The sequence below is a fragment of the Diabrotica undecimpunctata genome, chromosome 9 (genome assembly GCF_040954645.1).
Source record: "Diabrotica undecimpunctata isolate CICGRU chromosome 9, icDiaUnde3, whole genome shotgun sequence".
Taxonomy (NCBI): Eukaryota; Metazoa; Arthropoda; class Insecta; order Coleoptera; family Chrysomelidae; genus Diabrotica; species Diabrotica undecimpunctata.
In genome coordinates, this window is record NC_092811.1 from 98,762,757 (window position 1) to 98,906,935 (window position 144,179).

The 144,179-nt window shown below is 34.1% G+C and overlaps 2 protein-coding genes across 3 annotated transcripts; both read right to left on the reverse strand.

The window, feature by feature from the left end:
- Positions 1–5,112: 5,112 nt before the first annotated feature.
- LOC140450310 (venom allergen 5-like) lies at positions 5,113–25,932 on the reverse strand. 2 transcript variants are annotated; one of them, XM_072543865.1, is made up of 3 exons: positions 25,443–25,902; positions 18,574–18,740; positions 5,113–5,819 (listed from the first exon to the last, which is right to left on the reverse strand). In XM_072543865.1, exons 1-3 carry the CDS (start codon positions 25,772–25,774, stop codon positions 5,176–5,178), a joined length of 1,143 nt encoding a protein of 380 aa, XP_072399966.1. In that variant the 5' UTR covers positions 25,775–25,902; the 3' UTR covers positions 5,113–5,175. The 2 variants fall into 2 exon arrangements, with proteins under 2 accessions (XP_072399966.1, XP_072399965.1); XM_072543864.1 differs by lacking the exon at positions 5,113–5,819 and adding an exon at positions 9,724–15,710 and having other exon boundaries at positions 25,443–25,932.
- A 24,131-nt stretch (positions 25,933–50,063) lies between these two features.
- On the reverse strand, positions 50,064–92,207 carry LOC140450312 (venom allergen 5-like). Its single transcript, XM_072543866.1, has 5 exons — positions 92,039–92,207; positions 70,322–70,407; positions 65,364–65,743; positions 60,286–60,452; positions 50,064–51,664 (listed from the first exon to the last, which is right to left on the reverse strand). Exons 3-5 carry the CDS (start codon positions 65,681–65,683, stop codon positions 51,021–51,023), a joined length of 1,131 nt encoding a protein of 376 aa, XP_072399967.1. The 5' UTR covers positions 65,684–65,743; positions 70,322–70,407; positions 92,039–92,207; the 3' UTR covers positions 50,064–51,020.
- Positions 92,208–144,179: the final 51,972 nt, after the last annotated feature.

A 144,179-nucleotide genomic window follows, 5' to 3' on the forward strand; every position in this document is an offset into this window, starting at 1 on the left:
TGGATTTGCTCTGCGTGTATCTATATATAAAACCATTTAGCAAATAATGTGTCTTAGAGTCTACTAAACACTGCATTTTCAGACCATATTTGTCTGGCTTATTTTTGAGATACATCCTGAATTGGCACCTTCCTCTAAATGCAATAAGCATTTCATCTATTGTGAGATATTCACCACAGCTATAATTGGACTGGCAATTAATTATAAACATATTAAAAATATTGGATATGTCTGCCAGTTTATCTCCGTGCGCAATTCGTTCTTGTCTAGTAGCTGGGTCGTCAAAATAAAGGCTTAGAAGCAAAAAATAAAATCGGTTTAGTGACATGGTTGCTCGAAATATATCACGGCCAGTACCATTCGTAGCAAATAAAGACCTTAAATCTTCATTATTGGATTTAAATACCCCAGCTAAATATAATAAGCCTAAGAAGGCCTTTAATTCAATTATGTCAAGATGATTGGTATATTGACACGATAAATTGTGTAAATTATATTTAGAAGCCATATTAGTTATTCGTTCATTGGTTTTCTCAAGAATTTTTTGCAATATATCGTGGCTAATAATACATTCCCAAGCATCAACTGGTTTCTCTGGCATACTAGCTCGAGCGTTTCCAATAACACCAGGTAAATGACTAATTAAATGCTTACGTGTACGAGAAAAGGTGGGAGAAGTTTTAGACCACTTGTACCTATTTTTGACATAAAACACATCCCTTGAGTCAGCTATATCACTTTCTTCACCCGAATATTCACTACCAGTTTCGGAATTATTAATTTGCCAATTTTTTTCGTCATCATCGTCCCATTCCTCTTCACTGTCTGTTCCGTGATCACTGTGTTCACTAGCCTGGTCTAAAAACTCACTGTCACTATCTAGTCCATTGTCCATAATTTTTTGTCCCTCCTCTTCAAGTTCTTTCTGTGTCAGAGGACGTTAATTACGACTACACCCCGCCATTTCAAATTACTCGTTAATTGCACTAGAAACACTTATACCATAAGCGGGTCAAAATTGACCCTATTCGTGCCTAACTCTGCAGTAGTAACAGATAAACTAACGGAATTTTCGTAGATCGATAAATCACCTACCGGTCGAAGATGAGCAGAAAGCGCGCAATGCCCAATCTATGTTTCGGTAGCGAAACTTGGCATTAAAAACGCGGGGGGTTCATGCCTATTTCTGTATAGACGCTTTATCATAATTTCTAGATCATTAAAATCTTGAGCGAGGACAATTAAACAGTACGGGTGACATACAGCATCCTTGTCTTAATCCTTTAGTTACTTTTATTGGCTCTGATAGTCTATTTCCGATTTTATGGTAAGTAGTGTTATCCCTATATACTCCTGTGATAAGGTATGGACCAATGCCGTGTTGTTGTAAAACTTGCCACAATTTAAGTCTTGGAACTGTATCATACGCCTTTTCTAGGTCGATGAAGGCTAGATGTACTTCGGTACAAACCGCTATTCTATTTTCTATTAATTGTTGGAGAATAAACAAGTTATCAGTGCAAGATCTACCAGGCGTAAATCCACTTTGGTCTTCGCTAATTAGATGTCTTACATCATCTTGTATTTTTCCATTTATTATCTTTCCAAACAATCTCTAGAAAATAGGTAGGACACTTAATACTCTGTAGCAGTTAGGATCTTTTCGATTACCCTTTTTAAAGATGGACACTTGGTGAGCGGTTTTCCATTCAGATGGTACTTTATTTTGTTGGCATCATTGATTCAATAGAAACGTTATTCGTTCTATTAGGAGTGGACCTCCTGCTTTAAGTAACTCTACAGCTGTATTTCCAGGTCCTGGAGATCGCCCGTTTTTCATTTTAATTAACGCAGTACGGACCTCGTTGTTAGTAGTATTAATGTTACTATTTGTTTGTCTCTCCATACTGTATTCCTCTCCCATATATTCCAATCTAGACTCTTGGAGTAAATTTTTATAGTGATTTTCCCAATTTTCTATAGGAATTAGGTTGCTTAAGGAGTTATGGCTGTTTTTCTTTAGATTAGTGATAGTTCTTCATACTTCCGTAGTCTGAGATCCACCAATTAAATTTTCAACTTGGACAAATTTTTGTTCCCAGAAATTGTTTTCGCTTCTTTTATTTGATTGCGTCCTTCTCCGTTTTTCCTTTGATATGTTACTCTATTGCTAGATGTTTTATTTGTTAGCCATTTCTTATATATTTTGTTTTTTCTTGTATCATTTCTTTTACTTTTTCTGTCATCCATGGTGGTTCGTGTTGTTTTTTGTCGTTGTTCTCTATTCCTAATACTTCATAAGCAATTTTTTATTATCGTTTTGAGGTTGTTGTATTGTTGTTCTACATCCATATTTCTTTCCATCTCATTTATTTCCTTTTCTAATCTAGATTGAAAAAGATGTTTAATACTTGGTTGGAATAAAAGGTGCAATTTATATCTCTCCGTTTTGTACTGTGTAGTATTGTTTCTCTCACTTTCGGTGTTCTGTTTGTATTATTGTTTAAAGGGGCTGAAGAAACATAACGGAAGAAAAATCATAGACATAACAAGCCTCTAAAAAACAACGGTCATTGTCCTTCAGTGACAGGACTTTACCATAAATAAAAAACCACCAGAAATTATTAACTTGATTCCAAAGATGTGGCTTAAGTGGGAGTTTATATTATTGTATTTTCCTTCTAAAACGAAGGAAAGCCTGAATTAGTTAAGGGAAATATAATTAGTTCTAGGAACGTTAGGTTAATTGACTTTGGATCAAATGTTTATTAGGTGAAATGCTCACTCGTTCTAATGACTTTAGGTCAATAATTAAAGTTAGCAAATGACTATTAGGTCAAGTGTTTCTAAGTGAACTGATCCCCTGCCATTAACTCTTTTGAAAGTTGTGTTGACGAATTTCCTTCAAAATGACATACCTCAGACGTGTTTATTGAAACGGAAAAAAGTTCTTCTTCTTCTTCTAGTGCCGTCTCCACTAATGAAAGTTGGCTATCTTATTCTTAAAGTTCCTATCCGTTCCGGATGTTGGCGATCATCACGGCTATCTTTACTTTGTTTATTGCAGCGCGGAACAGTTCAGTGGTAGTCGTGTTATACCACTTTCGTAAATTTTGAAGCCAGGAAATGCGTCTTCTTCCCGGTCCTCTCTTACCATTTACCTTCCCTTGGAGAATCAGCTGGAGAAGGCCGTAACGTTCTTGATTTCTCATTACATGTCCTAGATATTCCAACTTTTTAGTTTTAACGGTCATGAGAATTTCACATTCTTTCCCCATTCTACGCCGGACCTCCACATTAGTAACTCTGTCAACCCAGAATATACGTAAGATGGGCCTATAACACCACATTTCGAAAGCTTCGAGCCGATTCATAGATGCAACAGTCAGTGTCCAAGCTTCCATTCCGTAGAGCAGAACTGTGAATATGTAGCAGTTCAATAGACGGCATTTTGTTTTTAATGATATGTCTCGACTGTTGAAAATGGTTCTCATTCTAACGAATGCTGCTTTGGCTTTTATTATTCGCTGTTTAATTTCTGTTGAGTGGTCCCATTGGCTATTTCAATTGGTGCCTAGATATGTATATTGCTCGACTCTTTCGATGAGTTGAGCGTTTAGTATTGGTTTTTTACTAATTGTCATAAATTTGGTTTTCTTTATGTTAAGAGCTAGTCCGTATCTGTTGCTGACTTCTGTTATGCGACTTGTTAATATCTGTAAGTCATTCAGATTATCGGCAAAAACTATAGTGTCATCTGCATATCTAATGTTATTCAACCATTCACCGTTTATTAGTTTTCCTTTCGCACAACCGTCTAAAGCTTCTTTAAATACCCATTCAGAATAAATATTGAACAACAATGGAGACAAAGTTGGCTATAACTATTGCAAATTCGTCTCTATCTTCTGCTTTTCTTAAGAGCGTTTGTGTGTTTAACTCGGTCCAGTCGCGAATGTATTTCAGCCAGGATATTTGTCGTCTACCAGGACCCCTTTTTCCTTCGATTTTACCCTTCATAATCAGCTGCAACAACTCATACTTATCATTTCTAAGTATGTGCCCCAAATATGCTTTCTTTCGCCTTTTAATGGTGGTTAAAAGTTTTCTGTCTCTTCTCTTTCTGTGCAACACTATTTCGTTCGTAATATGATTGGTCCATGGTATCTTCAAAATTCTCCTGAAAAGCCACATCTCAAAAGCTTCCAGTTTTCTCATTAAGTCTACATTAACAGTTCAGGCTTCGACACCATAAAGAAAAAGAGAGTGGATATAACATTTTACCATCCGATAGCGGATTTGCAGATTGAGTCTTTGGTTACTCAGTAATTTCCTCATCTTCAAAAAAGCTGCTCTTGACTGCTCTATTCTTGAGCGAATTTCTGATTTCGGATTCAGATCTTCTGTAATCCAGAGTCCTAAGTATTTCGTTTTGTCCACTTGCTCAATCTCTTCATTTTTATCTGGATCCTTGTAATGACTTTGCCCCTCTTACTGTGTGTGTGTGTGTGTGGAAAGATAATGGCACGGAATCAAGTTCATTTGCCACAGAAAGTTGTATACAGAACTTTTCTTATAATATAAATACAGAGTTGAGGGTTATGCTGCTTTAAATTTCTATTTTTCCTTCTTAAATAAAATTTACTAGAAGTTCTAAGGTGGCCCCTCTTACTGATAACCATGGTTTTTGTTTTCTTTATGTTTATTGTTAAATCAAACCAAAGGTCTGTCTCACTTTCAGCGATAATGACTGTATCGTCAGCATAATGGATGTCATTTATATTTTCACCATTTATCTTGATCTCTTCTGTACAGTTTTCAAGTGCTTGCGTAAATAACTCTTCGGAATATATATTAAATAGTAATGGTAAAAGTACACAGCCCTGTCTCACTCCTCTACTTATCTGTTGCGCATCCGTGCTATTTCCATCTAATGTTACCACAGCCTGTTGGTTACAATAGAGATTTCTCACTTCTTTCTCTTTCTCTCACTTTCTGTGAGAGAGTTCTCTCACAGAGGAAGAAAGTTAAAAAAATAAAATTGGCAATATTTAAAAATCTTAGTGGGACATGCTCTTAAAATTTATAAAAGAAATTAACAATAAAACCCACTTAAAAGGCTCACATATATATTACTGGTACTTTTAATCTGTTTAAAAACTATTACATAGTTTTTTATTCTATTAGAACAAACAACGCTAAATAAATACTTAAGATAAATGTAAGCGAAGCCACGTTGATGTTACTGGCACAGGTACAATTTTTGTTAGTTCCAAGTACTTTCGGTACTTCAGTAGCATTTGCTGTTATCAGCGTTGCATTGTTACTAGTATCTTGACCAGCAACTACTGTAGTTCTAGTATTAACATTGGAAATGGTTAAAGTTACTCCATTACTGTTAGCTTTCGTAGCTGCATTTGTAGCGCCATCTTTAGATTCAGAATCTGCTTCTGTATCACCTGAAACGGTTACACTAGTTTTGCTACTTACACCGACAGTAACATTAGCAGAATCACTGACTCCAGCATTAAGAATGTCTTCACCGCTAGATGTCTTGGCATATATTTGACTTTCATCGACTTCTCCACATAGTGCAGGAAATTCCGCATTGCATGCTACACCGTCTGGACATTTGGAACACCCTGCTCCTCTTTCGTATACAGTTTTCCCAATCATATTTCCTATTGGTCCATAATTACAAGCTATGTAATATTTTACTTCATCGTCTTCTGCAGTTGGAAGAGATTTAGACAGAGCACATCCTACGTGGGTTGTTTTCGCCCACATAGATTGAGAAAAGTGACCAATGTCGTGTCTTCCTGAAAATGACAATATATTGTGTTATAATTATATTTAAGTTTCAAAAGCATAAAATTAAAGCAAACAAAATAAAAATTTTATTAAAAGTATCATTGGAGTTATCTGCAATATAATCGTTTGTAAATTTTATACTATTGTAAAACAGGTTAGTTTTACCCTACTGATGACTCTTCATTGAGATAGAAATTATTCTCATAACGACTGGAACCGAAGGTTTGGACATTTGGTTGCCGCACTTACGATATCTCTTGAAGTTCCTAGATTCGAAAAGCTCAAAACGATATGACATGATTGTCGCGCCTACTATAGTTTCCACCCTAATTTAGCTATGATTGTCACACTTGGCTATCCTGACCTTGTATTCTCTTCTTTTTTCCTTGCATTATATTTTGAAGTATTGCGTATTTATGTCCTCTCATCAGGTGACCCAAATATTCGAGTTTTCTTCGTTTGATCGTTGACAAAATTTCTGGGCCTTTTCGTATCCTTCGCATTACTTCAAAATTTGTAATTCTTCCAACCCAACTTATCTTCAGCATTCGACGGTAGCACCACATCTCGAAACTTTCAATATTTTTTATATTGTTCTGCTTGAGATTCCAGGCCTCTACACCGTATAATAGTGTGTTAAATACGTTAGCATTCTTAATCGGAGAGGGATGCTTATATCTCTGTTGCAGAAGAATTTCGTCATCTTTATGAAAGTGGCCCTGGCAATTTCGATACGCATTTTTATTTCATTGTTTTGGTCTCCAGTTTCGTTTATTGAAGTAGCCAAGTATTTGTAACTTGATACTTTTTCAATTTGAATGATATTTATACTAATATGTGTTGGTTGTGTCATGTTCTTACTGAAGACCATATACTTGGTTTTTTTGATATTGATACTTATGCCATAATTGTTGGATTACAAAGGGTTGTTATTCTAGAATGATGATTATGTTGCTCTAAATATATTAATTTTAGTCAAATAAAAGGCAGATATCGAGCACATTTTTTTTAATAAGTCTTGCCCAAGTACTTTCGCTCCTAGAGCTTCTTCAGGGGCATTTCGTCAAAATTTGGCTATCTAACAATATATGGAAAATGTCATAAACATTAAATTATAAAAAATCGATAAAGCTACATATTGGGTGGCATCAGGAGAGAGAAAAAAAAAGTGTGCTCGATATTTGCCTTTTATTTGATTAAAATTCATTTATTCGAACATTCAACCTTATGTCACTCTAAATATATTGGCCTATTCGACGATTTTTGTTTCCAAAAAAAAAAACTCGATAATATATAAAACAGTAAATCGATAAATTATTGAACACATAGAAAAACTGAGGAAAATACTGACATGGAATAAAAAACACTTAAAATACAAAAAGTTGAAAGCGTAAATGATACTAGTACATGTAAAAACCAAAACGCCGTAACATCTATTCTAATTTAGAGACTATTGTGTCACAATTGTGACTTATAATTCATTACCTCACCATCATCAAATATCAGCCTCTTTTGTCCACTGCTGACATATTTGTTGGCATCCTTTGTCGATGTTAACAAATATGTTACCAAACCTACTCCCACGCTGTTGCCTGAGCTGTCCAGAACTTATTGTTGGTTGTCCAATTTTTCTTTTACTTTCTTTGGTACTTCAAAAAAGCAGTTTTTCATTGATTATTTTCCGTTTCTTTGATTTGTTCTGCTCATTTCCCGCTTGTTTTAATTTAGTAGAAAATATTTTACTAGATAAGATAGATCAAACAATAAAGTGTTTGACAATCGCACAGAAGGCGCGGGTTTGATATTTAGCGCCGGCAAAAACAGGCAAACTTAGCACTTACCTTGAAGGGTGTAAGAAGGAGTGACTACTCTAAGCTACACGGACTTACGATGTAAAGGAAAATTACTAGAAAATATTATTAGAAAATATATTACGTTTATATTATAATATACACGTTATCAATAATATGTTTCATAATATGATTTATTTATTTAATTATACAGCTCAACAGGCTTTATAGGCCTAGGGCTAGAAAGTTTAATTTTTCATTATTCTTACTATTTTCTATTTTTATAAAATACATTTAATATTTCTTATAGTCTCCATACATTTCTTAACCTTTTTCTTCCATTGATTTCTGTCCAATATTTTTTCTTTCCAATTCTTAATATTACTTTGTTGTAAGTCTTTATATACGCTGTTCTTCCATCTCTTTCTTGGTCTTCCATTTTCGGCAGTCTTTCCATTGCATTCTTTCAATGTGTCCTAAATACCGTGTTATCTGTATCTTGATTACCAACCTTATTTTTGGTTCGGTATATAGTTCTTTAAGCTCTTTATCATTTCTTCTTCTCAATTGGCCATCTATTTTCAGACCCCCATAAATTGCTCTCGGTATTTTGCTCTCCCATGTTTCTCAAAGGTCTATTTTTGATTTTTACAGCACCCATGTTTCGTATTCATATATGTAGCTGTAGGCCTGGTAACTGTTTTGTAGATTCTAATTTTTATTTTTCTTTAGAGATATTTGGATTTCTTTGACTTGGGCATAGTTTTTGTTTTCTTTTGCTATTCTTGCCGTTATTTCTCCTTCCTCATGTACCTTTTCATCTAATTTTGTTGTGTTTTCTTATTCTATCTCCAATGTGAAATATCACTAAGAGACAAGGTTAGAACCATCAAGATCAGACGTAGAAGGAAGACCAGACATATCGTGGAAGAAATTACAAATGGAAAATGGCGCTGGGCCGGTCACATAGTCAAATATGATGACAATAGATGAACACGGAGAATTCCATAATGAAGACAAAGGAAGACGACAAGAAGCATGGAAGGACCTCAAAAGGGATGGGTAGATGATATTAGAGCAGTGGGACGCAAACAGTGGATTAAATTGGTGTGAGATAGAGGAAGATGGAAGCAATTGGAAAGGATCTACATCAAGCAGTGAATGGAAAATGGTGGACGAAAAAAGAAGAAGAAAAAGATCTCCAATATGAAATTGTCTTCTTTTCCTTTATCTGTTTCTCGCATTATCATCATGTACTGTGTCTTTTCTTTATTTATTACAAACCCAATTTCTTTTGCCTCTTTTATTACACTGAACATTAATCCTTTTAGTTCTATCTTCCTTGTTATTAATAGTACTAGATCATCTACGAATGTCATATTTGTTTTGCTTTTTCTGATTATTTCTTTCAGTATGAAATCAAAGAGTTGTTAATAGTGAATGTCTTTATCGTAATCCTTCCTTTGTTTTAAAATAGTTTGATTTATAACTCTTACATGTTATTTCGTTTGTTGTTTTATCCATAGTAACTTTTTCCATACGGACGATTTTATTTGCTCGGTCCAACTCTTTTATTAGTTCGTAGGTACATCTGTTGTCTCTTTACCCTATCGAAGGCTTACTTCAAGTCGACGAACAAGATATATACTGCTGTCTTATGTTCGTAGCACGTAGTCTGGATTTCTTTTAGCGCAAATATTTGGTCTGTCGTCGACTTATTGTTTCTAAATTCTGCCTGATATCCTAATATCTTTTCCGTGTAGTGATTTAGCTTTTTCGTTATGATTTGTGTCAAGATTTTATAAACTATCGTATTGGGCATATCTTTGTTACGGTCCACTCCCTTGCCATTTTTTCCGGTTCCCTTCTACTCTTTATCAGATAATGTATCACTTTGTCTTAGCTTTTTCCCTCCTGCTTTTATTATTTTTGCCGATATTTATGTTATTCCTGGACTTTTATTGATTTTAGTCCCTTTATTTCATTTTCTATTTCTTCCTTTGTACTTATTTCTACTACTATGTGATTATCTTCAATTCCATCACTTTATTTTTCGTTTTTGTTGTTGCAGAGTTCTTAATATGAAGTAGATGAAAAAGATTATATTTAAAAATCATTTTAGTAGTTAACAACAATATACAAAATTTTTATTTCATAAAAATCACAATAACAGATACGTAATGTAATAACAAATAATATAGGTAACAAATATTTAGTTTAACAATATGTTTGTGCATCCCAAAATAATACTCCTAACTTTACAAAATATTGAGCATGCGTTCTTATAAAATTGTAAAAATAAATAGCAATTAATAGAACTTATTAAAAATCTTAAACTATACTGAATCTTTATCGTTAAGACTGGTCAACAAAAATAACACTTAACTCTAACAAATGACTAAAAATACCGAACTATATTTTTAATTGCAATGCTATACAAAATTGACAAAACATTCTTTGAAGCTATGACTCTTTTGACATTCCAGTATCAATTTATTAAAAATTATTTTTATTGGCGTTCAGTGAGTACTTATACCAAATTGAAAAGATAACTTCAATGTTTATCGTTTCAATTGATTTAGGTACCTTTTCACTGGATTGGATTTCGAATAAACAGTCTAAATTTAGTCAGAATAACTATAAACGGTTAAACATTGTTTGTTTAAACCAAATGATGCATCTTAAGTAATTTCAAAATGGACCTGACATTGAATTACCAGAAAGTGGTAAATCTTTTCGTTCTCTTTTTTGAAATTGTAACGTGTCAAACTGGCGATTGTTATATTTTTTTAATATTTGTTTATCTTATTAAACTTTCGTAAAAAACACCCCATATATGATTTTACCTTCTTTATCATGGAAACATCTTTGTTTGCCAATAACATCCCCGTTATAATATTAGCGCCCATACTAATCATTACATAAATACTCGGTGTTTCCTTCTCTGTTTATGATTGTACTGTAAATCTTCTGTATAAAACAACCATTAGATACGCTGAACCTTTTTACAAAACTTACCACTCGTGTGCTATAATATGAATCCCGTTAGAACTATCACCTCTTTGTTTTGACTAAATTTGGCGGTGGTTTTGTCTGCACATTTAGAAGATAATGCCTAAAGGAAAATCCCGAAAGATTGTCTTGTTATTATGTCAATTTCCGTTTCGTCAGCTTTTGTTAGAAAATGTTCCCATAGTCCATTCATACCACACACCAAAATAACGGTACCCCTTTTTTGAATATTTTCTCCATAAAAAAGAATATTTTTTCGATCTAAATTCATTTTCATAGTCTGTGTTCGGAGGCCCCTGTCCAAGGGTAAGATATTTTTTTAATACCTTTCGTATTTCTTTATATTTTTATCTTCTGTTGTTTCGCCTATTTGACTTTGTTTCTTTCTTCATTCAATTACGGTCCGACATTATCCTAAATATAATCAATATTGGTGCAACGTAATCCTAAGTAAATTCAATGTTGACCCACGGTTAATCCAAATCTGGTCCAAGTATAATCCAATATTGGTCCAAACGTAATTCCTAAGTTAGTACCAGTTAATTCTAAAAATAAGTACCAAGTCTATCTCCGGTGATTCAGTTGGGAATCCCGAGTCCATTCAAAGTTTCCCCGTAGTAGAGTATGGAGCTCTGCCTGCGTATATTCAGCACTTGACTGCACAAGAGGTCAACGTCCAGTTAATCTGCTTTCCAGCTCAAAGATATAAAAAAATTAAAACCGAGTCCAACTTAAATATGTCGTTCAATCATTCTCCAGTAATTATAACTATGTTTTCTGATATACTGCTATACAACAAGAGCCTAGACTGCATACAAAAAATACAGACTGAAAATACTTTAAAGAAAAATTAAGTGAAAGGGTTGACTTAGAAATTTCGCTAAAAGCAAGGGAAGACTTTATACAAAATTCCTTTAATTGTTAAACAACAAATCGCACCAAAACGTAAACTAAAATGGCAAACAAACCAGGATGGAAATAAACAAAAAAATTCGATAAAGCTTACAAAGAACTAAAGAAACTTCTATTTAACGTACAAAACCAATCTGTAAATAAATACTTGAGTGAACTGCAGCTACAAAAAATACTGATTATTTCTTGAGAAAAACCACAAAAAAAATCAATAGACCTCAGCAGCATATCCCACCTATTCAAAAACCTAGCGGTTGATGACCAAAAACTGATTGAAAAGGCCGGAATATCTGCAGAAAATCTCACTAAAGTACTTAAAGCCCACGAATCGAACACACCTCTTCTTCCTGTAATTGCGCTACAACTCTTTGGGTTGTGACTCCTCGTAGATCTTGTCGTGTTTAACAACGTTCTTCTATTCTACCCTGCCGGATACTTTTTTTCGCCACTGCTTGATGTTCATGGTTTTAAGAGCTTCCTGTACATCCTCTATCCACCTTTTACGGGGCCTTTCTCCTGTCCTATTTGCTTAGGATTTCCATCTCTGGATTACTTTTACAGCTCAATTATCTGGCATTCTTTCTAAGTGGCCAAGCCAGTTTAGTCTTTGTGATTTTACAAATCTAACGATATCTGAGCTCTGCATTAATTCATCCAGCTCATAGTTCAATCAAACACACCCACATCAACAAAAATGTCTGATTAGACTCAAGCACCTTATCAAATGGACTTACTACTTAGGAGTGTTAAGGTTACAAATATTTATTCTCTAATAAAAGAAATAAAACCTAAGAAAAGCCCTAGTTCTGATCTAATAACCGAAAAAACTATACAAGAACTAACTATTATAGCCATCAAAGCACTCCAGCAAATAATCAACGCAGCATTAAGATTAAACTACGTCCGCTATGTCTGGAAATTGGTCTAATAATAATGATCCTTAAATTCAGAAAAAAACCAGAAGAACTAAACTTGTATAGGCCAATAAGTATGTTGGCAATTGTGTCAAAACTACTAGAGAAAGTTATACTGCAAAGAACTGATGGAGGAAAACAATGAAAGAAAACTTATACCTAACCATCAATTTGGTTTCCTAAACAAACATGGCACCGTGGAACAGATTTATTGTTGCTAGAACAAATTAGCAATGACCTAGAAGGTAAAAGATACTGTATTGTAGCATTTATAAACTTAAGTAAGGCATTTGATAAAGTATGGTATGAAGCCTTACTTAACAAAATAAAACGAAACTTACCATAAGCCTTCTATGAAATGATCAAATCTTATCTGAGTATGCTAAACTTCCAATTCAAAATAAATGCAAGCCCCTCCAAAATTTTTCCTATATCTGCAGGAGTACCACAAGGAAGCATACTGTTATTATGGGATTACATACCAGGCCTAAAGCTACCTCTAGAGGCTTACAAATATCTCTTAACAAAATACAAAACAGTTTACACATTTTTCGAACGAAAAAAAAATGCCAGTAAATCTGTTTATGTAATTTTTTCGTGTCTGGATCCGACTACAGTTTTTCTACCCAATATCGGGCTACGTCTACACGCTTTGTATTTGAGAGCCATAAATCATCGAGGGTGTACTGTGATGGGCAAAGTCTGCCTACTTTCAGGTGCTCCACGTTCTGTATTTCCCCACATTCACAAAGTGTGTCGCTGTCTGTCTTGATGCCCCATTTAATGAGGTTGTGTTTTACATTCCAAATTCTATTCAGGAAACACAGCTTCATTCCATTAGGTCGTTCTGGATGCAGGGGGAACAGTTCGGGTGGTTCAACGCTGACATTTCTCATAAACCTTTTCCTTGATTTAAGTCGGCTGATTCCTGGCGGTTTGTCAAACCCGTATAATTTCCGCGCTTTCCCCGGAAATATATTATACGGAAAATTATACGGAATCCCGTATATTTCCCGTATCTTTCATCGAAAGTTTGCCTGAACTTCTCCACATGTTGTGAGGCGCATCTACGGTCGTCTGGTGATGCGAATCCAGCTACCCGGTACAGTAGGGGAGAGGGGTAGGCTTCATACAACCGGTAATTATTCTACATGTTTCACTTAACGCCGTGGTGACTTGTTGGGCGTGTCTAGATCTACCCCAGACGAGACAAGCATATTCCCAAGTATGTAACATTTACTATGAAACGAGATAACTGTTCACCAGTCATACGTAGTGATCTTCAGCTTTAACACTCCAACTACGCTAAATACCTAGGGATGCATCTGTACCACAAATTAACATGGCAGAAGCACATCTTCACTAAAAGGAAACAATTAGGTCTAAAACTGAAACAGTATTATTGGCTCATAGGAAGAAAATCACAACTCACCCTCGAAAACAAATATCTCCTATACAAAACTATCATAACACCGATGTGGACTTAAAGTATTTAACTATGAGACACCGTCAGCAACTCGAACATATACATGATCCCAAGGTACCAAAGCAAGATACTACAGATACTAGTGAACGCGCCATGGTATGTACTCGACAGCATAAATCATAGGGATCTTCATGTTCCGAGTGTTAAAGAAATGACCAAAAAGTTTAATGTATCCTATCGGGAACGAGAGAAATCACATCCAAACAAACTAGCAGGCGATCTAATAAATTTATCAGAAGAAAGTAAAAGACTCAAGAGGTTCAGATCAGATTTAGCTACTAGATTTTAGTTTTAATTAGGCCTATTAAAATATTTTTTGGGTTAAGACAAATCTTTCGTTTTTCGTTCTTTTTCGTTTTTGAAAGGTTATTACCCACTGGAATACTCCCTACAAGTAATTTTAAAAGTTTTACCTAATTTATAAATTAACTTAGCTGATAGTCATTAGAAACATTTAAAACAAAAACATTAAATAATATTTCAAAAAAAAATATTGCTTGAAATTATTTGTGTAGACTCTTTCTCAAAAAGCTATAGCTCATCAAAAATATGTTTGGCCAATTTTATGGAGCATTGTATATTTTTACTTTGTAAAAGTCTAGAAATAAGCAGACGAATATTTAATTACTGTTATTAGTGTACATAAGTTTTAATTGGATAAGGTTACGCTAATTATAGTACATTTAATTTAATCAATATTAACTCATTCAAATAATTTCTTAAAATATTTTACTATTTTTTCGAACTTTATTAGAAGAATTCTACGCAGTTCACTGTGATAAAGATTTGCTTCGTCCGATTTTATACCTGTTGTTCGGATTTGCTGTTTTTTTTTAATTAGAAAATATACATAAATAGTTCTTTAGTGTTGTCAGACTTTTCCACAACCACATGAAGTACAAACATACATTGCAACATATGTTTTTTATGGGTGTACAGAACGTCTGCACATGAAAAACCAGAAGCCTATCATCAGAAATACGAAACAGAATAAAACGTACCACTTTGTAGTACTGCCCGCACGCATAGACCCTCTAGAAATTCTTCTCGTAGGTTTTTTAGGTTTTGTGATGTTAATATTTGGTATTGGCAGCTGTACAGTAGGTAAAACTATTGGTTTTGGTGTTGTTAATTTTGTTGTGGTTACTGGAGTAGTATTAGTTGTAAGAGGAGTAGTATAAGTAGTGTTTAAGGGAGTTGTGCTATTCATAATTGTTGTATTTGTTGTAGAAAGTGTGACAGTGGTTTTATCTGGTTTCTTAGTTTTCTTCTTTTCGTTGTTGTTATTGTTTTGGGGTCCTTGTACACCAGGAGCGCCAGGAACACCTGGTGGTAAACCACCAAAACCAAAACCTCCAAATCCCACACCTCCTATTAATCCGCCTCCGCTATCATCTTTTTCAGTCGTTTTGGTTTCAACTGCTACAACTGGAGGAAGGCCAATGTTTGACAAATCCTTGATTCCTGCAACTGGTGCAATACTAGTCGAATTTGTCTCTGTTCCGTCATCTGTTTGGTTACCTCCGCTGCCTCCACGTCCCACTCCTAACATTGATTGATTAATGACTCCACATAACGCAGGATAGAAAGGATTTGGTTTCACGAATAATCCACATTTGCTTGCTGGAGTTCCTCTGTCGAATACCATTTTCCCGTAATCATTGCCTTTCGGTCCATAGTTGCAGGCTAAGTAATGTTTGCCATCATCCGATTTTGAACTTGCACAGCCGATGTGAGTTGTTTTGGCCCAAATGATGTGAGTAAATCTTTCTACATCTTCACGTCCTACACACAAAAATCCAGGATCAGTATATTTATAATTGTCTGAGCATAAATATAACAAAAGAGTCCGTAACCATAGTTTGTGGTTCTTTGGCTGAATATAAGACAATAGAATGAATTTAATATATGTTGAGAAAAATATATGACATAAACATATCGATCCCAGTTTTTGTGTGTACTACGTTAATGCTTGCGATACCAAAGAACTTAAACCACGGTTTTTCACTCCAAAAGTTTCCAAAAAATGTTTCCACTGTGTAGTGAGACGCAGTTCGGGTTCAGAAGTGGAATGGGTACTCGAGAAGAAGTATTTGCCATCAACATACTGATTCAGAGATATCATGATGTAAACTTTGATCTACACTTGTGCTTTGTTGACTTCGAAAAAACTTTCGATAGAGTAAGATATGAAAACCTAATATCCATACTTATGAATAAGCACATCGACAGTAAAATCATAAAGATAATCCAAACATTATATTGGGAACCACAGTGCCATAGATCAAATGGATGGGCAACAGTCAAAAGAAATGAAGATCTGTGGAGGATTTAGACAGAGATGCGTTTTATCGACACTTTAACTTAACTTCCTATCCTGAAGAAATTTTCAAAAACTCGCTCAATAATATCAAACTGGGAGTTACCGTTAACAGAAAATTAGTTAACAACTTACGATATACATATGACACTGTGATCATTGCGACGATCATAGAAGACCTACAACATCTAGTCGAAAGCTTAAGTATATAAAAAAATAAAATACAGTAGAATATGGCAAATCAGAACTAATTGGGATGACAGATTGTTCGAATTCCGAAAAGTTCGGATCATTCAAAAGTTAGCCTAACTAATATTTCAAAGTTTTTATTGTCGTTTACTTTGAGTCGCTGCACCTGTCTCACTCTCTCCCTCCCCCACCGATCCCAGATTGATGTCACTGATGGATAGTAAGTGTCATTGTTTATGTTTAATTGCTAACTAACTAGCTGCAATGTTTAATACTGTAGTTAGTGTGTCCTCTTCATATTGTATCGTATGTAAAATTGTTTTCTCACTGGTACTGATTATTCAGTGCACCGATACAAAAGATACTTTAACTGAAAAGTGTTTATTAAGCAGTAGAAACTGAACAATGATCACCGCTAAACGGAAACATACCTCTTGTACATTACCAGAAAAATTGGACGTTTTAAAGAGATTGGAAAAAGAAGAAAGTGCTGCAAAGATATATTTGAAATTGGGAGTAGGTAAAGCCACTATAAGAGACTGGAAGAAAAACGGAGCAAAAATTGAAAAGTTTTTTAAGCACTACAAGTGAGAAAATATTAGAAAAACGACACCATTCGTCTGTGCTAGCTCACGATTTCCTTGACGAAGCAGTTTTCCTGCGGTTTTTAAGGCTCAAAACATATACACCTGGAAACACTGATGATGGAATGTGGATTCCGAAAACGTTTTGTGATGTAGCCCGATTGGATGTTTTAATTATATACCTTATAGGATTTTAAGTAGGTATATATACCTTATATATACCTTTATAGGTAATTATATACCTATATACCCTATAGGATTTTTTAAATGAATTATTTTAAGAAATATCTTAAGTGTGTGGCTTATTAAGGAAATTGTTCTGTACTGGAAGTATTCTGTCGCATGTACTGTATGTGTTGTATATACTTTGTTGAACAGATCTAAAAGTATATGCAGTGTTTCTTCATCAATGTATTTAATTAGCTCAGTGGGTGTCTGATCTGGGCCTACTGATTTTGCAGTCTTTGCATTTTTAATTGCCTGTTCTAATTCGCACATATATTTTCGGTCCTGTTTGTTCTTGTGGTTCTTCTTGTATCATTCTATCATCGTCGAATAGTTTCATTATGTATTCTTGCCAAAATCTTAGTTTATCTTTGATGTCTGCAAAGAGTTTACCATAATGCGCCTTAGGGCAAACGCAAATGCGCAAACGTTTTCGCAGGAGCGTGGACAATATTTTTGGACTCAAGTTGACTACCAGAGAACTGACGTTTAATTTTAGCCTTTATAAGCATTACGTATAAAGTTCGTATTCATTTTTAAGAAATTTTAAATGTCAAATTCCCATTAATCATACATTTTTTAATTTTCTGGTTTTACTCTGTATAATAAACATGTTTTTAAGTTTTTGTCATGAATTTTTTAATTTTTTTCCGTTGGTTCGGATTTGCCGAACGTTCAGATTTGGGGGATTCTACTGTATATGCTAATTACAAAAAGATCACAAGATATACACCACATATGGACAATAACTGATAACGTGATAGAACAAGTAGAAAAATATCAGTACTTAAGAACATAGATCAATGAAACCAATGATCATACTGCAGAAATAAACAGGCTAATAGAGATTACCAGATCAGTATTTATACGAATGAAGCCATTCATAATATGCAGAAATCTTAATTTGGAAATCAGACTACGTACCATTCCGTGTTGTATATTTTCAGTATTATTATATGGAGATGAGACTTGGTCATTAAAAAAATGCAATTTAAAAGAAATCCATCCTTCCGAACTCTTTTTATACCGCAGACTATAAAAAATATCATAGACTGATAAAATTACAAATAAAGACTAATCACCACTGTACAAACAAGAAAACTGTAGGGAAAGAGTCGAGGAAAAAGACCTGTTGGCTAAAGGCAGAATTCTTTGTTGAAGAATATACGTGATCAGTATAAATGCAGATAGATTGATTTGTTTAGAGCAGCAAATTCAAAAACAAAATTAGCCAATATGATTGCCAACCTCCATAAAGAAACGGCACTCAAAGAAGAAGATATTAAGAATTCTCAGATAACATTTATATGAAAAATATTTGATTGCTTACCTCTTGGAAAACTATCAATTACATCTGGAGTCATTTGATTAATTTCTTCGTACCACTCATTCACTGCATTTTTCAATGCTTCCTGGGATTCGCTGGTATAATATAGATTTTGTCCGGCCAAAGGGAACTTTTTGGTACCTCTGCATTTATCGTGCTCAAACTTACATCTAAAATTAAAAATAAATAAAAATTCTTTCTAATATAAGCATAAACGAATTATTAAAACAATGAAAATAAATTGATCAAAATTAAGTTTAACATCAGTTTATTAAAATAATATGACATAAAGAGAAAAAGAAACAAAGTAATAGGCATCAAAAATGGTACTTTTAAAATATAAAAAATTCTGTTTCATTCGTCTTTGTCAGAAATTTCTAAGATGCCACTTCCTTCAGATGATCTTTTTTGAGTGTGGCTGTGACTTTCTTGGACAGTATCTGTAATCATTATCACGTAGCTTGTAGTATCCACTGCTGAACATAAGCTTTCCTCAGTCGTTTACAATACTGCTGAATTGTGCCTTATGAATACATTTTGTTATGACTCTCCTAATATCATCGCTTCATCGTGTTGGAGGTCTACTTTGACTTATTTTCGCATGAAACCTAGGATGCCACTCCACCATGCCTTTACTTCATCCACCATCGTTCATTTCTGCCACCTGTCTAGCTCAATTCCACTTTATGTATGCTATTCTTTTTACTTCTTCTTCTAGTTATATAACCGTTATCCATTGTTGGACTTGGACATCATATTGGCTACCATATTTGCTTTACTCGATTTTTCATATCATTATCTTAAATTTTTTAGCCATGATGTTCTTCTTCTACCAGGACCACGTCTACCTTGGATCTTTTCATGAATGATCAGATGCAAAAGTTCATATGTTTTAAGGTTTCTTATAATGTGGCCGAGGTATTTTGCGAGTGTCTCTTTATTATATTGACCAGTTGTGTTGCTTGGTTCAGCCGTCTAAGGACCTTCTCATTTCTAATTTTGTCGACCCAGCTTATTCTTAGTAATCATTAGTATACCCACAGCTCAAACGCAAAGACTAAGGTATCGTAGGCATATCTAATATTGATTACGGTTACACCATTCACAATAATACCTTCCTCATTCTCCATTCTTCCTTATATATTTCTTCTAAATACAAGTTAAGAAGTAAAAGCGATAGTATACAACCTTATTCCACTCGTTGTTTTATATTTATTTTGTGCGACACTTCTTGTTTAACTTTTATTCTTGCCACTTGATGCCAGTATAGATTTGTAATTATTCGTAAATCTTTATCGTCCAATCCAGCTGTTTTTAGTAATTCTAGCATTTTGTTATGTCGGACCTTGTCAAATGCCTTTTCAAAATTGATTACACAGATGTATACATTTTAATTTATATATCTGCATCTCTGTATTAGTGCTTTTGTAGTAAACAAGGCTTCTCTAGTTTCCAAGCTACTTCTAAATTATTTCCTATTCTTTCTACAGCACCTTTAATTCCTGTTCTGGCTTTTATAATTACATTTGGAACTATATCTTTTAATGCTAACTCTAACATCCTTGCTTCATGATTTGGAGAGTTACTCTGATTTTTTTTAAAAGATTTTTTAGTGAGTGTTTAAGTATCTGCACCGTAAGTCAACACCGGAGGTACGCACTGTTCAAAAACATTTCTTTTCAGACATAATCGCAAAAGTTTCGCAGGTTTAGTTATCTCAACAGATCCTAATTTCGTTACCTAATTATTTATAGTTTGCGTTTATATTACATAGTACAAAGTACATCGTTTGCGCTTATATTACAACTGGAGACCATGTTTCCTATATACTGGGTTTTTGTAAGGTTAATTTGTAAACCTACTTCTGGTAATACTATCAATATTTCCTCAAATTGTAGTAGTACTAATTTATGGTAAAGCTCATTTTTTCTTATTTACTTGCTCTAAAGCATCTTCTTTCACACCTTTTAATACCCACATAAACACGATTGACCGGTTTGAGGGTGTGAGCTCATATTTATATCTGGGATCATTGACCACAAACACAGGAAAAAATAAAACGTAGATGTGATCTAGCAAAAGTCGCCGTAGGAAAGATGGCCAAAATATGGAAGGACTCTTAAATTTCACGAACTCTAAAAATGAGGTTAATCAACTGTTTAATTTTTCTAATACTGACATAGGGATGTGAATCTTGGACCCTACGACAAGCGGACAGAAGAAAGATAAATGTCACTGAAATATTCTGTTGGACAAGAATGTTACGAATTCCGTGAACAGACCACAGGACAACTAATTCAGTTCTAAATGAGCTAAAAGTCAACAAACGGCTGTCCAGCAAAGTCAATTAGTCAAAAGTAATCTCCAACAATTAAAATACTTTACTCTTTTTATTAGAGCAGACACAGAAAACATGGAAAGACTAATTATTCAAGGAAAGATAGAAGGCTTAAGATAACGAGGAAGATCCCCAACAAGATGGATCGACTAAATTACACGAATATACAAAAGACAAGCATGAGTTAAAAGAAATGACCAGAGACAGAGATCTTTGGAGACGGACAATACACGACATTACGATGACTACTACACTACCTCCGGGGGGCCAGGATTAAAAAGAGAGAATATCTACTATTTGTTCTTTTCTTGTTCGTTTTAACAATGACCCAATTTATTTTCGTAATGTAAGTTTCACCGCTTTATTTTTCTTAATGTCTTCATAATCTAAATACTTACACGACGTAAATCTGTTGTATGGGACGCATTCACTTATCCTTTTCATCGATAGCAGAAGCATCAATCAAAGATTCAGAAACAATAGACATCTTCCATTAGAGTTGTTGATGTCTCAAAAAAAAATATTATGAAATCGTAGGTTTCTACGGACATCTCACTACTACCTTCACTCAATTCTTCCATGGTCTCTTGTTACAATTCTTCCTCAACCATTATCCGGTCTTCCTCTTCTTCTTCTTCCGTCTGGTTGATATTCGAGTGCCTGTCTGGTTATGTTGTTTTTCTCTTCCTTGGTGTATGTTCAATCCATTTGCATTTCCTTCTTTTAATCGTGACTGTTATGTTCTTTTGTTTTGTTCTCTCACGCGATATGGCGCGTTTGTTTTAGATTTTTTTAAGGAGGTATATATATATATATATATATATATATATATATATATATATATATATGTTTTACTAATTTTTTGCATCTGATCTACTTCCGCCATTTTTTTCCTGGTGGATCCCAGATATGTCAAGTTATCTACTTCCTCTATTTGTCTTCCATTTATTTTACTTTTGGTTTCTTGGCTGTTTGTTTTTTAAGAGTTTGGTTTTTTCTGTATTTGTCTTAAGGCCCATACCATTGGACTATTTGGCAAGGTTATTGATCATCTGCATATGGTTGCTAAGTTCGGTCAGGAGAAGTTAACTCCTTTAACTGGTTTTGCAAGTTCCACCTAATACCTGTTTTTTAACGCTTACCCTCTCCGCTGTGTTTATCTTTATCTTCTATCATTTCTCCCAGACAATCCAGCCTGGTTCTGTATCACTTGTAGAATAATCTGATCAGGTTAAAGTATTTCATTGGTAGTCCATATAGTTTCAGAATCTTCCACATTTGCTCTCTGTTTATACTATCAAAGAACTTTTTTAAGTCAATAAACATTTTATTTATATTTATTTGCCATTCGCTAGTTTGTTCCAAAATAATTCTTAGAATGCAAATATAGTCAGCAGTGGAGTGTTTAGCGCGAAAGCCTGCTTGGCTACTTCTAAGTTTCTTGTCTAACTTTGGCTTCAGTCTGCTTAATATTATCTTGGATATTATTTTGGATGTGGCCCCCAGCAGTGTTTTTGCTTGTGAATTCTCGCATCTACTTAGATCGCCCTTTTTTTCGTATTTTAATGATTCTATCCTCGTTCCAATACTTTGGTAGCTTCTCGTCGCAAATATCTTGTTAAAGAGTTTGTGTAACATTTCTACTGATTCATAAGCGTCGGCCTGTATTAAATATATTGGTAGATTATCACTTCCAGCCGCTTTTCCATTTTTTAGTTATCTCAGTGTGTTTTGTATTTCTTCTTTCGTAATTTTATCTATGCCAACTTGTAACTCTTGTATTTTATTTTCTACGTCTATATCTGGCGTTCCCTCTTGTTTGGAATATATTTCTTCGAAGTATTCTTTCAATCTTTGTATTATTTCATGTTCTGTTTTAATTATTATTCCTTGTTTATTTGTTTTTTTTTTTATTTGAAACTGCTTTAACCACAAGTGTTATTAGTAATGGTCAATTTTACAGATAACAGAAATATAAAGAAAATACAGAATACAAATAGATTTTAAAGTATGGTACGATTGCGGTCACTTAGAATGTCTTTTATAGTTGTAGGTAACTGTTTATATTGTCTTTCAAATGCGTATAACGGACACTCCACTAAGTGATGTACTGTTAGATCACTATCACACGCGTAACACAAAGGTTTGGGTTACTTCTTTAGTAGGAAATCATGTGTGATCTTGGTAGATTGTGACACGAATTTCCTTTGAAATGTGTTGGAGTTTTCTTTAAAGAATTGACTGTTGCATTTGGTAAGATCTACTAGATTTCAATTGTTTTCTTGTTGAGTTTTTGGTTTTTTGCTTCGTGGCTTCGGTTCAGCGAACGCATTTTCGTTATCTCTTATTGGGGAGGGGGGGATATTATTTCAGATAGGTTTCGTTTAGGGTGCTGGGATGAGGATGTATCTTGATCTAAGGTATCATTTGAGTCTCATTGGGTAGATCGGAGCTTATCGGAGTATATGCTTATTCTCCGATATATCTCCGAGCTGATATATAAGTATGGTTATTTGATTGAGAGGTAATGATTTTTCTAGACGTTTCAGCCTCAGTAAGAGAGAATTGTGTAGAGGAATTTATCGACATAGGAGCTGATTGTTGCACTGTAGTTTCAGTCTTAGTAGGAGAGGATTGTGTAGAAGAAATGGTCGAAAGGAGAGCTAATTAGTGTACTTCCTGTAGAGAATTTAGATGAACAGTATTTTGGGTGTTGTTTGAAGGAGTCCGATTATTTTTATTGGGACACTGAGATGCAAAATGTCCTTGCTGCTTGAATAAGTAGCAAGATTGCTTTTCGATGGAAAAGAAACGTCGATAGTGGTTATCCTCATGGTTAATTAACGTAGAATCAGGTAATTTGTCTAAGTTAGTTGGTGCTATAAAAGTGTATCGTCGGAAACTCAAGATATGCTTTAATGCTGGATTTGAAGTCCCAATCCTGAGAAAGTCAATTGGAGTTATGAAATGTATACTTTTTTTTTAGAAGTTTTTTAGTTGTTCTTCTATAATGCTGTGCGGATTACTTGGACATACATTGGAAATAATCAATCGGTCATTTGGAGTTATTAGTGTTCGGGCTTGAATACGTTCTTGATTAATTACTATTTCATTGTCGTTTGCTAGAAACTCATCGACTGTCTGTTCACTGGTAAAGAAGATACAAATACAAGATACAAAGTAGAATTGCTTGTTTTTTGTTTGGAAATTTATTTGTAGGTTGATTAACCGCTGTAGAATATAATTTTGATTGTTGGTTTAAAAGTAGATTACCAGAACTTTCCATGGCGGAAGTTCCCGCTGCTGAATCCATTTCCATGCTTGGGCTAGATAACCTGAAAACGGCCCTGGTGCTTATAATGGATCATTACCGAAAGAACTGGTAATTAACCTCACGCCAAATCGGCAAAATAGTTGTTTACCCTTGATTTGTTATAGATGAAATAGGAAAATTAAACTTACACTTTTTAGTCCAGAAGAAGTAACACTTTTACACTGCACCTTTGTTTAAATTTTAGATATAAACAAAATTCTAAATTTGAATAAAAAAAATTCCTTATTTTGTTCAAACTAATAAGCTAATGTTAAATCAATTATCGCTAATTGCTGATATGTTTACTGTTCGGATTTTTGGACGAGACTCTATTCCTTGTTTTTCTTTAATTTGTTTATTACTTTTTATTGTTTTTTCTGTCAAATTTTGTATGGTGATGTATTGTGTTCTCAGGTCGTTTTCTGATCTTTCTTCCCTTCCCGACCTTTATGACGGTTTCTCTCTGACATTTTCTGCATATCATTTACCTAATTCCTCTTATCTTTTATGGGTTGGTTTTTAACTGTTATATTTTTCTCTTTTTCTCACTGGCGCTTTTCTCAGTTGCTTTCTGTTGCAATATTTCTTCTTTGATTTTCTTTTTTTCTTCTATTAGTTGTAATCTGTGTCGGATATCAATTTTTTTGTTGTTTATTTTTTTCATCCCAATCGATTTGTACGCAGTTTTTGAAATTATGTCTTTAAAGTTTTTCCATAATTTCCTCCACTGTATCCTCATTTTGGGGAGCTGCTTTTCAATTTATTTTTAGTTTTTCTGAGAATTCGTTCTTGTTTTTTCTTGTTTCGACAGTGAATCTGAGTTCGTCATTATATCTTCTTCTTCTATTTTATGTCCACGGACATAGTCAGAATTAACCATTATTTCACATGTAACCCGTATATAGAGCGCCCCAAAAAGTCAAGGTCTAATTACTAAAGACGATTAGTTGAAACCATTTTGGATTACAACAGTGTTCTTGCTTTAACATATATTAGATGTTAAAGACCGTTGACACAAACAATTTTTGGATTTTAGCGTGCCATTTTTTAATTTATAGTAGAAGGAAGAATCTACAACGTTGTATTGAGAAAAAACAAAAGCTAAGAATTTAGAAAACACGTGTTGGTCTTCTACTAGTTTATTACAAATTATAGATCTTTAGACTTTTCTTGAATATACCCTAAAGTTATATTTGAGAATAATAAATAGTAAATTTTTACCTGTTTATATGACATCTAGCTGTATATTCTAGATCCTTGTCGTAAGAAATAGCCATCATATTAGCAGCGACTCCAGTGAAACCTCTACTTTCTGCTCCACTTGCAACGTTTTTCCTCAAGCGATTGTGTTCGTGCAGAATGAATTTTAAGAATTCCGGATCTGGTTGTACATCTTCGCATCCTGGTTCAGGTTGACATTTTTCATCCCTATTGCAAACTGTATTTTCGACCGTTAAACCACAACGCGGCCATTTGAAATCACATAACAAATCGACGGCACTAGACAACGCGATGGTACTAATAAATATCACTGTGTAAAGAAGATATTTCATCTTGATTGTGGGTGTTTTAGTTTAACAGGTGGAAAACCACTTATAATTACTTCATCAATCTAAAAAAACACAGCAAAACCTTGTGGTCAGCTTTTTTTAAAACTGACTAAAAATTTTACGTAAGTGATATACTTTTAGCCCATATCAGTTCCGATTTCCGAATTCAGATAAAATATCTGGCGGTTTTCCTTTCATTCCTGATTGAAAAAAAGATTATTTTTGTTGACCGAAACAAATATCAAGGTCACTATTATCGTAAATAGTTTTCGGTAAAATTTTATTTGATATACCAATTTCGGCGAACATTCGGTAATGACGATAAAATATTGGGAGATTAATAATTAAACAGTTAATTTGCTAGAATATTGTTTTCCTTTTTGTATTCTACGAACTGTAATGAGGAATGAGATTTAATCTTTTAGAATATTAGAACTTTTACACTGCTACATATTCTTCGACTACATTATATATGTCTCTCTAACCCTCCGTTAGTGGCGTGACTAAGAATGACATATTTAGTGGCGTGGGGGGCAAATGTCACCCATTTTTAATTTGCTATTTTTTTGGACTTTTAGTTTATTTTCTACGGAAATGCAAGCAATACAGTGTATTTATCAAGATAAAACCAAACAATTGTTACAACAAAACTATTATATATATATATATATATATATATATATATATATATATATATATATATATATATATATATATATATATATATATATATATATATATATATATCGGTTTCAAAACGTCTTGCGTCGTTGTCCGATGCCTAATTTCTATCATTTCATTGTTCTTCGGTCAAGTCTCGGGAGCTCATTGCCTTTGTTATTCCCTCCTTCCATGTTCTTTTTGGTCTTCCTCGTTTTTTACGATTTGGTGGTATCCATTTCATGGCGATTTTTGATAGTCTTGTTTCTGGCATTCTTTGAACATGGCCATACCATATAAGTTGTTTCCTTTTTATGTCTGTTGCCAGTGATCCATCTACCCCCATCCGATTCCTTATTTCATCGTTTCTAATTCTGTCTGCCCTAGATATTCGAAGTGATCGTCTAAATACATCCATTTCTGTTGCTTCGAGTTTTCTTTTATTGCTTTCTGTTAGTCTCCATGTCTCTGTACCATAGGTTAAGCTGGTTTTTATGAGAGATTCATATATATTGTATTTTCGTCTTTTACCAATTTCTGGGCTCCAAAGAACTCCGTTAAGGCATCCAATTGTTCTACGGGCCTGGGTTATTCGTTTTCTAATTTCCCTATTGTCTGTGCCTGTGGTGTAGAAATCAATTCGTAGGTAGGTATATTCAGTGCAGAATGCAATTTCGGTTGTGTCCATCTGAATGTTGGATAGTTCTGCGCCTATTGGGAGATATTTTGTTTTTTGTGTATTGAGTTCTAAACCCCACTTCTTGTATTCTTCCTGTGGTTTTCTGGCCATATATGTCAGGTCTTCTTTATCGTTGGCTATAAGGACTTGATCGTCTGCCAACTGTAGGGTATATAGGCAAGTTTCTCCCAGGTCAATGCCCATTCCTCTGCACTTTCTCTTCCACTGATACAGTGCTTTAGATTTACCACGTAGATTTTAAACAATGTGGGGGATATGCAACACCCCTGCCGGAGTCCCTTGTTTACAGGAAATTTTTTTGAAAGTCTATTTCCAATTTTTATTCCCGACGTTGATCCTTCATAAAGCTGTTTAAGGGCGTTAATTACTGTGTTGTTAATGTTTGTTTCCTGCAAAACTTTCCATAGCTGTTTAGCGGGTACAGTATCATAGGCCTTCTGAAGGTCTATAAGCATAAGGTGGGTTTCTTGGTTGGTACTTGATCTTATTTCTATTATTTGTTTCAAAACAAACACATTATCGGTGCAGCTCCTTCCCGCTCTAAAGCCAGATTGTTCCTCTTCTTCTTGTTCCTTATATTCTTGTTCGATAATGTCTCGAAGTATCCTTCCATATAGGCGACTTAAGGTACTGGTTACTGATATACCTCGATAGTTTGAGCAGTCCAGTTTACTTCCCTTCTTATGTATATATGATATGAAGGATACTTTCCACTCATGCGGGACTGGTGCACCGTTTAGATATTGGTTTATGCACCAGGTTAATCATTCAAACAGTTTGTTAGTGCCGCATTTGATTAGTTCTGCTGGAATTCCCTCCGGACCTGCAGCTCGACCATTTTTTAGTAGTTGTATCGTTTTTATGACAGTCCTCTCATCGATGTTTATCGTTTCTCCCTGTATGTGTATTTCAGTTGGAGACATTTCTCTATATTCCTCTCTGTTTTCTGTTAATAGATTTTCGTAATGTCGGATCCAGTTCTCTGTTGTTATTAATTGTATGTTTGTTTCTCTTTTTTCATTTGATTTAACTTTTGTCAGGAATTTCCACGTCTCTGAGCATTTTCTACCTCCCATATATGTGTCTATCTCTTTGCATTTTTTGTCCCACATTTCTCGTTTAGCTGTGTTTACTAGTTGTCGTGTTCTTCTTTTAATATCTTTGTATTCTTCTCTATCCAACTCCTGTTTTGTGTTTAGCCATTTGTGGTATGCTTTTTTCTTCCGAAGTACTAGTTCTTCAATTTCTTGATTCCACCAAAGTTGTTTACTAGCGGAATTAGTTTTTAGTCCAATGGCCTCCTCTGCTGCTTCTTTGATGCTACTCGTTATGTTTTAGTAAATTTGTTCTACTGACTGGTCTTCTATATTATGTAGCAACTTTTCGTCTAATCTGTGCTGGTATAGGTTTCTTGTGCTTTCGTTGATAAGGCTGTTTAAGTTATATCGTTTGTTCGTTATCACTTCTGTTTGTTGAGGTTCCTCATTAACGTTATTGTCCTTGTTAGATTTAAAAGGAAATATCATTTTTCTCCTAACTATATAGTGGTCGGAACCACACGTCGGTCCTCTAAGTACTCTTACATCATTTACTTTTAAAGTAGTGCTTTGTTTGACTATTACATAGTCAATGATCGATTTTAGATTCCTTGTATGTTGTACCCATGTGTATTTGTGAATATCCTTGTGTTTATAGAAGCCGTTCATTATTCTCAGAGTATGACTCTGACACACTTGGATCAGCCTTTCTCCATTGTCATTCAGGTTTATTTCACCGTATGGACCGATCACCTCACTGTTTATTCTTTGACCCACCCGGCTATTCAGATCTCCCAATATTATCAGTTCTCGTGACTTTCCTATGTTGGTGATTATGTGGTTCAATTTTTCGAAAAACTCGTCCTTAGCAGCAATTGATTCGTCATCTGAGATGGCGTAGACTCCAAGAATTGTCACTGGCGTTTGATTTATGTTGATATTAACACGTATGATGTTTTAAAATGATGACAAAACTTTATTAACTAAACGATAATACATTCACATAACCTCATTTTGATGGCAGTTTATACAGATTTTTTTCAAATGGTCACCACAAACCAATTTTCCAAATTTGGGACTTCACATACATAACATCTTCCTCTGAATCCGGTTCTAGCTTCGGCTGACTGGCTTATCTTCCTCAATACCAAGCAGCAGTTTTGCTCGTTATTGTAGCTGCCTTGCACTGTTTGGATTGTGAGACCTTCGTTCTATTTGAAGTTTTATTAACTCCCAAATCAGGTTTTGCAGGAACCTAACACGTGATATCTTTTTTTTTCATATAATAGTGATATTTGTAAATGCAAAGAGCATTTACTGCGGAAATGTTTACCAGATTGTAGAACAGAACCATAGGCCAACGTTTAGTGTTGCTGCGCGCAACATTATTGTGTTGACAAAGCTAGTCAACCAGGTCGATGCCAACTTTGGCCATATTATAAAAAGTCACGACCTCAGATTTATTTTTCTTTTTCGAACAATAGGACATAAAAGCGCAGCATTCGTGAAAGCTAAATACGGAGGAATTCTATTTCGTATTGGAAGGAATTCCTTTGGTATTTCCCGTTTATTTTTTCTCATCGATCTTACATAAGTTAGTTTTTTTTCTGTAAAAAGTCTTTTCGTCAAAGGAATACTGGTGAACCTGTTATCGCCTGTGATATTTCGATTAGATCCAGAAGCTGATTTAACTAAACGCAACACAACTTCTTTTCTCGAGTTGCTTACTTAGTAAGGACCTTCTGGCTGCCTACCTACATAGGCTTCCAAATTCAACGTTTAAACCGTCTTAGTGTCAGTTAAAGCAAATACTTTCAGGTCGTATTTAGCTGGCTTACTCAGTATGTAGTGCTAAAAGCCGCACCCACCTTTAAGTGCTAGAAGTTGTTCGTCAACTGTACCAACCCTCACTTCGTAAATAGTAAGCTTGAAAATTGTTCAAAAGTAATTCCAGAACATCTCTTATTGGTGCCAATTTGTCAATGACTTTTTTGCTTATCTCTGTCATTAACACTGTCAAACCCTAAGGATCGTATCAAGAAGCGAAATCTGGATTCACTCATAGATAAGTAGCAAGATTCCAGACCATTTCTCTTTTAATTATTCCAGGAACTGTGTAAGTTTTTCCTGGATAATCGCAAAGAACCTATAAGGAACAATATACCAATAAATGCTTAAATTTTAGTTGAATCTGTATGTTGTGCATTTAGATCTCGTTGGCAATTGTTACGGATTCTATTTATGTAAATATTAGTGCAATGAACTATTTTGTTAATCAGTATCTCATCGAAAAAACATTCAGGTGTCAATTTCAGTCTTTTTTTCTCGAGCAAGACCTTTTGGTCCTGGCAAATGGCATTTTATTATGTTATGTGCACGAGTTCGTACATTTTTTATAGTGCCTCTATTCCTCCATTTTATGCCATCTTTTCCCGTGTAATATTATTTTGCTCAATTGTCAATATCTTCACTTTCTCTTCCACTAGTTTGACTTCTGTCAGTTTCATCTGTTTCTTCATTCAGTCACGTAGTCTTCTTCTCCAAATCGTCAGTATTAGGTCTATTCTCGTTATCACTCAACTCCTCGAACAATTTCAACCAAACGTCAGTAGAAGAAGAATACTTTTAATGTTCTGGTGGGCTTTGTAATAATCGTAATATGCTTTATAATATGCTCGCCCGAGTTTAGGCCTTTCTTTATATCGATTGACTTTACAATCCTGCGTGGGTCCTAACCTCCTCTAAAATTTCTCTCCAGTCGTCCCTATCCATTGCCGTCCGTATTTCTCATATGCCTATCGATTGTTTTGGATATTCCTCTTCTGCTCTGACCAATGGCTATACCAATGAGCTTTTTCTATCTATATCTTCTTATTATTCGTATTTACCGGTACGCAAATTCTTGGATAATTTTTTTTAAATGACTAAAAAAGTTTACTTTTTTTTGCCAAAAAAGAAGAACAACACAAAAACGGAAATAAAACACTCAAACAAAAAATTAAAAAAGCGAAAAAATTAAGGCTATCAGAAAAAGGTGCAGAAATAGATATATTAGAAAAACAACATGACAGCTTTAACATAACTATACAGGAAAAATAAGATGCAGCTGGAATATACAAGAAAACAGGTATTAAAAGAATAATAATATATGTCATAACATAATGAAAAAAAAATTAAATAATAATTAAGAGTTCAGAGAAATTAAATAGATGGGAAGAATATACAAAAACGCCATTTGAGGATGACGAAAAAATGCAGACAACAGAACCAAAATACTACTAGTACAAAAAACTAGATAATAGAATAACGGGAAACCTACTGTAATTTAGAAAAGGCTTTGGTACTATAGAGGCATTATTTATTGTACAAACACTCATAGAACGGTGTAGAGATGTCAACTGTGACATATTCATATGTGTAGTGGACTTTAAGACAGTATTTAACAAAATACCGGACAGAAGGCTTGCAAAGATATTACGTAACATAGAAATACATGATCAGGATGTAAGATAATTTACCAATTTATACCGATATCTTCTTCTTTTTCTGGACAATTATTCCATATTGCAGAAGATCGAGAAGCCTTCGCAATTCTGATATGGCACGCGAAGAAAAAGATCTTCTTCTTTACATGTCATCTGCGCGACTGAGGTTGGCAATCATCATGGCTATTCTGATCTTGGATGCTACCGCTCTGAGTAGTTCAATTCATGTGCATCCGTATCATTCCCTCAAGTTACGCAACCATGAGATTCTTCTTCTTCCTACACTTCTCTTGTTTGGATTTTCCCTTGTATAATTAATTGAAGTATGTTATCTTTCATTACGCATAACATGCCCCAGGTATTGTAGCTTTCGTGTCTTGATGTTTTAAAATATTTCCATTAATTTGTTGACTCTTCTCATGACTTCGTTGTTTGTTACATGTTCGGTCCAAAATATCTTCACGATTCTTCTATACACCCACAGTTCAAATGCTTTCAAATTTTTAGTAGTCGACGCGTTAAGTGTCCATGCTTCTATCCCGTAAAGCAGAGTCGAGAAAATATAGCACCTTGCCAGCCTAAATCTCAAGTCTAATTTTAGCTCTCTTGCACAAAGTACCTTTCTCATTTTATTGAAGTTTTTCGTGCTTTCTCTATTCGAACTTTGATTTCTTTGGAGTAATTGTTTGTGTGATTAATTATTGTGCCAAGATAATTGTAGTGTTCAACTTGTTCTAAAGTTTTACCGTTAATTGTCAGGTTTTCATCATTATTTTGGGTTTTTGTTATCCTCAAAAATACCGATATCAGAAAGCCATAATACAAGTATATCAACAACAATCTAAAGAGAGCTATAAGACAAGGAGTACGACAAGGATGTGTACTATCTTTATAACTTTTTAGTATGTATTCTAAGGGATATTTAAAGAGGCAGTAGAAGACGTAAATGAAGGAATATTAATTATTGAGAAATTAGTGAATAATTTCAGATATGCAGACGATCCGATACTCCTTACAACTAAGTATGAGATAAAAAAAAAAGAATATCGAATCGACAAGATAGATACAGAACCTACTATGACACAAATGCAGAATCTAGGCCAGTGATGTCAAACAGAGCAAAACTGGAAACAACAAAAATTGAATACTTCGTAGAATAGCTAGAAAGACCAAAGAAAAAAGAAAGGAAGCGTGACACATATAACAGGTCAAAGACTGGGTATTAAAAAGAAAGAAAAACAGAATGAATACATTAAAAGAATGAAACAAGGAAGAGTTTTGGAAGTCTCTAGAGATAAATCACGATCAGAACATGGAGCAGGTATATGACAATCAAACAAAAATATGCCTAACATTAAGAAGGAGTAGGATCTTAATTATCAAATCAATGATTGAGAAAGAAATCTTCTTCTTGTAGTGCCTATCCGTTTCGGTAGTTGGCAACCATCATGGCAATCTGTATTTTGCAAACTGCGTCTCTGAAAAGATTTGTGATTGTTGTGTTAAACCAAGTACGTAGATTTTTCAGCCAGGAAATTCTTCGTGGTGAAATTCCATTCCACTCGATATAAATTTTCAACCATGTCGATATTGCAATTATTAAAAGGAATAAAGGAAGTTATTTAACGGTACTTCTCGGGGTAAGAACCCTTCGCTACCTGCCTACATAATTTGAATATTATCAGTCAGTTGAGAAAAAGCTATTACCAAAGTCGGTCGCAAATCACGTAAGCTGAAATCGTCAGCCCGCAAAATACTCGCTCGCTTATTAATATATTATATTTGTAACTAAGTAGTTCGCGTCGAATTAATATTCATAAATATTATCAAGTCAATCGTTTATATTAAGAGCGTAGGCGCAAAATTTCGGGCCAATGCTTTTTAAATGCAATCATGTTTTTCGAATCCTGAGAAAACTAACAAATATTTTTGAAAAATTTAAACGCAGAATGAAAGATTACATTATTACCGAGGGCCGAAAGTCCCTTAGAATAAACAAAAATTTTTTTTGAATAAGATATTTGAAATTAAAAATCACACTAAATTTTCTCTTTTTTTTTTTCACCCCTGTAACTTATTAAAATAAACATTATAGAAGTTTTGAGGGACTTTCGGCCCTCGGTAATAATGTATTCTTTCGTTCTGCGTCTAAATTTTTCAAAAATACTTATTAGTTTTTTTAGGATTCGAAAAAAATGAATGCATTTAAAAAGCATTGGCCCGAAATTTTGCGCCTACGCTCTTAATCAATGTTTCCTAAAACCGCAATTATAATTTTTATATAAACACTTATTAAAACATTTATTAAAACCAGCAGTATTGCCAGTAGCTCGCTTTAAACATAGAAATGACATTTCGCTAAGCAATTCTACTTCTAATTATATATAATACATAGTGAAATAGCCTCAGTGAAAAGTGTAGTGAAATATCCCATATCACAGTGTTTTCGGACAGATATCAGAAATTGCTATTTAATCTTAGCATTAAACATAAGGTAGTGTTTAATCTGTTTCTCATTCCAGCCCTCCGCTGGTGGTCCTTCGTCCTTCAATTCTTTAAACGAGTCTGTTTTCCATTCCACTTCGCCTTTCTGGTCCTCGTTTTCCCCCGAGCAAGAAATATGGTAATAAAATACGTGTATTGAGATTATGGGTAAATCAGGTCAAAGATTGGGTATTAAAAAAGAATGGAATGATTACTTTAACAGAATGGAGGAAGGACAGGTTATGAGAATTGCGCGAGATAAATTACCAGCAGGACGTGGAGCAAGTGTATGACGATTAAACGAAAATATACCTAATATCAAGAAAAAAGTAAAGGTGTAGCAGGATCAAAACTGTTGTTATCGATTAGCAAGGAACAAATATGGTAATAAAATGAGTATATTGAGAACCTTAATCATTTATTTGCAAATAAGTTAATTACAACAATTTAATACCATAAAAATATGAAAACTTGTTAGTCATTTTAACCCTCAAGCGGGCGCGCCCGTGTATTTTGTACACGTCCAATAGAAAAAGTCATCTAAAAATAGAAGTGTCGTCAATCTGGCGATATCGTCGCGTCTATTCGTCCAATAGAGATCTGTCGTTCGAATAGTTGAGTAATATTTTTTGTTGCAGCTGAGTTTTGTGAAAATTCTTAGAAATACGAGAGTGTGACGGTTTTGTGTACATAATACACGGCGCGCCTTCTAGTGTAAGTATTTTATCTATTAATTATTTTACTTTATAAAAAGTTGTAATTCGAAATTAAAGTCAAATTAACTTTAGTTTTACTTTATTTTAGGTTGAACAGGATATTGTAACATAATTGAGAAGGAATATAACGGCTACGCTGAGAGAATATCATGTAAGAATTTAGTTGCATTGTTATATTATTTGTGTGTTACTTTTTTTTATTTTTGCAGGGCTAGAAAGAAGTTTTTAACTGAGGCTGAGTTATATAAAATTCTTAATGAAGACCCAGAAACAGAAACTAGTGAAATAGAATATTCCGATGAATCTGAGACAGATGAAGAAATAATACACTATGATGACCACAATTCTGAATCTGAACAAGAACAGAATGACCACGACAGAGCCAGTAACTTCGAGGATAATACTGCAGTAAGTACGACTGCTTTCGAATATTTTCAAGGTAAAGATAAAAGAACTGCATGGCGTAAGACTCCGCTGTCGTCGCAATCAAAAATTAAAAAGATTCAGCTTTTGAAAAAATTATAGATTCTGATATATTAAAGAACATCGTACAATTTACTAATTTGTACATTGTTAGTAAAAAAGAATCTGTTCAATATAAAAGAGAACGAGATATGAAACATACTTTAAAAAGTGAAATAATGGCGTTACTGGGAATGCTTTTCCTCCTAGGCACTAAAAAGCCTAACCATACTAACTCACTTGAACTTTGGACATCTGATGAAACAGGTATAGAAATTCTTAGAGCTGTAATGAGTTACATAAAATTTTTATTTTTGTTACGTTCAATGCGCTTTGATGACAAAACCACAAGACATGAACGGAAAATATATGACAAACTTGCACCAATTAGAAAAATATTGGACGCATTTGTTAGTAACTATAAAAATTCCTATAATCTTGGTGAATTTGTTACAATAGACGAAAAACTAGAGGGATTCAGAGGACGTTGTAGTTTTATCCAGTATTTACCAAATAAACCAGCAAAATACGGTATCAAGCTGTTCATTTTGGGCGATGCACAAACTTACTTTGTTGGAAATTTAGAGGTTTATTGTGGACGGCAACCTGAGGGGCCTTATGCTGTATCAAACTCTCCCAGTGATACTGTAGATAGGCTTATTGATTATAAAAAAGGTTCAAATCGCAATTTGACAACCGATAATTGGTATACCAGTTATCCTTTAGCTATTTCCCTTTTGGAAAATAAAATAACTACAATTGGCACTTTGAGAAAAAACAAAAGGGAAATACCTATTGAATTTTTACCCCAAAAACAAAAAGAAGTGGGAACGTCACTCTTTGGATTCCAGAAAAATGTCATTTTGGTTTCATTTGTTCCAAAAAAAGTAAGTCGGTCATACTTTTATCCACGATGCATGACACTGCCACCGTAGACGTCGAAACTAAAAAACCAGAAATTATTCTAGATTATAATACCACAAAAGGCGGTGTGGATACTATTGACCAAATGTGTGCATCATATTCTGTAAAAAGAATAACCAGAAGATAGCCACTAATTATATTTTTTTCTCTAATGGATATGGCGGGTATTAACGCGCAGGTGTTGTTTTGTGCCAATAAAGCAAATCCCAAAATATGTCGCCGAATTTTTCTAAAGAATTTAAGCTTGAGTTTAATGAAAGTACATCTTTCAGAAAGAGCGACAATGCGATATCTTCCTCAGGATATTCAAGGTTTTCTAATGAAATATAAATACTGTGAAGAACCTACTAGAACAGAAGTACAAAGCTCTAGAAAACGTGGACGTTGTGCAATATGTCCAGGCTCAAAAAATTCCAGCATAACAGTTAGATGTGGGCTATGTAGAATATTTGTATGTAAAATGCATCGAGTTAGAATCTATGGAGAGGGCATCACGTGACTAAAAACGACCTCACTTCGGCCATATTGTTTTGCCACTTTTGACAGATCGTATATGTTTATTTAGGTTTGTTGTTTTTCGAATATTTTTAGTTTTATAATACTTTTATAGAAACTGTAATAATATATTGTGATAGTGCATAATAATGGTTTCTTTTTCTCAACGTAGTTGCAGTGGCAGAAGCAATGTTAATAAAAAATCTTCAGGAATAACGTTCTACAGGTTAGTAACTCGATGGTAAAATGCATTCAGAAACCACAATTACCTGCGTAAAATGTAAGAACAATGAACGGCAGCAATCAGAAGAAATCGAGTGAAGTAACCCGTAGGTACATGTTTTATGTTTATTATTTTATGTAACAATAAACTATTTTTGTAAATCGTGGTTGTCATTTTGTTAAAACGCACTAAATTTTGTAAAATAAACTAAAATGTGTTTTGTGTACAAAATACACAGCGCGCCCGGTTATGAAACGGTAGTCGGCGCGCCTGCTGTAGGGTTAAATGACTTTAATTGATTAAATTAAGCTGCTTGAATATGAAATTTTATTCCTTTTCAATTATATGAAACAAACTCTTCACCAACTATAACTTTCAATTTAATCTGAAGTTATTGTCACTAGCGATTATAACCGATGCCTGATGCGACCAGTTCTATGTTTATGTTTTATAGGAGGTATAATGTATAATTAACTTTTTATTAAAGTAATTACAATATAACGGTTTTATTTTGATGGTGATTTTAACAAGCAAAATATTAGTTTCGCTCTGTAGGCTTTGTAGTGGTTTGAAATATTTATACTTTTACCAATTAAATCAAACGAATTTTAGTTGCAACTAATCTAATAGTTATTTAATTAAATAGAACAAAAATTTCAGGAAAAGTAATTATGCGAATCAAATAGAAAATAAACTGTGCGGACTTCCCGGACAAAATGGTTTGTGATAACGAAATGTAAGGCCCGTATAAGATGCCCTAATAAAACTTACCGAAAAAATACAATACCAATATTACAAGTGAAGAATACTAAAAAATTTAACAATCTTTAAAAACAAATGAAACGCAAAACTGTCTGAAAACTGTAAATTACGTGGTTTCGCGTTTCTTCTCAAAACCCAAAAGAGAAGAATTTCGCTCCGCCAAGTGTATGCTCCGCGCCACCATTTAATTATAGTGATTAAACATGATTGTATTCAGTAAATCTAAATAAAGTGACACTTTTTTTATTCACAAATAAGAGAAAATTAACAATTGAACTTTTAATAATGAATAGAACAAGAAAGGAGTTAAGTATCTCGAAGTTATTCTAGATAAAAAAACTTACATGAAATTAGTCAAGAACTCTTTGCTCTTTGACTTGAATATTAATTACGCTGTTGCTTGTGCTACCCAATTATTTTTGGTCAATATATTCGAATTCGAGTCGTATGGTTCCACAATGCACGGTCATTCTCCTACAAGAATTACTAAAACAACATCCACCATAATTGATAATATTGTCTCAGATTTCTCATCCCTTAATGTACTTCTTTCTTTATGTGCCGTCTTCTACCGAAGGTTGGCGACCATCAAACGATAGGTTTCTCTGTTTTGTGACGCATGTATCATGTTCGCGGCTTCTGGTATTTGAAACCATTCTCTCAAATTTCTCAGCCAGGATTTCTTCTTTCTACCCAAACCTCTTCTACCTTCAATCTTGCCTTCCACGATAAGCTGTAGCAGACTGTACTTATCATTACGGAACACATGGCCCAGGTATGACGCTTTCCTCCTTTTAACAGTTGTTAACAATTCCATCTCTTTACCCATTCGTCTTAATACCTCTGTGTTGGTCACTCTGTCTGTCCAAGGTATTCTCAGTATGCGTCTATACAGCCACATTTCTAGAGCCGCTAACTTATTTATAGTTGCTGCTGTTAACGTCCACCCTTCAACTCCGTAAAGTAGCGTAGAGAGTACGTAGCATTTCGTGGCGCGCCATCGGAGGTTAACGCTTAGGTGGCGGTTGCTTAAGAGCTTTCTCATTTTGATGAATTTGGATCTTGCTATTTCAATTCGGATCTTAATCTCTACATCTGGGTCCCACTTATCATTTACTGTATATCCCAGATATTTATTGTACGCTCTACAATTATTAATGCAGGACTATCTGATCATGCAGTAGTATATATCAAGTTCAACACTCTTAACACACCATCCTCGAAAACCTAATGTTTAGGTAGAATTTTTCCCGCTCAGAACTTTCGTAAATTCAAAAGTTTGTGCTTTCCTGAGTGGCACTTTCCCTCTGTGGACTTAATGTGGACTATAATTTCAGTGATTTTTTAGATAGGCTTGTTTGTATTTTTAATATGACATTTCCTTTAATTATAATTAAGTCAAAACATCACATACCCTGGACCACCAAAGGCGGATTCGCATATCAGCTAATAATATGCGTTCATTACTGTACATCAAAAAATTTCCTATCAACGTCTTTGTCACTGGCTATATCTCCAAGTACAGAGGAACCTATCTAAAGCTTACTAAAATAGCTAAAAAAATGTGACTAAAAAAATGACTATCAAAATCGTCTGGGAAGCTATAAAAATGTTTGAAAAAGAAACTTGGGCCATAATAAACGATCTTTAAACTAAAACTAACACAGCTCACACATTGTTTATTCCAAACCCTGCAAATCTAAATGAGTACTTCGTTAATGTGAGTAACAATATAACATCAAATATTTTGCCACAACAAGATCCTATTTCCAATCTCCAGAATTTAAAAAAGGTCTTAAATTCATTATTTATAAGACCAGTTGATGAATCTGAACTGATCCAATCAATCAGTAGTATCAAAAGCAAATCTTCCTGTAGTGCTGATAAACTATCAATAAAAAAGTTCTTAAATCTCCCAAAAAATGAGTTGGCAGTCCTGGTCTCACTAATTAATGATTCCTTTGCAAAATGCATATTTCCAGAGTACCTAAAGACAGCCATTATTATTCCTCTTCATAAGAGTGGTGAAAAATCGAAAGTCTGCAAAAATAGACCTATTGCCTTACTGGTAATATCTGGTCCTATCCAAAATCTTACTTGAGGAATAGGAAACAACTATTTAGAGTAAATGATACTGACTGTATTCACAAAGGCATTGTATGTGGAGTACCACAAGGTTCAGTATTAGGTACTCTACTCTTCCTTGTCTTTATAAATGAAATTACTAACTTAAAAATCCATGGACAATTTTTTCTTTTTGCCGATGATACCAGTATCACCTGAAGGAACTCTAATATTGCCACTCTTAATGCAACTATAACTTCTGATCTACTTAAAATAAAGACCTGGTCCGACTCTAATTTACTTTTTTTTAACGTGGATAAAAAAGGAGCGTTATTCTATATAGCAGCTCTTCAACCCTTGCTTCTTAATAACAGCCACATTAGTATCGTTGATTCTGTAAAATTTCTTGGCATTTCCATAGACAGCAACCTTAAATGGTCCCGTTATATCGATTTGTTAAGTAATAAACTAGCCTCAGCCTGCTATGTAATAATATCTGTTTCAAATAAAATCAAGTTAGCATCTTCGAAAATAACATATTTTTCTTTGTTCGAGTCTCATATTCGATATGGTCTTTCTTTTTGGGATTCCAGTACAGCTGCCCAATCTGATGTTATTTTTAAATTATAAAAAAGGGCAATACGGTATTTTTTGGCTTCAATAGAATAACATATTGCAGCAGCTACTTAAAAAATCACGGGGTTTTAACTTTTTCCTCTTTATATATTTTAGGAATTGTTGTCTGAGTAGTCATTTTCCAGCAAGACCTAATCATGATTACTCCATCAGAAATTCAACCTTTGATGTGTATTTACCGATGCCGTCCACTGAGTTAGTAAAGAAATCTATATTATATTTGACAAAAAAATTATACAACCATCTTCCTTTGTACTTAAATCTGCAACTTCTTTCCTAAAGTTTCGTAAAATGATAAAAGCCTATCTATTTGAAAGACCATATTATTCAGTGGAAGAGTTTCCTAACGAATAACTGAGAAATTACAGTACGTTTAGGTACAAGTAACTAAAGTATATACCTATATTTGGGTATCACATCTTCTTTTTAGAGTGCCATATCCCTACGAAACGTCGGCGACTACCATGCTTATAATATTTTTATACTGATCTCGGTCTTGCGCTACGTGTAGCAATTGGTCCGCTGTCAAACCTGTCCACTGCCGCAAATTCCTCATCCAAGAGAGTTTCTTCCATCCTATCCATTTCTTTCCTTCGATTTTACCGTTAAGAATTAGCCGAAGGAACTCATATCTTGGTCCTCTGATTATATGTCCAAGATATTCTAGTTTACGCCTCTTAATAATATTTAATAGAGTTCGTTGATGTCCCATTCTTCGAAGAACTTCTTCGTTTCTAGTTCTGCTAGTCCATGGAATTTTTAGTATCCTTCGATACAACCACATCTCAAACGCCTCGATTTCATTCATGATATCGGCGTTTAAAGTCCAAGTTTCACATCCATACAAAAGTACAGACCACACGTAACATCTTGTAAACTTTTCACGGATTTCCAAATTTAATGAGTTATTGGATAATAGAGGCTTGAATTTTTGAAATGAGTTTCTTGCCTGTTCAATTCTACATCGAATTTCGAAGGATAGATCTAGATTTTGGGTAATCCAACATCCAAGGTATTTGAATCTCTGAACTCTCTGCAGCGGTTGTTGGTTTAATATCAGTTGGGTTGCGCCGATATCCACTTTACTGGTCACCATGTATTTAGTTTTATCGATATTTATCGACAGTCCCCAATTTGTGCATTCCATGTTAACTCTATTGATTAGCTCCTGCAGATCGTCGATGTTTTCAGCTAGAATCACAGTATCGTCGGCGTACCGTATATTGTTAATTATTTCTCCTCCTATGATAATTCCTTTTTGATCTTTTAAAGCTTCCCTAAATAGATTCTTAGAATACACGTTAAAAAGGGTGGGAGATAGTATACAGCCTTGTCTTACGCCTCGTTCAATACTGATTGGCTTTGATTCTCTGTTGTTGGTATTAATAATGGCTGTTTGGTTCCAGTAATGTTTGGCAATAAGTTTGATGTCTTTCTCATCTAGTTGGATGCTCTGCAAGGCGGTAATTAGTCTGGTATGCTGAACGAGATCAAATGCCTTTTCAAAATCAATGAAGCACATATATACGGGTTTTCTTACCTCCCAACATCGTTGAAGGAGTGTTTGCATAGAAAATAGTGCTTCTCTAGTTCCAAGGCATCTCCGGAACCCGAACTGCTCTTGACTAATTATTTCTTCGCACTTGTTGTTAATTCGGTTTAGAAGAATATTTAACAGTATTTTAACGGCATGGCTCATTAAAGTAATGAGTCTACAATCGCTACATTTCTTAACGTTTGGTTTCTTAGGTAGAGGAATAAAGATCGATTTTAGCCAGTCCGATGGAATTTCACTGGTATCATATTTGATTGAAAAGTACAGTGAGTTCTTTTATATTGTCATTTGAGAGTAATTTTAGCCATTCGCTGTATATTTGATCTGGTCCACTGGCTTTGTTGTTTTTGGCTTGGTGTATGGCTTTTTCCACTTCAGCGTTTAAGATTGATGGTCCTGTATTTGCAGTTAAGTTAAGTAGTGATCCTCGATCATCCTTAAATAATGCTTTAATGTAGTTTTTCCATTCCTCCATTACTTCGTCTTCTAGGGATAGTGCATGACCTTCATTATTCGTTAATGTTATGGGTGTATTTCTTTTGTGTACTGTAACTTCTTTTATTTTCTTTTATTATCACATGCAGCAACTTAAACTTATTAGTTCGTAAGGTTTTATTATGCAATTTGTGATATTGACGATTTATGTAATTTCAGTAAATTTTAAATTGTTATTAAAAGAAAAGAGGTTAGTCTTTGTATGTGGGTATATTTTATTTTATAAAAACCCTTAAAAGGGCAACATTACAAGCACGAACGTTTTCGGAACAACTGTTCCATCATCAGGTTAAAATACCTAAAATAAGTATAAACCATTTAATTACAGCAAACGTGGTTTAAAATTTTGACTAAGGTTAAAAAACAATAAAATGGTTATACTTACAGGTTACCATGCCTGAGCCACCAAAATGGTGAACTTTATGTTTGGGTGGATTTGATTTATTTTGGAGAGTAATAGATCAGCTGAATTCGAGTTATCTGATATGAAGACTCTCTATTTAGCTGATTCAGCTGATCTATTACTCTCCAAAATAAATCAAATCCACCCAAACATAAAGTTCACCATGGAACTAGACTCGTCTCAATCAATCAATTTCCTCGACCTTACTATTACCAGATTAAACGACCATTTCGATTTCAGTATCTATAGGAAACCTACACAAACCGACCATATCATACCTTTATCTTCCAACCACCCAATGTCACATAAATATGCAGCCTTCCATAGTTATATTCACCGCCTAGAAACTATCCCACTATCACAATCTAACTACCAAATAGAACTCAATATTCTAAAACAAATAGCATCCAACAATGGGTATGACCCCAACCTCATTACCAAACTTATTAATAAGAGACAACTCAAACTATTGAGAGAGGCTGCGTTCCCCAGAGACTTGACCATTAAACCTCATTATGCTTCCTTACCTTACCTTCAAGAACGTCTTTCTGGAGATATCAGATATATCCTAAAAAGATCTGTTGAGAATACCCACATTTCTTTTAAAGTCCTGAACAATCCAGGACAATGTTTAACCAATTCAAAAGATTGCATCAACTACATGGATCGTAGTGGTGTTTACAAATTACAGTGCTCTGATTGTGATGCTACATATATAGGTAGAACCTGTAGATCACTAACTTCCCGTTCCCTAGAACACACTAAAAAAGAGAACACTTCAACCTTCTCACAACATCTTGCACAACATAAACATACCCTAAACATACCAGAAGACGTCTCTTTGTTACATAATATACCCCAAAAAAATTTTCTAAAATTAGATCTATATGAAGACTTGGAAATAGTCAAGGAAAAGCAAAGAAGCCCCAACTGCGTTAATCGCCATGTATCTTTCAACCGTGACTTTCAACCCTTACACCGACAACTCTTCTCATAACCCACACTTCTCAAATTTACCCCATCTTCTTTATCTGACCTTCCTCTATAAACATCAACACCTTAATCCTTCTCAACAATTGTTGCTTTTTAAAACAACCATTCTCTCTACACTACTGTCACAATACTCCATCCAAAAAAAAAATTTTTCAGCCCCCTATTGTTAACATCATATCTTTTATACCTCACTATTTCTTTATTTCACAATCTTCACGTTTACATCTTATTCCTGTCCATTCTTTTTTCTTTTGCTAGTTCTCTGTCTTTTCATATATCTACCATCCACTCATTAGTTCCAAACTCAGTAAACATTTAAACACAATCCAGCAATTCATCAGAATACACTCTCTCCCACTTTACCTAAACCCTTAATCAACCATTGCTCCCCCCTCTCTTAGTCAACAACTTAGTACACCATACTCACAGATAAAATTTCAAGCTTTTATGTGTCGAATTTAATATAACCAACATATATTTTGTTCAGGGTGCTAGATGCTTTAAGCATGAAGGACCTCTATCATCTCTAATTTTGTTGATTAACTCATTCATTTCCCTTTGACCCACTCTCCTTTATTCTTTAGTCATTTCATTTACTTTTATTCCTGCCAAGTCTCTGAGGATCTCAGTCTTTCCAAAAAAAAAAAAAAAAAAAATTTAAAATTTAATCACATATATTATAACTTTAATTCCTTCAGCCGGAAGATTTTCAATCCCTTTTTTCAATCTATTGGACTCACTTATATTAAAAATTTTTACGATACAAGCAGTATTAAACAATTTTATCTACATATGAAGTCTTACATTAGCTACAAATATATACTATTTATTTTTCCTTGTCCTAGATGTAAGCAACATAAAAGGACATTTCCATATATTTCAGCTAATTCTTCACAAATTACACCTTTTAGACCACACTCCATACGATAAAGAGTAACATAAGCTGCCTAATGCATACGTCATCCTCTTAAACATGCACTCAAACAACACCAGTAATTTACATTTTATATCCAATATTAAATAATTATAGAAAAATTTTTAAATCCCAACACCTGGATTGCTGTTATCATTTTAACATCATCAAAGTTTTTTAATCTTTTGGCTGTAGTAATATAATGTTTAACTAACACTGTTTCATGGTTCATTGACATTTTGTTTTTGACACCATTCGTTGGTATTTTATCAATCAGTTGCCAACCGTAGTCCGTTTGAAGAGGTTTACTCTCCGGACACTGGAACTCACTCAAGCATGGGTGTATGTTACCTGAAGTAAAATCTAATTAAAATATTAAACATCATATAATATAATTAACAACATGTACAATCTTTGGTAACACATTACATTTTAAAGGGTTTTTACCCAAATATTTTGGTGGCTCAGGCATGGTAACCTGTAAGTATAACCATTTTATTGTTTTTTAACCTTAGTCAAAATTTTAAACCACGTTTGCTGTAATTAAATGGTTTATACTTATTTTAGGTATTTTAACCTGATGATGGAACAGTTGTTCCGAAAACGTTCGTGCTTGTAATGTTGCCCTTTTAAGGGTTTTTATAAAATAAAATATACCCACATACAAAGACTAACCTCTTTTGTTATACGTGGTATACAGCCAGCTACAGGAATTATTTTCCTTGTGGATTTTTTTTTTTTTTTAAATTGTTATTGTTATTTTTCTTTCTGTAAGCATTGTCCATAAAATTGTACAATTTTCAGTGACAATAAAGCACATTTCTATTCTATTCTAACTTACTGTAGGTTTTGTGTCTAAATATGGGCTCTGAAACCTAAAAACATTTTATTGATAATATATGCAGGTGTCAAACATAATATAGTTACTTTTGCCCTGATTTGGTGAAACAAAACAAGGCAACAAAAGATATTACTGGAATTGTAAAAAGTGCGAGGACTCGCTTGTGTAAGAATAATAGGTGACATGCCATCAGTCTCGACTACAGCCTTGAGATAATGCTGGACTTTCTTTTCCTGAACATACATGTAAGGAAAATCGCTCTAGAAAGTGTCAAAGCTAACACAGTATCTAAAGGGTTGGTAAAGAAACAAAACTAATCACCACTATACAAACCAGAAAACTGGAATACCTAGGCCACGTAATGAGGGGAGCAAAATATGAGATTTTGAGACTTATCATACAGGGAAAGATTCAAGGAAGAAGATCTGTTGGCCCAAGGCAGAACTCATGGTTGAAGAATCTACGTGATTGGTATGAATGCAGATCGATTGATTTGTTTAGAGCAGCAAGCTCAAAAATAAAAATAGCCATTATGATTGCCAACCTCCGTAGGGAGACGGCACTCTAAGAAGAAGAAGTATCTAAAAACAGCTTGAAACTGCAAATAGCCCCTTAAAGAAACTAGCGTGGATCAACAAAGAAACTGCCTTGAGTGCCGGGGTATAAAAGAATTACTGGCAATGATATTGCTGATAGTCATGTTAAAGAAGAAACAGGTACTCTTCTCAAACCAAAGCCATTCATCGGCATACTAAAAATCGGCATAGTAGTGTACGATATCCTAAAATATAAAAAAAAGTTATTGTAGCCTACTGTGAAAATATTCCACGCCTATGGCAAGGAAAATGGTTAGTAAAACATTCTGCTCGCTAAGCAGAAATACTATTGGAGCCTCAGAAGACCGAATTCAGACGGTTGTTTTCATTGGACTTTCAAAATGGATAAAGTGAACAAAATAACATGTAGATTATACGAAAATCCATAGAAAACTGTCGAACATATTGTTGGTAACTGTAGGGTAATTATTTGCCAATGTTATGTTATATATACCTTTTTTTTGGACTGAGGTGGAAACGTTCGAAACCGACTAGGGAAGGTGTCCCTAGTACTGTTCGATTTAACCATAAGGCAGGACCACACTAGAACGGCACAGAGTTCACACGGAATCTGGACCCTCGTCGTGCGCCCCTGTCAGATCGCCTACCAACTAAAAACCACCCTCTATTCGACGCTGAATATACCCGGACGAGTTCATTAGAGAACGAAACATGGGGATAACTTGCGCAGTCTGGAAGGGTGTTCTTGTATAAGGTCTTGGGGCTTGTCCTACGATGCACGCCTAATAACGGAGTGCACCTAGGGGAGGATCTGGTTCCTTTTTGGAAGGAAAAGAGGAAAGTGATTCGGAAGACTGATGTTATTATAGAATGAAGAAGAATGGAAAGAGCGTCTCTGGTTGCCTGTCTATATGGAAGCTGGTTCCTACCGGAACACGATTAGGACAGATTAGCTTTTTGCTATAGTTTCCGCACTAAAGGAGTTCTCGTTACTGAGTACCAAGAATGGGGGGAAAGCACGTTAAAAGTTGTGTGGGGTAGATATGCTTAAGTAATTTTTACTACTGTTGTATATTTAATTATTATTCTAATATGTGTGACATATACAAGTGTACCGGTGTACCTGCTCTGGGTATATTTAGGTAAAGTAGAAGAGAAGTATAAAAAAATATATAAAAAAGGTTGTTTGTAGGTATCAGGTGTAGCTGCTATAAGTATATTCAAAGTAGGAAAAGAGTGAGATAAAGATAAAGTTATTTATCTTTATGTGCGGAAGAAACCTCCCTCACCCGGCTTGTTCAGCCCTTTTAAGTATGGTCTTTCTTTTTATGGTCTCCGTTATGTGGTCTATTATGATTTCGAAGTTCTCCTTGTTGATCATAGCTATCTGTATAATGTTGTTAGGCGTTGTCAACCCTATCCTGTTACTATGCAGCCTATTTTGTTCGGGGGCGAAAACATTTCATCAGAAGATGTCATGCTCAGCCCTTTCGCCGCATGTAGAGCATATGGCATCGATGGTTTTCTTGATAGCGTATGTGTAAGACCTGAAAGATCCGGTTAGAAATTGTGTAAAATAATAATTCACTGGTTTAAAATTACAGCTGTACCAAGCCACCACATCAGAGATTAGCGTTTTGGTCCATTGAGCTTTCATAGTCGATGTTATATATACCTGGACAAGTATGTTTAGAGCCAGCCAAAGAACAATTATCTCTCCTAAACGGACAATACAATTTCTTAGAAGTCTAGATTTGTTGGATATAGATCTAGGGTATATACACAAAACAGATCTTAGTATAGAAAGGACGACGAGACCAATCGACTCCTTTGAAATTTACAACCTATCGTTATACGGTAACCCATAAAAGCGTAACAATAGCATATCTTGGTAAACAAAATGAATACTTTAGGAGAATTCTAGGCGTTTCAAGCCGGTCACAAATATAGATAAGGTAAACACACAGTTTGCTGCCGGAAATTTTTTTACTGTTTCTAGGAAATTTGAGTCTGCTGAATCCAAAAATGCCACCAGATTTGCTCCATCAGATCGTTTTCAGGAAATACAACAGATCACATTTCTAACATATAGGGTAATTTAACGACCAATTAAATAAACAAAACACTAATAAAAAGTAAGATATTTATTGTACAATAATGTACTTACAAAAATCATTACACATATCTGCCAAAAAAACTTAACTTTTCATCTAACCTTACCAGCATCGCAGCACAAATCTGTTATTAGCGTCACCTAAAAACTTCCTTTTATATGAAGCACCATGCATTACATTCAATTTCAGTCATCGATTCTGTAAAATGCGAATCTTTTATAAGTTGTCGTATCTGAGGCCCATCAAATATTCCGGCTTTGAATTTTTCTTTACAAAGTGCAGGGAATTTGCTGGACAAGTATTCAAAACAAGGACGATTCTGGTCTAGGGCGTTTACAAATTGTTTCATCAGCCCTAGTTTAATATGTAACGGAGGTAATATTATTTTCTCTCGGTCGACCAATGCTTCGTTAACTACATTAGATTCTCGTTGAACTAATGCATCTCTGCGATGCCATTTTCTTCTACTCCTTGTAGTGTTGGTCCTTAGCTCTACTATTCCAAAAACACAGGAAACAAGGATATTTTGTAAAATCAACACAGATCGCCCACTGATGTTGGTTATACTTGATGTTTTTAGCACCAGCAAAATTGTTTTATATTCTTTTTTAATTTTTGTAGAATGTCCAATTGGTATACTTCCATATTTGTTGCCATTATGTAAAAGGACACACTTTAAACTTCTTTTGGAACTGTCGATAAAAAGACGCCAGTGATCTAGTGTATATTCCGATACACCAGATCACTTAGCTCTTCCTGAGTAAAGAGTTCAGGACGTGTTGACTCCTCTTCAAAATCACTGTCGTCTTCCTCAAATCTATTAGTCTGTAGTTCGTCAGATAACGTTTCGATATTATCCTCTGATAACGTAGGTAGACAGCTAAATATTGGAATGGGTATCTGTTCAAGCTGATGTGGAATTGGTCTTATTGCTGAATCCAGGTTAGGATATGTCTACGTATGTCGATTGTTACGATTAATGCCCTTTATATTCACAAGACCGAAATAGCAATCGTCAAAACAATTTTTTGATTCACTCCATACCATTGGTACACCAAACTTTAAACATTTTCGTTGTTCTTTCGTCCACTGCCGCAAGTTTTCAAGACAAGTTTTGCACACTACATGTGGAGCCCAGGAGTTATCCTGATCTCCTAAATGAACACCAAAAGAGGCTTGATATGCCCTTTTTATAAAATCACAAACTGGTTTTCTACTTTCCTTTACAATGTACTCGCCACATATGTAGCAAAAAACGTCCTGGTTATTCACATAACAACGCCTGCTTGTAGAAGCCATGGTTTTCAGTTGTCAAAAACAAACTCTTGCAACGAAACTCAAGTTCAAAGTAAATTTTACAATAGAATGCAGTTGACTTTATAGGAATTTATTAAGGCCGTTTCAGAGAAAATACTATTTACTTATCGGACAATAGTTAAAAAGCAATTAGCGCTAATTTCAAGTTATGGACATTTTCGAAAAGTACACTTTAATTAGAAGTTATTAGTATGTATTTGTATTAGAATTTGTTAAGTTGGTTTATAAACATATTGCAGGTATAGTGGTGGAATATACAGAAATGTAAGAATATTTGAGTATTTGATGAGTATGTTATATCTCGAAAACTAGAGCTGATACAAAGAAAAGGTTTGTATTTTTGGAATCAGCATAGATAAATTAACCAAAATCAGTTGATTTTTTTTTCGGCAGCAAGACAAAATTTTTTTTTTGTTCCTTCCAAAATTATCCTTCCTGGATAAAAGGGAGTTAAGGGAAAGATTAAATAGTTTACTATAAACTGTAGAATAAACACTTTTTAATGTTAGTTTTACGAGTACTTATGAAAAAAAACTACCCAGTCTGAAGAAACATGCCGGAAGAAACGTCATACCAGAGAAAACAACGACCATTGTCGCTCAGAGACAGGTCTTTTAGCATAAATAAGCAACCAGCAGAAATTATAATTAAATTTAGCTTCAGAAAAAATGGAATTTAAAATCATTTTGACCAAATTATATATCGCTGTGAGTTTGTAACTGTTTGATGTCTTTATAACTTACATATTAATAAGAATACGATCACTTAAATAATATATAACCTAACCTTATTTGATAGTATGATATTACAGTCTAATAAATCTATGATCCAATGTAAATTAAATATTTTTTTCCAAAAGTCGATGTTGGATGTGCTTCTGATGATTCCTTCTATTTAATGGCGAGAGTCTGCTTCGGGGATGATGACAATAGAATTCTTTATATTCCCAAGGTTTCTAAAGATGTGGCTTGAGGGGGAGTTTATGTTATGGAATTTTTTATCTAAATGAATGCAAAGCTTATATTAGTAAGGCGAAATATTTTTTAGTTCTAGTAACGTTAGATCAAATGAAGTTAGGTCAAATTATTATTAGATAAGTGTCTAAGGCAAAACGACGGTTAAGTCAACAACGAGGTTAAGTGTCTCTCTAAGCGAATTGATCACATAAACCGTAGATGAATTTAACTCTAATGAAAGTTGCGTTAAGGAATTTTTTTTAAGATAACAAACCCCACACGTGTTTATTGATATGAAATAAAGTAAAAAAACATAAACTTAACAGTATTTAAAAATATGAGTCGAAGATGATCTTAAACACGGTGAAATAAATTTAGATTTAAACACACTTAAAATGGTTGTACAGTTACTGGTGGATACTTATAATTTGTTTTAAACCTATAACATAGTTTTTTTTTATTCTATAAGAAATAACAACGTCAAATAAATACTAAAGATAAATGTAAGCGAAGCCACGTTGATGTTACTGGCACAGGTACAATTTTTGTTAGTTCCAAGTACTTTCGGTACTTCAGTAGCATTTGCTGTTATTTGCGTTGGATTTTTAATAGTATCTTGACCTGCAACTACTGTAGTTCTATTATGAACATTTGAAATAGGTAAAGTTACTTCATTACTAATAGTTTTCATAACTGAATTTGTAGCAGCATCTTTAGAGGCAGAATGGGTTTCAGTATCGCCTAAAAGAGTTACACTAGTTTTGTCATTTGCACCGACCGTAACACTAGCAGAATCTCTGACTCCAGCACTAAGAATGTCTTGAACGCTAGATATTTTGGCATATATTTGGCTTTCATTGACTTCTCCACAGAGTGCAGGAAATTCCACATTGCATGTTACACCTTCTGGACATTTGGAACACCCTTCTCCCCTTTCGTATACAGTTTGCCCAACCATATTTCCCATTGGTCCATAATTACAAGCTATATAATATCTTACTAGATCATTTTCTGCTGTTGGGATAGATTTAGACAGAGCACATCCTATGTGGGTTGTTTTGGCCCACATAGCTTGAGTGAAGTGAGTAACGTCGTATCCTCCTGAAAATGATAATGTATTGTTTTATAATTATGTATATTACTGTTTAAAATGCTTAAAAAAACTTGAACTAAATAGATTTTGTAAAAATTACTATCAAAGTTCTCAGAAAAAGTAAATTATATGCAATTTGTATGAAAACTTAGTAATATATTCGGTTTTAGACTTTATACCGTTGTGAGACAGGTCAGTTGTACCGTACTGTTGACTTGTCGTTGAGATAAAACGACATTGAAGTTTTGAGGTTTAAAAGGCTCAAAACCATATATAATTGTGGCAATTACTATAGTTTCCATCATAGTTTCGCTACGATTGTTGTCAGACGAGACTTTTTGTTGAGATTATCGGGTTGTTTGGCACCGCTCACTAAACTTCCCATACTGTAACGTGAAAGAATTTATCGTACCTATATATATATATATATATATATATATATATATATATATATATATATATATATACAGGAAAAATAAATACAGAAGCAGATTGTCTCAGTAGAAGTCCTATTTTGAAGATCAGGAAAATAATGAAGATAACCTAAAAATTGTAGTCTACTAGATATAAAAAAGATCAAGCTCAGAACTAACAAATAAGAAAAAGAAAAAATTTGACTAAGGAAGAAGGGATTTAATTTAAAGAAGACAAAAGAAAAAAATATTAAGTGAATGATATTGTAGCGTGTTTAAATAAAACGACCGATTCTAATTTATATAAATATATTTATTTATAAGTTTACAGCCGTATAATATCTTATTAACTAATTTAACTCATAACTGCGCTGCATATATATACCAAAAGTATTATTCGAGAATCATCTGGAGTAGTCCATCTCTATTCGACTTGTTGTAGGCGTACCGAAGACTGACGCTATTGAGAATGTCATCGATTGTATATTCTAGATTTATCCTTCTAAGAATTGTGCCACGTAGCACGCATCGGAAGTGGGCTATTTCGTTACACCTCCTCTTTTAGATCTGAACGTTCCGATCAGCAACTTACCATGAAGGCCCAGCATGGCGGAATCTGCAGGACTCTCCACCTCTGCATAAACCCCTCATGAAGAAATAACAGTCTACTGACTTTGAAGGACACGATCTCTTCTGGTTAATGCAACACACAGTAATCTTCCTAACACTTCGAACCTTAGGCTGTTGATTTTTTAACTCGTCCAAACGACCGAACTTCTTATAGAATACGGACGAGATTCCTTTGGTCATCTCAAGATCTTTGGCAACACAGTGGGCTAGAGAGACGTTATGCGGAACACTAAAAAGGTCCTGCTGAACTTCTGTGGTCACGTCGAATCTAGCACTCTTTCTCTCTGCGTAATTTGACATAAATTCTTTAAAGCTTGGTCGCCGGTCATCTTTGATCTTATGTTGAAGGGTTCGTGCTTCTTTGAGTTCGTGATTCTTCGTTTCATTTGAGCCAGCATAAGGTGCCAGATGATTTATGTGAACTACTTTTGTTTCGGTAACGTTTTAATTCGGTTTATTACGTCATTTATTCTCTTTTTAATTTCATACGGACCTTCTCATTATCTTTGCAGTTTAGGAGACAAGCCTGACGACGTTGTAGATTATAAAGCCAAACAAGATTACCTACTTCATAGCTTTCATTTTTGCATTGAGAATCATATTAATCTTTCATTTTGTCACTGGCTAAGTGGATGTGTTTTCGGGCAAGTTTATAAATGTTGGTCATTCATAACTTCAGACGGTCTACATATTCTTCGCTTGCAACATGTTCTTCGAAAGGTTTGCAGCTATCTCTAGCTCGCAGGGCAAACGAACTTCACGACCTAACATCAGGCAGGTTGGAGTCTAGCCTGTAGTTTCATTCACAGCCGAGCGGTAGGCCATTAGGAATAAATGAATGTGCTGGTTCCAATCTTTTTGATGTTCGGTTACAACTACAGTCCATCTAATTTACAAACCGTTGCACGTCATTATCTACGTCAGAAATCGAAGTTGACATAGTTGCCAAAGTATAAAAAAATCCTGAGTCCATTCTAAATGAAATAGGTCACATAATTATTATTATACTCTTTACAACGACTATTTAAATTCTTACGTGACATTTTTGAAATAAAACACACTAATTTTGTTCTAAAAAGAACAGATTTTATTAAATAGGTAAAAATATAAAACAAGAGGTATTCACTTTAAAATTTAAAATAATAAAGTACAAAAAGTGTCAACACCGCAACTGTCAAATAAGTGTTACCAATTTATGCCAAAATTTCACCTTCGTTCTATTACGGTTACAGTGTGTTCCGAACAAATGTTCTTCATAAAAACGCTTTATAATGCATTTATACAATTTAAATGAAACATATTGTTGTCTATTTCTTTAAGTTAACATTAATAGAAATCTTTAAATATTACTTCTACGCGTATATAATAAAATATGTCTAGTGGCTGTAATGCCAGTGTACTCGGCAAAGTGATTCTAAAAAAGAACACACCTACCGCCTAAATATTTCGTGTTGGTATCATGTGACGTCACGGGCCATGACACCGATGACGTGCAACGGTTTGTAAATTAGATGGACTGTACGGATATGTGTTTACCCATCGTTCGATTCATTCTCTCGACCACTCCATCTGATTGAGGATGCAGAGGAGTCGTTCTGGTCTTATTGACACCAATCAATTTACAAACATTTTGGAAAAGGGTTGACTCGAAGTTTCGCCCTTGGTCGGAGTGGATCTTCAAGGGAACAGCAAATCGGCTAAAGAATTCCTTAACAAGTACCTCTGTAACGATAGCAGCTTTTTGATTTGGTATCGCATAGGCCTCAGTATCTGCAATATCGATTGCTACTCTTTCCATAGGACTACCAACATTATACTGTTTCATGTGTGCCCTCTTTGTACCAACTGGACTATCACTAAATGCACACAGTTCACATTTCCGTCACCATCTTCTTACATCATCATTACAGTTCACCCAATAGAAGCGTTCTCGATTCTTTTGCAGAGTCTTCGTAATACCAAAGTGTCCACCTAATGCACCGTCATGCAACTGACGCAATGCTTCTGACACTTTACTTTTAGACAATCAACTGAAGCTTAGATTCTGTACCATCATTCTCAAAGGTTCTATACAGAATATCATCTTTTAGCACTAGGCAATTCCGTTGGCTCCAGTAAGACTTTACTTCTGGACTACATGCACTAATGTATTGCCAAGTAGGTCTCTCACTTGGATGCATCAAATCCAATACTCTTTTTATACATGGATCATCTGCTTAACATGCTTATGTACAATAAAAAGTACAAATATCTGCAGCGCATTTTTAACACCATCATTAGAACAGGCTACTTTCCGAGCCAACGTAAAATTTCACAGATTGTCTTTACACCAAAATCTATAGACCTATAAGTTTGCTCCCGATTTTATTAAAGGTATTCGAAAAGCTTCTATTGATAATATTGATTCCAATCATAGAATAAACACAATACCGGCCATTGACTCTAGTCCCAAACAAGCATAAAAAATTAACAAAAAAATTTAAATAAAATAAAAACTTGGCTAAAAAAATGGTGGATTAGATTAAATAAGACCAAATCAACCTCCACAGTGAAACGAGGTGAATTCCCACCAGTCACACTCAATGGCACTTAAGCCTTACTTATGGCTACAGCAATTAAGTAAGGCAAACGACACAAAATACTTAGGTATTCATCTTGACAAACGACTAACCTTGGAGAAGCACATATTTAACAAAAGAAAACAAATGGGCATTAAATTTAAGCATATGAGCTGGTTGATTGGTTGAAACTATAAATTAACATTGAATAACAACCAGCTCATATAAAATGCGATCCTCAAGCCCTTCTGGACATATGGTATTCCGCTATACAGCAACGCTAACAATTCTAATCTTGCAATCCTCCAACGCTTCTAGAATAAAGTCTTATGGTCTATCCTCCTCCATAGAAAAAAGTCTGGAAGTACCTTCGGTAAAAGAAGCGGTTATTCGACGACAATAATGAAGTGCCTAGGCTAAAACGTTTTAAATTGATATAAGGTTGAATGCTTAAATAAATGAACTTTGAAAAAATTAAAGGCAAATATCCAGCACAATTTTAATAATCAAATCCTAATCTTGCCCGAGTACTTTCGCTTTCTACAGCATCATCAGGGGCATTTCGTCAAATTTGGGCTCTCCAGCAAGCGCAGAATGTAATAAACATGAAATTAAACATAAATTCTACATAACACTACACTAAAACAAGGAAAAACAGTTTCAAATTATTTAAAAATTATTCTACGCTACATTCTTGTTGGCAACAGGAGAGAGAATGATGAGAGTGAAAGATGTCTTCGTACACGGTATAGACTTTTCGACGTATAAGTCCTTATCGGCTTCGTCCATACATTTGGTGGAATTAAATTCTTTACGTTTTTTCTTGTTTCTATAAGATTTGTCAGAGGTCAGAGGTATTTTCGTCAAATCGCATATTTCACTCGTAGCTGAAGTTATGTCAAGTCCTCTTTTAAGTAAGGTACTGTATATAGTTTTTACAATTTGCTTTGCACCTACAGATAAATGTTTCTTCTTTACCGGAACACTAGAAGAAGTCCCATTATTATTATCCCACGGACTCCACATAATGAATAAAATGAGTAATACTACTTAACACTTCCCGTGATACATAAAGACAAACAAATGTTGTCAATAACTCGTATTTAAATACTGGTTGGTGTTCAGTTCAATAAACATATTATATAAATACCTGAAAACCACTTAAAAGGTGATTAGCAAACCCGTCACGCACTACCATCGAATTCGAGAAAACCCTGTTATCAGTACAGTTTCGTCAATATAAGCCTTATCTGTATTAATGAAATTATAATGGGTTTGGATTGTACACAATTAAATCAACATTAAGACATTAAGATTGACAAATTTTACCTGAAACCGGGCCAGGATAATTATACTATTATCGGTTAACCTAGGATTTTTATAGTCGGTACTAATTGAAGTCAACTATTTACTGCTAAACAAACTTTAAGAGGCATAACATTAAGACTTCTTCTTCTTCAAGTGCCATCTCCGCGGCGGAGGTCGGCAATCATCATAGCTATTCGGACTTTTGAGACGGCTGCTCTGAAAAGTTCATTTGATGTACATCCGTACCACTCTCTCAGGTTGCGCAGCCATGACATTCTACGCCTCCCTATGCTTCTCTTTCCTTGGATCTTTCCCTGCATAATCAGTTGAAGCAAGGTGTATTTCTCTGCACGTGTAATATGTCCGAGATATTCTAATTTTCTTGTTTTTATTGAATTTAAAATTTCCATTTCTTTGTTCATCCTTCCCAGAACCTCTTTGTCTGTGACGTGTTCTGTCCATGATATTTTCAGAATTCTTCTGTACACCCACAGCTCAAATGATTTTAGTTTTTTCATTGATGTCGCATTCAAGGTCCAAGATTCCATTCCATAAAATAAAGTCGAAAAAAACATAGCACTTCGCCAACCTAACTCTTAGTTCCAGTTTTAAATCCCTGGTACATAGAACTCTTCTCATTTTGTTGAAACTTGCTCTAGCCTTTTCTATTCTTATTTTTATCTCCTGATTGTAATCATTTGTGAAGTTAATCATTGTTCCCAGGTATGCATATTTGTCCACTTGTTCGACGTTGGTTTCGTTTATTAGAAGATTCTCGTTATTTCTTTGAGTTTTTGATATTCTCATAAATTTCGTCTTCTTGACATTCATTGTTAGACCATACTCTTTTCCATACTCTGCTATTCTGGTCACCAGTCTCTGAAGATCTTCAATGTTTTCGGCTAAGATCACAGTGTCGTCCGCATATCTAATGTTGTTAATGGGAACTCCATTTACCTTTATTCCAGCTGTTTCACTCTCAAGAGCTTTTTTCAGGACCTCTTCGGAGTAGGCATTGAAAAGAATTGGCGACAATACGCATCCCTGTCTTACTCCACATCTAATTTCAATTTCTTCTGACAGCTGTTCGTTAACACGTACTTTTGCTCGCTGTTTATAGTATAAATTTGATATGATCCTGAGGTCGTTGTAGTCAATCTTCTTTGATTTCAGGACATTCATTAAATGTTTATGTCGTACTTTATCGAATGCTTTATTATAGTCAATAAAACATGCGTATATATCTTGATTGACGTCCAGGCATCTTTTTATTAGTATATTAAGTGAAAAAAGAGCTTCACGTGTTCCTAGGCCTTTGCGAAAACCAAATTGTGTATTATTACCGTCTATGTCCAGTTTGTGATATATTCGGTTATGGATGACTTTAAGTAGTAACTTTAGCGTATGAGACATTAAGCTAATGGTGCTAATCGCTGCATTCTCTTGCGTTTTTCTTTTTAGGGAGACAAATAAAAATAGATGTTAACCACTCTTTGGGTAATACGCCTGAACTATAAATTTGGTTCAAGAGTGTCACTAAAACATCAATGTGCTTCTCATCTAGAATTTTTAGGATTTCTATAGGAAGCATATCAGGTCCAGGGCTTTTCCCGCTCTTCATTGTTTTTAATGCGTGCAATATTTCTTCTTTTGTAATATATGGACCTATTTCTTCTGACGTAAGTTCTATGTGCTCTAGATCTCCTCTTTCATCATCGAACAATTCATCGATATATTCTGCCCATCTTTGTATTTTCTCGTCCGTATATGTTATAGCAGTAGCGTGTCTATCCAGAATTGCACAAGTGGGATTTTGTTTTCTTAGTCCTGCCAGTTCTTTGACTTTCTTGTGTAGGTTAAACAGATCATATTTATTTTGAAGGTCTTCGATCTCTTTGCATTTCTGTTCAAAGTATTTTTCTTTTGCCTGCTTTATCGTCTTTCTAATCTCGTGGTTTATCTCTCTGTATTTATTGTTATCCTTGTTTTTAAATTGTCTCCGTTGTTCCATCATATTGAGTATCTCGTCATTCATCCATTCTTCTTTTCTCCTTGAGGAAGTCTTTAGTATTTCTTTACAGGGTTTCAGTAGACAATCTTTTAGTCGATTCCAGTACTCGTCAATATCATTGGTGTTTGTGTTCAATTTGTTGCAGTTCACATGCAGTTCATGTTGGAGGCATTCTTTTACTTTAGGTTCTTTAAGTTTTCTTGTGTCTATTGTAGGGATTCTTTGATGTCTTTTAATATTTTTAAGGGTGAGTGTAATTTTGGCTATAAGTGGATTGTGATCTGAGGCCACGTCTGATCCAGGATATGCTTTCACGGCTTTAACAGCATTACGGTATCTTTCATTGATCATAATGTAGTCTATCTGGTTCCTGACTACTTTCTCCGATGTATCTGCGGGCGATCGCCATGTATACAGTCGTCTGTTTGGTAAAAAATGTGTTTGTAATAATAAAGTTCTGCTCTTGACAGAATTGTAACTTACTCAAATGGAGGGAGAAAAGATTTTTTTTAGTAAGGTGATTTATTATGCTATTATGTTATAAAATAATATTTTATTTTTGTATTTTTTGAAATAAATATATATATTTTGAATTTAATTTAGACGTTTTTCTGCTTGCGGCATGCAGTTCGCCGTGCGCCCACTCTTGAGATTTTCAAAAACGCGACCGCCCGAGGGCTAAACAACTCATAGTAAAATAGTAACCTTTATAGTTGCTTAATAAAAAAAAAGTAACTCTCCACTGGAAGAGACTCCTACACGCTATGTAAACAAACAAATTACTTATTATTCTTTATTTTTGGATATATTGTAATTTTAATTGGAGTTAATAATAATAAAAAAGTTTATAAAATAAACACCGGACATGGCAAAAGATTAATTCGTTTACATCATACCACACAGCTTATTTATAAATTTAGTGATATGTTGTAAAAACGCGTAATTCGCCCTCAGAAGTGAAAATTAAGTATCTTAAGTAGAGGATTACTAATTGAAAGACTTTAACGTTTGTCATTTTCGACATTATTTACAATGTTAATATTATAACAAAGAATTATAAATATTGCTTTATTTATTATATAAGGAAGCATAAACATTTAATTGTTGATCATCTATATTTTTAGGTTAGTATAATATGTTTGCATATTGTAATTCTGTAATTAATAATAAAATTCTCTATATTTTAGACAATCAACGTTTGTTTATCTTACACCAAAGAACTATCAAGTTATAATGATAGAATACAAATCCAGAAAGAATATTTTACGGTTCTCGTCGTACTTTCTACCTCTTCTTATTAGGTCTTCAAAGTTTTGTTAGTTACTGACCTTAGGTAACCAGGACAACCATGTTCGGTTTATACCACGCTTTTAATCTTGCCTGTTACTATTAGTGGGGTATTTGCTGTCGCACAAGATATTGCATCGGTCTGTCTTCTTTCCATGGTCTTTCTAAGTTTATCAAGTTGTCTGTACTTTGATGTTCGTTTTTGGAGTTTTCAAGTTTGTTCCTTTCTCTTATTATTATTTTTCTTGGAATATTAATTTTCTTCGTTTCCACTTAATGATCATTCTTAAATTAATCAGCCAATTGCTATTAAAAAAATGGTTTTTCCCATTATTTCTTCTTATCATTTCCAACTCCAAATATGATAGATCATACTAAGAATTCTCATATACCTTTTAATAAAAAAAAAATTGATTTCTTACCTATTGGAAAATTATCAATTACATCTGGAGTCATTTTATTAATTTCTTCGTACCATCGATTTACCACATCTTTCAAATCTTCCTGGCCATAGCTAGTGTAAGCCAGATTTTGACCGGCATAAGGAAACTTCTTAGTACCTCTGCATCGATCATGCTCAAACTTGCATCTAAAATTAAAAATAAAAAAAGTGGTACAGTAGAGTAGCGTAAAGCGTCATACTATGTTTTCTGTATAATTTAAAATTTAAATAATATATTTAAAATTGAATAAAGTACTTTTATTATTTATTTATTTTATAGATTTCAATAAAATTGATATTTGCATATTCTATAATGACTCTCCTCGTAACATAGACTCTTTCATTTACTGCTGTGATGGCTATTTCCTAAAAAGCCATACTTATTATGTGCTGCTTTAGAAATCTACAACATTTAAAATGTTGTACTAATTACTCTTTTTATCGCACTGCAATACAATATTCAAACTGATATTTGTAAAAATCCAACATTGTATTTATTATATACAGATAACGACATTGTTTTGTTAACTATAGGAATTAAGATTTATTGCAATCCCATCTCTAGAGTATATTTATTATAATGCTCTAAAACTGATTTTTTGGTTATTTTTTAGCCTTAATAGCAATACAAATAAATAAGTAAGTAAATAAGTAATAGGCTTTATTGTCACTCAAAATTGTACAAATTTTATGGACAAAGCTTATAACAATAAGACAAGAAAGAAGAAAAAAAATCAGAATAAGAATCGTTTGTACTTTTAAATAAAAAACAAACAATAAAATTCTTCCAAACTTAAACATAAAAAATACTACATAATTAAGAACCTACAAACTTCGTGAAATGTACCTAACAAAAAATAAAAATTAGGAAAGCAGATTAATGAATTAAATATTCCACCTCCTTGTGCTAAACAGTAACTAAATCTGTCATACAGATTTCTCCTCATATTTTGGAGTAGGGCTGGTGTAATGCTTGGAGAGAAATGAAGTATTTTTGCCCTTAATTTGACTAGGTTGTTGGCCCTTTCAAACTGATGCCTATAGATGTTTTCTTTGAGAAAATCCCAAAAAAAGAATTTGTTAGGCGCTAAGTCACCGGATCTAACAGGTCATTTAATTGTACCATGTGTACTTAGCAGTCGATCAGGAAACGTTTGATTGAGGAAGTCAATAGTTGCTCTATAGTTGTGAGCTGAACACCCATCCTGTTGGAAATAAACCTCCTGAAAATTAACGGGAAGGCGTCGAACTGCCGGAATGGTCTCATTCTCTAAAAGTTGTAAATATTTGGACCCGTTTAGGTTTTCATCGACATCAAAACATAGACCGACAATATGGTCGTCTAACATCCCAGTCCAAACATTTAACTTTTGCGGATGCTGCGTTCGCACTTCAACAGTATGATGCTTATTTTTCCGAAAATAATACCTTGCAACGGATGGATTGTATTTTTTATGTAATGAAAATTAAGATTCGTCAGAAAATAAAATATTTTTTTAAAAAGTGTACATTTTCCTTCTGTTTATCTACTATAATTTCACAAAACTTCATCTGTCTAAAGTTATCTTCCGGAAACAGTTCTTGTGTTGGTTATATCTTTTAAAACAGTAATACCCATTTCTTTTGAGAACTCGCTGGACAGTTCGAGCATTCACATTAACTTCCCTAGCAATTTGTACACTATTGCAGGGTTCACTAGCTTCCACAAAAGCACAAATATCAATATCCGTGTTTTGACGCTCCCCATCGACAGGGTTCATTACCTTCATGGCACTTTTTACAACTGTTTACACATCCCGAAGTTTGAAAATGTTTAATGGTATTTTTAACTGTTGTAACACTTGGTGGGGGTCTATTTTCGAAGGCAACAATAAATTAATCAATTACTTCGCGTATCAAATGACCCTGAAAGTACCATTTTACAAGTTGTACTTTTTCTTGGACGGTATACAACGTAATAGGCATTTTATTAATTATTTGTTTATTCTTTCAGAAGTTCGTTTGAAATTTTTAATGTCAATAGAACAATTACGACAATTCGTACCTACTGTGAAATGAATATATGTAGAGGTGGAAACGTGTAACATGTCACAGCGATTGCCATTGTGGTGTATGGTCAATAAAACAATGTCGTGATCTGTATAAAATTATTTTAAAACCAGAAGTGTCATAAAAATTAAAACAGATAATTCAATTTTTTTACCAATTGGATGACATTTATGACTTTTAAATTTTAACCGTTCGACAATCGTTAACAATTGATTTGTAGTATCGATTTTTTATTTTTCTGTTTGCTTTATTACATCTTTTATTGACAGATATTCGTTTATTTAAACACGCAGTTTTTATTTCAACCTGCTTAGAGTAAATATATGATGACGAATTGATGAAACGTAGTTATTCGGTGTAAAAGTGTTATTTAGTGACGATGTTCGTGACGCTTTCTTGTGGCGCTTCTTCCGTGACACTCGCCTCAGAATTTTACTATAGAGAAAAAGTAGTACAACGTCAGTATAGAAGCTTCGCTTCAATAAAAATGATTTCGAATACGGACATAAACGAATTATTTTATTTATTTACAAAGCTCAACAGGCCCTGAAGGCCTAGAGCTAAAATACAATTAATATAATACTTATATATGTATTACAAAACTTGTATCAACTGGAGTGGCTTCTTGTCCAATCATGCTCCTTGCCTACTAAACTGGCTTACTATTCTCTTCTATTCAGTCCTGTTTGTTGTTGTTTCTTCCCAACCATCAATTCTTTTTTTTTTCTGAGATCTTCCTGTACGCTATCAAATAATCTTTGTCTGGGTCGTCCTTTCCTTCTTTTTGAGATTGGGTCCCGTATTAGAATCATCTTTGGCAAACTCTTCTTTTCGAATCTTATCACGTGCTTCAGCAATCTCACTCTCTGTGCTTTTATGAAGCGACTAATGCTTGATTCGTTATACAGATCCTCTAGCTCCCTACTTGTCGCACTCAACCTTCCACCGTCTTTTTACCTTCATATATAGGCTCTGAGTTTATAATTCCCCACCATACGTCACTTGGAGCCTTATTACTGTTTTATATGTCCTTAACTTTGTTTTTTCGGAAAATACTTGAAATGCCAAAGAACAGAAAAGCAGCAGGTAAAGACGGGATACCAAACGAATTACTAAAATATTGTGGAGCAGCAATGACAGAATAATTAACAACATTAATTAATAAAATTATCAAACACACTTAGAATAGCAATGACTAAAACTACTTTTATGAAAATGAAGTCATTTCTTTGCAAAAATCATCTCAGTTTAGAACTAAGACATAGAATGGTTAAGTGCTATGTTTGGTCCGTACTTTTGTATAGTGCAGAAGTGTGAACGCTAAAAGTATCGATCATGAACAAAATTGAAGCATTGGAAATGTGGGTTCATAGACGAATGCTGAAGATACCTTGGACAGCAGGGAAAATTAATGAAGAAGTACTAAGGCTCGTCATCAAAGATAAAAAACTACTACAGACTGTTAAACATCGAAAAATGTCTTATCTGGGACATATAGTAAGGGGAAGTCGATATAAAATATAACAACTGATCCTTAAAGGCAAAATAGAGGGCCGTAGGGGTGTAGGAAGAAAACAAGTTTCTTGGTTAAAAAACATTCGTGAATGGACTGAGATATCAAATGCAGGACAATTATTCCATATTGCAGAAGATAGAGAAGAATTCGCAATGGTGATCGCCAACGTCGGATAATTCTGATATGGCACGCGAAGAAGAAGAAGATAAAACACAATAAAATACTGGAAGAATGGAGAACGAGCGAACTAATTATACTTTAAAAAAAGGGGTTAAAAACGAGCTAGAAAACTACATAGGTATTAACTTGTTAAATACTACCCCAAAACTTACAACTAAAATTTTACAAGTGCTAATAAATAAAAGGATAAGTTTAGCAGATCAACAACAGGATTTTTGTGTAAAGATGCAATATTCGTTATAAAACAAATTACTAAGAAATCACTAAAGTATAATAGACCAGCATTTCTGTGTCTGATTGACCTAAAGAAAGCGTTTGACAGAGTAAGACTCAAAGGTGTAATCCATCTTCTGTATAATAGAGAAGTTCACCTACACAATATAAAAACTATCGAAAACATCAAAACAACAAAATGGAAGTCAGAATAGATGGACAACTTGCAGAACCTATAGAAATAGGCAGCGGAATAAGACAAGGGGATTCATTGAGCCCTATGCTCTTCAATTTAATCAAGGATGAAACCATCAAGTCGATCGGATAGCGAAGCGGGCTGGGCGGCTGGCTTCTCCTTCGCTTCAATGCGAGAGATGTCAGTTCAATCCCCAGCTCGGTGAACAGAAAACAAAAAGGCTAACGCAGCAGTTTAAAATTCTAAATGAATCTGCGGCTTAGTCTGGAATATGCTGGTATCTGATCGGCCTATGGTGGAGCAGTACGGCAAGAGATAAGGGCTTGCGGCTCGGTGATACTCCTCCATAGATCCCTACCGGAAGGGCGTGTGCCGCCTAAATACCGGGTATATATATATGAAACCATCAAACGCGTTAACAAAGAAAGAGGATACAGAATGGATATAGAATGGGAAAAAACGAAATAAAAATACTCTTATGCAGACGACGTTATGTTGGTAGTCCAAGATAAAGATAGTCTGCAAAGACTGGTCCACAGATTTAACATAAGAGCTAATAAATTTAATATGACAATCTCATCTCGGAAAACTAAAGCAATAGTAGTCAGCAAAGAACCAACCAGTTGTAAAATAGAAATTGATGGCATCAGTCTTGAACCAGTAATTGAAATAAAATACTTTGGAATTACACTGTCCAGCTATGGAGACCTAGACAAAGAAGTGAAAGATCAAGTACAAAAAGCAAATAGACTGGCAGAATGCCTCCCCCGTAGTACCTTTGTTGCGATTACCTCACCTATCCGTTATCCCCTCCCACGGGCGGACAGGTGACGCAGGCAGAGGAATTTCCACATACCTGTATACATACAATATAGTATAAGAATAATAAATAGTATCATTTTACCTGTTTATATGACATCTAGCTGTATATTCCAGATCCTTGTCGTAAGACAAAGCCATCATATTAGCAGCGACTCCAGTGAAGCCTCTCGTTTCTGCTCCGATTGCAATGTTATTCCTCAAGCGATTGTGTTCGTGCAGGATGAACTTCAAGAATTCCGGATCTGGTTGTAGATCTTCGCATCCTGGTTCAGCTAAACATTGTTCATGCCTAGCGCAAACTGTATTTTTTACTGAACAAGGCGGCCATTTTACATCACATAAATCAGCACTAGATAATGCTATGATACTAATAAATATGACAATGTAAAGAAGATATTTCATCTTGATTGTGATTGATTTATTTTTAAAAGGTGGGAAAGCACTTACAATTACTTCATCAATCTAAAAAATATAGCAAAACCTTGTGGTCACCTTTTATTAAAACTGAGTAAAAATTGTAGGTAAATGATATACTTTTACCACCATATCTGTATTACGAATGCAGATAAGATATCTGGCGGTTTTTCTTTTATTCGTAATTGAAAAAAAGATTATTAAAAATCTATTAGAATTTTTAATATTGGTCTAAAGCTATTTTATTGTGCCATCTTAAAGTAGTTACTATTTTAGTGGAAGTAAGCCACATATTTAAATTTAAAATAAGTTTATTTTTGACGTTTCGATTTCCACTTCGAAAATCTTTCTCAAAATACATTATTGAATTAAACAAACTTTGGTTTTTGTTACTTAGTGAAAAATTCTTCTAATAATTTAATTTTATCTTACTCATTCATATTAACAATTCAAACATACTATACATTTAAAGTAGACGACTTTAAAATGATATTGCCTATATTGCTGAGTAGCGTTTCTGGGATGACTTTATTGTAAGATAGTTCATTCGATCACATGAAATTAACTTTAACTTGAGAATGTATGTCAGAAAAATCATAGCATGTGATTCGTTCTTAAAAACACAACTACATGCAATGATGACAGTAAAATTTTCCTGTTAGTAATCCCATCCCAGTAGATCATGAGGAAAAAGCCAGGAAAAATTACCTCATACTACTATCCCGACGTGTCAAGTATTTGGTAATACATTTAGTTTACTCTGAATAAACACCAAATTCTTATTTAATATGTAGGTATGTTATTTAAAAACATAAATGATGTATCCTCAATATGTTATTGACTTACTAATAGTGGTATTTTCTTTTTATTGATTTCCTCTTTTCATATGAGTACCCAGACCCTACTGCATTCTGCCGAAGAATTTGCCCCGTAATTTTTCCTATTTAGCACAATTAGAGCCGCTTCTTTGATTTTTCTCTTTTTACCACAGGCTTCTTTTAGGAGTATACTTGAATTGTTCCATTGGACCCTATGTTCATTTTCCCATGCGTGTTAACATATTTGAGATCTATTATCAAAAGGAAATAAATTCAACATTTAAAACAACAAACACATTGAGATCTAATTTATCTAAAACTTAACTTAACAATGAACAAGAAAGAACAAATCATTTTTAACAAATCAAGCGATCATTTTTATTTAGGTGAAACATCAAGGCCATTAAGTTTTAGAATAAGTGAACATCAATCTCATATTAAAAATTCAGAATTTGATAGATACCAAATATTATGTAAACACGCATGAGAAAATGAACATAGGGTTCAATGGAACGATTCAAGCATATTAATTAAAGACATTAATTAACAGAAAAATTAAAGAAGCGGCTCTAATTATGCTAAACGAGATCGGTTGCGTCTCAAATTCCTCGGCAAAATTCACTGGTATCTTCTTCTTCTTCTAGTACCGTCTCCACTAATGAAGGTTGGCTAGGTTATAACCATTGCAAATTCGTCTCTATCTTCTGCTTTTCTTAAGAGCGTCTGTGTGTTTAACCCGGTCCAGTCGCGAATGTTTTTCAGCCAGGATATTTGTCGTCTACCAGGACCCCTTTTTCCTTCGATTTTACCCTTCATATTCCGCTGCAACAACTCGTACTTAACATTTCTAAGTATGTGCCCCAAATATGCTGTCTTTCGCCTTTTAATGGTGGTCAAAAGTTCTTTGTCTCTTCCCATTCTGTGCAACACCATTTCGTTCGTAATATGATCGGTCCATGGTATCTTCAAAATTCTCCTAAAAAGCCACATCTCAAAAGCTTCCAGTTTTCTCGATAAGTCAACATTAACAGTCCAGGCTTCGACACCATAAAAAAGAATAGAGTGGATATAACATTTTACCATGCGATATCGGATTTGCAGATTGAGTCTTTGTTTACTCAGAAATTTTCTTATCTTGAAAAAGGCTGCTCTTGTGCGAATTTCTAATTTCGTATTCAGATCTTTCGTAATCCAGACTCCTAAGTATTTCATTTTGTCCACTTTTTCAATATCTTCATTTTTTATCTGGATCCTTGTAATGACTTTGCCCCTGTTACTGATAACGATATTTTTTGTTTTCTTTATGTTTATTGTTAAACCAAACTGTTCCCCAGTATCACAAATTGTGTTTATCTGGGATCTGGTTACCCGTATTAAAAGAGAACATCAATAAAAAGAAAATACCACTATTAGTAAGTCAATAACATATCAAGGATACATCATTTATGTTTTTAAATAACATAAATAAATCTGAACTGATCCAAACAATCAGTAGTATCAAAAGCAAATCTTCCTGTAGTACTGATGGACTATCCATAAAAATTTTCTTAAATCTCCCAAATAATATGTTGGAAGTTCTGAACGATTCCTTTGAAAAAGGTATATTTTCAGAGTGCCTAAAGACAGCCATTATTATTCCTCTTCATAATGATGGTGAAAAATGGAAAGTCTGCAACTATAGACCTATTGCCTTGCTACCGGTCCTATCCAAAATTATTGAGAGACTTATAAAAAACATTTTATCACAGTCAGTTCGGCTTTTTATCTAATAAATGTACCAGCGATGCTATGTTTTCTGTACTAAATGAGGTCTATCAAGCACTAAATAATAATCTTTATACTGCCACTATTTTTTGTGACTATGCCAAAGCTATTGCTTTCGTAAATCACGACATTTTAATAAAAAAAAACTAAATTTCTACAGAATTCGAGGTATTTCTTTGAATTGGTTCCGATTTTACTTAAGGAATAGGAAACAACTAGTTAGAGCAAATGACTGACTCTAGTCATAAAGGTATGGTATATGGAGTACCACAAGATTCAGTACTGTGTCCTCTACTTTTAAAGTATATCTTTAAAAGTAGAGGACCCAGTACTGATCTTATCTTTATAAATGACATCACTAACTTAAGAATCGATGGAAAAATTTTTCTTTTTGCTGATGTATTAGCAGTATTACCTGGAGGAACTCTAACATTGCAACTCTTCATGCAATTATAACTTCTGATCTACTTAAAATAAAAACCTGGTCCGACCCTAATTTACTCTCTTTTAACGTGAATAACACAGTAGCATATTCCTATAAAGGAGCTCTTCAACCCTTGCTTCTTAATAACAGCCAGATCAATATCGTTGATTCTTTAAAATTTTTTGGTAGTTTTATAGAGAACAACCTTAAATGGTCCCTTCATATCGATTTGTTAAGTAAGAAACTAGCATCAGCCTGCTATGCAATAAGATCTGTTTCGAAGGAAATCAATTTAGCATCTTCCAAAATAACATACTTTTCTTTGTTCGAGTCTTATCTTCGACATGGCCTTCCTTTTTGGGGTTCTAGTACAGCTGCCCAATCTGATGTTATTTTTAAATTACAAAAAAGAGCAATACGGTATCTTTTTGGCCTCAGTAGAATAACACATTGCAGAAGCTGCTTCAAAAATCACGGTATTTTAACTCTTCCCTCTCTATATATTCTAGAAACTGCGTGCTTAACTCGTAAACACCTACACGTTTTTCCAGCAAGACCTAATCATGACTACTACACCAAAGACTCAAGCTTTGATGTGTACTTACCGATCCGGTCCACTGAGTTAGTAAAGAAATCTATATTATATTCGGCAAAAAAATTATACAACCATCTTCCTTTGCAACTTAAATCTACAACTTCTTTCCTTAAGTTTCGTAAATTGATAAAAGCCTATATATATCTGAAAGACAATATTATTCAGTGGAAGAGTTTCTTAACGAATAACTAACAAATTACAGTACGTTTAGGTACAAGCAACAAAGTATTTTTATATATACATATTTGAATATCACATGCAACAGCTTAAACTTATTCGTAAACTAGTTCGTAAGGTTTTATTGTGCAATTTGCAATTTAGTGAAATTTTGCAATGGATTGTATATTTTATTATTGTATGTTTTATTTTGTGATATTGACGATTTATGTAATTTTAGTAAATTTTAATTGTCGGTGTTATTTTTTTGATTTTGTAAGCTTTGTCCATAAAATTGTACAATTTTCAGTGTCAATATGTCTATTCTATTCTGTTCTATTCTATAACATACCTACATATAAAATCAGAGTTTGGTGTTAATTGACAGTAAACTTAATGTAAGACCAAATACTTACCATGTTAAGATAGTATTATGAGGATTTTTTCCTGGTTTTTTCCTTATGATTTACTATTAAATCACTAACAGGCGAATTTTACTGTCATCATTGCATGGTCTTTTAAAGATGAATCACATGCTATTATTTTTTTCTGAGGGATATTCTCAAGTTAAAGTTGATTTCATGTAATCGAATGAACTATCTTACAATAAAGTCGTCCCAGGAACGGAACTCAGCAATATTTTCAATATCATTTTAAAGTCGTCCACTTTAAAATGTATAATAGGTATATGTCTGAATTGTCAATACGAATGAGATAAAATTAAACTATTAGAAGAATTTTTCACCAAGTGACAAAAAACAAAGTTGTTTTAATTTATTAATGTTTTGTATTTTAAGAACGATTTCCGAAGTGAAAATTGAAATAAACTTTATTTCCAATAAAAATAGTAATTGCTATTAGAATTTTACCTTTTACACTTCTTCGTATTCTTCGACTAGATTATATGCCATTTAACCAGTTGGTTTTAGGTTGTAATCACTATTATGGTGGTTTGCTATAAAAAATATACTCATAAGTAGGCCAAAGAAATAAATATTAGACTTACATTTAGTTTATTTTACTTTGGTCGTCTGGTTTCGAGCACTAAACTTTGCTGTTCATACTTGAGTCTTCGGAAAGGTTACTTACATGAGGCCAATGCAAAGAATGTAGTTATATATCTTTTGCAGTTATAAATGTATTATACTATATATTATGTCAAACACAGGGCTGGAAGAGTTCATTCAAACGCTGATGCTTTTTTGACACGGCCATGCAGTGCAAATTGTAATAACTATCTTAAAAGAAAGGAACAACTTTGCCCTGTAAGAGGATGGCAGACGATGTTTAATGATTAATGGTAGCCTCAACAGCTACAAGACGCCCAAGCAGACAATCCTTGTTTAAAACGAGTATTGGATTGGAGTCGTCGAGGTGAGAGACATTCTTGGCAAGATATTAATTAGTGCATGTAGTTCAGAAGTCAAGTCCTACTGAAGCCAATGGAAATACTTGGTACTGGAAGATGATGTTCTACACAGAATTTTTGAGAACGACAATGCTACAGAATATAAGCTTTATTTGATTTTATCTAAAAGTAAAGTGTCAGAAGTATTTCATTAGTTGTATGACAGTGCATCAGATGGACAGTTTGGTATTATTAAGACTCTCAAAAGGTTCGAGAACCGTTTTATTGAGTGAACTGTAAAGACGATATAAGAAAAAGGTTAGTACAAAGTGGATACCCACGAAATAGTACAATGTTGGTAGTCCTATTGAAAAAGTAGTAATCCACATTGCAGGTCCATTTCCAGAAACGGATGATGAACATAAATATGTCCTAGTAGCCATGGATTATTTTATGGAATGGACCAAGACCTATGCCATAGGTACCAAATCCAAAAGCTGCTACCGTTGCAGAGCTACTTGTTAAATAATTCTTCAGCCAATTAGGCGTTCCATTGGAAATCTATTTCGACCAAGGACGAAACTTTGAGTCCATCCTCTTCCAAAAACTCTCTTTGTAAATCAATTGGTTTCGGTAAGACCAGAACGATACCATTGCATGCTCAATTAGATGGACTGGTCGAGAGGATACACCGAACGATGGGTAAATACCTGTACAAAGCTGTATCCGCACATCAAAGAGATTGGGATCAATACATTAATTTATTCCTAATAGCTTACCAAACATCCGTGAATGAAATCACAGGCCAGATACCAACCTGCCTGATGTTAAGTTAATAAGTTCCTTTGCCCTGTGATCTAGAGTCTGGCTGCAGATCTTCTGAAAAACATGTTGGAAGTGAAGAATATATCGACTGCCTTAAGTGAATGAGCAACATTCAGGAACTTGCCAGACAACATATCCTGATAGCTAGCAACAAAATGAAAGATCAGTATAATTTTCGATGCAAGAATGAAAGCCTTTAAGTAGGCCATCTTGTCTGGCTTTATAATGCACAACGCCATCGATACTGGTCTCTTTCATTGCCAAGACAATGTTAAGGTCCATATAAAATTAAAAAAGAAATAAATGACGTAATTCACCGAAGTTGCCTAAAAGTAAACCAAAATTTGTTCACACAAATCGTCCTACACTGGCTCAAATGAAACGGAAGAAGTATGAACCCTTCACCATGGGGTTAACGATGACCGACGACAAAGTTTTAATGACTTTATGTCAAATTACACATAAAGAAAGAGTGCTAGATTTGGTTCACGAAGGTTCACCATCATCTTTTAAATGTTCCAGAAAACGTCTCCATGGCACACGTCTGTTGCCTAAGACCTAGAGGTGACTAAAGGAATCTCGTCCGTATTCAATAATTTCGTTCGCTTGAATGGGTTAAAAAATCAACAGCCTAAAGTTGGAAGAGTACTGAGATTAGAAGATGGTCCTCGATCTTTGCTATATATGGTGACCACAGAAAGTTTTATGTAAACAACGCAAGCTATGAAAACATATGGTGTGCTTTAACTAATTTGAAGAAAATCCTGTGTAATTATGACATCAAGAATTTGGCTTTACCAAAGTAGGCCATGCACTAGAAAATCTGGATTGGTAAATTGTGAAAAGCATAATTGAAGTGATCTTCCGAGATACCGGCGTACGAATTACTGTGTGTTGCACTAACCCAAAGACAGTAGATTGATATTTCTTGTTAGATGGTTAATGTAAAACTAGAGAGTCCTGTAGATCCCGCCATCCTGAACCGTCATATAGAGTTGCTGATTCGGACGTTTATATCTAAGAGGGGAGCAGTGTAACGAAAAAGTTTATCTTCAGCGTATTTCTTATAATGATTGCAATTCGGCCGAAAGATGACGCATATACGAGAATCTTTGCGACGTTTGAAATAGTGACCAAGGTATTTCAGAAAATACGATGAGGCAGGCGTGTGGAATAGTGATCTTGGCATTCTAGTAGTAGGGCGTAGGAAGACCGAAATTCAGAAGCGCAAGTTTGTGCAAAAAAGACTCAGACCCTCATCATACAAAAGCTTTTCGTTCTTACCTCAAAGGAGTCACTGACAAAATCGACAAAATTCTAAAACCAAGAGGAATAAAGACAATATCTACCCCCAACAAAAACTTTCATCTCTTGTCCGATCAAGCAAAGACAACATTCGAAATGAACAACACGGTGTTTATGAAATTCCTTGTGCAGACTACCTCCGATCCTATATATGCCAAACAAATCGTAGAACCCAAAACAGGATTTATGAACATTCCATTTTTGTTCGCAATTCCGACTCAATTTCAGCTTTAGGTCAACACCATCTTCATACAGGCTACAAAATTGATTTTGAAAACTCGGGAACCATAGCCTCCATCCGCTTCTATAGACCAAGAATTATCCGAGAAGCCATAGACATTAAAAAAGGCCAAATTGTCTCAATAAAAGTGATGACGGCATACGGTTACCTTCGACATGGAGACCTCTCATCAAGAAAATACCGTCCGTCACCCGTCAATCAAAATCCTACTGTCACAAATACTCGCGCTAACTCCCGCGCCAATACCCGCGCCAAGCCACGTCACCATCAACGGTATAAATGGCTCTTTCTCTATTCCCAGCACCAGTAACGCATTGATTCGTGATCAGTTTAGTAGTGTCTGTGGGCTCGGGAGACTAAGACCTCGTAAGCCCTGAAGAAGACATCACTTACGCGGTTCAACCCTTCGGTAGGAAACTCTTGCCTTTGTCAAGATTCTAAAATGTACAAGATTAGGAACAAAAAGTTTTTGTAAAATACACTTGAGTGCAAAATAATCGACTCAAAATTATTTTGTCAAAGTACGTCTCCTGTTTCAATCGCAAAACTGTAAATTTAAAAATATTTAGTATACAATCATTAACCTTATTATTGAGTTTTAAAAATTTTTTGTTTTAAGTGAATTGGATCACGCATTACAAATAAATAATGCAACACGTAGAGAGGGAGTCAGAATTTGACTCATTGAAATCGACACGCACCGACTTAACGCGTCGTTTAACATCGTACACATTAATTTCCATAGCAACCCACTAATACATAATACATCAGTCAGTTAAGTTCGCAACTGCATTACAAATGGATACCACGTTCGTCAACGCAACTCAAGCAGTGTCAGTATTGTGGGAAGGCCTGAGCCAGAGGGATTATTGAGGGAAGGCCTGAGCCAGAGGGCCGTAGCAAATCGACTAAATTTAAGCCAATCTGCTGTGTCCCGAGTGTATCGTCCTTACCAAGATACTGTTGATTATAATCAACAAGGAGAAGGCCGTAAATGAATAACAACGGAGAGAGATGATTGATTTCTTGTATCGAAATCTCTGAGAAATCGACATTTAAGTGGTGCTAAACTCAAAGAAGAGCCTAGAGAGGTCCGAGGTGTGGTGACCAGCATTGGGACAGTCAGAAGGAGACTAAAGGCAGCCAACCTGACACCAAAAAGGACAGCTACGGGTCCCAAGCTAACTGCAGCCCAGAAGCAAGGGCGATTAGAATTTGCTCACGAACATCTGGACATCAATGGAGTCAGGTATTATTCTCCGATGAAAGTAGGATCTGCCTACATGACAACGACAAGAGGCGTCGAGTCTATGGATGGTCAGGAGAGCGATTTGTTCAATTTTGTATACGAGAAATTGTCTCATGAAGGCGGTTCTTGTATGTTTTGGGCAGGCAGTTCTATGGATGGGAAAACCGAGTTGATTTTCGTGCCTGGTGGAGGACGTGGAGAAGGTTTAACGGCGGATCGTAACATCAGAGACATTTTGGAGGAACATGTGGTTTCATACGCGGCATTTATTGTTGATGCCTTTGTTTTAATGCACGATAATGCACAATGCCATATCGCACGAGTCACCACCACCTATCTATCTGAGATCGGTATACCTACAATAAATTGGCCTGCGTTAAGCCCGGAAATAAATCCAATAGAGCATGTTTGGGATGAGCTTAAACGAAGGGTCCGGGATAGAAATCATGCACCAAGGAGCATAATAGAATTGAGAGCTGCGCTTAATAATGGATGGGAAGCAATGCCTCAAGAATTTATTAGAAAAGTCATCCGATCCATGCGAAATCGATTGGAAAGTATAAATAGGAGTAGGGGTGGTAATATCAAACACTAAATAATTAAAAAATTCATGTTGCAATTGATGATTTCTCTGTTCATAACGTCTTTCTTGCCTTAGTTCCAATGATGAATATTTAGGAAATTCTGTTTGTATTGCATATTGTTTTTATAATGCGTCTTCCAAATAATGCAATAGCAGTTTTTGTAAGTTCAATAATAAAGTTATTGTTTGCACATTACATTTTTTTATTTTCATACTTCTTACATTGAAACAGAAGGTGTAATCTCAAATATCGCGTTTGAGTCGATTATTTTGCACTCAAGTGTATATAAAAAATAACTTATTGAACCTAAACCCAAGAAATACTAATCTTATATACTAAAACGCTAAGCCCTTTTCTTGTTCACCACTTTACTCAAAAACGATATTATATATATATACAATAGCACTAAAGGCCTTAGAGGCCCATGGCTTAAAAAGTTTGTTCTTTCTTCATTTTCGCTTTTCTTTATGTACTGAGATCTTCTCTGGCTCGATATGTGATTTTTCTCCATTCCTTCTTGTTATTCATTTTTCTTTTCTGGCCTTGTAGTCCAATTTCTTCCATATCTTTTTCTACCTCCTGATTCCATCTATTTTTTGGTCTTCCTTTTCTCTTTTTTAAAGTTATAGTGTAGTTCATTACCCTTTTTGAAGTCCTCGTGTTCGGCATCCTTTCTAGGTGACCTCGCCATTTTAGTCTCTGTGCCTTTATGACTCCTATTATGTTAGGTTGATTATATAATTTCTTTAACTCATCATTTGATCTTCTTATCCATAAACCGTCCCTTATTATTCCTCCATATATCTTCCTCAGGATTTTCCTTTCCCATATCTCCAGTAAATTTTGTTCATTTTTTGTCATTGTCCATGTCTCACTGCAGTACGTTACTATTGGTTGTATAGTTGTTTTGTATAACTGTATTTTTGCCTTTCTTGATAAAAACTTGCTTTTCAACATTCCACTAAGAGCATGTACACTTCTATTGCCTGCCATTATTCTAGCTTGTATTTCTTCTTTAATGTTAGGTTTGCGTGATATTATTGTACCTAGGTATGTAAATCTTTCTACCATTTCGAATTCGTATGATAATCTTTCTTCTACTTCTACTTTAAACTTTTGTCCATCCCTGAACTGATCATCTGTCCACTGCATACATTTTGTTTTAGTTTCATTTATGTAAAGTCCCATTTTCTTTGCTGCTTTTACTATTCTCTGTACTATCTCCTGTAGCTCTTTTTTTCCTCTTGCCAGCAACACTATATCATCCGCAAATGCCAAAACTTGGTGTCTTTTATGATATAGGAGTCCTTCTCTATTGATTTTCGCTTCTCGCATTATTTTTTCTAGGCATAAATTGAAGAGTAATGATGACAAAGGATCGCCCTGCCTTAATCCTTCGTTTACTATAAATTTGTCCGATACATGATTGTTTACTTTGACTCTGTTTTCTGTATTCTCTAAAGTAAGATGTATCATGTTACGCAACTTTCTGCTAACTCCCAGTTCCTCAAGGGTCTCTTTTAATTCCTTCCTTTTTATTCTATCGTATGCTTGCTGGAAGTCGATGAATAGCGCTATCGTTGGTAAGTTGTGTTCATAGCTTTCTGCTTGTAATTCTCTGATTATGAATACTTGGTCCGTTGTGCTTCTCCCTCGTCTAAATCCGCACTGGTATTCGCCTATTATATTTTCAACTTCTTTTTCTAGCTTATCTTTTATGGATTTTGATAGGATTTTATATACGGTATTTAGTAACGCTACTCCTCTGTAATTACTGCATTCTGTTTTGTCTCCTTTTTTGTGTAATGGGCAAATAATGGCTTCCTTCCAATCTTCGGGTATTCGTTCTTTTATCCATATCTCCTTTATGATCTTGTATATCCAATTATTTAGCAGTTTTCCACCATATTTCATCATCTCTGCTGTTATGTTATCGCTTCCAGGGGATTTGTTGTTTTTCAGATTTTTTATGATTTCCTCGATTTGTTCTTTGCTGGGTGAATTATCTTCTATGTCTTCTAAGTGTTCGATTCTTGCTTCTGTTTCCACGCATTCTCTTTGGTTTGACTTATTATTGCCATTTAGTAATTCATCAAAATACTCTTTCCATCTTTCGGCAATTTCTGTTTCCCCGCTTATATTATCTCCTGCTTTGTTTTTGACGAATATGGGTTTTTGTTGGAAACCTTTTTTTTCATTTCTAGCACCTTGGTATAGGTTTTTTATTTTTTTATTTCTGTAATTCTCTTCTATTTCTTTTAGCTTATTTTCTATGTGTTTTCTCTTCTTTTCTCTCAGCACTCTCTTTACTTTTTGTCTTTGCTCCCTATATCTATTCTTTGTCTCTGTTGTTTCTTTCGTGATCATTTCAATCCTTAATGATTTTCTTATTTCTATTTCTTTTTGGCACTCTATGTCGAACCAGTCTTTCCTCTTTTTATTCTCTTGTTTGTTACATTCTTTTGCTGCTTTGTTCATTATTTGCTTTATATTTTCCCATTTGTTCTCAGTTTGCTCTTCTATTTGTATCTTTTTTAGTTCTCTTTCCATTGTTTCCTCGTATATTTCTTGCTCTTTCTTTGTTGCTAATCGAATTGGGTTATGTATACATTTCTTTTTTTTTATTTTGTTTTTGTTTTCTGGTATCAGTTGCTTAATTTTGATGCCCACCATGTAATGATCTGAGTCGGCGTCTGGTCCTCTGTATGTTCTTATCTTCTTTATACATTGCTGTTCTTCTTTTTCGATGAGCACGTGGTCTATTTGGTTTTTAGTCTTTCTATCTGGCGATATCCAAGTTTCCTTGTGTATTTCTTTTCGTTCGAAATATGTGCTCATTATGATCATATTTTTTTCTCTTGCGAAATCTATCAGGAATTGTCCGTTCTCATTAGTTTCATTGTGTTTACTACATTTTCCTATTGTCGGTCTAAATACTTCTTCCTTCCCTATTTTGGCATTTGCGTCGCCTAGAATAATTTTCATATCATATCTGGGTATATTTTCGATTGTTCTGTTTAATTCATTGTAGAAAAATTCTTTGACATCATTATCTTTTTCTTCTGAAGGCGCGTGAATATTTATGAGGGTGATTTTTTGGTATTTTCCCTTGAACCTGATACTACATATGCGGTCTGACACTGGTTTAAACTCTACTAGTGCTTCTTTTAGCTCTTTTCTTATCATAAAACCTGTGCCTAACGTTCGATTCTTTCCACCGCTGTTAAAAAACATTGTATCTTCTATTTCTAATATATCATTTCCCAGTTGTTTCGTCTCCTGTAAAGCTACTATGTCAAAATGGAACTTTTCGATTTCTCTCGCTAAGTGTTTAAGTTTGCCTTCTCCATATGTGCCTCTTACATTCCATGTTCCCAAAAGTAAGTGTTCTTTTCGTAATGTTTTCTTGTGTTCTTGTGTCTAAAACGATATTAGATAATTAAAATATTTTTTCGGAATATTATTAGTATTACGTATGAGATTGTCAAGATATACTTTTGGTACAAAAATTCACTTCCGGTTTTGAGATGACCGGAAGTTAAAATTTACTTTAAGTTTTAGACCCCACAATGTATATATGGATCGAAAGGTCTCGTCGAGACGAATCTAAATATGTACTTTTGGTTGGGATCCGACACCGGAAGTGACCCGAAACGCGCATAAAACGTCAAGATAGAGCAAATCTGACACCGGATTCGTGATCAGCATGCAAAATTAACTGCTAAATGATATCCATGTCGACATTTGATGAACTAAAAATTGCATTCCGGTTGTGAGGTCGACTTCCGGTTTCGTTTTTATTAGTCAAATCAATAGAGAATTCAACGTAGAGTTCAAAAATATAATTTTTACTTAATTTTTCTCGCAAAATAAAAATTTCATTTAAAAAACTCGATGTCGAGTTGGTCCGCTAGTTTTATATTAAACCTTGTATGGTTCAAGAACAGAAATGATTCACCCTGTAACATTTCATGCGTATGTGAATTATGGAGAGACTTTTATTCTCTATCGATAGTAGTTAGGAATGTGGGTAATAAACAAATGAACTAATGAAAAACAACGGCAATATTTCATACTTTAAGTAGGTCGAAACTAACGGCCCAAGAAAGCAGTCAATGTTACTGATAACGATAAGATTACAATTTTAAATTAGATATCGATTATCGGAAAGCAACAATTAATTTATATAATGTAGGAATGTTTGTTAAAATTAGTAGAGTTAATTTTTGTACCAGTCGCAAAACACAAAAATCCATTCATGGAGTTTTTGGATATTGATCGCATTTGGTAATTCGAAAAGCTATTTTGAAAAGCTAATTAGATAAGTTTAAATGAATACAATATAATAATAAGTTTGAATTTAAGAACACGGAAAGTTAACTAATTGGTTAACAATACAGATATACGAATTTATACATAAACTTGCGTGCATAGAAATTGGCCCAGTTTAAACTTTTGACTTGATTTATATTTTCTTCTGAAACTTATTACTTGGATCAAAAAAATTAATATACTGTTTAAGAAATAATCTAGTACGCTTTAGTATGAGTAGAAATTGGTCTTATATTGCTTATTATTTATATGCGTAGCAACCAATTAACATAGAAAAGTGTTTATTTGATATTTATAACGATAATAGGAAATTTTTTCAATAATAACAAAAAAATTGCATATTGTTCGTTTTTTTTTTTAATTAATTAGTGTTCAAGAATATTACAACAGAAAAAGCCGCCCAAGTTATTGCAGTAATAGAAAATGCCAGCCAGCGAGCTGTAAAACTTAATATGACACACGACGCAGTTCGAAGAGTGTTTCAACGTTATGAGGAAACTGGATCCTTTGTTGAGTGAAAAATCGTCACCTTAATGCCGTTCAAGTGTAACAACAGCTTCGTGAAGTAAGAGAAGTGGTTCTTAGTCAGTGGACAAAAAGACGAAGACTAGAGAACAATAATCTAACTCCTCGAGTATCTGCGATTGGCCAAAAGCTTACTGCAGCTCATCTTTAAGCACGTCTTTGTTTTGCACTTGCAAATGCATGCAGTGATTATCAGACAATAAGTCTAATGAGTCACATTTTGAAGATCTTCCTGCGAATAATGCATAGCAGAATATATACGATATAAGATGAGAGAATTAGCAATACTTATTTCGGAGTTAGGAGTGGCTTGAGTACTAGCGAAGCCTTGTTTAGTATCCAAGTTCTGATCCAGAGATGCAGAGATATAAATCAAAATCAGATCGAATTTTTTAGGGCAGTCAACTGTTAGGAAACCAATCTCTATAGGAAACAAAGCTAATCTCTATAGGAAACAAGTAGCCAAGATTCGAGTAGACAATCAATTATCCGATGAAGTCCCAATACAAAGAGGAGTACGACAAGATTGCATACTCTCGCCTTTGCTGTTTAATGCGTACTCTGAACATCTATTTCGAGAAGCTTTAGGAGAAACGACTGATGGCGTGATTGTTAACGGTGAAGTAATAAATAATCTAAGATATGCAGACGACACTGTCCTTGTTGCGGATAGTGCTGAAGGATTACAAAGACTGATAGATCACGTAGTTAACATCGGTAGAAAATATGGAATGAAACTTAATAATAAGAAGACGAAAATTATGATCATAAGCAAAAACCAAGATACAGATGTAAAGTTTATGGCAGACAATGAGGTATTGGATAGAACAGAAAAAATAACATACCTAGGATGCAACATCACAGACAGCTGGGATCACTCATACGAGATTAAAGTATTGTTCTTGTGGTGCTATCGTTGCATGCTCAGAATATCATATGTACATCATATAACTAACGACGCAGTAATGCAACGTTTACAAAAAGAACCTGAAGTCTTGAAATCCATTAAAGAAAGAAAGTTAGCATACTTCGGACATATAGTGAGAAATGAAAATAAATACAGAATCCTACTATTGATATTAGAAGGGAAAATATAAGAAAATAGAGGACCAGGACGCCGCCGAATATCCTGGCTCAAGAATTTGAGATAGTGGGTATGACCACCATAGACCTATTTCGAACAGATGCTAATAAAATACAAAATGCCATTATGGTAGATAATATCCATAGAGGATAGGCACTAGCAGAAGAAGAAGTCAACTGTTGGGCGACACCTGTATTGATGAAAGCAAAACATTTTTTGCTTCTAGTACATTCTCTCTTTTTAACTCTCTTTTTAATCCATCAATTTTTGCTTTAAGTAAATATTCCATCTTATAAATGTCTTTATTATTTTCTTGTCCACAAAAAACAGTGGTAGTGTTTTTTTTAGTTTTTTGTCGTATACCTATTCATTATTTGTAGAACGATATGTCCTCAAATTTGTACTTCTTTTTTAAATTCTTGCCTATCCACTGCGGGATGAATATGACGAATCACTACTCTAAAGAATTTGTATTGTTTCTTGCGATATGTACATCTTCTGATTAAATGTTAGTCTTTGGCTATAGTGTTTATTAGTTCGTTTAATGGTTGTATTGTATATTTGAACACCAGCAATTATTATCGGTGGGGGTTTCTCTTCCTATTTTTTTGCCTCTTCAATCTGTGTTTTTTCATTAAATACATTAAATTTATTTGCTGTTGGTGTGTTTAGCCAGTAGTTATCCATTTTGATTTGTTCAAGTTTGAGATGTTGTTCCGAACTATTTCTCGCACGTTTTTGATTTTGTTTACCATTCTTCAACATTTGTCTTAGATGTGTTTGGTGGGTGATATTGCCGTAATGTACTTTGGACTAAATAGTGGTATTGTGATTGAGGTAACCACTTTTACTGATTTGGCTGGCTTGAAGTGAAATTTTGCTGGATTTGTGATGCAGGATGTGGTCCCATTTGTATTTGTTGTGGAAAATATTCTATTTGTTTAACTGGAGAGTATTGATTGAGATTGGTTTGGCTCGGAGTTAGACATTGAGAGTATGGAAATTGATGTGGATACTGATTATATCCGTTCCACATGTTGAATTAAACATAAATATTAATATTAGGTGTTACCTTTGATTTCTGGATTCCAAATAAACTCACAGCATATTTTTGACACAATCACCCTCACTAATACTAGTCTATTCTATTTTTTATTATTTAATTTGTTTTAAAATAATTAAAAAGTTAGATTTAAAATCTAAGTATCTGTTTCGTATCACAACACCAGATTTATGTTTATCAATTCAAATCCATTAAGGCATCATCTTGGCTGATTGACTGATTGGCTGCTTTCACTACTGAGGAGCACTGGATGGGCGAATGGAATCCAGATATCAGAAATGCTAATCTCGTAGAAAACCCTACAATTAAACCAGACGGCTTTTCTCTTCCTCGTCGTGAATGGTGCAACCTTAATAGAATACGTGTTGGTCATGGAGTTTGTAACAAGTATCTGAACCAGCGGGGTATAAATGCCAGTCCGGGATGTGACAAATACAGCGCTGTTGAACAAACAATTAACCACATCGTCTTCGAGTGCCCAGCCACCAAGTTCGTTGGCAGTCTTCAAGAAATCCACCAACTCACTCCCAAGGCAAGAGATTGGCTTCGAGTCTGTAACCTTCGACTTTAATAATTTTTATTTTATATGTTCTGTGTTTGTGTTTTCTTATTTATTATTGTTAGTATCATTATTTTTTTAATGTAAAACTGCAATGTGTAAAGTTCATACTAATATATATATAAGGCATCATTAGGTTCTTCAAGGGAAGCAAGATAAATTGAAAAACATCAAAAAAATTTCAATACAAAAGATGATGTCTAGAGACTCAAAACGACATGGAAACAACCCCGACCCCGCCCAGTAGCATGTGCACAACTGCACGGGACCTATCACAAGAAGAGCTACAAGTAATTTAAGAACAACATACAGCGGCCTAGAATCATTAGGATGATAAGATATTGATTGATAATTTTTCAATTTTACACATTAGAATAGAAAATCCGAGTGGTTGGAACTATACCATAGCTGTAAAAAAACTTACACTCAACCAAAAGCTTCTGATGTATGACGATATATTTTTATTAAAATTGTAAACATTATCCAAAACGTTTTTTGATCCAGTCGGACCATCAGTGAAACATGTTAAGAGTAATTGGAACCAGCCACTCATCTAGGTATAAAAACTTTTGACAGATCTAGGTATAAAAACAGAATGGAAAATGGTCCACAGATTTAACATAAGTGAAAAAGAATTTAATATGATAATCTCAACTTAGAAAACTAAAACAATAGTAATCAGCAAAAAACCAACCGGATGTAAAATAGAAATCGATGGCATCAGTATTGAACAAGTAATGGAAATAAAATACCCTAGAATTACACTGTCCAGCTATGGAAACCTGGATAAAGAAGTGAGAGATCAACTACTAAAAGCAAATAGACTGATGGGATGCCTTAATAACACTATATGGCGAAACAGACACAATAACACTGAGGTAAAGTTAAGAATTTATGAAGCCGGTGTAAGACCAATAATAACATATGCCTCAGAAACAAGACCCGACACAGCCACAACACAAAGGCTACTGAAAACGTCAGAGATGAGAGTACTGAAAAGAAGTACAGGAAATACGCTGAAAGATGAAAGAGAAGTGAAGACATTAGAAGAAAATGTAACATACAGTGTATAAATGAATGGACACTAACTAGAAAAAAAGAATGGAATAACCACATAAACAGAATCGGGGAGACCCATGTTGTCAAAATAGCAAGCGATAAGTCACCAATCAGCAGAAGAAGTATCGAACGACCGCGGAAAAGAGGGAGTGATAACCTTCCATAGAGGTATTAATCCGCCAATGAACAAGCAGAATTGCTTAAAAAGAGGAAGAAGAAGAAGAAAAATCTTAAGTTTAAAGAAAAATATATTATATTTTTAAAATGTAGTGACACGAGGTTGATGTTATAGGATACCACTTTAAGGGAACATATTTATCCCTGCTCGAAATTGGACAACCTTGATACCACCCAACTAATTAGTAGATGTTTAAGCATTTTTATGTACTATCTAAAGGTTATTTGATTACGTAAACCATCAAGAGATGATCGAGATTCTAAGATCGGTTACCACGGATTTCTAATGGCCCCAAAAGAGCAACAGTCCAAATAGACCAAACAACATCAGAAGTTATGCACATTAAGTAGGGAGGAAGACAAGGCTGTGTCCTATAATCTAACTCCCATATTATATTTCCCACTCCTGTTTAATCTTTACTAAGAGTATATTTAGGGAAGCATTAAAATAGGCTCCATCGTACATCAAAACTAATATGGCCTAAATCTTGTCATCTTGGTATTATTTATACTCTAAAGCCAGACAACTTAGAACTAAATGTGAATATAAACCTTTTTAATAGATACTGCGAGAAAGAAAGTGCGTCTTTGTTTCTAATACAAAATTGGTTACTCGGCAGAAAAAATATATACGTTTTATATTAAAAATATAGACTGAACACAGCAAAATTAATTATATGGAAATTATATGAAAATTTGACGCAATAAAAACAGTCTACGAATTAGTATAGGCATATCGCGGTACAGCATACCAAAAATGTAAGGGCGGTTATCAGGACTTAGCGACAGATTAAATACAAAAACAAACATTTTTTTTAATTAACACGTGAAGACGTCAAGTCTCCAAGTTCAGATATCTTGGAAGCTAGATAACTGAGAATCTTGGCCGAGACACATATACGTAGAAAAATTGAACAGAAGCAACATTTATGAATATGAGAACTCTGCTTAGCAATAGGAGTCTTAATTTAACCATACGGTACCTTTTTGTGAAATGCTAGATTTACTCATTGCTGATGTATGAAATGGAGACTTGGACAGTAAAAGGAAACGTTAAGAACCGTCCTGAGGCCTTCGAGGTGTTCAGGAGAATCCTTAACATATCCTGGATGATTATCATATAACCACGTAGCCACTGAAGTATTACGCCGAATAGCGAGAAGAAGATACTGCTGCCAATAGTGAAGCAATGGATGATATTTAGGAATTCCAAGTATCAATTTTTAAAATTGATTAAGTAGGGAGGGGAGATTGCAGGAAAAAGAGGTATCGACAAAAAGAAATATTCATGGCTAAAGAATATAAGGGAATAAACAAACCTCTACGTCCACGTTCTTTTCATTTTCAGAACACAAAATCCAAACGAATATGACTGAATTGTCGCCAACATTTAGTATATGAATAAGGCACCTTAACAAAAAGAAACTAATTTACATTTTATGTTATATTATATTGGAAGTTTGTCAGCGTGGTCATATTTGGTCATATTTAAAATCTTGTACAAAACTGGCACAAGAAGATGTAAACTCTTCTGTTTTTGAGTAGTCCTGTATATCGACCGTTGTAATCTTCTGCCATAAAAACTATGCTATTATGCATTTTCAAACAAAGTACCTATTAATATATTTTGTGTAGGTATTGTTTTAAAGTACGATTGAAGTACAGGTAGTTAAAAAGAGTCTACCAATATAACTTCTTGGAATTGAATAATGAAAATTACCTGGATGGAAATTTTTTCCTACTGTTTTATAGGATCGGTAATATATTAAGTCGTTAAAATACGAAGAGAATTGGCTTCTCCAGATAAGTAGATAATAAATTACGAAACGTAATGAACATTCTGCGATTTACAGGGTTGCCGTTATGTATTATCAATTACACTTTACTTTTATGCTTCAAATAACCATCTAGGAGGCACATCTGTTTTCAGATTAAAAAATTTTTAACATAATACAGGGTGAGTCATTAGGAACTGTAGATACTCTTAACTCGTATGGAGGCCCCTATGGGGGATACCAAATGACCATTAAGAAGTTCTCATTATTTAATAATATACAGGGTGAATTGTGAAGTTTGACTGAAATTTCTAATTGTTATAACTTTTGGAACGGTAAGTTCGATATGTTTCATATTCTTGTCAAACATTACACTACTCAATGATCCCTTCAATACACAAAATAAAAGATGGACCTTCAGCCTCCTCAAAAAAAAGTTATACGTTTTTTTTTGAAAAAAGCATTTGTAGGTTCTGTACACTCAACCTACGGGCCTATAAAAATATAAAAATTAGGCTTATTTTTTAATCACATAAAAAGTAAAAATATGAGAAAAGTGATTAAAGTTGTGTCGATGTCAAAAAACATGATTCACCCCGCCAAATTCTTAAAACTGTAAAAAACAGGGTATTTGGGGGGGGGGGGTATAAGGCGTTTCGCCCAATTTTTGAATATCTTAAAGACCTCATATAATTTAAAAAATATATAAATTATTAAAATAATCTTGATTTGGTCTATTTTGAAGTATATAAAATTGAGAAAATTCCCCAAAACTCCTAAAAAACAGTTTTGTGGATTTTTAAAATGGCGCACCATACGCAAAATTCTGAAGAAAATCAGAGATACAATTTTTGATCCAATACACAAAATAAAAAAAAAATGGATCTGCAGCCACCTCCCTCCAAAAAAACGCTTTTTTTGAAAAAAATGCATTTTAGGTTATCTACACCTAACCTACGAGTCTATAAAAAGTAGACAAGTTTTATAAAAGCCTCAGTTACGCGTGTGAATTTTTTGAAATTGTTAAAATGATTGCATCCTTCCTTAAAAAAAAATTTAAAAAAGTTTTGACGTTTTTGTAATTAGGGAGTTGTAGTGGTGGTAGCGGGCTAAAAAAAATGAAAAAATTAAATTCTGAGAGTGAGGACATTTTGCCCATCTCAACCCATTTGGTCCCACTGTATGTACTCCACGTGTATGTTCGATTCTATTAGGAAGTGTTTTACTAGATTTTCACAAGTTATACCCTAGGTGGCGCTCTTCTTCCTAATTTTTGCCGCAGTAATTATAAGCTAACCTCCATATTTCTGTTGGACCATTGAAGTGTTTGTTATTTTGATACTATTTATTATTTTTTTAACTTTTATTGTTGTAAGGGTAAGTACTAGTAAAGTTTATTTATTCAGTATAAGATTTTTTTTATTATTGTTATTTTTATGTTACAAAATTGACCTGTACTAATCTGAGTACATTGCTAAGCGTTTGTGCCCTCCAATTAAAAAACTGGCAGGACCCTGCTCTACCTGGCCTTTCGGCTATACGACCGTTAACGAAGCCACTGCCCCTACTAGTCCGACACCAAAATGAAGGTGCCACGCCACGTATACCAGAAACGTTTCGTGGGGCTTCACCTTCCCCGTAGTACCTGTGTTGCGATTACCGCACCTACCCGTTATCCCACCCACGGACGGATAGGTGAAGCAGGCAGAGGAATTTCCACCTCACACGTAGACAGGTCGCCGCCGAGGATCTCTCCTCTACCACTCTTGAATCTCCTTGAAAAACAACTCCTACTGCATCGCTAGAAGTCCTGTTGAATCTACCACCACTTCATATCTTTATACAGGGCGAAGCCAGATCCGTGATGCACAGATTAATCCATAGTCAGCGACATATAAGCCAGATGCATGGTACTGACAACAGAAAGCTAATCGAGGAGCTAAAAGCCGATATTGTGATGGGGAAACCTATCGATGCAACAGTTACGAGATATAGCTTTAACAATAAGTTCACAATTAAGATACCAGGCAGGGAAGACTGAAATAAAGGTGTACCCATACAAGCTGCTGCTACCTGGTACACGGATGGCTCAAAAAGATTGGAGGGTAAGTCTATCTAAGGATGTGACAGTTTTCCAGGCGGAAATAACTGCAATCCATCACTGCCTGAAAGAAATAGAAAGGCAGGAAAGAACGTTCTGTTCAGTTGCCATCTTCACAGATAGTCAGGCAGCGCTTAAGGCACTCAATTCTGTAGAGGTCAATTCTAAGCTAGTATGGGATTGCGTGTGTGCCCTAAATAAACTAGGAGACCGTAGCAAGGTTACGGTAGCCTGGGTACAAACAAGGCTCATCATTGCCATTCATTGGACCGGAACCCTTCTGCGGAGTTGCTAAATCAGTAACAAGAACGGCTACAAGGAAGTGGGTAGCTCACAAGTCTCTGGAATGGTGGAGGAATTCACCAGGACAAAGACAGGCGAAACAGTTCATTACAGAACAGTCGCCAAAATTTACGGCAGACCTAATAAGCAAAGACAGGAAAACAGTCAAGGTCATAGTAGGTCTTCTAACAGGGCACTGTAAGCTGAATAGGCACTTGAAGCTGATGGGATTATCAGATGATGACCTGTGCAGATTCTGTCACCTCGAAGAAGAAACAGCAGAGCACATTTTATGTCAGTGTGACAGTCTGGCAAATGTGCGGTTCTTTGCATTAGGAGAAGAAAATCCACCGGCAAATAGCTACATGGAAGGTACAGTCTCGAAGCAACTAGACTTTATAAAAAGGGTCAGGCTAGAGAATGTTATCTAGGACTAGAGGACCACAATAGATCTGAAAAGGTCGCAGTGGAATTTGCCGAAAGGCCACTTCTCTTAATCTAATCTGAATCTCCTGACGGGTACGTGCCGGGGCACCCACACCTCGCTTGACACAAGGCCAAGAGAGGTATGTACGGGCGCAGCTCGTTCAACCTCGCCAGGTTCTCTTGGAATGAGAGTATAGTAGTCCCACGAGAGTCTCGTCTCGGATACTAAGAATGTAGACTGGTGACCGTATCGCCTAAGCGACTGTGTGCGTTTCTACAAACCCTACACCTCAAGCGACGGCTCTCCACCTCTCAATTCCTACCCATTAGTCGCCTCTTACGACAGGCAGGGCCTTCTGACCTCGGCCGTATTCTTATCTCCACGAGCCGAACGGAGCTAATCTGAGTACAGTGGGTGTGTATGAAATAAAAATGATTATTTGGTTTTTTATTGTTTCAGGTTCAATATTGGTATTGGAATGGATTTTCAAGAATTGCCGCCTATTAGTCCCATTGGGTTTTATGGATAACGTTATAGAACTCTTGCTTTAGCTTCAGATAACCTAGCGAGTTCCACTTATGAAGATGTATCGGTGGTAGTTATTCTTCCTGAGACTGACTATCAAACTGACAATGAGGACATAGATGAGGATGATCTTCAGACTTAAAGCTTTCTGAATGACGTTCCCGGAGAAATAGAAGTTCATTACATGAGTAATGACTCTGATAACGACGAAGAAGACAATCTTTCTCTTGCCATTAGAAGACAAAATTTACTAAAGGGTCAAAATAAAACCAAGAAATCTGACTGGACGAAAGAAATTACTGATATTAGTATGACATCTACAACAGGTTACGAGGGTCGTCTGGATAATATGAAAGAACAAATCCGAGGTAAATCTCCTATAGAAATATTTGAGAAAAGTTTTCGACAATGAAATTATTGAATATATTACACAGCAGACAAATTTATATGTCGCTCAAAATAATAATCATCAATTTCATGTAACGCAGGAAGATATAAATATATTTCTGGCTATTTTACTTTTTACTAGATACCATAGATTGCCACGAGATTGCAACTGTTCAGGTTCCCCTTGTGACTAATGCAATTTCAAGGAACCGTTTCCAAGAAACTAAAAAATACCTACATTTGGCAGATAATTCGCAAATTGATACAAGGGACAGAATGTATAAAGTGAGGCTTCTCATAAACAAACTAAATAAAAAATTTCAAGAATTTGGCATATTTCACTTATCAATTGATAAAGCGATGATAAAGTATTTTGGGTATCACTCATCTAAACAGTTCATAAGGGGAAAGCTAGTAAGATTTGTGTAAAAAGACTGGATGCTTTGTAGTTAAACTGGATATTGCTACAATTTTAACACATATTGTGGAGCATCATTGGATAAATCAAAAGTCGCGGCGTTGCCTTTAGGATCACAAGTTGTTCTAAAAATGCTTGATGTCGTTGATGTACCTACTGACCATGAAGTATTTTTTGACAATTATTTTACTAGTTACAAATTGATAAAAACTTTAAAAGAGAACGGCTTTAGGGCAATAGGCACAGCAAGAGAAAATCGTATAAAAAACTGTCCTTTATTACCTTCCGTTGTAATGAAAAAGAAGAATCATGGATATTTCGCATATCGCTTTGACAAAAAAAGTCTACTACTTTTTGTAAAATGGAAGGACAACAATGTGGTCACAATGGCATCAAATTACAATAGTATTGCACCACTTTCAAAAGTGAATCGTTGGTGTGCTGCTGCCAAACGATTGAAATTGATGTACCCAACCAAAACATTCTTCATCATACAATACTACTTTAATGGGTGGTGTTGATCTTTGACCAATCGGTTGATAACTACCGAGTCAGTATACAAGGTAAAAAATGGTGGTGGCCCATTTTTACCCACATGCTCAACTCAGCTCTTGTTAACTCGTGGAGGTTACAAATATTTGCTGAAAATAATGAAATGGATCTTTTGACTTTTCAACGAGATGTAGTACGTTATTACTTAAGAAGTTTTGAGAAATCTACTTATTCTAGAAAACCACTAGCAGGATCTGTACCAATTAGTCTAAAAATGGATGGAAGCGGTCACTTTCCAAAGAAAATAGACAAACAACTTCGATGTCGCTTATGCCATCAAAGAGTACGTTGAATGTGTATAGTGTGAAGTTACTCTGTGTATTGAACGTGATTGTTTTGTACAATTTCATACTAGTTAGATTATAATACAGGATATACCCAAGTATGTGCCTATATTGTAATAAAATAAAATATTTTTATTTTTACACAATGTTTTATATTTTTGACTCCCGATCAGCCCATTGTACTCGTATGAGTACACCTACTTTTTGCTAAAAATTTAATTTTTTATGTCAAATAACAATGAGTTGTTACTATTTAACCCAGATAAAACAAGGACATTCAAAAAAATCTTGTATTATCGAAAAAAAATGTCGTGAGATCAAATGGGTTAACGGGGAATGCTCTTTATTACAGAAATTATTTCTGAAATATATGAGGTATTGCTTGTCAAATTTAATGTGATACTTAGCCGATTTGAAATTAGGCTCCGCCCACGATGCGCATTCGACCACAACACAATTCGTCCTTATTATTATTTCTTGGCCCTTCGAAGTTCAAGGTACTTGTATAGTCTGCGACAAAGTTTTTTTTATTTTACTTATGTTTAAAGTTACTGTGTGTTGAAGAAATATCGTATTACAATAGATTTGACTTTTTAAATAATTATTGTTAAGTATTTTAAATTATAAACATGGATTTTCATTCAAAATTAGAAGGCAAAGTCTTGTCTGGACAAACGAGGGAGGTAATAGCAAATGTAATTATTTTTATGCAGAGAGAAGCGATGCAAAATCCGCATGTTAAAGATTTTAAAAAAGTTCAAGAGCGTGCTTCCTTAGCAACGGGAATAAGTATAGCCACTATAAAACGGATCTCTCGTAAAATAAAAATACAGAAGAAGGTGCTTCTACATCATTTTCGACGCCTAACAAAAGAATGAGATCTGCCCCAAAATCCAACTTGGGCGATTTTGACAAAGGTTTACTTCGGCGTATAATAATAAATTATTATGTCACGGAAAAACGAGTTCTTACATTGCGACATATAACAAAAAAAAAATAATGAAGACAATATTTATACAGGGTCGCATGAAACTTTGAGAAAAGTGATGAGAGATATGGGATTTCGATGGAAGAAAGCGATCAATAACAGGAAAATCCTAATGGAAAACCCGATATACAAGTGCTCCGACTAGGCGAAGAGACAATGCGCATTATGTATCTCTTTTCCTCCGAATGCGTTCTCACTTAATTTTCTACGCAACTGGACAAATTTGTCAAGTATCACCTTAAATTTGACAAGCTGTACCAAAAGATATTTTTAAATTAATAATAAAAACAATTTAATTAATTTTTATAATTTTTAAATTTTAATCTTATCTATAGCAAACAACATTACCTAACTCTACCTGTCTTTATTTTCCGAATGCCTTGGCATTATTTAAATTGCAGTTTGTTATACAGATATATATATATATATATATATATATATATATATATATATATATATATATATATATATAAAGAGGGTAAATGAATATGCTTACTTTTATTTTTGTACGTTATTTAAGAAGTTGAAAATATCTGAATGTTTTATTAGAATTATATATCCTTTTTTTTCCTGGAATTATGAGTAAATTTTATATTGAAACTACTTCAAGAATAAGTACCTAAAATAAATAAAACAATCACTATTACTACAAACGACAACGTTCTTCGCGGGGTAATGTTAAATACTATATAGGGTTAAAAATTTCATTGCTGCGTGTCAGAAAGGTAGGGCTCCTATTTATAATTTTTTTGGCATAAATTTGTAATTTATAGTGACATAATAAGAAATATGTAATAATTTTAGGGTTGTTTATCATGCTACAGTTGGTTAAGCTTTATTATCATTTTTTGTATTATTTTAATAGTATAATAAATTTGTTGCGTCAACAAAATAATTTGCGTATGTTTCCTTTTAGAGTTTAAAACTTAAAAATGTATTATTGAACAGCATTTAAGAAGCTGTTTTATACTTTTATAAAAACAATTTGAATCCATACTAAATCAACACCTAATAATCTAGTAAAATTAATAAAATCTCAGTATACACTGAACGGCAAAAAGTTGGCCACACTATAAATTTCCGAAAATAAAAATTCATTGGAAGTTTTATGCATTGTTTCATATTTCCTCTCAATTTAAATCTTTATTGCGATCATGTATGCTTGTTTTTGACAGTTTTGACGTTTATGTTGTTGTTTTCTATAGTCGCTGTTTATCTCCTAAGTTGAAAACATTTAATTAAACAGTAATTTAGCTTTTCAAACGTGGATTTCAACTAAGTGAATAATTAAGATATGGTGTTATCTACAGTAGAGGTTGCTCGAATTATTGCATTGCTACAATACGGAAGAAGTAAAGTTTATGTATCCGTAACTTTAAGGTATTCCGAGAACTATAGCAAGAAGAGCTTTCCATTGCTTTATAGAGACTGGTATATACTCACGTCGATCTGGTTCCGGTCGTAGAAGAGGCACCTCTTAAAGAGATGATCGTTTTATTCTGATGTAACTTTTAAGAAATCGCCATTCTACTGCTATTACTTCAAAAAACCGACTGCAGGAGATTCAAAATATGAATATAAGTAAAAGAACGGTTATAGGACGCATCAATGAAAGAGGACTAATGGCAAGAATATTGGGCTATTGTTCCCGAATTATAACCCAGACACTGTAGAAATCGATTAATTTTTGCTTGACAACATCAACACTGGAACATACAGGATTGGAGCCGAATTCTCTTTACTGATGAATCGCGGTTCTGTTTGAAGTCTTGCGATGGCTTTGGGTTTGGATACATAAAGAAATGAAAGATATTCCCAAGCTTGTATGTCCCAGAGAAGAAAGTTTGGCGGTGGTGGTGTGAAAACTGAACTTTCATCAATGGGCCCTGAATTATCACCGGTATACAAAGAATCTTTTGGCAGAAGCAGTAGTTCCATTTGGTCCATTTATTGAGGACAATTTCGTCCTTATGCATGATAATGCACGGTCGCATACTGCAAGAATCGTGATAAATTACTTGGGGAAAGTAGGAATTAATACTTTAGAATGGCCAGCCTGCAGCCCTGATCAGAATATTATTGAACATCTTTAAAAGAAAAAAGCATAATATCCTTTGAATCGCATAATACCCGATATTAGACAATTTTGTTCAAGTTCACTCGTATTTGTATTGTTGAATATATCAAAGATGTTGAGTATACAATATAAAACAGTGAATAAAACTTCCAATGAATTTTAATTTTCGGAAATTTATAGGGCGGCCTTTTTTTTGCCGGTCAGTGTAATTCGTACGAAGTTCCATATAGATAAAAATTCAATTGATTTATATGTAAGGTAAACGATAATTGTTCGCTTGTTCGATTGTTCACTTTTTTTTTTAAGTAAAACATCGTTAAAAGAAAGATATAATTAAAAATCGACGCACTTACTAACTTACTAAACTAAAATTAGTTCATAATAATTTGTTTAAAGAACGCAACTCTAAAGCCAATCCAAATTTTAAGTAATTTTCATTCCTTAAAAAAACAGCTATTGACTTAAAGGTTTCACAAAATAATTAAAACAGACGATTTCGTTTTTCTTCAGTTTGAGCTCCACCATTCTCCAACACGTGTTTCGAGGCTTTACCTTTCGTCAGGGAGACTTGTGATAGCTTGAACTAAAATGAAAATGCTTTTCATCTAGATAACCGTTATATTAACGTAACATGCCTGTATATGCTAGTAGCGACTTCTATATGAGTCAACAAGAAGTCAGGAGACTTCTCTTCGATGGTAAATTAGCTGAACCGCGAAATCAAACTTACTGAAATCTATTGGAAACGTTTCCGACCATTTCGTTCGTCTCTACAGGGTAAGCTCACTAAATCATATCTGCTGCTGCTAAACAAGAATCGTCTTCTTTGTAATTTAATATTCTTTAAAGCCTGTGAAAACTATAAAGTCATTCCCAAATTTTTAAAAAATCTACCAAATTCTTAGATAGACTAGTTTTGCGCTTTTCTGTGAAATGATTCATTCAACTATAGTCACAATCCAGAAATCTAGGCAGTAAATTCTTGGAAGTAATAGTGATGGTTCATTGCTATTGTAGGTCTTCCAATGGCGTACGAAAAATATCATAAGAAGTTACGACAAAGCTACGTGTATTAAATAAATATGTACCTATTTATAATTATGTTAATTTTAATATGATTATTGTTGACATTTTGGTTATTATATATATTAATATAATATACATGGTGTTTGGTAACGAATGGCCATAACTTAATCTTAGATTCCTGAGATTAAAATAGGCCGATTTAAACTAACTTACTTTAGTACGAAAGTTGATAATAACCTAAATAAAGGGGGTCAAAGTTAAACTTTTACTTTTAAATATTTCGTGATAGGCATGGGATAACAACACGAAATTTGGTAAGCTGGAGTTTCTTGGGACGAGAAATCAAAATTCGCCACTAAAAATAATGAAGGACGCCACATACAACTTTCAGTGCTTGTTTAATACGTTCAATTTTTTTTATCTCCCACTCGACATACTTTTAGAATCAAAACTTTTATTCTCTTAATATTTTTACTTAGAAAAGATATACTACATCGCTGTACAACCCATCACTTTTTATTATTGTTTGATAAATTTGAATTAATTACAATAAATAATAATTTTAGTTTAGAAGGTAATAGTTACACCTCCCTAAAACCGCGATAGTCGGTGAAAGTCGGCTACTCAGGTATTCAGTTGTTTTGCTATCGAAGTAAACAGTCGTGTGATGACGATGAGTAGAATACTATTTTACTGACGTCACCTTGCCCAGCAACCGTCGATTCTATTCGTCGTTGCTACGCAACGTGACGTCAGCAAAATAGTATTCTACTCATCGTGGCCCCACCGCAGGACATGACTCACATATCGATTAGATTATCTAAGCAGTGAACACTTATTTTACTGTTGTGAGTAATATGGAAAGTGAAAGCAGTAAAAGTAAACGACGTCCAAATTTTTCAAAGGGAGAAAAAACTATTATATTCAATGTATATTGTGGACTCCGTGAAAGGAATAAAAGTATGTCGGTCAACGATGTAGTTACCCTGTGTAGTGATTTGACTAAAGTTTCGACGAGAACTGTATACAGAATTGTAAACAATTTTAAACAAAGTGAAGGCAAATTGAATGATGGACCTGTTGAAACCATTGAAACCAGAGGTAGGAAACGCATTCAGCTTGAAGATCATACCAATTATGCTATTCGGAGGAAATTCCATGCTTTCTTTTTTCGGAACGAAATCCCAACCTTAAAGAAAGTTGAAGTTGAAATAAATTCCGATAATTCAATACTCAAAATATCACGACGTGTTTTATTGCGAACATTAGAACAAATGAACATTAAATATATAAAAAGAAGCAAGGAATGAAAAAGATGAAACTGTTTTGTGTTGGAGAAATTACTTACAAAAAATCCGAGAGTATCGTCGTGAAGGACGAAAAGTATACTATTTAGATGAAACTTGGCTAAATTAAGGTCATACTGTCCCAAAGTTGTGGCAAGATTTGGAAATTAAAAGTCGTCGACAAGCCTTCATTGAAGAGCTTTCATTAGGATTAAAAACACCAGTGGGTAAAGGACGGAGGCTCATAATAACACATATAGGCAGCGATTCGGGTTTTTTGGACAACGGCTTGTTACTATTCGAATCCAAGAAAACCAACGATTACCATGAGGATGGACGCTCAAAGATTCGAAGGTTGGTTTTCAAATATTCTACCAAGCCTTGAAGCAAATTCTGTCGTTGTTATGGACAATGCGTCATACCACAGTCGACGGTTGGAGCCATCACCAACGACTGCCTGGCGAAAAGGTGAAATAATCAACTGACTCTCTCAAAAAAATATACCATTCAATGGCAACATGTTGAAAGTACAATTATTAAACTTTGCGAGGATACATATACCCGTTTTCAAGAAATATGCAGTCGATGAAATGGCTCGTGCAAACAACATAATTGTACATTGCCTCCCTCCTTATCATTGTGAGCTGAACCCTATCGAGCTTATATGGGCTCAAATAAAAATCCAAGTGGCAAGGGAAAACTTGAGTTTTAAAATGGAGGAGGTTCAGTGCTTGTTAGCTACTGCCATACAAAATGTCACACCTGAGTCTTGGAAAAATTGTATAAGACACACTATAAAAGAAGAAGATAGAATGTGGGACTTAGACACAAGAGTGGACATTTCGGTTGAACCATTAATTATCAATGTAAATAATAGTGATCGCGATAGCTCTTCATCAGCCGACGAGTCGTGTTCATACGATGATTAATATTTTAACTTCCTGTGGAAGTCGAACCATTTTATTAAGATTACTTTCGTATGTAAGTAAGTTTGTTTTGTTAACCTAGTTTTCAAACTAAAATACATTTTGTACCAATATACTTTGCTCTTAAAAAAAAAATGAATACTTCTTATATATAGTAGGTATATTCGATTCGATTTATTTTATTTAATTATAATATATATGTGTGAGTGTTTATATGTTCACTTAAAGTAAAAGTTCACTTCATGTAATCGGCAAGTTCAGAATTGGATTTTCATAATTATGTAAATTAGTATATTTAAAATATAAGTAATTCCAATAAAAAGAAACCTTTCACTGAAATAACAGCAGGGTAAATCTGTCTACCTGCCTTTTTGATAATTAATTTTTGTAACAAACAAAAAATGTCATTAAAAAAAATTATAGTTTGTCATTAAATGTCATAGAAAGTTTCTTTGTCTCGTATGTTTTGTACAAAATTATGGAATTTGAAAGTAAGTGTTTTTTTGTGATAAGAAGTATACACTTTAAAGTTAAATATAAGTCTCATATCATATTATATTAAGATTAATTTTTAAAAGTCACTGCAACAGTGTGAACGATACGCTACTGAATGCTAAGCTAGCAAGTCAATGAGCAATTTATCTCTCTCTATATTATGACAACGTTGATCTACTATTCCTTTCTACCGGTCCTAGAATGCGATGTTGTCATGTATGACTTTTACAAAGAATATTATCGTACTTTAGATGTTTTCTATATATCAGTATTGTATATAAATATAATAATATACATAAATATTGATGTTACTAAATACATTTTATTATATACCTACCTTAACAAATACAAAACGATCATTAATATGATAATTTTGCTGCATGTCAATGAATAAATGATAACTTGCTAGAATATCTATCATTACAAACTGGCAACGATGTTGTTGGTTTATCGCATTCACAGTTCGGAGAATTTACTGCCTACAAATTTGATTCTCAAGTATAGACAAAAACTAGATATCACAAATACCCACATTTTTAATATCTGGTTATCTATTCATTCTTTCAATGTGCTTTGTTCAATGTACATGTACAATGTACAGTTTCAATTATATAAATACGCAAATGTCCCCAAACACTTTCGAATCTACGATTGAAACTCAAAAAGGCAAGTTAGCTTATCTAGTTGACAAGAAATTCCAAAATCTACAATTTTGAAACCAACCACAGTAGTTCACAACTTTTCTGATACCCCTATTTTTACCATTGTCACTCAAGCTTTACCAAAATGTTTCAATTACTCTTGTATACTCCAAATCTCATTCCAATTAAGACAATTATCTGTCAAACCGAAGAAGCCACCTCCAGTTTACTTTCCGAGGATGCTGCAAGATCTAGAGTTCTTAAGAACTCAATGCCTCCCATTACAAAGGACCTGCCACTGTCATCCTAATACTTCTTCATGCATTAATAGAATCTAAAATTTTAATAATACTTTAGACTAAAAACCAATTCCTAATAATCCAACAACCTATCAAGAGAAAACATCTATAAAATAAAAATCAAGTTATCATCAATAAAACCTCTCTTCCTGTTGATGTAAATAAAACTTTAATTCCATGTAAAAAGTCTTCTATAACACCTCGAACATATGGCAGACCTAAAATTCACAAACTCGATATTTCTCTACGTCTCATTGTCCGAGCGTATAACTGCCCTACACAGCTATTGGCAAAAATTCTAGAACCTCTCGCCGAAAATACTTCCTTCGTCAAAAATTCTTTTCAATTTAACTTCTTAAACAATACCCTATCTGACCGTCACACATTCTAGTAAACTTCGATATCGTTTGACTTTTTACAAACATTCCTACAGACGAAACTCTAAACATTCTGAAAACTAAATACAGTATCCAGTAAGACCATTTATTTTTCTTTGAACATTGCATGTACAACACTAATTTCATCTTTAAAAATTAATTATAAAGACAAAAAAATGGTGACCAATTGGCTCCCCACTCTCTCTAGTAAATGCCAATAACTTTATGGTAGACTTCGATCATGTCAATGCTCAAACCCACATGTTGGTTACGATATGTTGACGATACATTCATCGTTTAGCTATGGATATGGAAATTGATTCATTCCTATCGTTTCTCAACATTCTGATAAGGAAAAACCAATCTCAAGTTTTTATCACTCTGTTTACCAAAAATCCAGCTTACCAAACGCTACTTGCTACTACACCTTCAAATCAATACGCATTGTCATAACGCCAATAAATTCGCTGAACTCTCTTTTTTAAAACAAGCCCTCATCCAAAATGGTTACCGCAATAGGAGCCTCCATAAACATCAATCTATCACTTAATCTTAACCCAAAGACGCAGACTCTTATCATACGAAAGCTTTTTTTCATTACATGTAAGGTACCACTGGCAAAATGGATAAAATTCTCGTATCAAAAGTAATAAAGACAATATTTACCTTCAACAAAAACTTTCATTTCTTATCCGATTAGTTTCACTACGACTACATTTCAAATACGGAGGTTATAAAATTCCTCGTGCATACTACCCCCGATTTTACATAGGCCAAACATTTTATGGACATCCATTTTTGTTCGCAATTCTGAGAAGCCATAGAAATTGAAAACGGACGAATTATCTGAATAAAAAAGAAATGACGGCACCCGGTTGCGTTTGACATGGCTAACAGAATGAATGTTCATAATCAAAAGTTCTTATTTATTCTCTAACCGATAAAAAAAAACCAATATTTTCAACTTTTTATGAAAGAATTACACACAAATTAGAAATGTTTGGAAAGGTTTTAAAATCCCCGTCCGTTTTGACGTCAGACCGGTAGTCCATTGCTCAAATTTGACCGGCATTTACGACGAACTTATAAACAATAGGATGATAATATGTTTTTCTTTAGGAGCTCTTTCTTAATAAAATTTTTCATGTCTTTAAGATATTTATAACATATATTATAATAATATAAAACATCGGTATGGCCTGTGAAAAATACCAACAAAATTAGGTTGGAGAAAATTGGATTTCAAATCAAAATCGGTGTATTAACTTGGATTTAAAATGTATTAACTTGGTTTCGAATAAAGTAATTTGCTTAATTTTTTTTTAATGCGACGTAAATCGAATAGAGCCATCTAAAAAACGCATTACCAAATGCCATAGAGAACTTGCCAAAGACATCTATCTAAAAATGACTAAAGTTTGAGACGGTAGAAATAACATTAGCTGGCCAGTGTTTTAGGCGCGCATCAAACATTAATCAGCAGAACATTGCAACTCTTTCGGGAAACTGGAATACATTCAAAGCGACCAAGCTTATGACAATGTAGCGCTACTTCTCAAAGACATGATAATTGTTTGAGACTCAATGTTCTGAGAAACAGAACATCTACCATCCGTAGCATAAGTGATAAGGGATTTGATTAGAAAAGTACGCCATTCTGATAATTCTGATCATATAATTAGAAGATGTCTCAACGAAGCAAACTTGAAAATAATAAGACACCCAGCAGCACCATATTAGTCGTTTAAGATTTGAAAATATGTCGAATAGAATTTACATGATTGATAGAGCGTCTTATTTACTGACTAGACGAGAGTTAAATTACGTACACTAGATAGCCGTTATACACACAACCAAACTTATATGGGATCATCTGATATTTCTTATTATTTTAAGCGATTTTAGAAAACCAATCTACAATGTCAATGTACAAGGAATGATGTTTAAATTGTTTTTACATATTTATTTATTTTTTTAGAGTACCTAGGCCTTAGGCAAGCTCCAATTCAGGTGAGCATGCTTCTAAACAAATTGTGAACCTTTTATTGTGGTAGGTTTCTTCCTTTCTTTAAAAACAACTTGTAGTCATTGTACGGTGTTGTGTATTTTGTGGATTTTCCCGGCGAGGTCTAATTCGTTTTTTAACCATATCCCACAAATGCTCTATAGGGTTAAGGTCGAGTGTGCAAGCAGGTCACTATAAAATAGCGATATCTTCTGCTTTTAGGAAGTCTATAGTGACTCTGCTGGTATGTGGAGGTGCATTGTTATGCATGAAATCATTTTATCATTATCATTTTTCCTACTGTACTTTTTCAGAGTCTAACTAGAGGTTCTAGAATCAACAACATACCTTTGAGCTATTAAAATTGGCCACGGATCGAAGTCGCCATATGTTTATCACATTAACAAACATAGAAGAAAGCGAAAAAAAGTGTAAATACTAGAAAAAAACTGTAATTATATATATATAGCCACTTTTAATGAGACCTTCATGAGTTGTCATAACAAGTTATAAAGTTTTTTCTTTGATTGCAATCAGCAACTTTTATTAAAAATTAATACCTTATGAAAGTTAAATTAGATAAATGGATAAAAATCGTTTTAATCCTAACAGTACCACACAACAAAACCTTTATATTAACATTCAATGACTTGTAATTTCGAGATGTAATCGCTCACATTCAAAATATCCGTGTAACTGGTTCTAATAAAAGCCTATTGTGTACTGGAGGTCTTAACATCTTTAGCAGGACAGAGAGATTAAAATAAACTATGTATTACTGTCAAAAAAGAACCAGTGACGTCGATAGATAGTTTAGGATGAGAAATAATGTTCAATACAGATACATGAGAATTCTGTCAATGGTAAGTCATTTGATCATCGAGTTAACTCAGTAATCGCAAGTAACTCTTTCACACCAATATAAATTTAAAAAGACTAAAAAGTTCAATCCTATACCTTAGGAAAGGCTATAGCGGGATAAGATGGTCAAAATTGCACCATGCTCGATTCAGTTTTGGGTCTGGCTATTCGAAAGGACATAATTAAAAACTCACTCAGTTAAATTTTCAAGTCCCTAGGTGTCTCTGGGGGTTCGCTATGGGCAGAAACGTATTTAAACAAAAAAAATTTTTTAGACGCTGTATTGCTGCAAAAAATCTGAAAAAATTCATGAAAGCGTATTTTATTAATACAAAACTGCCTGATTTTTTTCAGATTTTTAGCTTGAAAATTGAGCCCAGGAAAAATATTTGAAATTTTCAGTGATATTTTAGGTTATGTCGGAAATTTTTGGCCAACTTTAAAATAATGTTTTTTTATGGGTTTTTTCCCGTTCTTTCGAATGGCATAAGTATTATTATCATTTTCAACGTGGAAAATGCCTAAAAATCGAAAAAACTGCTTTTTTTGGCATTTTCCTGAAGTTTTTGACTCATAACCTCAACAACATACACATAAATTAATGATAATTCATATTTTTATATGTATTATTATCTTTGCAATCAAAATAAGCTATTAAAACTATTATTTTTTTCCTACAGCATACTCAAAAAACCGAAAAACCCCGTATTTTCGGCGTTGTTTCTAAGCTTTCGCTATATAACCTCTAAATTCAGTGTCTAAATGAATGATAATTTACATTTTGACATGTGTCTTTCCCTCTACAATCAAAATCAGCTATTCAAAGCATTAGTTTTATCTCACAACATTCTCAAAAACCGAAAAACCACGTTTTCTCCATGTTTTTACTACATAACCTCAAAAGATTCTGAAAAATGGACCATATTTTCGATATCTATTAATTAATTTTTACAGCTGATCGTACGCAGGAAAACAAAATATTTTTTTTAGAGGGAAAGAAAATTCATATTTATATTTACTAATTAACAATCTATATTTATAATATTCTATTTAATCTAGATACATCGAATGACAGAATAATTACATTTTATTAATCTTCCTCACTATCCTCGTCGATTACCGGATCAATCTCCGTTTCACCAAATATTTCTGAAAGAAATTTAGCTGGTCTAATAATGTCCGATTTGTACCTAGCATTGCTTAAATAATATATAATAGCAGCAACATGTGAGCAGGATCCAACAGTTCTCAATCCATTAGCACAATCGCACGAGTGACGTAAAATTGCATTGTAGCCAATAGATTCTCGCTTATACTCAATGTAACATTTATAATGTTTTTTTGATATGTCTGGATTGTATCAAAACCTTGATAATATTCGGTTTCATTCGGATGTATTCTAAATAAATTAGATCGCGAAAATTTCTCGCGATGTTATCTTAGTTGTCATCGTACTTCGTCTAGACCGCCTTGCTGTTTCAGCCTCTTTAGCCAATTTGTTATCCACTTTACTGGAATTCAACATTCTCTGTATTATTAATTTTTTTTAATCTTCATCTTCTTCTTCATCGCTCTTCTTCTTCTTCTTCTTCTTAGCCTTCTGTCGTCCATGTTTGGCTATAGGCCACTCCTAACTCCTTTTATCGGTCTCTATCCTGAGCAACATATTTCCAATTTGTTCCGGCTATTCTTTTAATGTCATCAACCCATTTCATCTGTGGTCTTCCTCTTGGTCGTTTACTTTCGTAAGGTCTCCTTCTTCATCGCTATACAATCTTTTTCCATAACGGTTATTAAGGAAACATGCAATTCTGCAATATGCTCTAGCTTTTGGTAACAATTTATTTTCCAATTGTTGACGGAGAAGCTTATATTTTTTTCCAAGAATGCCGTGGACAGCTTCTACTACTCATCTTAGTTTCGTAACGTAACGAGATTCATTAGCTTCAGCTGTGGATAAACTTGGTCTTTTTCCTTTTAATGCGCATCAGAACCTTGAAGCCAAAATCTTCTAAATAGGATACGACGTCTCTAAAGCCCCTATCTACAATACAAACATCACCTTTTTTCATAAGTGACCTTATTCCATTTGGATCTTCCATAACCTTCTTCATGATGCTTGCATCATTTTCTGTAGCTAAGAATGGACCGGGTAGATCTACAACAAACCCGTCTGTTGTGTGGATGGTAAACGGCTTGCACAACAGTTTTTTCATCTGTCCCGAATATGATTTTCTTTGATACCGATTATTTCTGCTTTTTTGGTGAGCAAAATAAGCTCCATCGAAAATTAATATGAGCTGATCATCCGTCAAATTAAATAACTTTATGGTGTAAACAGAAGTATGGTTACGGATTAAGTCTTCCCTCACGAGACTTTTTACTCCAAAATATTGTGGCAATACCTCTCTCTCTCTCGAAAGAATTGATTAAAGACTCGCCAAAATCAGATACTTTGATCTCATTATCTATCCCGAAAACTAATGAAATAAAATTATTTGATGATCCAGTTCTTAATTTAACAATAATACTGGACACGACTGTCAAATTCAAAATCAGTTCAAAATAAACACAAAAACAGAAAGCCATTGAACATTTGAGGATTTGAGGAAAAGCCTCGCCGAAAAGATAAAGGCCCTAACACGCAAACTGACTAAGAGCGATATAGAATGAGAGCCCGATTATAACAGATATACATGGCGTTGGTAGTTGCGCCGCGTAATGTCAACTACCGTGCGGAGCAACTATCAACGCCATGTTTTCTGTTACCATTAGGCTACGTGGATATGCGGGATGTAGGGCTAAGACATGAAGGCCAAAACAGTTAAGTAAATATAAAATATAAAATAAAAGAATAATAATATAAGCATGGATATAACGCTCCTGTATCTAAGCGGAAGAATAAGGCATGGACGAGCGTGGTACGAGGTTATGAATGTATATAACAAGGATCTCAAAAGTCATGGAACTATATAGATATGCGTCTGTGTATAAATGTATGTACATTGTGATATAATATCACATATACAGATATATTCACCAGCTTAAAATTCCACAACTTTTGAGTGTACAAGTGCGTTGTAATTCACGATTCATTTTTCAGAATCTTTTGAGGTTATGTAGTAAAAATATGGAGAAAACGGGGATTTTCGGTTTTTGAGAATGTTGTGAGATAAAACTAATGATTTGAATAGCTGATTTTGATTGTAGAGGAAAAGATACATGTGAAAATGTAAATAACCATTCATTTAGACACTGCATTTAGAGGTTATATAGCGAAAGCTTAAAAACAACGCCGAAAAAAGGGGTTTTTCGGTTTTTGGAGCATGCTGTAGGTAAAAATAAAAGTTTTAATAGCTTATTTCGATTGTAAATGTAAGAATACATATAAAAATATGAATTACCATTAATTTAGGTGTATGTTGCCGAGGTTATGAGTCAAATACTTCAGAAAATTGCGAAAAAAAGCAGTTGCCAAAAAATTTAGGTGTATGTTGCCGAGGTTATGAGTCAAATACTTCAGAAAATTGCCAAAAAAAGCAGAAAAAAACACATAAAAAAACATTGTTTTATAGTTGGCCAAAAATTTCCAACATAACCTAAAATATCACTGAAAATTTCAAAAATTTTTCCTGGGCTCAATTTTTAAGCTAAAAATTTGAAAAAAATCAGAGAGTTTTGTATTATTAAAATAAGCTTTCATGAATTTTTTCAGATTTTTTGCAGCAATACAGCGTCTAAAAAAATTTTTTTTTGTTTAAATACGTTTTTGCCCATAGCGAACCCCCAGAGGCACCTACGGACTTGAAAATTTAACTGAGTGAGTTTTTAATTATGTCCTTTCAAATAGCCAGACCCAAAACTGAATCGAGCATGGTGCAATTTTGACCATCTTATCCCGCTATAGCCTTTAAACATTTTTTGTATCAAATAACGCAAATATAGGAAAGAAATATATCGTCATCGTCGCGGCAAAAACGAACATGTTAGTTGTCATTGATGTCTAAAATTCATCCTTATAAATATCAAGGAAATTACCAATGCTATTATACAAGTCTAGTAATGCTTTGAGATGTGAATACACTATGTTATTTGAAATCAATGTTAGTTGGTCAAAAACAATATTAATGGACTTAAATTTGGTGAATTTGGTAAATTAGTTAAATTAAAGTAACTCACTAAAATAAACACATTTATAGAAATGAAAACAAAAATTCAATGAGTTTGGATTTGCAGTTAGTCTTCGCTTACCTCTGGTTTACTATTGCTATAAATACTGGGGTTGGCAGTACTGGACAGTTTTGGAAGTTTACAGAGACGAATACCAAGCATGGAATTCCGAAGCGATAACGTCGGTAGTGGATAATTTTTGTAAATTATTAAACTTTGCTAACGAAATTGAACGCATACCTAGGTAAGCCTGTAAAAGTGATAGGGAAGCTTATGTTGGAGGTCTTCCTCGTCCATAAATACTTAGTTCAAAGTAGGGACCATAGTGCTTATAGCGATATTTGATGATTCCTGGATATTCCCTCTCCAGTCTGAAACATTTTATTTGCAACCACCCAACTTTTTCACCAGATTTATTTAGTTTTGTGTTTTTTAACATATCTTTCGCAAGTAGTTTCCAGTTAATAAAATCTGAATATTATAGCTCATGGACTACTTAAGGGTCCTTCTTTTTGATGCCTCGTTTAGACCTAGCTTTGACAAAAATATTTTTCCAGTCATAAAGCGTCTGTACTACTACATATGTACAGTTCGTCAAAGTTAGCTCTGTCTTTCAGTTTAAACTTTAGCGATGAGAAAAATAAATAGAGAACGCATTCGGAGTAAAGAAGATAGCAAATGCGGATTTTAAAATTATTTTATTATGGAACTACGACTGGGGGAGGGTCAATTGAACTCAATAGGTATTGAAATTTAAATAATTAGGAGTAATTATTCAACGTAATATTATGTGATGAAAATTATCGATTTTTATTGTTTTAAAGATTAAATATATTGTAAAAAATTGATATATAGAAATCAAATTATTAATAAAATCATTTCAAATTTTGTTTGCTTCTACAGTAAAATATATTTAGATTTATTTTATTTCATTATGTTACACATATAAAATACACGTTTGTAGCAAGTCAAAATATGATTTATATATATACGTTGGAATTATCGGGTAAAGTGGTCTCTAATAAAAATCTTTCTTTTTTCTAAGATACTCAATATTTCGCTATTTATTTGATAGCTTCCTCAGGAGTAAACTAAAACAATTTGAACTTTACAAAAAATGGCGTACAAATACATTTAAAACCACTCACAGAAATTAAAAAAATTCGCAAATAAAAACTGATTTTAAATGTATTTGTACGCCATTTTTTGTAATGTTCAAATTCTTTCACTTTACTCCTGAGGAAGCTATCAAATAAATAGCGAAATATTGAGTTTCTTAGGAAAAAGAATGATTTTAATTAGAGGCCACTTTACCCGATAATTCCAACGTATTTATACATTATTTTTTGGTCGAAATAATCACTTCTAATATACCTATAAATATATATATATATATATATATATATATATATATATATATATATATATATATAAACATAATTTAACATGTTTGAAAACTAAAAGCAATAAAAAAGTTCACATACAGATATTGCACAAAATTGCAAAGAAATACATAGCTAAGTAATTCTAGGTATCTCCTTAACAAAACAAGAGAAAGTAAACTGGCTGTTAGAAAAGTGGCAGCCGTTAAAGATTTATATATAAATGGTTATTTAATAAATTTCTGTCTAAATTGACAAAGTAGCTTTGAAGTGAACAAGAAATAATCTCTATCTAAACCATCATCTTTTCTTTATATGATCATTTTAGCATTGTATACATCATATTCTTCTTCTTCTCATTGCGCCGTCTTCTTTCGAAGGTTGGCGATCCAAATGGCAATTGTAGTTTTGGAAACTGCTGCGCGAAAGATCTCTGCGGATGAGCGGTCGAACCATCTCCTCAGGTCTTTCAGCCACGAGTTCTGGCGTCTTCCTACTGATCTTTTGCCCTGTACTTTTCCTTCCAGTATAACTTGAAGTAATTCATATCTTTCGCCTCTCAACACATGACCCAAGTATTGCATTTTCCTCTCTTTGATTATTCTTAGTAATTCTTTTTGTTTACACATGCGACGAAGTACCTCAACATTAGTAACTCTTTGTACCCATGGAATCCTCAACATTTGTCTGTATATATACATCTCAAAGGCATCTATTCTTTTTTCTATTTTAGAGTCCATTGTTCAACTTTCACAGCCATACAGTAAGACAGAAAAAACGTAACATCTGATCATTCGGATTCTAAGCTGTAGACTAAGGTCTGATCTTGTAAAAAATGTTTTAAGGCTCATGAATGTTTTCCTTGCTTGTTCGATTCTTGATAGGATTTCTTTTTTTGGATTACACTGACTATTGATATTTGTTCCCAAATATTTTATGGAATTTACCTGTTCTATTATTTAACCCTTGGCATACACCTGTACGTTTATTGGTGTCTTTGAAAATACTAAAGTTTTAGTTTTGGAAACGTTTAGATGTAAACCGAACATTTCGCTGTGGTGAACTACCGCATTTATTATATTTTGTAGTTCTTGTGCGTTGCTTGCTATTAAGACGGTATCATCAGCATATCTGATGTTGTCTATGCTGATTCCGTTAATCTTAATTCCGCCTTGGACCTCGTCTAATGCTTCTCTGAATATAGACTCCGAATACAAATTAAAGAGTAGCGGTGATAAGACGCAACCCTGTCTCACTCCTCGTCGGATTTGTATGTTTTCGGATGTTGTGTGCTCTATTTCAATTATTGCCGTTTGGTGCCAGTATAGTGCTGAGATAATTCGCAAGTCTTGTTCGTCAACTCCAGTTGTTCTCAGAATTTCGATCATCTTTTGATGGTTAACGCAGTCAAATGCTTTTCGATAGTCAATAAAACATGCATATACATCTACATTCATGTCTCTGCATCGTTGCGTTAACACATTTAAAGCAAAACCTCTCGTGTATATCATCATCATACATCATATTGAAATATAAAAATAAAATAAATTGTTTAATCATTCTTTTTTTCCTCTATAACGTCCGTATTATAACACTATACTTACAAAATAACGTTACAATAGTTCAATGCCTCAAATATCTGCATCGGAACTCGAATCTGTAGCTTCTAGATCATCTTCGCTATCACTACCAGCCTCATCGTTGTCGTCATCATCATCATCCAAGTCAATTATCACTTTCCTTGTAACTAAGTCCACTGCCGGTGCGCTTTTTATAAAAAACTGTTCTGTCTGTTTGGCATTTTCACACCGTCATTTCCATTCATCCTCTGAAAATGTCTCAACAAATTGATCACATAAAACCTCCACATCTTTAAAGTTAAAACTTACATTCCGTTGTGCGACATAGTTTTTCATGGATGCCCAAACTAACTCAATGTGGTTGAACTCGGGATGGTAAGGTGGTAGTCTTAATACCGAATGTCCATTTTCCTCTAGAAGTTTATCTATTTCATACGATTTATGATGAGGTTGATAAAATTTTGCTAAAGTGTATAGCTTGGCTCTTAACATATCATCTGTAAATGGTATATTTCTCTTTTTTAGCTACTCTTTTATTTCATCTTTTTTTGATGCAGTTGTTATATTTTTTTTTACTTTGAACATTGTGGTATGGGGCATTATTAATCAATAATACACTTTGTGCTGGTAAGTTCGGAATCAACATTTCCACTAGCCACTTTTTATAATTTTGAAAGTTCATCTGACTATGGTAATCACCAGTTTTTAAATTTGATTTAAAATTTAAGTAGGAATTTTTTATGAACCCCATTTCTCTGTCCACCAACTCTGTCCTTTAGAGATAGGCTTACGCAAACCATCGTGAGAATCATCATTCCAACTTTTATTGAATGTGTGACAAGAGTGGATGTATGTTTCGCCCATGTATACTATAGGACGATTTTCGTTTCTGTACCTCTTAATACTTCGCAAAAAAGCTATCCTTTTTTGTTGGATGTCAGGTTTTTCCATAAGCAATTTTTTCTTTGTCTGAGTTTTTCGCCAACGGACTCCAATTTTACGTAATACTTTTCGTAAACTTTCATACGATCCTGTGTAATTCATTTCATTGACAAATTTTCTGTATATGCCTCTCAACGTAGGAACTTTTTTTTTTCGTGGACGTGAAAATTTATTACAAATCTCCAAAGAATTTCCTTATCCATATTATCCAACTTAGTTTTGGTTGCACTTGTCTTTTAATATTAGGTGTATGGAACGAATCACTTTCACCATCTTCAACTGATCCCATTTCCTTTGAAATTTGCTTTACAGAACCAACACTAACACCAGTTGCGCGAGAAACACGTTCTTGAATTTTCGTTAGTTCTATTATCGGATGTTTAGCCTTCGCTTCTCGTTTCATTATATATATCACATTTGCTATAATTTCACGAGATTGACCACTCAAAACTTTACGATGAACTTCTGATTTAAATTCCAGTGTAACGGAACCGGATTAATAAGTCCTACACCAGAGTAATTGATATGCATCTGATCTGTTTGCTTCTGCTAACAAAATGGAACTGAGTATATTCGGGCTACTGACGGATCCTCCCCTCCAAATTTAAATTCTTGTCAAGACTCAGAGACATTGTAATTCTTGACGAGCTGTACTTCGTTTCCCTCTGGATGGCGCTATGCATACTGTCGCATTCCATCATCGTATGTCCTGACTCTAGAAACTTCTGCTCGAGAACAGTAATATTATAGCCAGATAACACGTAAACAAAATAATACAGCATTGCGATGACAAACTGATTCCTATTTTGTCCCCCACAAGTATGGGGAAACAGGAAAACAATGATACTTCTGTGAGTCTCGCAGGGAGGTTTTTTTAAATAGCGATACAAACATGTCGCAATTTCTAAGCTCCCTCTGGCACCATTAAGTTCAGTCCAGGTAAAACAGTGTGCAATATTTGGGGGAGCTCCTTCATAAATGCATAAATTAAAGGCAGATAATTGTCTACTGTAGTATAAGGGTGATACATCACTACTTGGTATTTGCACTACAGTTTGAAGGTCAAAAGTAGCAGTGACAAAATCAGCATTTTCAGTTGCTCTTTTCTTACTGCCCTTAGCAGCATTGACATCCTTTTCGTGCTTTTTGTGTTCGTCATAGGCTTGCTGTAAATTTATTTTGTCTTCACCTGTTGCTAATTTATATCTGTTGCATCGTGCACACTGATCTTTGCGCGGTTTAAAGAATAACAAGTTAAATTTTTACCAAATATTCTCTTGTACGTTGCCAAACTTTTTGGTATGCGAGAATTTTGATCACAGAGTTGCCTTATACAAGGCAAACATTTTTCCGATAGATAATGTAACTTCCAATTACTTTCTTTTAGACGACTTCTTCAATAGTGTGATTCTGTTAGTGGAAAACTTTCGATGTGATTTTTAAGAAAGTTAATATCATCTTTGGCTGTTTTTTTGGCAGGTACATATCTACCTCTTATATCATCGCCTTCAAATACGCCTGTTATTTTATTCTTACTCTCACATGTTTTGTTTATAGGACCATTACTGATAGAGAGTCTTTACCAAAAAAAAATGACACACTCTAATTTGGGCAGCATTTTTAACAAAATAATACTCTTTGCTTAACCTTCGTGATTTGGCACATTCTTTTCGAGGCCGTTGTCTTCTTGGTGCATGTAATTTTACATGTAAAATGAAATCTTTTTTCGTCTGTACGATTCAAGTTCCCAGTACTTGGAACACAATTGCATCCTTTCTTCTTAACACTCCTACAAAAAAATCAAGTTAAGAATCTTTCGTTTCATAAAGAATCATAAAACTACTGTTATCATCTGTAGAATCAGCCTCTTCCTCTTCAGTCAGTGGATTAAAATCTTTGTCATCGTCGCTGTTGTCATTAAGTTGATATTTTTGTACATTGCTTACTTGATCAGCTTCTATAAATGTTGTTGGTTGATTCAATGGTAACTTTAATATAGAACAATAATCACAAACGAGCATGATTAATAGTTAGCCTCCCTTTACCTAATCAGAACTTTTTATCTCCGTGTCCAAACTATTCTGTATTTTGATATCCAATGGTATTACTACTTTATTTTGGACTATAATACTTATTTGTTAGCTACTGTATGAAGCACAAGGCAAATTACGTGAAACGACCATTTAAAAAAAAAACAGTGCAGATGGCTTCCAGTTTGCCTTTTACTTAAATAGAACGCTTCGGCCTTTCTTTTATACACATCGTTCATAACAGTTAATTATTTAAGTTCATCAGTATTAGTCAAACTTTTAAGCTTAATTTGAAAGTCATCACACGTTGCACATGATTTCACTTCTGGGGTATCCAAAAGCGATATTAAATTTCTTATTAAAAAATGTTCTGTAACTTAAAACTTTTGATGTGGTCACATACCAAACCTTTTGTTAAGTCGTCTAGCTTCCTATGTGTTACTCTATGCTTTCCACGTCTGTCCTTAGGAGCTGCACCACTTCGTTTGACGCTTTCCTTTATAAAACTTATTTTATTTTTTGTAATCCCATGAATGGAACAAAATGATTTGGCACACACCGGAATATCACAATCGCGAACTCGAACTCGAACTCGAATTTGATACGCATTCCTATTTTTTTGAAGGCATAATTTTGTTCTCAATAGACCCCTTCGAATCACTATTAACCACAATCGTTTATTAATAATCACACAAATAAACAATAACTTAGGCAATAACTTACAACACTTGCGGTTACAATAATACTCGCACGTTTCTTAAAAATGAATATTGCATCAGCCGGTTTGTTTACATGGCATCGGTGGTTTTTTCCCTTGGACATTTGAACTAAGCTGGTTTTTATTCGGTACGGTATATTTTAGACATTGTTTTAAGCCATACTACGGTAGTTTTTTCCCAGTTTTAGTACTCTAAAACAAAGGTTCTCATTCGAAGAATTTAATGACGCCTCTACCGAGATTTTCAATAAAAAGTGACATACCTGCTTTTTTCCCTGTAGCCTTTATAATATGTTCTATATCTCAATAACCCTTACAGATACCACTTTTCTACTTACTTCAATGGATTTAGCATAATTTAAAACATAGATCTGCATATATATCTCAGAAGTGAAAATTTTGCAGACACTGTCCATAGTAGTGAGTTTTTTAATTTTTAAAGAAACTAATGAGACATCAAATTAGGTATAAAGTGGTCCTTAATCAAAATATATTATCTTTGTATGTTAAATTTATTAAACGCTAATACAGCAGAACCTACAACCAAATAAATAGCGGTCTTTAGCCTTTAACGGAACTCCGGGGTGTAAAACTCTCCATATATCTTTGTCGACTTGCCCCGAAACGTCTTGATTTATTTGTTTTGTGAGCTTCTTGTAACTTAAACACGCCTCCATATGTTGTAGAAGCAGGAATTTCGGCCTTTTTCGGTGCATTCCTAACGAACAACGGCTTGTTCTTGACACCACTATTTGTAAACATGTCTTCCACAGTTCGCATTATTTTCATAAGGGCGTTACAGATTTGCCGAACATCGATAAGATCAACACGAAAACCCTAATGATCTCGGTGACAACGCAAACGATTCGTGAAGAATTTATGTTTGTGTATGATTAGTAGACAGTTGGAATGTTTAGAACAATTTCCTGAAAAGCATGTAATAGATGGTATTCGATACAAATTTATAACAAATCCAAACTTTTGAAAAATTGTTTTTAGTTATTGATTATTTTTATGTGCAAAAAAACTTACGGTAATAAAACCTGAACCAAATTTTTAATTTATCAATTTGGGCAAAATTCATAGCACTGATGAAAAATTTTAAGGAACAAGTTCAACAACATATTAAGATTAAGACACTTATCTGACAGATGGAAGGAAGCTCCTGTAATAATGATGGAAAAACCAGTGAAAAACGTCACATTTCCACAGAATTATCGGCCGATATGCTTATTACAAGCAATAAGGAAAATTGCAGATCGAATCATAATAGCTAAAATAAAAATCAGACGCAATTCAGATCCGAACACTTATATGAGCTTCCGGTAGTACATCTGTAGATACATTTTGAAAGAGTTCAGCGAAAAGAAATATACAGCAGCGGCCTTTCTAGACGTCAGTAAAGCATTTTTCAGAGTCTGGCACGAAGGACTGCTGTATAAAATGAACCAATATAGTTATAGTGAGGCGATGACAAATCTTCTCTCATTATACCTAGCCGAAAGAAGATTCAAAGTTCGGATAGGGTCTTCGTCCGAAGTAGGAACCATAAAAGCAGGTGTGCTACAGGGAGCCGTGTTGTCACCATATCTACAGTGTGGCCCATTTAGATTGGAAACACCTCTATAAAATTTGAAGTTGTTAACCGATTTTAACCAAATTGTTTTTTAATGTCATGTAATAAAAGGTCTATTGCGGGACAAAATATGAAATATTTAGTTAAATTTTCAGGGCATTCTACGATACTTTTTCTTCGTCGAAAATGGAGAATTTGTATTAACGATTATTTTATTTAAAAAATTTCTACGCCACTGGATTTAGAGTGGCTTCAAATAGCTATGACAAAAATTTCATTAAGATATATTTATTAATAACAAACTTATGACAACTTAAAATTTTAAAACTCACTAAGAAAAAAAACACTCTGTATTAACGTTAAAAAAACACTCTGTATTAACAGAAACATGGAAACATAATTTTAGTTTAAATCCTAGTTGCCTCTACCAATCCACCATCTAATTGGATACATTTGTCGTAGCGTTTATGAATATTCCTAATTACATTTCTTAGTTGTTATGGAGTAATTACTGCACATGCCTGTCGAATTCTTGCACGAAGTTCGTTTACGTCTCTTTCACGGGTTTGGTAAACTTTTTGTTTGATAACTCCCCAGAGAAATAAGTCTAAAATTGTAAGATCTGGAGATCTGGGTGGCCAATCTATCAACGGACTATTTAGCCATTATTTAGCCATTGCTTCACGGTTCTGGCGTAATGAACACAACACCCATCTAACTGGATATACAAATGAACGAATAGCATCCCACAAGTCGGTGTTTAAAAATTATAAAAAGTTCTGTGAGTTCAAGTTTTCTTCAAAAAAGAAAGGACCAATAACTCGCTCGTTCAGTATACCACACCAGACATTGATTTTTTTGAGAATACTGGCTTTTACAGTTTATTACCCAATGGAAATTATCTGCTGTCCAATAGTGACAATTCTGTGATGATCGTGGCTTCTGTTGCTTCGTCGGTAAACAACACGTTTTTAAGACATCGCCGAATACTCTCTCGAGGCACATTCAAATATAAACTGGCATTCCTTAAACTGGCATTAGGGTTATTTCTGAAATGATCTAAAATGATTTGATCATTTCCTTTTCTTCTTTGTAACGGGTTATTTTTTAAAATTGCATGAACTTTATGCTTTAAATTTAAAATGAACGAATAGCATCCCACAAGTCGGTGTTTAAAAATTATAAAAAGTTCTGTGAGTTCAAGTTTTCTTCAAAAAAGAAAGGACCAATAACTCGCTCGTTCAGTATACCACACCAGACATTGATTTTTTTGAGAATACTGGCTTTTACAGTTTATTACCCAATGGGAATTATCTGCTGTCCAATAGTGACAATTCTGTGATGATCGTGGCTTCTGTTGCTTCGTCGGTAAACAACACGTTTTTAAGACATCGCCGAATACTCTCTCGAGGCACATTCAAATATAAACTGGCATTCCTTAAACTGGCATTAGGGTTATTTCTGAAATGATCTAAAATGATTTGATCATTTCCTTTTCTTCTTTGTAACGGGTTATTTTTTAAAATTAGTTCTGATACTGCACCATATTCATTAAATATTCTATTAATTTTGTTTACCGCGCCGCAGCTAATATTAGGACGATTCACATGTCTGTCATTAAATATTGTACAAACTTCCCTCGCACTTCTATCGTTATCTCCCAAAAGACGTATAATTTCAATTTTTTCTCTCAAACTTAATCTTGCAACCATGACACAAAATATTATTAAAAGAATTTGAAGTAAATATTGTTGCAGATATTATGCATAAATTTATTCTAGCACTGAAATTTGTATGCACAAATAATGTCAAACAGTAATATCGTTGTCATGGTAACTGAGATTTAAGTTGTAGCATGTAAAGTTAATAATAATGTAAGTGCGTTACTTGCATTAAATTTTTATGCTATTTTAAACATTTTTTTGGCTAGTAGTGGTTTATTATTAAAATTATTTGAAAAATAATTAGTTTTATGGTTATCTGTTGATACAGGGTGTTCTTTTTTGACTCGTAGCTTAGTGAGTTTTAAAATTTTAAGTTGTCATAACTTCGTTATTAATAAATATATTTTAATGAAATTTTTGTCATAGCTATTTGAAGCCACTTTAAATCCAGTGGCGTAGAAATTTTTTTAATAAAAAATCGCTAATACAATTTCTCCATGTTCGACGAAGAAAAAGTATCGTAGACTGCCCTGAAAATTTAACTAAATATTTCATATTTTGTCCCGCAATAGACCTTTTATTACATGACATTAAAAAAAAAATTGGTTAAAATCGGTTAACAACTCCAAATTTTATAGAGGTGTTTCCCATCTAAATGGGTCACACTGTATATACCATATTGACAGCAGACACCCCAATCGAACCCAGATCGATGCTTAGCTTATACGCAGATGATACAGTGATTTCTGATTGCAGAACCAACCCAGATCTAGCAACAAGACACCTACAAAGAGCACTAAACGAACTACAAGAATGGTGTGTACAGTAAAAGATAGCTGTCAACACTGACAAAACACAGGACGTCATGTACCAAGAAAGAAGATGCAGACCAAATGGGATACTATCCATATGCGACACACAACTTAAATGGCAAATCAAGGCAAATATTTAGTGAAGTTAACTCTCATCACTAATAGGTCGGAAGAATAGATTTAAAATAAAGATTCGGATGTCAAATTGTATAATCTTGCCAACACTAATATACCTCAACCGCATCTGTGCATACGTGCAAATCCATTAGGAAGAAAATACAATTAGTCCAGAACCATATGATCAGAGAGGCTTTAAATATACCTGAGGACGTTCCATTAAGGTACGTATTTAGAGATTCAGAACACAAGAGAATCCTGAGAATACTAAGTCTTACTATTAGGGGACACAAAAGCACACTATTAAAAGAGAATATGCAGTAAATGATGCAGCAACAGTAAATGTTAAAAATGATTTCTTTGAGAAACTGTACTTAAATATTACAAAAGTCGGCAGATCTCGAGAAATCATGAAAAAAAAAACAAAAGAACTACGAGAAAACCCAATAATACAATCATAGGTCAATTCGAGGAGGACTATGTAACAGATATATGTTCACAGACTAATCTTTGGCACCAGAGGAGTAGTTTTATGTGAACAAAATTGCAAATTGATTTTTTCAAAATAAAGTCATACACTTTTTTACATTTACAAGAGGAAAGAGTATTTGAAGGAGCTGTTTGTGATAGTGATCATCACTTATTAAAAGACAAAATCATATTTGAATAGACAAACCAAGAGAAGAAAAAAAATAGATGAAAGAGAGAAAGTGATAGCAAAATGATATAACCGAATCAACTTAGAACAATAAAGCGTGAGGGATTTATACAAAGATAGACTTAAGGAAAAGTTGGAAAGATGAAAAGTAAACAATTTAATAATAGGTAACGAAAAATGTAACAATAAAACACTGAAAAAAAACTTTCACAAAATTTATTATAAACTCTTATCACTACAGCTGTTTCGGCTGATTGCCTTTCTCAAGTGATCTATTTTTGGCATGCGTTTACACTTTGTAGTCTTTAATGAAATAAGTTAAGGAGGGGAGAACTGTTTGTCTCAAGTTGGTCATTCAGAATTATATCTGTGTTTTTTAATTTGTTAATTTCTATAGATTCTAACAAAGATAGCTTAAGGCCTTTATTTTGAGTGTAAAGAATTCTAAATTCGTCATTAAAGAATGATTATGATCTAGAAGGTGAAGTGCGTATGTAGAATCTGTTTGTCCGATTCTTCTCGATCGACGATGGTAAATAAATGGTGGAAGTGTGGAGTAAAAATTATAGATTTATTGACAGCTACTGATAATAACACTCTAGTTGTTGGTTAGGTAACTTTCTATAATATACTTCCCTCAAATGAGCTCAAATTCTCAATTTATAATTTAACAAATAATGTATACCTCAGCACAGATGCTTCTATCATACTAACAAACTTTAAACTATGAGCTTACAATACTATTCAATCTAGTCCGTTATTGTAACACTTAGGAAGTTCAACTACCAAAAATGAAATAGACTATTTTCTCTCAAACAACAAAGGAATATTTGAAGACGTCACAACAATAAACAACGTAACAACGGGTAGTGATCATCGTATAGTTGGAGCAAAAATAAATATTAACATGAAAGAAGAAAGAAAAAGGATTTTTTTAAAAACAACGAGGATAGATGTCTTTCTTCTTCTTCATGTGCCTTGTCCGTTCCGAACGTTGGCAATCAACATGGCTATTCTGACTTTGTTTGCGGCAGATCTGAATAGTTCAGCAGATGACAATCCGAACCATTGCCGCAAGTTTTGGAGCCACGAGTGTCTTCTCCTCCCTGGACCCCTTCTGCTGTCTATTTTCCCTTGGACGATCAGTTGTAGTACTCTATATTTATTATGTCTCATAACGTGACCCAAGTATTCCAACTTTCTTTTCTTTATACTTATTCTATACTATGACTATGACTATTCCTACCTCTCTCTCTTTACCTATCCGGCGTAGTACCTCTTCGTTGGTCACGTGCTCAGTCCAGGATATACGTAATATACGTCGGTAAGCCCACATTTCGAAGGCCTCTACTTTTTTCATCAATGTTGCGGTCATTGTCCACGCCTCCATTCCATATAACAAAACCGGGAATACATAACATTTCAGAAGTCGAATTTTGAGAGGTAGGGTGAGGCTTTTAGAGGTGAAAATTTGCTTCATGCTAGTGAACGATGCTCTTGCCTTTTCTACTCTTATACGTATTTCCTTCGCTTGATCCCAATTTGAGTTAACTGTTGTTCCCAAGTAGATGTACGAATCCACGTGTTCAATTCTTTCATCGCCCAATATCAGTTGCTGTGGTGGTTGTTGGGTTTTGCTTACTAACATCCATTTGGTTTTTGTGATATTTAGTCTGAGTCCGTATTGTGCACTTGTTTTTTGTATCTTACTCATTAGGCAACTCAGTTCCTCCATGCTACTTGCTAGAATCACAGTGTCATCAGCATACCTTATGTTATTAATTATTTGTCCATTTATCTTTATGCCTTCTGTGCTTTCCTCCAGCGCTGTCTTAAATACTTCTTCTGAGTATATATTAAAGAGAATAGGAGACAAGATACAGCCCTGTCGTACCCCTTTCTTGATCTCAATTTTATTGGTAAATGTAGATCCTACTTTCACTTTAGCTGTTTGGCCCCAATAGAGACTCGCTATTGTTTGAATGTCTCTGTAGTCGACTCCGATCTTATGGAGAACTTCAATTATCTTTTCGTGCTTTACGTTATCGAATGCTTTTGCGTAGTCTAGATGCCTTTAAACTAAGAAAAAATGAAGAGCAATTCCGAGAGGTCTTAGTGGATAAGTTCGAATATCATCCTTCACATAATCAAGATCAAATTAACGAGATTAATAAAAACATAAATAAAAACCTTCTCAAAGCAGGACTACGGGTCGCAAAGAAAACAAGGACTAAAGAAGACAAAATAAGCAATGAAACTAAACAGCTAATGACGGAAAGAAGACAACTACTAGCGCAAAACAAACGCTATACTCAAGAATACAGAGAACTTAATAAAACAATTAGAAAAGAACTAAAACGCGATATACAAAAATGGAACGAGAACTTAATAGAGCGAGTCATTGAAAACAACAGAGGCTTAAAATGTCTAAGACCCACACTGGGAAGCAAGACATAAACAATCCCTGTACTAACAGAGCTATTTAATCGATGTCTCCATAATAGCAAGATCCCTAAAGACTGGAACGAGAGTCTAGTAATACTCCTACACAAAAAAGGGGACAAATGTGATCTACAGAATTATATACCTATATTGTTGCTCAGTCAAGTATACAAACTATTTATGAGAATTATTAACAACCGGTTAACCTACAAAATGGACAATTATCAACCGGTTGAACAGGCTGGCTTCCGCAAAGTATATAGTACATTAGACCATCTGCTGACAATGGGAACATTGATAGAGAAGGCAAATGAATACCAACTACCCATATTTCTTGCCTTCGTCGACTATAAAAAGGCGTTTGATAGTATCGAGATGTGGGCTATAGAACAAGCTATTAATAATTGTAGAATATATTCGGGATATAGGCAACTAATATATAATATATATGAAAATGCAACTATGATAGTACAGCTAGACGAAAATATAAATCCCATCCCCATTAAGAGAGGAGTGAGACAAGGAGACGTAATATCGCCAAAGCTTTTCAACCTAGCCCTAGAAGTCGTCTTCAAAACTACAAATTTGTCAACCTATGGCATTAACGTTAATGGCAACAAGTTAAACCACCTCAGATTCGCTGACGATATGGTGATTATAGCGAGCACATTCGAGAAACTGCAAATTATGATGGGGGAACTAGCAGCCAGCTCCCAATACGTCGGCCTAAAAGTGAATATGAAAAAAACAAAAATAATGACAAACACAGATGACCCCAGAAGTATAACTATAAATGGCAGTGAGATAGAACAAATCCAGAAATATATCTACCTAGGCCAAATCCTGAGACTTGACAAAGAGAACCAAAGTGCGGAAATTACTAGAAGAGCAAGACTAGCATGGGCAGGATTTGGAAAACTTAGTTGGATACTTAAGAACAGCAAAATGCCCCAATACTTGAGGAGCAAAGTGTTCAACCAATGCATTCTTCCTATCATGACATATGGATGTCAAACCTGGACCCTAACCAAGGCAAACATAAATAAACTAGCCACAACAGAAAGAACAATGGAAAAAGCAATGTTAGGTATACGACTGTCAGATAAAAAGAGGAACGACTGGGTAAGATCCAAAACAAAAGTCGAGGACATAGCAACAAAAATTGCAAAACTTAAATGGAGCTTCGCGGGCCACACTGCTAGACAAAAAGACCAACGTTGGAATACTACAATACAACATTGGAGACCTTACGAAAGTAAATGACCAAGAGGAAGACCACAGATGAGATGGGTTAATGACATTAAAAGAATAGCCGGAACAAATTGAAACCCAACTTGGTATTCTCTCATTGTCTGACCGACAAGTCTTGTGTCCTCAGCTACTTGAGCAGGTTGGTCTGTATGTACCTCTTTGTAGAACACAATAAAATCAAAATTTTTATGTTCCTCTTCATAAAAACAACTATGCATATATTAATTTTTTATCTCGAGTGCTAAGATGGGCAAATATTCACCCAGATCTAGATTTTTTGCACCGAAGGCCGAATTCGTTTCTGGCCTTTTATTTGAGGTGGAATTTCTGGTTTATTTGAGTGGAACACCACTATCGTAAACACTGTTAATGTTATTGGGCAGCAGCCCGTTGAAACTAAATAAACAAATAGAATGACATTCCCAGAGGAATGAAAGATACCATTCATAACTACTACACACAAAAAAAGCAGACCTTTCTGTTTCTAAGCAATTCTGCTTGTTCATTGGCTGATTAATTCCTCTATGGAATGTTGTCGCTACATCTTTTGCGCAGTGGTCCGATACTTCTTCTGCGGATACGTAATTTATCTCTTGCTGTTTTGACCAAACGGGTTTCCCACATTCTGCTTATTTGGTTATTCCATTCTTTTTTCTATTTAGTGTCAATTCGTTTATATAGTTTACGCTACATTTTATTCTAATGTCATCACTTCTATTTCGATCTCTCAGCGTATTTTCTGTAATTGTTCTCAGTACTCTCATCTCTTCCGTTTCCAATAGCCTTTGTGTTGTGGCTGTATCGGGTCTTGTTTCTGAGGCATATGTCATTATTGGTCTTACACTGATTTTATAAATTCTTGACTTTATCTCAGTGTTTATGTATCAGTTTCGCCCAATAGTGTATTAAGCCATCCTGCCAGTCTATTTGCTTTGTGTACTTGATCTCTCATTTCTTTGTCAAGGTCTCCATAGCTGAACAGTGTAATTTAAGGGGATTTTATTTCCATTATTTATGGCATCAGTATCGTTCAATACTGATACCATAAATTTCTATTTTACATCTGATTGGTTCTTTGCTGATTACTATTGTTTTAGTTTTCTAAAATGAAATTGTCATATTAAATTCTTTTGTTCTTTTATTAAATACGTGGACCAGTGTTTGCAGACTATCTATCAATCTGTACAATATACTGGAAAGTTCTTAAAAATAGAATAGAAAACCTATATACCGATTTTGAGGATGAGTTATAAGCAGGATTTAGGGCAGGTAGAACAACTATTGACCATTTGTTTTGTATTACACGTATTATTGAAAAGAAAATAGCTGTTAATCAAAAAGTGCATTAATTGTATGTATTTAGATCTACGAAAGGCTTATGATAGCATTCCATAATATAAATTATAGAGAAAACAAACCTAAGGATAAAGTGCGACGAAAAAGTTGTACGCTCATACCAACGTAAAGAGCACAAACACAATTGGCTTTATATTTTCTATTCCTTCTAGAAACCCATTCCAGTAAGTACAAAAAATTTCTAACCTCTACAAATATGATATTACAATAAATGTTCAAAATGGCCCCCATTTTCTTCAATACACATTCGGTATCGTTTTAATAAGGAAAACCGAATGCGCTGAAAAATCATATTTTTCTAACGAAATTGATTTGCAGCTTCAATTATTCTATCCCTCAATTGTTGTTCGTCCTCTATTGTTACAGAATACACTTTCTCTTTCATAAACACCCACAAGCAAAATTCCATGGGGTTAAGATCTGGTCTTCTGGGTGGCCAAGAAATAGGAGCGTCACGACCCCTTCCAATCCATCGACCAGGATACTGCCTACAAAGGTATTCCCGGACTTCATTACTGACCACATATTTTGCCTTATTCCAAATACTGTTGTAAATTGTTTGCCAAGAACTGCAAATAATTATCATCATTTAAATTGTTGGGAAGAAATACTGGGCCTATTAGATTGTTATCCACAATTCCTGTCCAAACATTAACTTTGAAAGTCCTTTGGTGATTATTCGTTTTATTGGCGTGATGATTTTCGTCGGGTCAAATGTGCTCGTTATGATGGTTTGTTATTTCATTTCTACTGAAGGTAGCCTCGTCGGTAAACAAAATATTTCTAAATAAAATTAACATTTCGAGTGTTTTCCATTAACAACCAATCGCAAAATCCAATCCGTTTAGAATAATCTTTAACCAATAACTCTTGAACCGTTGGTAAGTGATAGGGTTTAAACACCTGATCCTTCAAACGCCTCCAAATCCTTACGTAAGGAACATTTAGTTAAGCATCTATTACCCTTGTACTTGTTCCAGGGACTTCTTAAATGATTTTTAAAATGTCTTCATCAGTTGCATCCATTATTGGACGACCACTATATAGTCAGCAACTTGCGGTTGGAATGTACCCGTTTCCCGTAAACGACGATCAATGGTCAGAAATAATCGTCTATCGGGTGTATTTCGATTGGGGTATTTTACTGCATAACACATTGCGGTTGCTGCACTATTTCCTTGACATTCACCTACGATATTCCCGATAGTTTATTGAAATCATAATTTAATCTAATCCAACTTACCCAAGGTTAAATGCATATCTGCCATTTTCTGAAATGTGTAGGCCATTGTAATATCAAAATTTTTAATATTAATCTTATTCACACCATAAATGATAGTTTCAAATTATTGACTATTATTGATGGAACTGTTTGTAATTATTGTATCCGTAGAAACTAATTGTAATTTTATGGCCAACTAGGAAAAAACTAGTTTTTCGAAAAAATTATAAGAGGCAAATAAGTTTTAAAAATAATGTGTTAAACTAATAATGCCACAAAATTCATTTTATTTAAACGTACATACTCAAAAATTTGGGCGGATTTAGGGCTGCACGCCCTCCTTAAATTTTTTCTGTACTCTTAGATTTTGTTGTTTCTTTTGTATGAAAAATGCTTTCAGAACAAGAAAGTAACGTGTCCATTTTTATTATAAAATGTCAAGTAGTTTAGGAGATAAAAAGATAGATAGAGATAAAAAAACAATTTTTATTTTGTAACTTCAAAGGGCTATAACTTTTTTTGTGTACACTTCTGTACTAAGGTAAGATGAATTCAATCAATTTATTTTTGTCCCCGGAATGCGTGATTTAATTTATGACATACCTTTTTGAAACACCCTGTATATTTTTGGAGGATTCTTAATGCGGCCTATAGTCGGTTCACAATTTGTTGATAGCTCACTACAAGTTTAACCCTAATTAGAAAACTGAAATACAGAGAGGATAGGTAATACGATATAATAGTAAAAACCAACCTAAAACTGACGGTTTAAGACGTTTTCGACTAACCCACCTTATATCTGTAGGAATACAATACCTTATAATCCTATTACTGGGGTATTTTGAATGGTTAGAGATGAACGACCAGTGTCGTAGAGTATATGATTGAAACATTTATTTGAACTAAATAAATATATTTTTTAAATTGTACTTATGTAAATTGTATTTTTTAATAAAACTTATTTATTTTATTCAAAAATAAAAAGTTTCTTGCCATTTGTAAAAGATACATTTATTTAATTAAGGAAAAAGGCGCCAAATGTCGCCTGGCAAAATTTTCAATGTGTTTTAAATGTATCCATTATTTTCGAATCCGGAAAAAACTAATAAATATTTTTGAAAAAATTTAAACGCAGAATGAAAGATTGCATTATTACTCAGTGCAGAAAGTCCCTGAAAACTTCTACAATGTTTATTTTAATATGTTATGTAACAGGGGTGAAAATAAAAGAGAAAATATGGTATAATTTTTAATTGAAAATATTGCATGCAAAAGAAACTTTTTATTTATTCTAAAAAATATTTCATTCTGCCTTTAAATTTTTCAAAAATGCTTTTTAGTTTTCTCAGGATTTGAAAAAAAAATGGATACATTTAAAACACATTGAACATTTTGACAGGCGACATTTTGCGCCTTTCCCCTTTAATACCTTACGATTACAACTACTATTACTTACCTTATATAATTACGATTAGAAAACTATTCAAATTCAAAATAAATAGGATCAACTTCGGAATCCGAGTCGTCTTGAGGGTTAATAATTAGGTTAATAATCTCTACGGTCGCATCAATTATGTTATCAAGATCCCACATTTTTTGTTCTTCTTCTATTACATGTCTTACTGCATCTTTCCAGTTTTGTTTTGTAATATGTTATAAAGACTCGTATAACAATTCACGTACAGCTTGTATTTTATATGACGTATTTTTTCTAGATACATAACTTTTCATTTGTGCCCAAATGAGTTCAATTGGATTTATTTCGCAGTGGTAGGGTGGAAGTCTAAAGACTGTGATGTTTCGCCTTTCCGCCATTTTGTCAACTACGTATTTCTTGAACTTAGATTTGTGTTGCCGGGCAATTTTTAAAAGTTCTGCTTTTACCATTTCATCTTCGTAAGGCAGATACTTATTCCGCAGCCAGTCAAGAATATCCTGTTTCTTCCACGCATTCGTTAGAAGTCTTTCTACTAGTCGTGAATGATAAGGTGCATTATCTAATACTATAATTGAATTTGGTGGTATGTGTTTAATCATTTGCTCAAAATACTCTTCGAAAACATCAGCTGTCATCTCCTCGTGATAGTCTTTTGTGCTTTTGGAATGAAATTCCAACAAACCATGCTTAACAAATCCTTTTTCACTGCCAATGTGAGAAATTATTAATTAATCTACTGCCTTTACCAGAAGGTGGGGAGATACCAGTAGACCAACCTTTTTCCATAAAGGCTTGCCTGGAGCTTAATATATTTTTATCTGACCAAATTTTTTTTAGAGTATGACCTGAGTTTACCCACGTTTCATCCTGGTAGAAGATGGGCCTTTCTTCAGCCCGGAATTTTCGTATGAATCTTAGATAATTTCTTCTCCAACATCGTCTTCTCCTCCCGGTCAATCAAAAGTGATTTTCGGTCTGATTTCTCCCACCGGAAATTTAATTCTTTTAAAACTTGCCACAATTTAGTTCGTCCGATATGAGGCAAATCCGGGTCGTCTCTAACTCCTTGTAAAATTTTGTTTAGGTTGGTATTTCTTTTTTGAAAAAAAATCCATGAATTTTCCTTCGAATACCATTTTTGGCAAATTCATCAATTTCAATAGGCTTTTTCCCTCTCTTTAAGTTTTCGTTTGTGTTTGGGTTAGCTATACCGTGTTTTTTCTTTCTGATAGGAACATATATAAAGTTGACTATCCTACGCCAGTCATGTTGGCACAACTTTCGACTATGTTGCGAACAGTGTTTGTGGGATTCTGAGAAACCAGAGCATCGTGAACATTCAGGACAATAGTCTTCTCTCTTGGTGAATAGACAGACTTACTGACTGTACGCAACAGTACCGGTGTAAAATTTGATGATGAAGCCATCACAAACAATCCAACAAAACGAGCACGAGCGAAAGGTACGTATATGTTCGTAGGTATATGGAATAAAAAATCACTCACGCACTGCATATAATTCACAAAAGAAATATTCGAGACGCTAATTACTGCCGTAGACGCGGAAACACCGACGAGCCGTAAATTACATGCGATCAAAAGCGTACTAAACAAAAAAATTGTTTTCGTTCGTAATAACTTCACCCTTTCAAGTTAAGTTTCGAATATAATTATATTATTAAACATCTGGGGAATTCCATCTTAATTATCTTGCAACGAATAGTACCTTCGGATATGAATTCCAGGTTTTCTAGTAAAGTGATTAAACGCGAAGATTAGTATTGAAATATCCAAAGAGATAAGGTATTCTTATTTACAAAATTGTTAATGGTTAAATTCTTATTTTTATTAATATAATATAATAACCAACATTAGTCGTGAAAGTTTTAATTGTTTTTTTGCTAAATATATTAGTATTAAAATATTATCAATATTATATATAACAGTATTAAAACATTATATTATTATTTAATGAATAAACACCTTAGGAACGCCTATGATTTACGACCGTTTTATGAGTTTGAGGCATATTTCGTACTCTCAACAATTTGTGAACGAAGAATAAAAGATCTTTTGAGTATACCCTATATCTCGTATCTAGTCGAAATGATAGTTTATTTTATACCTTAGGATTTTAGAAATTTGTGGTACTGGAAGTATAACAGAAGAATCTGACATAAAATTACTCATCAACAAGTGAAAAATAATTAATTGATCAACAAAATTCCATCTAATAATATTTCTTCTCTAGTTGGGGCCCTTGCTGATTCATTTTTAAATATTACAGTGACGATAAACATAAATGCAGTTTGTCAAATTTAGCCGTTTATACAATTTATCTCCTATACGTGGTGAATTCACTGTTTGTTGTTGTATTCATTAGGTTCAAGTGCATCATGACGTAAATATATGGTTATTACAGTAATTTTAAGAATTAACCGCGCGCTGCGTGAGGTCCCACGTTTTTTGTATCACTTAATGCACACATCATCTAAAATATATACTGAGACAATTTTCTTCGAAATCCTGAAGCTGTTAAACACATTGAACAAATCCTGATACTTTGCATAAAATAAAGTTTATTATAAAGCGGAAAGAATTCGCTAAAACCGTTTGTTTCTTTATGACGTTTCAGTTGTTTTAAATATATATATTTTGGGAGTAAACCAGACATCAGAAGACAAACAATTCGTATTATCGTTTTAACTTATAGATCGGTAGCTCTGGTCATACATTTTCTTAATTAACCCTGCGGTGGAAGCGCCTCTTTTGAATACAAATTTGATAGCGCCGGGTTCACCAGACCCGATATATAAATAAATTATATTTAATATTTTTTGACATTTCTTTACAATCCTACATTTTGATACCAAAAAAACTTTTATTAATAAAAAAAATTTATTTAACCACTAATTAAACATGAGATATTTATTTTAAAGAAACAAAAAGTAATGCTGAAACAAACTAAAAATAATAAAATAAATGATTAATTTGAACATTCATTACAATAAATATTGGCATGTTTGAGGCATTAAAATGCATGGCACTTTTTACAATAGTATTTTTACTTATTGTCATTTTTACACTTAACGCACCTTTTCTTTATCCCAGTAGGCATATCTGGTAAATTTTCTCGAATTCTAGTATTTGCAATCAAACAGAGCAAATAGGGAAAAGCACCAGGCCCAGACGACATATACATAGAGATTCTAACAATGTTGTGTGAAGACAATATGGACGCCTGGGTAGATCTTTTTAATGACATTTATGGGTCCGGTCAAATACCACAGGATTGGCTTCAATCAACCTTTATACCAATCCCAAAAAAGCCAAACGCTAATAGTTGCGACCCATTCCGAATGATCAGCTTATTGAGCCAGGTCCTAAAACTCTTCTTAAAGATAATTCACACAAGAATATACAACAGATGTGAAAGAGACATTAGCCCCAGACAGTTCGGTTTCAGACAAGGATTTGGCACAAGAGAAGCTTAACTGTCCTACTTCAGAAATGCAGAGATCAGCAAAAAGATGTCTTCCTATGCTTTATAGATTACCAGAAAGCGTTCGATTGTGTTAATCATTCAGAATTAGTAAAATTGGCCCAGGAACGTTCGATAGATGAGAATGACCTTAAAATCATAAAGAACCTTTAGATGAATCAAGTGGCATCTGTGAGAGTAGGACTGGAATCTACATCATATTTCTCAATCGAAAAAGGTGTACGACAGGGTTGTGTTCTGTCACCCCTCCTTTTTAATGTTTACTCTGAAACGATTTTCGATAGAAATCAACGGACATACTATTAGTAATCTTCGCTATGCTGATGATACAGTCATAATAGCTGATAGCCAAGAAGCGCTACAACGACTAATAGATAGAATAAACACTGAAGGAGAACGACTGGGCTTGAAGATTAATATAGACAAGACGAAGGTTATGGTGGTTAGCAGAACACGGAATATGGAATTAAATATAAAAGTAAACAATAAAAACATCCAAAAGGTCCCCAAGTTCAGATATCTAGATAGTTGGATAACTGAAGATCTAGATCCAGACATAGAAACACGTAGCAGGATTGAGCAAGCCAGAACAGCATTTACTAATATGAGAACCTTGCTAAGCAACAGCAGCCTGAACTTAACGCTTCGATATCGCTTTGTAAAATGTTACATTTACTCCATACTGCTATATGGTGTAGAAACCTGGACCATAAAGGCCAATGTGATAAACCGATTGGAGGCCTTTGAAATGTGGGTACATATTTAGAAGACTACTTAAAATTCGCTGGACAGATCATACAACAAATGTCGAAGTATTAAATCGAATGGACAGAGAACGAGAATTGCTGCCAATTCTCGTTCTCTGTCCATTCTCTGACAAAACTGCTTATCTGGGTCATATATTTCGAAATTCCAAGTACCAGTTCTTAAAGCTTATTATGGAAGGGAAGATAGAAAGAAAACAGGGCATCGGAAGAAAGAAATACCCATGGCTTAAAAACATAAGGGATTGGACAAACCTCGATGCCCGTGCACTCTTTAGAGCCACACAAGACCGAGAGGAGTATGCCAGAATTGTCGCCAACATCCACTAATTGGATAGGGCACCATAAGACGAAGAAGTATTTGCCACTTCTTGACGTCTATATCTTACTTGCGGTGGTACATTTTGAGCTGATAATCTTCTTTTTAAGTGCTCGTCTAATAATGACAGAACAATAGTTTCTAAAAAAGGTCGACGTTTCATACTGGTATTAGGGTTGTTACAATTGTATACAATTTAAACACAGCAGGTTTACACCTACTATGTTCATAGTTAAATATAATATTATCATGAGCCATCTATTCGTATTACGTGCCACATTTTAAAATGAACACAGTTGGTCCGGTGTATCAACTCATTCTTTTGTCTTATTATAAAATGTGACAATTTCTGGTTTATCTTGATTCCCGGAATCTTGATCAATTATGTCGTTGTGATGTAAACTAGAGACTAACAAAACATTTTTTTTTGAGTATAAGACGCAAGGGTAATATCTTTTTGAAAATCAAACAATTGTTAGAAGAGGTCTAGACTTTATATTCTTAAACTCCAGAGGAATGCCACGTCTATTTTTCTTGATGATGCCTACATAAGTTAATGCATGTGTGTTAAAAAGATCATTTATAAGTGGTAACGTTGTAAACCAGTTGTCACAAGTAATATTTCGCTACATTCCGGAAATTGGTGTTATCAGACGCTCCACAATACTTTTTGAATCATTTTTAACTCTAAATGGAATATTTGGTTGCTCACCGACATAAACCTCTAGGTTTTTAGTGTAACACATCTTCTACTATCTACTACTACTCTACAGTCTACTAGCACAAATATGTAAGGCTGTATTTATTAGGCTTTTTTGGTAAGTATTGGCGAAAACTACATCGTCCCCTAAATGCCTCCAATTTTTCATCAATCGTAACGCAACTCCCAACTGTATACTGGTCTTTGCAATTCGTAACAAATTTTTCAAAAAAAAATTCTTATCGGAGCAAGTTTGTCTAGGGCTTTTCGTATTCCTCGTGTTTCCCTATCACCAAAAAGTAACATACGAATCAAAAACGAAACCTTTCCAGTGAAATTGTCAACCAGAACATTTCTACTCCACGCCATTTTCTATACCACAGTTCTTCAAGATTTATTATTCTAGCACCTTTTACACATCCTGCCACATATAAAAGGCCTAATAAAGCCTTTATTTCAGTTTTATCTGTGGTTCGTGCCGATCTTTTTCGGGTGTATATAACATTTTCAATAAATTTGTTTGTCAAGTCAATTATTGTATTATCTGTTCAAATAAATGAACTACAGCATTCTGCAGGAGTTTTTACCTATTTCGCCACTCCTCTAACTCTAGGTAAATAAGTAATTATATCCTTCTTACAGGTTTTCTCTTCTCTGTGTTTCCACCACCCTGTCCCATCTTTAGCGGTAAAACGAGGTATTCGTGTATTTTTCGGTTCATAACTTTGGAAGAAGAAGCATCCTGTTCGGTATTCGATGACTCAGATTAGACTTCGTAATGGCTGAAGTTGTCGGTCTCCCAACAATCATCTTCTGAATCGATCTCTATTTCACTGTCAGATGGTACTTCTTCCAGTAGACGAAGAAGTCTGGCTTGCTGGGCCTCGAAATCCATTATCTGCAAATAATTATTGTCATAAGTTATAAAATACAATGTAAAGAAATTATTCAAGTATATAGTATATTATTTAATCAAATTGTAACAGTAAATAAGCAAATAAAAGTTAAAATAGTCACCAAAAAATTACTAGCTGATTTGGTGGTGCTGGGTCTCTTGAACCCGATGTATCCACCTTACAAAAAACAAAAGATCGTAGTACCCTGTTCAAACACCTGAGTTGTAATGCCGGAGAAGATAGAAATATTTTTTTAAGCCCTTCTCTCTAGTGGGATTGCCGAATACAGGCCTCTCCTAATTCTCGCCATTTATCTCGTCCATTATCTCGTCCATCGTCCATCGTCCATCGTCCATCCATTATTAAAACGTTCGTTATATCCAGCCCATTTCCATTTCAGTTTAGCTGCCTGTTCGACATCATCTTTTACTTTTGTTCTATTACGAATGTCTTCATTGGTTTTATGGTCTTTCAGTGAGATACCCAGCATCTGTTGTTTCATAGCTCTCTGAGTTTTTCTGATCTTCTCCATGTTTATTTTAGTGAATGTCCAGGTTTGAGCTCTATATAGGTAGGATACAGAAATTAAACACTTTGGTTCGCAGTCTTTGAGGTATATTTTTATTTTTAAGTACGTATGAGAGTCTTCCGAATGCTGCCCATCCCATTTTCACACGTCTGCTTATTTCGGTAGTCTGATTTTCTTTGCTTACCTTGACCTTACTTTGGCCCAGATATGTACATTCATCTACGTGTTCATCCTCTGTCCCCTGGATGTTTATCATAGGTTTGTCATATTTGTTTGACATTAGTTTAGTTTTACTGAAATTTATTTTTAGTCCTTTTTTTAGAGATTCTGTGTGTAGCTCCTCAATCATCGTATTCAGTGCACTCCACGTGTCAGCTATTAGTACTACATCCTCTGCGTATCTAAGATGGTTCAAGTATCTTCCGTTAATAGGGATTTCCTTATTTTCCCAGTCTATTGATATAGTTCTGCTTTAAGGAGTTAGGGGGATCGTTTCTGGAACGATACAGATCGGCATAGAACTTTTCAATTTAGTTTGCTATTTCAAATTTATTTTTTTCTAGTTGTCCTTGTTCATTTTTAATGGTTATTATGTTTTTCTTTCCTAATTTCGGTTTGGTGCATTTGGTTTTTCTCTATGACTTGTTCTATACGGTCTTCTTGATGTTTTTTAATGTCCTATTTTATCTGTTTTCTTATTAGTTGATTAAGTTCCTTAAATTGTGCAGTGTCTCTTTTGTTTTGTCACAGATCTTTTCTTTGTTTCAGCATGTTTTGTGATTCTATACTTATTTTGGATTTTCGTTTTCTGTTAGCGGTTGCGGATTTCTGTTAAATTGGTTTCAATTTGAGATAAATAAGATTTAATTTGCTTTTATATTGTCCTGTATTTTAGTTTATCTGTGTCTATATTCCAAGTTTTTCTAAATTTATTTCTATTTTTATTATGCTTTATCTCTAATTTGGCTCTAACCAAATATAGATAGATAGAAACATTGCTGGATAGTTTTATTTACGGCGCTGTTACCAACGGAGTTCGGTGCAGTTAAAGGTAGGTTCGGGTTTCACAGACCCGGCGCTACCACCGCAGGGTTAAACAAACTACCTTGTTTATTTTTATATTTAAAACACATCAAACTAATTCTATCTCAAGATATAATCTATACGATATGTATTTTTGTCATCGTTGAAGTTGACTTGTGATACTCCTGCTGAAACAGGAAATGTTTTTCTTCTTTTGTTACAGTTTTTTAAAATTGTTTTGATTTAAATGCACAATAATAATGCATAGATCCGGAAAATATTCAACGTGTCTAGGGTAATTAATCTTACACTCAGATGCAAAATATTCGATCCACGCCTATTTTATACAGGTCGTTCTTTTCTGGGGGAATCCTTCTTTTTTCTTGTTTTTAGGAGGATCTTTGTTCTTTCCAATTTGACATTTAATAGTATCTTAGCTCGGATTAATCTGTGGTCGCTTCCTATCAAACATTTGTTAAGTACTTCGATGTCTGTGATTACTTCTTTTCTGTTTGTTATGATATAATCTATTTCATTTTTCACACTGCCGTTTGGGCTGATCCATGTCCATTTACGCTGATGTTTTTTATCGATAAAAGAGTTCATCCTGGATAAATTTTAATGGTGTAAGAAATTCAGCAATCTGTGCCCTCGTTCATTTCTTTCGCCATATCCATACTTACCCACAAGTCTGTTTCTACGTCCTCATAAAAATTTTCAATTTCTTCATCCGAGTGGGTAGTAGTTGGAGCATTATATGTCTGCATTACCTTAAGGTTATATATCTTGCATTTAGTTTGAAGATGATATATACAATTCTTGGGCTTATGCTGATAATTTCAACTATATTTTGTTTGAGTTGTTTATGTATAATGAATCCTACTCCACCATTCGAAGTGTCTTTTTCTCCTCTAAATTAAAATATGTGTCCTGACTTGGGAGTAATTTGGGTGTCTCCTCTTCGTCTTATTTCGCTAAGGCCAGCGTTATTCTATTTTATTCCTTTCGGCTCTTCCTCCAATTCCATCATCTTCTGGTCTGATATAAGAGTTCTAACATTGTATGAAGTAATAAGCATTTTTCGCTCTTTGTAGTAGCCTGATTTTTTCCGGGGATTCTTAGCACCCTCTGCTCCAAACCTGTTCCAACCGCTATTTTGGTTGGGGGTGTTGGAGACGTCCTGGACTGAGGGCCGTTCTGTAGTTTCGTTTTTTATGGAAAATAACTTTTGAGGTTTTAAGACATTAAAACACCACGCTTGGCTAGTGCGTGTTGGTGAGTTGGTTTGGAAGTGGAGGGAGGAAAGGGTGGAGATGGGAATACTTTGGGTTTGGATATGGTTTCCCCGGGTATGGAAGGCTGAGGAAATCCATGATCTCGCGTGGGCAGGTGTGCTATTCCTGAAGTAGATCTATCTCTTGCCATGATCGCAGAGAAGTATCCACCCACTACCCATTTGAATCCCAGGTTATCTGAAATGAAATTCAAAAATAACAACAATACATCATAAATGCTTCAATCCGTTTTGGAACAATTTGCCAACATCACAAAAATCAATGTATATGTAAAGATACAGGGCCAGTTTAAGTGCCGGTGGCGGACATAGCGCAGCGGCTAAGATACTGGCACATCAAACCTTAGCTATGTTACGGACATTTTAGCGACTTAAAACCCCAACACCAGACCTGAGTTAGACACACAAGCTTTAACTTTTTCCTTTAAGTGTCTAAATGGCAGGTACCTGAGTTATCGGTAGTAATGAGACGCCCGACTAGCAAAGAACTCTCTGCAAACCAGTAGAAGCCTAAAGTGCATGGTGAGTTTAAACGTACATAAAGCAAGACGCTAATGGAGATATGCCCTACTTAGACTGATCATACAGGAAAAAGTAGATAGAAAAATATTGAGAGGAAGACAAAGAATCTCATTTTTGAGAAACCTCCATAAATTATTTGGATGCGCCTCCATTGAACTGTTTAGGGAGGCAGCATCAAAGAAAACAATAGCTGTGATGATTACTATCCTCCGGTGTGAGATGGCACCGAAAGAAATAGAAGCAAGGCGCTCAGATTGTGCTCTCTGACTGGATCCGTCAAGGATTTGCTCTTCTATTGTGACAAAAAGTTTGACACAATCCTATAGTGCCCTTGACATCCTTGATTTGTGCAAGCAATGAAGTCGTTTGTCTTCTCTCGTAGCATGAGGTAAAGAGAACGGACACTATAGTGATCACTACTGGAGCAGCAGTGTCAAACAAAGACTGTGTATTTGGGAATGAAATATAACTAGTAAATATTTTAGACTTTTTTCAATGTGTTTTAAAAATTTGTTTGAATACTTATACTCTTGGAGCGCTTTTTGAGCTGTTAGTATACGAGATATTTTTATATTTTAGGTAAAAAGTTCTCATATTTGCATGCAGCATCTATGTGTTATCAATACCTACCTTTTTTTAGGACAATGTTCATATTCGTGCGATTCTGTAGATACTAATTTATCTACAGTTTTCTTTCATTAATAACTGCTGCTATCAAAGCTACGTAATACCCTCTTAAAGTATTAACAGTTCTACTTTTCAAGATAGTCAGTGAATAAAACACCTGCGCATTTTAAAATATGAAAACTATATCTTGTTAACTGATGTTTGCGCATTTGGTCACTTTAGGGTCTATGTACTATGCTCACAGATCAACCATTGGCACATAATCTACCAAATTCCATAATAGCTAGTAAATTAACTAGACAAAAACATTAATGGAAATATCAATATCTAACAACAATATAATCTGCATGTTGAATATAACCAAAATATCGCCAATTACAGAGATCTGGACATTAAAATAAGGAAACAATGGAGAACGGAAAGTACCGGGAAAATCTATTATTTTTTACTACGGAAGTCATTATAAAAAACTACCTAGAAAAGATAAAAAGCTGAATCTGAGTGAATATCTCTATAAGATAGCTGTACTACAACATGCAGAAAGCTGTACTATTCTTGATGTCCAGATGAGTATGAAAATTTTTGGGAAATATTCAAACATATCAAGTCATCTTGGGCTAAATAACAAGGAAAAAAACCCCACCAGAGCCCAATCATTTTGATACCGTAGGTATCGATGGGTAAAGTGAGGAGAAGAATCGCTTAGAGCGAGTGAGAATATAGCTTAAATCCGATAACTTCACTAATAACGATTAGAAGCTAAAGTGTTAAGAAATATGATTATAGCTACATTATACAGTAGCTACAGTACAATATATTTATTTAAATCATCGGTTGCCGGTAGAGAGTCAGATTCTACAAAAGCCGATCAAAAATATTTACAATTTACTTCAAGAAATCCCTATACGCATCTTTATGTTCTAAAAATAGTCCTATTCTATTAACAAACACAAAACCTTTATGCCCAAGGAAGCATGGTCGTATAAAGTTTCCTAAACAACCAAACTGACAACCGTGAGTTTAAAAATAAACAGGAAAATATTAAGACAATCCCGACCAACACCCAGGAACTAGTCTATATGTACATAAAAAAATCGTTTTATTGCATTACTACATTATCCGACCTTCGTTTGTGATGTTCCTTTTGGAAAGCCCGAAATATATAAAATCCCTGACATTTGCCTACAGGTCTTTGTAACCTCAACACAGATATAAGTGTACCGGAAATTTAAAAAAGTCAAAAAATAATAACGAAAATTTCTTGAGCGTATCGTTCTCTAGTATTTCTCGGTTCAAACAGTTATACTGTGGTTCACCTCGCACACAAAAGAGTTAAGATAACCCTCATAATACCAGATTTTTTTTGTAATACGTAATACCAATGGAGTCAATAGTGACCATATAGCTTTCCACCAAACAGTGTAATAATATTTGTAAAAAAATAGTTATTTATATAAAATACATACAAAATTCATTAAATCAAATTCAAAGTTTTAAAGACTTAGTAAATTGTAAAAAAGAATTAATAGTTTTACCAATTGTTTGTTGTACATTTACGGCAAGAAGTTATGTGATGATCCTTACAAGCAAATCGATTGCACTTCTGACGTCTCTGAGAATTTTTTCTGCCCAAATTTCTGGAGCATTTCCAACATCTACCACGTTTAATTCTCTAGGTTTTTTCGGATGAACTTGTGATTTAGAAGCTTTATCTGTACTTGTTTAAGTAGCAACTAGCTATTTTCCTAACTGCTTGAGAAATTCGCGTCGTTTGTTTTCCTTTTTTTGTTTTCCACTCTTCATTTAGATGCTGCCATATAATATAAGACTTCAAAGTGCTAATGTCAATCATATTATAAAAAACTGTCACAGGCTATCTTCTTGTTTGACTGTGTACCTTCGGACAAGCTGGTCCATGATGTCTACACCTGACTTTTATTGCAATCAAGAGTTATTTGCGCCTTTTGTTTTTTATCTGCAGAAATTTCACCACTATTATGCATAGTTGATGACAAAGTAACAAGGTTCCTTTTTTCGGGAAGTAGGAGGCTAACACAGCTTCATGTTGGAAACCAAATTTTGTTGAATATACATCCCTACTACGTGTATTTAATAATTCCAGAGGAAGTTCTGGTTTATTTTTTTGAATTGTTCCAAGCAATTTTAAGTTTTGCTCCTGATACCTCTCTTCAAAAAGGGAGACATTTCGAACCCGGAAAATTACAGCGGAATTAATTTATTAAACAGAACACTAAAATTAACAAGAGAGATACCTTTGTAAATAATCAAAACGGTTGAGAATATCTAGCAAAACAACACAATAAAAGTAAAAGTAGAAGAACTAACTGACTATATTGAAGCTGGCAATGGGATATGACAGGGAGATTCCCTGAGTCCTCTATTGTTCAACCTGATTATGAATGAAATAATAAAAAAAGTAAGAACTAAAAAGGATACCAAATAGGAAAAAAGCAACTTAAAATAATCTGCTATGCAGACGACGCAATAATACTCTCTCAAAGTAAAGATGATTTACAACGTACGCTGCACCAATTTAATATAACCACCAAAAAATTTAACATATTTACATATAACATATTAACAAATTTACTAAGATGTAAATTGGGACTGGAAGGTCAGATAATAGAACAAGAAGTGATGGAGTTTAAATATTTATGTATCACATAATCTAGCTATGGAAAGCTCGTAACAGGGGTGGAAAATAGAGTGAATAGAGCATATAGAGCTGCAGGTTGCCTGAAAGAAACAATATGGAGAAATAAAAATATCAGGAAAGAAATGAAAGACAGAATTTACAAAATAGTCATCAAACAAATAATGTACAAACAAACCAACAATAGAAGTACAGATATACGACGTAAATGCAAGTTGAAGAACATCACTAGGTAGGAAATAAAAGAGTAGAATAGAACTATCATATAAGACGAAGCACAACAAATGGAGTAGTGTAGACGGTAAGAGATGGTTTCCTAATACGAAGTTGATCAGTTTGAAGACCACGATAACGATGGAACGACAACTTACTCGAAGAACAGACAGAGTCATGTGTATATAAAAAGAAGAAGAAGAAGAGCCTCAATAACCGCAATAGAGACTTTAAATATCCTGGAACAACAATAACAAAAAAATAACGGGTCTCAAGAAATAAATAATAGGACACAAGCCGTCAACAAATTTCTAAACAAATAATAAGACATACAAAGATACAACTATATAAGGAGTACCTAAATAAGAGCAGGTAGTGATGTATGGTAGCGAAACGTGGACGATCTCAAAGGCAAACGAAGAGCGACTACGTGTTTGGGAAAGAAAAATCATAATTTTTTTCAATATTTCTCCCAAAGATTTCAGTAGAGATATTGGTCTATAACTTCATGATTTTTGAGGATTTTGATTTTAAGGAAGATTTTTAGACCTGTCTTTAATGGAACAGCAGGACAATATATGATAAGAACTAACAAAGAGCTCGAAGAACTGTATCCAAATGCTAACATAATAAAAGTAATAAAGTCCAGAAGGCTCCAGTGGGCAGGACACCTCAGAAGATATTCTGACGAAAGAATAGTAAGGCTATTATGGGAAGAAGACCACATGGACCTTGACTCTGGTGGGAGCCGTGAGCGTGGAGAACTGGATGGAGATTGCTCAAGACAGAGAGGAATGGAGGCATGTTGTCAAGTCTGCTAAAATCCAGGAAGGGTTTTAACGCCACGAAGTAACGGAATCTTTAATTTATATCATGAACATCCGATTTCTGTTTTTTGGATAGATTTTTTACATTTAAACAATTATTTTTTTTTTATTTTTTTGTTGTTTCGTGTATATCTTTCGCATGATTTTCACGCGTTTCTCAGTCGATACAACGACTAAGCAACGGTTCCTTCGAGTCACAAAGTGTATCAGTGTTCTAAGCTTACTTCTAAGATTAGAATTTAACACAATAACAAATTAAAATTTGTCACAATTGACAAACGAACATAATATTTAGATTATATTAATTTATATTTTGTTTTTATATCAACATTTCATCTTTAAGTAATTTGCTTTGTATAAAACTAAACTTATTTTAGCATTTAAATATTTCGGTTTCTTCCCGTATCTATGAATCAATTAGTCTCTTCCATATTTTCATGGACAGAGTAATTTAATGGCCTTATAGTTTGTAGTGTTCAAGCGCAATTTCTTTAATGTAAAATGTAACTAACCGAACAATACGTAGGTGGAACAGAATATGGAGTAATTTTGGTGTTGTGAGGTCATTGCCCAGACGCGCTTGTGTTGTTATTATTAGAATCGTAAGGTCCTCAGTTTCATCAATGCCATAATGTTTTATACAAAATGCTTAAAATAATGTACACAGAAAGAAGAAGTGCACTTGGGTACGCTTTTTAGGAAATCAATCAATCCAAAGCGAATTGACAGCCAAAAAAATGAATCCATTAGATCTCAACTGAAGCGGTGAATGTATCTCATGTATACATAAGTTATTTTGGAGACTTGATTTATACATGGATAAAAAATAGATAAATTATATACTATAGGTTTATCATAAAAAATATTAGACATGGATAAGTACTATAATAGGATACTAAAGATGTACGCTTATAACAACTACATGAAAAATAAATATTTAAATTGATCATAAAATTAACATTAAAACTGCTATACTTTTTATAATCTTGTAAACTCTGTAAAATGATCTAAACTGTTTACATTCATGATGTTTATTCATACCAATACATATTTCTAAATTCCAAAATTACAAAAAGTACATGTTAAAAAAAATTAACAATAAACAAAAGCTTTTCTTAGGCAGTGCAATAAGACTATCATTTATATTGACAGCATTAATAAATATTGTCAATATTATTGATAGTGTGAGGGCATATTATGTTGCGGTACTGTCAGTAATATTGATACACTTTTGGCAACTCAAAAGTATTCTCTCAATATTGTAGGCCTGGTCACTATAATGATGGTTTGAAGGATACACTAATAGTATCTTATCAGTATAGAGCACGGAACCATGGAGGAAACATGTGAAACATCCAACTCTATGAAAAAAAATTGTGATGACAATGTTGAAAAAACGCAAACAGAATTAGTGATTATAATGAAAGAATATAGTGACCGTGATAAGAAAAGGGCTGATTATGTTCAGTTATACAAAGTTTCAAAGAAATAAATAAAAACGGGACAATCGACGATTGAAAAAAATTATATGAGGAGCAATTTTAGAAAGGAACTGAAAAAGTTATAAGATTCTATCAGATCTGGTGCTGATCTGATAGAATCTTAGAACTTATAACCTGGCAATTTCGAATTTGAAATTGCCAGGGCCACCTTCATAAAGATGAGGAAATTCTTCTGCAACAGAGATATAAGCATCCCTCTACGATTAAGAATGCTAAGTGGCTACGTATTTAACACTCTATTATACGGTGTAGAGGCCTGGACTCTCAAACAGAACAACATAAAAAATATTGAAAGTTGGGTTGAACGAATCACAAACTTTGAAGTAATGCGAAGGATAGGAAAAGACCCAGAAATTTTGTCAACGATCAAACAAAGAAAACTCGAATATTTGGGTCACCTGATGAGAGGACACAAATACGCATTACTTCAAAATATAATGCAAGGAAAAATAGAAGGAAAACGGAATCCAGGCCGTAGAAGAATGTCATGGTTGCGTAATTTGAGAGAGTGGTTTGGCTGTACCACTAATGAACTCTTTAGGTCAGCTGTAAACAAGGTCAGGATAGCCTTGATGATTTCTAATCTCCAATAAGAGTGGCACAAGAAGAAGAAGATCAGGTGCTGATACTGAAGACGTGTATTTGCCGAGTTCATAGATATATGAGAAATTGAAGTGTTTATTTAATTGTGAGACCCCAGATCGCAGCAGAAGTACGGTTGTTGTACAAAACAATAACACGAGAGAGGTAAGAAAAATCAAAATTTATTAAAATCTGTTTATTAGTAATTATTATTATAGCATAGGGTACTATGCAAATGTACTATTTTTCACTGTATTATCTAATCATGCCACTCGTCCTATGATAAAATAATATTTGAAACTCTCTTTAATGCCCTTGACCGACCGAGACGCATTTTTACTATTTCCTAGAGTAGGTATAGGTGAGGTTGCAATAAGTGAACCACAACTTTCAGGTTCCAAAGTAAAAAAAGCAAAAGTTTCTCAAGAAAATCAAACTTCGGCGTGCAAATTTTAAGAGAAGAGGAGTATCCTATAACAAAGGTGTGGTCGAATAAACTAAAAAACTTATAACGAAGACAAAGGATTTTAGCTGAAAAAGGAAATTAATGATATTCTCTGAATAACGAAATTTACACAAAAATTCAGTACAAATAAATTGTTCATCATCGACCGGTAGTAGCTTGTCATTACTATCAATATGTACCTGTCGCTCTTGGGGGCTAGGGGGGGCTGTACGAACAGAGAATTGCCCTGAAACAACATCTACTTCACTGAAAGTGCCGCTATATACTGAGTTATCTACTTCTTCTTCATATACCATGTCCTTTTAGAACGTTGGTTACCATCATAGCATTCTTAATTTTATTCACCGTCACTTCGTTTAATATAGTCCTTCAAAACATGGCATATGGCTGTAGGTTACCACTACTATGTCACTTGTAGTTGTTGCTCCCATAGTTGCTGAAAATTACATTTCCTTAAATAGTGTTACTGCTAACCTTTCATCCGCAGGTAATACTGGTATTGAATTATGCTTTTTTGCAATATAAGGTGCCAACATTTTTAGTAACTCATTAAACGTATCACTCACTATCCATGCGGAAATGATTGCAGTAATCACTAGGGTAACATAATTTAAAAGGTTCAAGTGACCGTAATAATTTTTTTTTAAAAACATTTTTTCATCAAACATCTTTTTTTGTTTTCAAATTATAAATTTGATCAAATAATTGCAATACAATCTTTCTCTTTGTTATTCATTGTAACCAAGATCTTTTTTACTTTGAGCTTTGACTAAAAACACCTTTATCAACACCAAGTCGAGGCAACAAAGTGAAAATGTCAAAAACAAAACACTGTCAGTATCCTATTCAGATAGGTGCTGTCAATATAGCTGTCCTACAGTAATTATTGTAAAATGAATTTAAAATTTTTTTGTACATTTAAGCACAACAATATATAAATTTAATATAGAAGAATTGCAGTTTATAGAAGAGGTGTGTTTAACGGGCGCAATAGCCATACCTATGCGACAGAAAATTCTTATGCATTTCAAGAACATCATTTTCAACATGAGTTTTTTTCATAAATATCTGGTGTGGAATATTTGGGAATTGTATTGTAGGACCATTCGAATTACCAACTAGGCTTGACGGAGTAACGTATCTAAATTTTTTAAGAGAAGATTTACCAACTCTTTTAGAAGACATACTTCTAAATTTGAGACGTAACTCTTGGTACATGCATGATGGTGCACCACCACATTATAGCCTAGAAGTTAGAAATTATCTAGATGAAATTTATCCCCAAAGGTGGATTGGTAGAGGTAATGTATACCCATGGCCAGCACGCAGTCCCGAACTAAACCCCCCAGACATTCACTTGTGGGGCTACCTAAAGTCACTTGTTTATAAAAAAAATAAATAACCGTCAAGAGTGATGACAAAATATTTTAGAGGGAGTTAACGTAATTAGGGCCCAAAGAAACTCATTATTTAAAATAAGACAAAACTTACACAAAAGATTTAGATTATGTAGTTTATCTAATGGTGAACATTTTGAACACTTATTGTAATTTTTTTTTCCTTTCGTTTTCAATTATTCACTTTGTCAATTGTTTTATATTCACTTTGTTTAATTGTTTAATTTAATTTAATTTCTGATTTTTGAAGTTATACTTCTATACGCAGAAGATATATTTTCTCTCTCTTCCTCTCTCGAGAATAAAAATGTTCCTTTTGTATATATATTTAATATTATATATTATATATATATATATATATATATATATATATATATATATATATATATATATATATATATATAATATTGTATATATAATATTATATATAATATAATATGTATTAATATTATTATTTATGTGATATGTTTTGTAATATTTAAAATTAAACGTTTATAATTATTTTAGGCCATCGAGTTAGAATCTATGGAGAAGCTATGAGCATATTAACGTATGTACTAAAAACGGCGTAGGTAGGCGTGGCTAACTGTGATATCAATATGGCGGTGGGATCATGGCCGGACTCAATAATATTAAAACTACTATAAAAATATGACTAGTTATTCAGAAGATTTAATCATAATCTAAAAAAGTGCAATACATTTTTAATAAACTATGATTTATTTATCCCGCGGTAAACACTAAAAACACGATATATTATACATAAAGATAAATTAATAAAGTCAAATACTATTAATTTATTCTCTGAAGTACGGGCCATTACTTTGTTTACATATTTGTATGCTAACCTGTAGAACGTTATTCCTGAAGATTTTTTATTAACATTGCTTCTGCCACTGCAACTACGTTGAGAACAAGAAACCATTATTATGCACTATCACAATATATTATTACAGTTTCTATAAAAGTATTATAAAACTAAAAATATTCGAAAAACAACAATCATAAATAAACATAATATACGATCTGTCAAAAGTGGCAAAACAATATGGCCGAAGTGAGGTCGTTTTTAGTCACGTGATGCCCTCTCCATAGATTCTAACTCGATGTTTTAGGCCTTTGTATTTCAAAATAATCACTGATTAACCGAGAACTGTCAATTTTGAAATCCATTAGTGTCATGTCTAATTGGCAAATCCTTTACGTGTTTGGTTCATACGCTGGTGGTTGTGAGTTCGAATCCCAATTATGAATTTCTTTTTTATTTTTGAAATATTTAAAAACCTCACGTGAATCTTATTAAATATATGTAATATACGCAAAAACATAAATTTTAAAATAAAATTAAAATTTACAACATAATCCGAGTTGTTGGTTTTTTATTTTTATCTTCGTAAAGTAAGTTATGTATATTGGCAGTTTTAAATACTTATGAATATTACATTTTAAT

Bases quoted from the DNA above. Each gene is read 5' to 3' on its own strand.
- LOC140450310 (XM_072543864.1), bottom strand. From the start codon at position 25,774: ATGAAATATCTTCTTTACACAGTGATATTTATTAGTACCATCGCGTTG. The intron at 18,741-25,442 runs GTAAAAATTTAC...TTTTAATTTTAG, and splicing joins GCTAGATGTCATATAAACAG to ATGTAAGTTTGAGCACGATA. The intron at 15,711-18,573 runs GTAAGCAATCAA...TTTTGTGTGTAG, and splicing joins AATTGATAGTTTTCCAAGAG to GACGTGAAGATGTAGAAAGA.
- LOC140450312 (XM_072543866.1), bottom strand. From the start codon at position 65,683: ATGAAATATCTTCTTTACATTGTCATATTTATTAGTATCATAGCATTA. The intron at 60,453-65,363 runs GTAAAATGATAC...TTTTAATTTTAG, and splicing joins GCTAGATGTCATATAAACAG to ATGCAAGTTTGAGCATGATC. The intron at 51,665-60,285 runs GTAAGAAATCAA...TATCATTTTCAG, and splicing joins AATTGATAATTTTCCAATAG to GAGGATACGACGTTACTCAC.